The sequence below is a fragment of the Sebastes umbrosus genome, chromosome 11, assembly GCF_015220745.1.
Source record: "Sebastes umbrosus isolate fSebUmb1 chromosome 11, fSebUmb1.pri, whole genome shotgun sequence".
In the NCBI taxonomy this organism is placed as follows: domain Eukaryota; kingdom Metazoa; phylum Chordata; class Actinopteri; order Perciformes; family Sebastidae; genus Sebastes; species Sebastes umbrosus.
The window spans coordinates 17,683,057-17,797,224 of record NC_051279.1 but is presented as its reverse complement, the minus strand read 5'-3'; the positions used below and the strand labels follow the sequence as shown (position 1 = coordinate 17,797,224).

Genomic DNA, 114,168 nt, shown 5'->3' with positions numbered 1-114,168 from the left:
TACAGTCTAATCTCGTGCTGGCCCTATGAGTAATTAATGTTCTTAGCCCGATAACTGTAGTTGGCCTCTGAGTGCAGCCCTTCTTATTTTCCCAGAGGTCCAGAATAGCTCCAGTGTTCAGGGTTGAGGTGAACCGCGGACCGAGTGACCTGTCCTACACTGTAATTACTCCCTCTGCTCTGCTGCTTCCCAAAGTGTGTGTTTGTGTGAGTCTTCATGTGACACAAATATAATGGTATTTTACTAGCACACACACACACACACACAAACACAAGATAATGTAATGAAATTTGTCGCTGATCTGGTTTCTTGGGCAGTAATTAGCCTGAGACCTTAACAGCAATTAATCTGCTGTTTGGTAAACAATTACGTGCTTACTCTTCCTCCCACAAGATCATAAAGCCTTAAGTAAAGTGATGCTCATGAGAGGAGGGCAGTCAGGCTTGATAAACAAAGAAAAGCCATGAGTATTTGCATCAAAAAACAAAAGCAAACAGAAAAATGTCTGATAGAGAAAGTGTTAAACGTAAATCTGGCAGGTCAGTGTTATTATGCGCTGTGGTGTGGAGTTATTTTTTTCCCCACATGGAGTGGTCAGTAATAACTGACCCAGAGTTCCTTGCCCTCTAGCTCAGAGATCAACCAGTAACAGCCCAGGCACAGAAGAACAGAGCTCGACCTCAGTGAGCACAAGAGCTGCAGTCAAGTACTCATAAGCAAACAATCCAGCCTCGAACAGTGTGGGCGGTTTTCTGATGATCAAAACAAGACTGAATGGAAGCAGCAATCACATATCAAATGTCAAGTCTGGAAAAAGGCCACTCTCAAGACGAGGATGATGATTGGAGCGTCCAGTACTCCCAGGCTGCAGCCATTACCGTGATTGGCTTTGCACTGCGCAATATCTGATTGTCTAAGCAAAACGCAGTGTGCATTAGAGCCACAAGTCTATGCTAATGAATTCTGGTGCATGAAATGAGGCTCACTGATACAGTAACATCCTGCTTTCTAGATCGCTGTACTATATAATCAAAATGATTGATTTTTCAATGCAGTGTGTTGTGTTTGGTAAAGTATAGAAGCTCTAATAAAATTTATTATTGGGGCCATGTTGGTGTTTAAACCTTAGAGAGCTGAAGAGACAAGCCAAGTCAAGTCAGTTTTATTTTCTATAGCCCAAAATCACAAATAACAAATTTGCCTCAGGGGGCTTTACAATCTGTAGAGGATATGACACCCTCTGTCCTTTACAGTGCGACCCTCTCATTGGATAAGGAGCCCCCGCCTCCTCCCAAAAAAAGCCTCTTTTAACAGGGAAAAAAGAAAAAATGGAACAAACAGGAAGAGCAACAGAGGAGGTATCCCCCTTCCAGGATGGAGAGATGTGCAATAGATGTATAGCAACATAATTAAAATGCAACAGAGACAATCCATATGACAAGAATTAATACATATAATGTGAACATGTGTGAGAAGATGGATCCAGGAGGATGTCAAGCAGCTTCCCGGCGTCTACAGAGCAACACGACCTCCTCTCCACGCCAAATAGATAGAGCCAGAGCAACACGACCTCCTCTCCACGCCAAATAGATAGAGCTAGAGCAACACGACCTCCTCTCCACAGCAAATAGAGCCAGAGCAACACGACCTCCTCTCCACTATAGGACCTAGAGAGAGGACCAGATTGTTGTTTTTAGGTCACAGTTGCTTGGTAATGTAAACGTATGTTTCCCATGCCAATAAGCCATTTTGGACTGAATTAAATTTATAGAGAGGCTAAATCTCCTGGAGTACGGAGGTCCAAGTCCATCATGAGGAATGAGGCAGGAAGAAGAAAAGTAGGTTTGGGGTTATCAGAGCAGATGCTCCCCAGGTAATGGATTAACATGAATAACTATAGCAATTATTCAGTGGAGAGCATGGTCAGGGGGGATGAATTATTAATAATCTACAGTGGAAAGATTTGTTGCAGAGTGTGATTTGATGTCAAAAAGAAAGAGGGAGGTGGCATAGAGAGTGTTAGAGGTCCTGCTACAGAATGGTTGCACATTACTGCAGGGGTTCGGTGGGTATAGAAGTAGCTGGATCTGAGGTGTGACCAAGCCAAGGAGCTGCTGTGCCGCGGGGCAAAAAAAAGGAGAGCGAGAAACATCCTGGTCTGAGGCGGGATATTTGGTACATTGACTTTTCCCTCTTCTCACTTCACCTCCTCCACACGACACATCTGCTGTTTGTGTTTTCCTTGAGGCACTGAGTGTCCTCACATGAGCCCCCTATGAGCGATCCTTTTGAGGTTATGTTTTGGGTTTGCGGGCTGTGACCTGACACAGCCAGAAAAGGCCACATCTAAAAACAGCTTTTCTTAAGGAAGAAAAACAAGCGGGCCCGGCCAAAAAAACAAACCCACATAATACTCATAATTTGCTCAGAAAATGGCCAAGCTGGCAAAGCCCTTTTTTGTGTAGAGCGTTTAAATGAGTAACAGAAGAATATAAAGTCCAGCTGGCTGGTTGGCAGCAGATGACATCCTTAGTGAAACTTATCTTGGCTTTGGACAGAGTCAGGAACAGTGTTGCAAGCTGTGCTTTCTCTCTCTCTCTCTCGCTCTCTCTCTCTCTCTCTCTCTCTCTCTCTCTCTCTCTGGTCTATCATTGTGATCGTTGCAGAGATTTACAGTGAAATCTCCCTACTGACCCCTGCTGCACCAGTGCTCAATGAGTGGCCTGTAAAGTTAATGGGTCAGATCCAATCTTTCCTTGTAACACACTTCACTCCACACACACACACACACACACACACACACACACACGCACACGCGCACACACACACACACACACACACACACACACACACACACATATGCATAGCCTCCCTTTCCCTCTTCCTCAGATGCACGCACACATCTCTTCCTGTCTCTCTTTCCGTCTCTTACAATTCAGAGCAGCATCAGGACATGGTCTCGGCTTTATAGGGGGCTCTAATCACAGTGTTATAAAACCTGTCTGAAAGCAGGAGTTCTGTGGAAACACTGATATATGCAATATTAGAGGAACCCTGAAGAATTGAGACTCTGGATATTGTGTGTATAGTTGACACTCTCAATTCTGTCCCAAAAATCAAATGAGTAGGTGTTAAAAAGTAGAACCTAGAGCACGTTCACACTCATAATCCACCCACCTAGGTGTTGTCAGATATGATGCTTGATTAGACCTCCTCTCAGGACTGTGTGGGTGTGTAAAGACTAGGCTTGACTGACGTTTCCTTCGCTCTCCTGTTAGTTTTGTTGCAACTGTTAGGGCAGGACAATATACCCCGCACACTATGGTGATAATTCCTGGCATAGAGTTGCGAAACGGATGGAGCTATTTTGGGCGCCCAGAAGTAAAAGACACATTATGTTTGTCATAGAAAATATTATGGGAGTATTTTTACAACTTGGATCGGCCAAAATCGCTCCAGGTATTGTAGTATCTCGACCTATTTGATTGTTACATTATTCAGCAGAGTTTCTTAAAGGTCCAGTGTGTAGGATCTGGCGGTATCGAGCGGTAAGGTGAGGAGATTGCAACCAACTGAAACCTCTCCCGTGTACCAAGTGTGTTGGAGAACTGGTGGCGTAAACATTTAGAGCAAAAATAGTGCCTAGAGTGTGTGTGTTCCTGGGAAGTGAGTGGTGAAGCAAGAGAGAGAGAGTGGCATTGACGAGAACAAGTACTGTTATCGACTCCGGCCCTAGCAGGAAACTTTTGTTTGAGTTTGGTTTGTCCGTTCTGGGCTACATGGCGCCGCAACATGGCGGTCGGCTCCATGAAGAGGATCCGCTCCTGATGTAGATATAAACGGCTCATTCTAAGCTAATAAAAACAAGACTCTTATTATCAGGTGATTATACACTAAAGAAAACATACTTATTAATATTATATTCCATTTCTGCCAATAGATCCCCCGAAATGTTACACAGTGGTCCCAAGTAACATTGAAGACTTGCATAAATGGCCCCTTCCACTTTTCAGCTCTATAGCACCACCCAACTTCAGCTATAGGCCAGAGAAATGTGTGTGGGTGTGAAGGGCCTTTAAACAAAAACTGGAAATAAATTAAAAAAAACTAATTTCACTACCTATATAGTTAACTCAAAATTAATATATGTGACATAATACTTTTGTGTTTGTTTTTATGCGAAGTTTTCAAGAGAGAATTTTTGGCTCTTCTTGCTGAATGTCAGTCTTCTCACATAAACTCATTTATTATATGTACAGTACTGTACTGTATGCACAGAGTATCTGCAGAGTTGATATTTTGAGCTCTCATCACTCTCTTCAAAGATTTGAAAGGCCCTAAAAATGTCAGTTTCTCAGTATGAGCGATGGGATCCGGTTATTTCCCATGATAGATTTCTGTTTGGTTTTTTTTCTCAACTGGTTCGAAGTGGGCGGGGCTCCGTTTGGAAAAGGTTCACCTACTTCTTTGCACCAATCAGGATTTTGCAACATTTATCAACAGAATCTGATGTCAGTTGTTGTTGTTTTTTAAGTCACTGTCAGAGTGTTTAACTTTCAATAAATAATAACTGAAAAGATTTTTTTTCCTACTTTGATTGTTAATATTTAATGTTATGGTGATTTACTGGGATTTTAAGTCATTTTTCAAAGGCGTTAATTCAGTTTAAATAATGTGGCTTTCAAATCCAAAAGCCACACAAAGCCAGCTACAGCATGATGTCAGTAACCCTATGACTGTTATTAGACACCTGTGTAACCTGCTTTGTGTGGGTCAGGCACTAATTGTTGATGAAATGCAGGAGTGCAGCAGCAGCAGCTGTAACTGTGGCAGTACTAGGTGCAAGCTGAGCCATAAAGTCGCAGCACTAGGAGTGTAAGCAGAACTCTTGACAGCTCAAATACACCGACTTATTACAAAGGCTCTGTTGGATAGCGCAGCTAGTAGAGTGTGGCACATGTGAGCGTGGCAGCACACCTTGAATTGTCTTCCTGAATTAGCTTTTGCAGGCTTTGCTCCATTTATGCCATTTAGGATTTACAATTTGTATTACACCATACCTGCTGAAAACAATTACAACACACCCATTTGGATATTGCATGAGGACTGTAATTATTTTTACATATTTCACAAAAAACATCTCTTGCTAAACACACTAAAACAAGAAGTGAAACTGAATTAACTGGAAGCAGCATGCTCTGCTCAGCATATTTGCACAGAGGATGTGCACGAATCATCACGTTTCAGTGAGTCATCTTTATGTGACCACAAATTACCAGAAAAAGAATATGAACTAAAATGATTGCATGCGTACTGAAAACTAAAAGTTAAAGATTGAGATAGAAAAATCCCAATCCTCTGGCTGTAAGTCAGCAGTGCCTGCACATCTTCATGCACCTGGGGAGACTTCAGTGAGCTGTAAAAGTAAAACTCCACTTCCTGCATGTCTAACCTAATCTGACCTCCCTTCTCGTCTTTAATCACTTCATTCACTCCTTTCTGTGTTTTCCCTTTCCATTTTACTCCAGATCCCACTCCCTCTTGGCCTCTACAACATCAAATCCCACTCTGAAACAGAAGTCCTCACGGTAGTGAATATATAATTCATCCCCATGACCACACATTGCTGAATATTTCACTCTGACAGTCATGTATAATTATAGTTGACTCTGTGTCAGGCTGTCAGTCCACTGCCCCGTCTTTGGTAGGTTTTCCACACAGCTCTTGAGGCCTAAAAAAAAAACCAGTTTCCTTGGCAGAGTGGGCTGCCTTTACGTCTTTCGGAGTCAGTGGATTGCTCAATTACTGTCAATCGTTGACTGGCAAACCACTATTCACACCTGGTCCCGCCCCCGATGGAACACATAATGACTCGCAATTATACTGACAAAAATTGTGTTGCAACGAGCGGGATACATCCACAGAATGCATACTGTGGTGTTTAGGAAATGAGATAAAGCAAGCGGTAACGATTCTCACGAGGGTAGTAATGAGACTTAATGGGAGTTAATGGGGTTACCGCGATCAGGAGAGCAGAGAGACCCCAGGTTAATACAGCTACTAACAGGACAGAGACTGAGTGAGAGGGGGTGTAACACACACATGCACACGGAGCCAATATAAAAGCCTATCTCGGTGCAGTAGCCGAAATCATTAGATCGTTACAACCATCCTCAGTTTCAGAATTATACATGAGCCTTCTGGAAGGTTCCTGTCTTTGATTCACTTGTCCTATGCTACCGTTAGGGTTACACAAGCAGTGTGTGTGTGTGTGCGGGTTTGAGACAGTGTGTTCTTTCAAGTCTTCTGCGCTTAGCAGCAGTTAATGAGATCAGGGTGACTGTTACCTGTGAGGAGGCCTTTGATGAAATATGTTCAGAAAGAGAGGGGGTCGTAGAGAATGAGATGGGAGGAGAGAGCCAGGAGGAGCGAGGAGGGAAGAAAGTGTCAGTGCATGTGTGTGGGTGTATGTGTGTGTGTATGTGTGTGTGTGGGGTGATATATAGAGATGGCTTGAAGAAAATAGAGAGGATATAGAGGGGATAACAGTGAAAAAATGGAGGGAGCAGGAGCAGGGAGAGCGACAGAAGTGAGGAAACGTGACGGAGAGCAGAAGGGAGGACATTCATTTTTAATCGAGAGGAAAAAGTCAGCTTCACCGCAAAGAGTAAGGCAGATAGATGAGGCCCATTCACTTCTTTCACTCACACAACACAATACAGACACACCATACATGTTCACACACGCCAAAAGCAAACACACACACATGTTCACGGCTTCAAACGGCAAATAGTGTTTGGTCTGTTTAGGGTATTGTGTGTTTGAAAGAGTGGATTGCACTGAAATTGTGGAAAACCCATGAGGGAGTATTTGGATTATAGTTTTTCCTTCATCATAATCAGACTCAAATCCTCCTTTTTAACTCTAATACTTTAATTCTAATTACTCCACACAGGCTTCAGTGAGCTGAAGACTGGGAGGGTCTTTATCCCTTGGGAGAGAAAGAGGGAGAGACTGTAGGAGACAAAGGCGGACAGACAGAGCCAGAGAGAGAAAGACAGAGTGTAAGAAACAGAGAGTTGAAAGTGAAAAGAGGAAGAGGTACTGTGGAACTAAACGCGTGAGGAGAACAGCATTGCCCTGCTCAACACTATTTCACTGACGGCTAGCTTTAAAATGCTTTGTTTTCTAAATGACAGGGGCAAACAAGCACACAGAGCTCCACCAACAGAGTGGAAAGCACATTTTATTTCACGAGCTACATGGCAGCAAAATCACAAACATGCCTCTTAAAAACCAGCAGGTTGAGTCGAGTTGGAGAGGCCAACAACTAAACAAAAGGTTGCCTGTGCAAACCTCGCAAGGCAACAATGCTCAGTAATGCTAGACACACATAATTACCATATGAATTTGTACCTACTTGTTGACAAAGCACTCAAATTCTATATTTATATGTATTAAAATATGCGGAACAAAATGATCTCTCATTCATTCCCAAAGCGCTGCCTAAAGCCAATTTTCGCTACAGCTTCTTGCGCCTTTTTTTTTGCAGCTTTTAACTGTTCCTTTAAAGCATTTTTCTGCCATATTGATGGCCTTTTTTTGGTATGTCTCAAGGGCAGAGTCGTGTCTGCCAAACAGAAATAATTGAACACAACAGTTAGTCTTGGTCCAGGAAAGCGGGAGAAGAAAAAAAGTGAATTTTTGTCGACTTTTTGTCTTTTTTTTTTTGTGAAATTTTATTTTTAATGAGTGTTTGGTAAAAACTGAACATAATTAAATCAATATTTTCATTGTTCATTTCATGTTAAAAAAAAGTAGCAGAAGGTAGATTTGTATTTATGTGGTGTCGCCACTGGGGCAACATTCTCCCAATACGAAAGCATGTTTTCTTTTCTTTTTTCTTTTTTCTTTTCTTCACTAAGGCACCATGTGAATGACCCAAACCTGTCCCACTGGTGCCAGAGACAGGAAAACACGCACTAAATACCTAACACATTTACAGCCATGTGTCTCGTACCTTTAGCAGCGACAGTATTTAAATGATTACCCCGAGGTATTGCCAACCTGTACAGAACACAGACAGGTGCTCAGTGGGATCTAATAACACTTTACTGACCATTGGCCCAGTGGGATTCCAGTTCAAACCAGACCTGAACATTAAAAAAAAAAACGAAACAGGAAGGATGTTTCATTTTCCCCAGAGGGCTCCCTCTAGCTCTCTTCCGTGCATTCCCTGGTGTTATCTCTATCTTTCTCCACATTCGCCGCTTTCATCCCGCTCGCAGAGCTGAGGAGATACACAACACACAGAAGGAGAAACACACAGACACACAGAAGTTAAAAAACACACACAGAGAGAAAAGGAGGAAGCACATACAAAAGAGAAATGCACACACACACACACACACACACACACACACACACACACACACATATACAGGTATATATATATATACAGACACAGTGGGCCCTATTTCAGGAGGCTGTCAGCAGGGGGACAGAGGCTAGAGGAAACACAGGATGAATTCTCCCCTGCCTCGTTCCATCACACCGCCATGACACCCCTATTTACCTCCCCCATCTATCTCCACACCGACTGTCTACCACCTTGTCTTGCCTGTGTGTGTGTCTCTTACTGTGTGTGTGCATGCGTGAAGGCGCGTGTGGGTGCGCCGGCACATGTGCGAGCCTAAGTGTATCAGCACATTCACAGTGATGGAGTGAGGTGAGGTGGACACTGTATATTGTGTTGGAACGTGAGGTGCAGCCCATCCAGTCCGTTCTCATTCCCAGGGCGTCAAATACTGACGGTTTGTCACGGCCGTCGGCATTAGATATCGACGCTAAAGGTTGCCCTTTTGCGTGGTAAGAGACGCACAGGGCTTTCCATTAAAGCAGCAGTGGGTAGAAATGGAGCAAATGTGATTAAAAAAAGTTATTTTTATAAAACGGTCACTATATCCTGACAGTATAGTGAATGAGACAGGTAATCTGAAAAAAAGCATGTGCCTCTGTGTCCTCCGGTGCTCCTAATGGCATCTGCAAGATTTCACAGACCGGAAGAAAACAACCAATCAGAGCCGAGCTGGAGCCTGCCGTCTCTGAGCAGCTGTCAATCACTCGTGAACTCCGATCAAACGGTCAAACTAGGCAGCGCTGATCAAATATGAATCAATATTCTGTTTCTGTAATGCCTATTTCTCACATAAAATGTTTTCAGAAACATCTTGTAGTGTACTGTTTAGCTGTAAAATGAGAAAGTTTGTGAGGAAATACCAAGCACTGCCCACCAGCGGGAGCACAGCCAATAGGAACGCTCTCTCTGAAATGACCTGTGATTGGCCAAAGTCTCCCGACAAGGGCTAGATTTTTTAAAGCCTGAAAACAGAGCCATGAGGAGGTGCGGAAGTCTAGTTATCTCTCAGAGCACTTGAATTACAATATGCTGAAAGGTTATTATAGGATTTTTGCTCAACGATGCCAAAAACTTTCTGACTTTCTGCTCAACACTATTTCACTGACGGCTAGCTTTAAAATGCTTTGTTTTCTAAATGACAGGGGCAAACAAGCACACAGAGCTCCACCAACAGAGTGGAAAGCACATTTTATTTCACGAGCTACATGGCAGCAAAATCACAAACATGCCTCTTAAAAACCAGCAGGTTGAGTCGAGTTGGAGAGGCCAACAACTAAACAAAAGGTTGCCTGTGCAAACCTCGCAAGGCAACAATGCTCAGTAATGCTAGACACACATAATTACCATATGAATTTGTACCTACTTGTTGACAAAGCACTCAAATTCTATATTTATATGTATTAAAATATGCGGAACAAAATGATCTCTCATTCATTCCCAAAGCGCTGCCTAAAGCCAATTTTCGCTACAGCTTCTTGCGCTTTTTTTTTGCAGCTTTTAACTGTTCCTTTAAAGCATTTTTCTGCCATATTGATGGCCTTTTTTTGGTATGTCTCAAGGGCCGAGTCGTTTCTGCCAAACAGAAATAATTGAACACAACAGTTAGCATATATACAATGTAAACCCTTCCACGTCAATATTAAACGCTTAGGGAAAGCGCGCTGGGAGTGTGGTGACATCGATTTAAGAGCGAAAAGACACGCACATGGGTGGGCAGGAGGAGTGGTGGATGGGTCCAACAAACACAAGGCCTTCATCCAGGAGACCGATGTTTGGGTCCTGTGCGTCATGTTACAATCAGCTGTTTGTAGTGTCATTTTCACTGTACAAATGTAGTTTTAAGCCTGACCATGTTTTTTCCTAAACCTAACTATAGTGGTTTTATTGCCTGAACATAAGCACGATTGGGAATGAGAACGCGTTGGACCATCAGCGTTTGACAGAACCCCCACGTTTTGTTTCGTTGGTTGTAACACTGGCACTTAGTCCCCCATAGGAGAGACTCAGGAAGTTTCTTCATTAAAGTTTACAGTGGTGCCAGACTCGAGGTTTCTCAAGCAATCTCCCCGACTGATTCCCCCTTAAGTCGTTTTTTTCTTTTCCTTGTCATCTCTTCAGGCTCGCGAGCATTCCTCTCCCCCTGTCGTCATCCGATGGCTTTGCTCCGCACCCACATATGTCCTCCTGCGAATATGAGAGAGGCACTTTTCATTGGGGGGAACGAAAGCGTTCTATCCAATTCCCCAACCTCATTTTGGCTGTGAGAGAAATGGTCCCTTTCTTTGTCTCTCACACATGTACACACACACACACACACACACACACACATACAAATGGTCCCTACCGTGTTGTCCTTCTGCTCCCCAAGGCTATGGTCATGCATTTTCGCTTCATATTAAATTTTTTTTTTGTTTGCTCTCCCTGGCCTTCTATGATCCATGTCCACAGAAAGACAGAGAACACACAGTGAGAGCAAATAAAATGAATATTAGCAGTACAGACATGCAGTATTGAGCTGTCCAGTGGCTTTATCACTCAGCTGAAATGCTAGCAAACTCTTTTCAAGGCAAACAAAAAAAGGATACTTTTATTCAATTCCTGCTCTTTGTGCTTGTTCTATAAAGACTTCCATGTTTGCGCAGTAACTTAATTATCCTTATAAATAGGCACATATTATGAGCCGCATGCTTGAATCATGTATGTGTCTTTCATTTAGAACATACAACGTTGCCATTCACAGCATATATACAATACATCTCTATAGGAGATGGCCTTATAAGGTGGAAAGAAATCAACATGCAAGGTGTCATTAACTCCAATCATCAGTTAGAGGCCTCTGTGATAGACACGTCTTTATATTTATTGAGAGGTGACGTGATAGTGACAAAGATCACATCCTCCCAGAGATGATTGCAATTATTGTGTAAATTGCACCAGCGAGCTGTTAATGCAACAACTTTCTACTTAATTCTCTTCAGTGCCGTGAGGAGGCTGTCACTTCACCGCGCTCAGCAGAGTGAAGCATAGATGCAGCTTCACATATACTGATTAACATCATCATTTTCTCCCAGTTAACACGCTGAGATATTTCCTTAAATGTGCACTGATGCGCGTTTGAAAATCAAGTCTGCTCAGGGGTTACTATTTTCATCATTAAATATTCATTAACACGTGATATTTGAATACCTCAAGGACATACTGTATGTATGAATTTTCCAGAAGTGCTTACTTGCTGTAATGTGGTTTAAGCTGTAACTCCTGCTGGGTTTTGCAGCAGTTCATTTGATTAAATTCAATGCGCTAACCCAGTTCATAATATTCACACTCTGTTCATGGTGACAGCTTAAACACTACAGGGTGATAAATTGTTGTTCATGTGACAAGGCTTACATCCGTGTGCATAATGCGCTCTTGAGTATGCATGCATACTGGTGGATGCAACAGACTGACGGTGACCAGTTGCAAAAAAAAATACCTTTCATAACTCCAGCTCTGTATTAGTCAGTAGTTGATGGCTGTATTTTATTCCTGTGTGTGTGTGTGTGTCCATGAAAATGTGTGTGTGTGTGATAGAGAGCGGTTGACAGTCTGCTGATGGGCTAACACCTTTTTTCCAGACAGCCTATCCTCGTGTATCGTCTCGCCAGAGCAATGGAGTCCTCCTCAGCACGGTGAACAATGCACACCTATAGAGAAAAGGCACCCACACATGGACACAAACTCTCACCTATATTCATAAGCACAATCATGCTCTCTCAATTCGTATTCAGCAGAGAGATTTGTAATATGTTGACCCAAAGCAGCAGCTTACAATTCCCCAGGCAAGGACAGAACATATTACTTAACCATACAAACACAACAGCCAAAGAAGCCCCATCCAAAGACACTAAATTAGCTTTCTGCCCAGTCCAAACACAGAAGCCGTCCCAGATGCTGAGGAAAGCTCCATCGGGGACCCATGCATAATGCTTAAGGCTGGTTAGTTATTTTCAGAAGCAATAATTAGCGTCCATATAGTGTCAAGATTTCTCCCTGGCTCTGCAAATAACATTTTGTATGACAACTATTAAACAGCATTAAATCAAAATGAAGAGCTTATTAGTTACACTACTTGGACGCAACTATTTAAATTTGAATATACATAATGCAGAGCGAGAAAGGAAGAAGAGTTGAAGAAACAACTCGGCTTTAATTTCCTTAGCATTTTCCTGGAAGATTCCTGGAATTGTAAATCATAGGGTAAATAGAAAAAGTTGAGTTGCTCAGGAATTTTCTTGAAAGAAATGCTCCGTTTGAATTTAAGTAAACATACATTCATTGTTTATTTACTACAGGAAATGTAATTATACCCATCTATGTTGAATTGATTGATTGCTTGACCCCCTACATTGTCTCCATTTTCACCAGAATTAGTACTAAATTACTTTAATTCCTTTCCCGGGATCTTTCTGTAACTTAACACTTACACATCAGTTCTTTTATTGGAAATTATAGGAAACTAAGAAAGAGAGGAGAGACCATTGTCAGAGCAGTGTCAGAGAGTTAGTTGCTCATTTGACCTCAAATGGATGCAAGGAAACCTGCAGTATGTTATAACAGCCACCAAAACATGTCAATCAATGTCAAGGTCAACCAATATTTGTACTGCTCCCAGCTCTGATATCCTTCATCATCAACATCTTTTACTTTCACTTCTTCTTTTTTCTCCTCCTCTTGTCAGGTCAGGATACAGTTCAACACACTTTGTGTGAACATGCATCAGTGTATGCTTGGCATGAGTGTCTGTGTGCGTGTGTGTGTGTGTGTGTTTAAGTGTGTGTATGTGTGTCTGTATTAGAATGAGGATGTGAGGATAATTTAATTATGGACCAGATAGAGCGGGTTACTGAGGTTAATATCCTGCATGCACTCTGCTCCTCTTCGGACACAGTAATTGCTTTAAGCACATTAGGAACTTTATTGACTGCGATGGCCTTTTAAGACATTACGTTTCTGCTGCTTAGTGTCAGACAGGAGTCGTCCGGCCCTGCTTACTGTCTCTGTCTCCCTCTATCTCTGTCTTTCTTCCTCTCCCACCCTCCCAGCTTGCCCTCTGCTCGCCCTGTCACTCTCTCCTCCCTGCATGTGTCTCCGTGCCTGTATCTGCTTAATTGAAGGCTCCGTAAATATGATGAGATTTGTATAGAGCCTCATCCGTAGAGGCGGCTTGATGAGGTTTGACTGGCAGGTGATTAACTCCTCTTAACCCGCAGAATCATTTGTCCTCGGTGGAACAGTTACACTAATGACACCATAAAAAAGCTTCTTGATGTGTCAAACTCTGGAGCAGAGCTCTGGAGAGAGAGCTTCCAACAACTCCTTCGAAAAAAGTACAGCCCCCTCACTTCTCTCTCTCTCAGTTGAGATCAATCCTCTCAACACCCCCTCGGTAGATCTCTCCATTTTCACTCAACTAGACCTCTTAATGAGGATGGAGGTGAATGGAAGGAGTTATTAAAAAGTCCTCACCTTCCTCCTGGGACCGCTAAAGAGGAATTATATGCAACGAAGTGCACTTACAGCCCCAGTTAGAGTTATTTCACATTTCTGTTGCCATAAATCCATATCCACTTCAGTCATGACAGGAGTGGAAAATTATTTCTGGCCCAGAACGAATTTGGTGTTCCTTTTCTTTTTATAAGGGACCTGCTGGAAGATTTTCATTAGGGGGCTTCAGGTGAGGAAAAAATGAAAATTACAGATTGGAGGGAAGGTAGGGAGGGGATGAGAGACAAAGTGATGGGGAGGAGAGGAGAAGCGATGTCGCAGCTGACAGGGAGGGGAGCCAAGCAATAAGTACAGCACATATAGCCAATGTGCAGAGATAAATGATGTAATATCTGCATGGATCGATGTCTGTACTGTCCCTCTAAAAGGGGCTCTCTCTATATATCACATCACCATCCCTCCTACTGCATGTGCACGCCGCGCGCACTCAAATACACACATTCACGCCGCAGATACACACAAATGCACACACTCCACAGCCATCTCAATTAGTATGAATTAAGATGTATGGTTGTAAAGTCTCAGCGTCGCGAGACCACTATGTAAATGTCTTCTTCCAGCTGTCCGGTCCCATCACTATGCAGATGGTAGGAGGAACCAAGGAGGAAATCAATTTGTTAAGATAGCACTATCCAGCTAATGAGAAATCAAGTGGCTTGACTTTTCACATGAATCCCATCATGTCCACTCATATTATGAAACTAAGATGTCATTAGTTGCACTTAGAGTGACTAATAGTCCAACCACATCCTTGCTCAGTGCCTTTGCTAACAGTCCCACCTTGTGGCATCTTCAGTAATTACAAACGTGGGGGCGGGCAAAGTAACTGAATCACCTCACAATGCCAAACATTAGTCCTACTTAAAAAAACGAATTTTTACTCACAATGTTTTTTTCTTTTATTGCAAAGGAGCGGATTAAAATCAGTGGTTGACCCTTCAGGAAATATTTGTCTCGCACCCCTTTGCCCCTTGGATAATAATTATGAATTAGAAACTTGTATGCATAATGTTGGATTACCCAGAACAGAGGTCTTTTTAATCCAGAGGGACACACACACACACACACACACGCACACACACGCACACACACACACCCACACACACACACACACACACACACACACACACACACACACACACACGCACGCACACACACGCACACACACACACACACACACACACACACACACACACACACACACACACACACACACACACACGCACACACGCACACACACACACACACACACATTCCCATTGTACCTCACGGTATATTTGTAAATTATGATACGTGAAGAAAAGACTTCTCCTTTTAGGCTCACACACTTTAATAGGCTACTCTAACAAAAAGTAAGTACAACTACAAGCCAAGTATACCTTTCTGCAGGCCTATAAGGCAAGAATACTTAATTATACTTTTCTTAAGTATATCTCGATCAAACGATTAAGTATAAATAGGCTTATAAGCCAAGTATACTTAGACTTTTCTGTATACTTGTCAGTATGAGCCAAGTATACTTAGACTTTTTTGTATACTTGTCAGTATGAGCCAAGCATACTTAGACTTTTCTGTATACTTGTAAGTATGAGCCAAGTATATTAGACTTTTTCTGTATAAGCCAAGTATATTAGACTTTTCTGTATACTTGTCAGTATGAGCCAAGTATACTTAGACTTTTCTGTATACTTGTAAGTATGAGCTAAGTATACTTAGACTTTTCTGTATACTTGTCAGTATGAGCCAAGTATACTTAGACTTTTCTGTATACTTGTCAGTATGAGCCAAGTATACTTAGACTTTTCTGTATACTTGTAAGTATGAGCTAAGTATACTTAGACTTTTCTGTATACTTGTCAGTATGAGCTAAGTATATCTATGTATACTTTTGTTAAGTATATATATATGTAGTACATAAAAAGTAAACTGAAAGTACACTCACTTATTTTAAGTTGAAAAGAAGTATACTAATAGCACACTTGAATAAACTTCTTTTAGTAGTAAGGGCTGACATCTGCCATAAAAGAGCAGATGAAGGGAAGGGAGAGCTCCTTTTGAGCTGTTAATTACTGCAGTAATGTATAGACAGAAAATGCTACTAATATATGTACAGTATGTATGAATACTTCATTATAAGGAAAAGCATACGTGGGCTGATTAGCAAGATGCATCAGAATCTCAGGGTACATTTGCTTTACCCGCTAAAAACAAAGAAATCATTACAATTTGATCACAAAACAGTCTTCAGTCAATCTTGGTGTTTACTTGTGACCAGAGTGTTTTTCTGCTACACTGTGGTGTTGTGGTGCAATGATTCATTAGCGGTTCAGACAGTGATTATCTAGCATATTGCATAACGATGACTTGAGAAATCACACATAAAAATTATGATTGTTAGACTTCTTTTAAAGCTGACACACATAGTACTGCAAACTGGCATTCAGCTTATTATGACTCATTTATGAAGCTGTCTTTGGAATTTTAATTTCCTGTATTCACAGCAGGAATTGCTGCATCAATTGCCAAGACAGCAAAATTACAAAATGTGGCAAAAGAATCAACAAGACTAAGATTTAACCGCCAGGGCAGCGGTTCTGTGAGGCTAAACAGTTTATGCTTTGAGCTAAATGCTAATGTTACTATGGCAACATGCTCACAATGACATGCTGATGTTTAGCAGGCATAATGTTTAGCATCTTAGTTTAGTGTGTTCGCATGCAAAGTAGCTTACAGCTGAGGATGATGGGAATGTGACATTGATATGTTATTCTAAACCACAGTATTGAGATTTTGACCAGTTGATGGCGCTAGAGGAAAAGTCAAAATGATCACCAAGGTAAGTAGGATTCATCCTCTGATGATCACAGATGTCTGTACAAAATTTCATGACAATCCATATCATAGTTGTTGTGATATTTCAGCCAAAGTTGTAACCATGCTACAAATCACAGTAGGCCTAACTGTGATGTGTGTGTTTACTGACCTTGATTTATTCAAGCCAAACAAAGTGTTAAACTCATATTCACAACTGGGAGATTAGCAATCAAGGCCCGGCATTCTGCTATTACACATTAAGCAGTTTCATCAGAGCACTTTGGTGCTGACACATTGAAGTCTTATTGATTTTAGAGAGTGTAAGAAGGGCATTTTTTCTCTATAGACTATAAGCTGTAGCCTGTACAAAAAGTGGAGAGACAATTTTCAAAAGCTGAGTTATGAGATGTACAGTAAAATATGAGGTAATCCATTTTGTGTTGCACACCAATCCTGCCTGTGTTAAAGCAGGTGTCCTTTTTCTTCTTTTTTTTAAAATGATAGATATCCCAGTTCGGAAATACCATTAAAGCTCAGAGGGAAGCACACCTCATACAGACAAAATAAATAGTAGAAACCTGTTCTGCAGCGTGATGAATAGTCATTGTGCCCCTTTGTGTCAACTGCTGTAGGCAAATTGTTGAATCATTGCTTTTTCACCCAGGTAAGAGATCACTCATTTAGAATTGGGTGTAACTTATTGATCGGGATGTTACTGGAGAAACTGAAGGATGGAGGTGGAAAGTCTCCTATAATGTTTTTATGACCAAAGCACCTTGAAGATATCAGCATTAGTAAAAGTGAAAAAGTTTTGAAAAAGTGAGCTATGTCAGTTCAGAAATAACAGAGAGCCTCATGTGCAGTATACACCATGTGGCTCACCCTTACGAAAAAGCAGTGTACTTCAGGTTATTTCATGAAGTATACTTAAGTAAAGTTCAAGTTTCCAAGTATACTTTATGTAGTAGGTATACTAATATCAATGTACTTGTAGTATACTTATAAGTGTACTGCTTTAATACTTCCTGGGACTAAATTGGCCCATTTTTTTTAATTATAAAAGTATACTTTTAAGTATCCTTTAAGTGTAAGAATAGTCAACTTTGAGTACACAACTAGTTTACATTTAAGTCTTATTTTGTACTGCAACTATACTATAAGTATACAGATAGTGTACTCGTTTTATAATTGTGAGTGTACTCTTTCAACACTTCTTGGGACTAAATAGGCCCACTTTTTAGTTTATAAAAGTATACTTTAAGTGTAAGTGTTGTATTGATAGTTTACTAGTTTTATACTGATAGCGCACTTTTTAGTTTAAGAAAGTGCACTTTAAATTATACTCTCAGTAAACTAATAGTTTTTATACTGCAAGTATATACTTGTAGTCCACTTTATAGTTTATGAAAGTGCACTTTAAAGTATATTAACTACTAGTTAAATAATTTTTTTTACAACAAGTATACTAACTTATAATTGTCTTAAGTATATCTTGATCAAAAGATTAAGTACAAGTATAAGCCAAGTATACTTAGACTTTTCTGTATACTTGTCAGTGTGAGACGAGTATATTTAAGTATACTTTAGTTGAGTATATCTTTGATAAGTACATAAAAAGTAAACTGAAAGTATACTCTCTTATTTTAAGTTTAAAAGAAGTTTAGTGACAGTCCGTCTGGATTCCAAAAATAAGCCACAAACGAGCTGTAGCCACAGTAACTTCAGTCTGACGCAAATGACAGGAGATGTAATCCAGTTTAAAACGTTTACTGAAAAAAGTTAGATAAGTGTTGCACGGTAGAAAAACGATGTGCTCCCGTGCCTAACACAGCTCTCTGCCTCCTGACTCACTCTCTCACTATATTAAAGGGAGTATAAACATCAAAATTCGATATACATGCATTTGTCTTTTTTTCCTTTTTAAACATTACTTAAGTCAGCTACAATAACTAGAAATCGTGAATTTAGCATGCTTTGCAATTTAACTTATATTCACACAGTGTGGCTCTTACAAGAAGTATACTAATAGCACACTTGAATGAACTTCTCTTTGGTAAGGGTATCTCACAGTTTGCCATTGTCTTCAGTGGCACATCACAATGCTGAATCATGACAGTGTGAATTGTGAGGAAAGCCACTGTCCCGGTTACAGTTGCTAGGGGTAACATTCTCTTGTCATGGCTACAAAGTTACAGAATTCAGCAATCTTGGAGCCATATATGGGCATTTGTCTCACAGAGATGATGTCACCAATGTCTCGGGGGCTCCCCTTTCGTTGGGAATGTAAAGACAGAGTGGGTGTGTGCAACTCTGACCCATAAAGATAGACGTAGGGTATGCAGATAGTAGGGTGTTTGGCTTCAAGAGAGACAGGCAAGGTTTTAGTTCAATGAAGTGAAACCACACTTGAAGAAGAAGCATGTTGCGTAACACCCAGATAAATAGCTAAGAAGGAACTTTGCGCAACTTGCTGTAAGGTGAGACAGGAATTGAAGGAAGGGCCCTGAAAAAAGGCCTTAGCAGCTGTTTACAAGCATCAGTGGTAGCAATTACGGAAGAGAGGGAGAGGGAGCGAGCAGCAGAGAAAGAGGCAGAGAGAAAGAGAGCAGGGGCAGAAAACAAGACAGGGGAGAGGCTGCTTTCGTCCAGTGCTAAACCAGTTACTGATCTTACTGAAGGCTTCCTGTGTCAGCACCATGGGAAAGTCAGGTAAGTGGAAACTGCACCCAGAGGATATTAACTCTGATTGTATCAATCTAGCCTTAGATAGAACTTTGCCCCCATGAAACTGTGTGTGGGCTTGCTTGTTTTCTGTATGTGTGTGTTTGTGAGCTTTGCTATCTTTCAACAGTATTGCAAAAGAAATGTATCTTCCTCTTTAATGGTGTGTGTTCAAAATGGCTTTTACTGATCACATTCATCTCGTAGCATGCTGAGTCGATGCCAGCTGTTAGGCAGCATTCGTGTTTGTATTGTTTGTGTGTGTGTGGCTATTTCAATGTGCCTATTGTGTGGGCACTCGTGAGATTGTGGGACTTATGAAAAGGCCAGTGAGTGACAGGCACCAGGCAGAGGGGGGGTGATGTGGATGACGTTTTCTGCTCCATCATGTGTTCACTGTCTGAGGTCAGCCAGCCTTCAGGTGGTGAACTCCCATCTCAGCTCGAGTTCTGCAGCCATGCATGAATCTTCATGTTGCATCATCACGTCTCCTTTGTCAGATTTCTCTCTCTGGCTGCCTAACCCTTCCTGCCTCTCTCCTCCCTGTCCATCAGCCTCGAAGCAGTTTTCTGAGGAGGTGCTGCGGTGCCATAATGAGTACAGGAGGAAGCACCAGGCCCCTCCGATGAAGCTGAGCAGCAAGTTGAGCAGAGAGGCCACCCGGTGGGTTAATGCACACACAGATCAAATTAGAAAACCTAATTAGCAAGGCCCACGCATACCAGTCATTGTCAGACTGCTCTGGATAACAGTGACAGTTCCAGCCCAGCCTGTCAAATGAAATAATAACAGAATATAGTAAGAGATATTGAGGGTCTTATTGTGTTGAGTAAATGCAAAACTTAATCAGCGCTGTCAGGAAGGATAGAGACAGCTAACTGTCTTGCATAACAGACTTTCAGTCCATTTCCTCGAGCATGCATGATGCAATAGTAACACTAATTCGCTAAAGAACCTCTCATTTTATGTAAATGTACAATATAATGTTGGGAAAATAAATGTTTATTCCTCAATTGATTTTAATATGAAATTGCATCCTTAAGCTATAGTATGTCATAACTTTAATCATAAACATCTCTGGTAGTGTGAGTGTCTTTTAAATACTGTATATGCTGTTAATATATATGATGGTAAATATTTGAGTTTGGAGATAATCTACCATTTAAAGCGCAGCACAGTTCATCTTAACGCGATGAATGATGTGTTTACCTCTCCCTCTTTGTCAACTGACATTTGTAAAGGCCCTTTACAATGATGCGATCATTACTGTTTCCTCCCTGTTCAGGAGGACGGTTAAGGTACCGCTTGCTCATTTACAGCTGCATGTCTTTGGGATGATTTGTAGATTTAATCCAACAAAATAAGTAACAAAACTCACTGGATGTGTAATTGAACAATTGGAGTTTGTCTTTTCACCCCAAAAGCATCATTATCTCTTGTGATGTGGAGCACCTGTGGTGTGAGAGTCTCTGAGGTCAAAAGTCACATGATTGCCAATACAGTCATTTAAATACAGACATTAATACATTACTACCAGGCCAAGGAGTTGAACCTTGTCCCTGTAACACCCCAGATTGTAAATTGGAGTGCCACTGCATCAACACTGTGTTGATAAAACCTAGTTTAGCATATACTCCTTTGACATTGTACAGATTGAACTTGATGGAAATGTTGTAAAAGCCCCAGATGGTATTTTAACCAGTAATAATATCAACCCAATTATCAAAGGCAGTTGTTTAGAGGAATTGGTTTCTGTGCCTGCTTTGCATATTTGCACTAGATTAAACCTCTGAGGTAAGGATTTTTCACTATGTATCTTTGGGGGGTGGAGGACAGCACAGTGCATCAAGCTTTAAGAAAACTGAGAGAAGCCTAAGAAACGACAAGCTTTAAAGTATACGCCACTCACGGTGGCAATCTCTCCACTGCAGGAGTGGATTTATTTGTTGCAGGATTCATAGCGGAGAAGATAATTTCAGCAGAGCTATATTCACAACTTTCTTTGTCCACAGTTATGCTGAAAGTTTGGCCAGCACACGGATCCTGAAACACAGTGTGGAGTCCAGTAGAGGGAGCTGTGGAGAGAACCTGGCGTGGGCCTCCTATGACCAATCAGGTACATACACACCTACACACAATATACTATTTATAAAACTGACTGATTTTGTGTATATGCCCTCTTTGAGATACACATCCCTCTATGCATACTATAGTTTAGTCTATGGGACTTAGAGCAGACTGCCGCCCTGAAAGTGAACAGCTGGGATCTATTTCCCCTCCACTTTGCACTCAGTTTGAGAGCTCAGACACCATGACTCACTGCAGAAATATGTCAGCGCAGGACGGTGTGATTCATAAAACATCTTCTACGGTGCAGCACTAAAGTGCAGGTCTGGGTGACAAGAAGTGCAGCATTGTAAACAACATGTGCCCAAAAGAGATTTGTAGCTCCAGGGTGCAGTCTTCTTATAGTGCTGTCATTCTGATCAATATGTACGACACAAGACCGATTTAATGTTCCTTGAAGTTGAGGTTACACTTTGTCACGTGCACATGCAGGGAAGGATGTTGCAGACCGCTGGTATGATGAAGTGAAACAGTACAACTTCAACCGTCCTGGATTCTCCTCTGGCACTGGTGAGATTTACACTTCCTTTCATATTTCAGTCAGTGTCAAACCTCTTGACCTACACTACAACAACAACAACAACAACAACAAATTAGGCAAAATTACTACATTCAATACTAGGATAATCATAAGTAATCATTAGAGCTTTTCCGATTATTGATATACAATATATAACAATCAAAATTAGAATTAAGAAAAACAAAATTGAGAAGTAACTGAAATTAGTTTTTTCATCGATTAGCTGATCAGCAGAAAATTAATAATCTTTAAGAAAAATGCCAATAATTTTGTGAATATCTTTGGACTGAAACAAGCAAATTAAATATGTCAACTTGGCTGGTTAGTTAGTTAGTTTTTAACTTTTTTCTGACACTTAAAGGGACAGTGTGTAGGATTTGGCGGCATCTAGTGGTGTGGTTGCAGATTGCAACCAACTGAGTACCCCTCCGCTCACTCCTCCCTTTCCAAGACTTCAGTAACGTGAGTCACCGAGTGCAAAACTGTGGTGACGCCGTTCACCTCGCTCAGAGGACATCCATACCATAATAACACTACTTTAGGAGTAATGGAAGTCAGACAGCGGCTGGCGGTACCACGGTTACGCACTCTACGGCTCACGTTACCGCTTTCACAAGCGTGTTGGAAAACTACGGTGGCCTTCAGGTAACGTAAAAACGCGAAGGCTCTCTCTAGAGCCAGTGTTTGGTTTGTCCGTTCTAGGCTACTGTAGAAACATGGCGGAGCAACATTGGCGGACTCTGTGAAGAGAACCAGCTCCCCATGTATAGTAGATATGAAGGACTCATTCTAAGCTAACGAAAACACAACAATTCTTAGTTTAAGGTGATTATACACTAATGAAACATAGTTATGAATATTATATTCAATTTCTGTTAATAGATCCCCCGAAATGTTACACACTGTTCCTTTAATATCACAGATTAATCAAGGAACCAATCAAGGACAAATCTGTAGATTAATCAACACTGAAAGTAATCATTCATAGAAGCCCTGAAATAATAAAAACTTTGCTCATCACATTGAACACTATGTGTGGCGAGTTTGCAAAGATTAATTTATACATCCGTGTTGTGTATCACCACATGTAAATCTAAAATTTTCATATTTGTCCTGACACATTATATCAAACACTTCCCTTCTCATATGTTTTCATGTCGTCTTGTCTTGTCTTGTCTCATCTCATTTCTCCTCATGGTTTTTCCCGATGCATTTATCTCAATGTATCTATTTCTTGCTCTGTTTCTCTTTGTCATTTTCTGTTTTCTCGTTGTCAGTTTCTCTGTGTCGATGTCATGTTTACCCAGGCATGAGCAAGGTTGCTGTTATTCCCCTGCTGATGTCACACCTCAGTCAGCGTGTGACTGTCTGACTCAGTGACTGGCCATGGGGAAAACCACAGTCCTCTGTATCACTCCTCGACCCACATGTCATTTCCAGTCGGGCCTAATTCCTCCAGATGGTTTCCAATAGCCTCAGACTCCAGTGTGCATGAGTCTGTTAATCTTAATCACACATGAAGCAGATCACTCCTAGGTGGTCATCACAGTGATTCACACTGATTCACATAAAGTTGCCTGATAGAGAAAGAAAGGAATAAAGTGTACAGGGACGGATGAGTGAGAGAGGAATTAAGATTCCTTCGCCTGTAAATATTTAGAAGAACTGCACTCAGCTTCCTGTCCTAACAGCCTGTTTTTTCCCCTCTTTCTCTTTCCTTTTCACTCCCCACATAGGCCATTTCACAGCAATGGTGTGGAAGAGCACTAATAAGCTGGGTGTCGGTAAGGCCACTGCATCAGACGGCTCTTCCTTCGTGGTAGCCAGATACTTCCCTGCTGGGAATATCACTAACCAGGGACACTTTGAGAACAACGTCCTCCCAGCGAAAACCACCACCTAATGATATCTCGATCCCCAACACTTGACTCATGCCCAAAGGCATTTATTCCATTTTCCAGCAGAGTCTGACGTTATCTGCCTGAACTGCTATGAAGAATACTCAGGAGAGCACCACTTCTTGCCTAGAGATCCATATCTTGCATGGATTTTAAAAGATGAAATGGCTTAAAGTCCTATGTTTGTCATTTGGAAAGGGACCAGTGTGTGATATAGTTTTTAGAATGAAAGAAACACTACTGTTTGACATTGCTAACAAAACATTTCCAGTGACCATTTGGATTGTTTATTTAGTCATGTACATTGCCTGTGACAGTATTTCATCCATTAATACCAATATGTTTATATTTTCAACGACTGAAATACATCATCTCCTCATATCTGTATTTGAGTACGAATGGGAACTAAGTCAGTCAGAGGGACAGGCTTTACGCATTTACATGTGGAGTCATTGCTTGTAATTTAGAGCTGATGGCTCAACTTGCTTGGTATCCGTTTCTGTTATTGCCACCACTTGTCAAAGCCGAACCCTGCAGTCCCGGGCATGTGTTTTGTATTCTAACCAGTTTTGTACAATAAAGTTGATAGATTGCATGAGAGATGCATCTGGCATCTGTTTGGGCATGCCTGCGTCATCTGTAATATGTGACATTACAAGAGAGTGAGAAACAGAGCAAAATGAGAGTTTAATTTCCTAATGACACATCCACTTTTTTTTTTTTTTAAATATGTGACAGCTGGGTCTGACACAGTGTTGGCAAAGTGTAACTCTGGAGTATGATTAATATAAAAACATTTTAGATAATGTTAGTTGTATACGTGAACACCAATTCATGAGTTTTTTTCCCCCCCCGAGGTTGGCATTAAACGTCTGAATAATTGTGAGATTTGCATAAATCTTCTGGGTCCAAAAAACAATTAAGCAGCGCAAAGTATTTCTTTAATATCTGCAGACTGCCTCTGCAAAACATTAAAACAAATAAATGTAATCTTACAATGCAGCATACTTGCAATATTTCCTTTAAAAAGCCATTAACAGAAATTATTTTTTTTATGTTTCCTATTTCACCCAGTCCTTGACATCTGCCACATAAACAGCATGTAATGATATAGCACGCCTTTCACATTAAAAAGCCTAATGAGAATATATTTGACCATATAAATAACAGATTTCACTTTCAATTGCTTATACTTGTAAATATAGGCCTGTTAACCCTTAACACCAGCATACAATGTTTTTAACTATATTGTTATCTCAGTTTGAGTGATAGCCGGTTCCAATTCTGTGTTGAAAGTTTACATTTGGATCACATATCCCACCTATCAGGTCAAACCATATGAAACAACTAATGGATTTACATATGATATGATATTGTGTAACATTTTTTGAGAGATTGGCAAAACCCAAACCAAACTGGGGTTGGTTTGTAGATGGATGGGCTAATTCTGAAGTTTTAAATATAGGCCTTGTGAATTTGCAGAATGTGAAGGACTGCTGCTCCCGATGTTAAAACAACTTACATCGAAACCATCTGCAATCTTTTCAGTAAAATCAATCTCACAATGCAGTCACAGCCCACGTTGGAACAGACTTTATTTAGCAGATATTGGGGATGCAACATACAGTAGCAGCGATACAGAAGAGTCAGTGGCGTTTAGGCTTTATAGGCTGGAGGAGGGGGTCGGGAGTCAAATCGTCCTCACCGCTCACATGGTCAGCTCCTACATGGAAGAGGGAGAGAAAGACAAAACAGAAAAGAGGTTCAAAGAATCGTATAGTCGGTAAAAAATTAAATCGTTATGAATAACTGAAATTAAGTGAAGAACAAAATGATTCTCCTTCATGAAATTAGAATACAAAAACAGTCTTCTCTACTATTGAAATGAAGCCACTCTAGATGTCACACTGCTTAAATAGGCTAAAAAAATATTCTCTGTGATAGTCAGTATGAGAGGCTCTGTTTTCACTCAGCCAATATTTGCTAGTGATCTAAAGGCGGCTTCATCTTGCTTTGCACGCCATCAAGAATCTCAAAAAAAAAAGAAATCAACTGCGTCACTTAAACAAACTCTCAGTGTGAGTTGTTGCTGCCACCTTGTGGGCATCAAACTGCACTGATGACCTACAGAACTGTAGAGGTTGCTCAGTTACTGGGGAGAAACTCTACTTGTCATTTGTCCTCTGCTCTTTCTCCTTTACCCCCCCCCCCCCTCTCCTCCTCCATACCCTCCCCACTCACTGGCTATGACTCATTATTTTGTTCACCATCTGCCCTCCCTCTACTCTCTCGCTCTTCCTCTCTCTCCACCTTCCTTCCCTCCTCACCATGATAGCATTCACAATGTCATTCTTGTTGTGTTTCAGTGCACGGACGGCCTTGGTTCGTGACACATTGGCCTGAGCCATCACCAGCTCGATATCCCTCTGCTCAAGACCTCCCTCATCCACCTGATGGATAGAAAGAAAGAAAAGGAGAGAGAGAGATTTAAAGTTAGAATAAAATATTTTACAGAATTCTACAACCTACTGATATTAGTGTGATAGGTGTTCAGAAACAGTAGTTTAGACAGTAAGTACCTCTTCTTCCTCCTCTTCACTCTCTTCCTTGATGGTGAGGCTGGGTGGGACAGGTGGGGCCAAGGGAGAAGAGGTCACAGGCACCTTGAATTTCTCTGCAGCTGCTTTGTGAGCCTGCTGAGATAGGTCCTCAATCTGAGAGGAGAGGAGAGGTTGAGAGGCAATACAATACATGTACTGAAGCTTGAATAACTAAGAAAGAAAGAAACACTTACCTTTGCCTCTCCAAATACAATGTAAATGTCCGAAGCGGGGCTTTTGAACACATCTGGTCTACTAATGACAAACAAGATACTCTTGGACTTCCTAATGGTGATTCTGGTCACACCATGGACCGGCTTCAGACCAAGTTTAGACATGGCCTACGTTCACATACAGCAGCAGAGAGAGTGAGAAAGAAAGACAAAATGACACAAATGAAACCCTGGTGTCATAAACACTCCACTTGATTTATTCATTTCTTTTTATACAGCCAGTTGTCTGACCTTGCGGGCCTTCTTCTCACTGCGGCTCTGTTTTGGTCTGTTTAGCCCTTCATCTGCAAAGGAAATGGACTGAAGGAAAAAACAAAAATCAATTACTTCACTGTAATAATCTATGAGATTCTCATACGTCAGTTTAGCTATTTTGTGTTTATAGCAACAGCAGTAACAGCAATGTGCTTTAAGTACACAAAAGTACAAATTTATCATAAATAGCGCTAGCCACTATAGCTAAATAAAGAAAATATTCTTAAACTTCATCAACTGAAAATATAAAGCAAATCAACAAATCATGTTTTATGTTCTCCTCAGCTTTTAAACCTGCGGTAGTCAGTTTATTTTTGGCATCATTGGGTGAAAAATTCCATAATAACCTTTCAGCATATTGTAATTCAAGTGTTCTGAAAGAAAACTAGACTTCTGCTCCTCCTCATGGCTCTGTTTTCAGGCTTTAAAAAATCTAGCCCATGACAGAAGACTTTGACCAATCACAGGTCATTTCAGAGAGAGAGCGTTCCTATTGGCCGTGCTCCGGTCATGTGATCAGTACTTCACGAGATCTCATCATGGCTGTCGCATTAAAAACAGCTAAACCGTGCACTACAAGATGATTCTGAAAACATTTGAGAGGAGAAATAGGCATTAACGTAACAGAATATTGATTCATGTTTGATCAGCGCTTCCTAGTTTGACCGTTTGGTCGGAGTTCGCGAGTGATTGACAACCGGCTCTCATAGACAGCAGATGGACAGCAGATCTCAGTTCAGCACTTAATGCTTGTTTTCCTCCGGTCTGTGAAATCTTGCAGATGCCGTTAGGAGCATCGTAGGACACAGAGGCACATGATTTTTTTCAGGTTACCTGTTTCATGTACTATACTGTCAGGATATAGCGATCGTTTCATAAAAAAAACTTTTTTTAATCATATTTGCTACAATCTCGCCTACTTCAGCTTTAATTCTAGCTTCAAGATCTCCACATAACACGCTTTATAGTTTTCAGGTTGTCAGTGTATACACAAACAGCTTCCTCCTGATTACAAAATCATTCAATCAGGATCTTAAAAAAACAAGTTATATTCCTCAAAATAATCTCAATGTAATCCCAATATCATTTGTTATAAAGTATAATGTGTTACTAGAAAATCAAGGTGTTTGTGAGGAAGCACAAACTCCCTCACTCACTGTTTGATTGGGCCAAGTTGGGTGGATCACAGTTTTCTTTGGTATGTAGTTAATAGGTTAATTGACTGACGGGGACTGAGTGGCTCCAGGTATGTTCAGGTGTGCTCTGATTGACCAGGTTCTCACTTCAGGTGTCTCCAGTCTCAGCTGATGGTAGTCCTCACCTAATAGGCCAGTTTGAACTGGAAGGGCGGGCTGTTAGGTTATATTAGTATGTGTGAAAGCAGAGGTTTTCTCTGAAAGAGCAACACCAGACCTGTGGTGAGCAGTGTATGTGAAGGCAGAGGAATTTTCATTCCTTGTGTTTTTCCTTTGTTTGATGATTTTTTCAGACTGAAAATAAAAGTCTGCCTTATTGTCCAAGCAGACTTCCCTGCCATAGTGATGATGACCTTTCACCCTGCTCTCCTGCACCTCACCTTACAACAGTGTTAAACAAGATACAGGTTGCCCAGTTCAGGAAAAGAAGGTTTCCAATAAAGCAGCATGAACAGACTTACCTGGGGCTCTGATGGCCTCAGTGGCTCTGGCTCCTCTAGCTCCGGCACTGACCCCTCACTCTCAGACTCATTACAGGAAGCCAATATGGAGCCTACACAAGAAAATATTCAACACACATTCAAGTGCATGAAATTGAAGAGCATCATATCCTTATTGCCATAGAAACTAATCACCATAGTAGAAGTAATAAGGGCATTAGTGACTCTGTCTCATTAGTGCTATGCTGATGAAGAGCGTTCATTTCAAAATCCAAAAGCTCATCTAATGAGGCAATTCAATTAGCCCATGGAAAATACATTTCACATAAATATATCTCACACATACATATATCTCAACAACAGGGCACGCTTCATCCATAATTCAAACAGTGAACTATATAATGCAGAGAATTTACGCCTCTTGTGATATCTGTCATAAAAGCAGAGCCACTTTAAACTATTCTGTCCTATATCATCAATTTAATAACCATAGCTGAGGGTTTATTATTGTAGAAACAGAAAGAAAGAGGCAGAAAGAGAAAAGGGTGGAGTGTATTAGGGGATTCCTGATGTTGAATCTTATTTCCCATAGGAGGTCAGGAACAACTCACAATTGTTTTTGAAGGATAGGTCGATCTCTTCTGCAATCTTGTGGTTGTGGTTGATTGGACAGCCTGACTGTCTGTCGGATATTTGGTGGGCAGAGAAAGGCTGCATTTCCCGCTGATTAGATGGACCAGACTCTCTCTGCATGGCTCCATTTCTGTTTCCTGCCACTCCTCTGGCCTGGGATCTGTGGCCACGTCGAGGCAGTCCACCATCATCCTCGCTGTCAGTCTCCTCCTCAGCCAAACTGGGACCTTACAGAGCACACATTAATTGATCATGTTTGTATTAGAAAGCTCACATTTGACAAACTTTCTGCTTCTTTTTTATTGCTTAAAACCAACAGACTATGGGAATATAGTGCCCATTTTTCTTTTTGATAACAATCCCAATTTGCAAAGCAATCTTTCACTGTTGCCAGAACTGGCTGTAACAAAAATGATAAGGGATTCCTCAGTGTGTAGTGCACTGTGCTATCAATCTAACAAGTCATCATTTCTAAACTCACCTCTGCATCTGTCTTGTGTGCTCCACGTGCAACCTTGCTTGATTTGTTTGTGAGGCTGGATGTTGAGATTAGGCTGAGACTGGGGACGGGAAATAGAGTCTGGAAAACATGCTGAATCTAAAGTCTCAGGCGCAGGTGAAGACGACTCCTGGGTAGGCTGGGACAGGCTTAACAGCATGGCAGTGGAGAATGAGGGCGAAGAGACACTTGTTGTAGATGTAGTTGATGTAGTTGCAGAAAGGACAACCTGTTGGAGGTTGTTGTTGGGAAGAAATTGGGAATCAGGGGCTTGTTGTGTAGCGAGGGAGGTAGAGCAAAGCGTAGGGGTGGTGTGGCACATGGACAGTGAAGGCTGTTGCTGGACTGAGAGGACAGGTTGGGATTCCTGCACAGGTGTGGGAAGATCATCCTCTGGCTCTGTTGAGGCACATGGTAGAGGGGAGGAAGAGGAAACAGGAGATGTTGAGGAAGATAGTGGAGTCAGAGAGAATGATACGGTATCATGGGTAGGTGGGCTGTGGCCAGTATCTATGTTGTTGTCATTGATATCCACGGTGATTCCTCTCTGACTATCAGATAGTGGTCTGTTATCAAGCACTTCCTGTTTGTGATGTAACTCTTGGTTCATTGCCAACACAACATTGAGGTTGCCTGGGGTATGCGTGGAAGAATTGCAGTGTCCACGGCTAGGACTTTTGACATCAGGCCTGGGACTGTTATCCCCCTGCATCTGTGAACCAAATTCAGCTTTGTCTGTCCCAGATGTCTTCTGTTGACAGTCCCACGATGAAGATTTGTTGTTTGTCTTTCGACCTGCCTTAGTTTTACAATTGTCTGCGACCCCCTTTGACCATCCGTCTGCTGTGGTATTTAATGGCACAGAAGGTTTCTTTGGATCATCAACAGATTCAGGGCTAGAGTCAACATGACTGCCTGTCTGGGATGTCCTGTATTTGTTCTGCTTCCCTCTCCTCCCTTTCTTAGCAGCAATTGGTTTATCTGTGCAAAGTTCCCCTTTAGAGGCGTGACACGCAAAGTGCTCTGACCCATTCTGTGCAGGAGAGGTTTTTCTTTCCTTTTTGTTCTTCTTATCTTTCTCTTCACCTCTCTTTTTTGCTTTCTCTTCTGCTTTTTCTTCCTCATCTTCTTCCCCTGAGTTACTAACAACACACTGCTGTCCTCGAAAGGCATCTTTAGTCTTTGGTTCATCAGCAAGTCTGTCAGTCGCAGGACTGACGTCACCTTGTCTTTGGCCTTCAGTCTGAGGCTCCACCATCTCTGGTTCTGACTGAGAACCAGTATTTTCCATCTTGTCTTGACAAGCTCTACTTGGTCTGGATTCAATAGATTTACATTTAGGAGTAAAGGACCCAAAGGATCCGTGTAGCAAAGAAAAGGCTGTATTAGTCTCTGGAGTGACTGTCTGACTCTCTGGGCTAGTATGACATCTTGACTTGGCTTTATCTTGTGAACTGAGATGCTGGTTTGTTACAGCTTTGTCCACGTGAGTTTCACAGACACCTTCCTCTGAGGATGGTGCCTGTGTTGTGTCTGATGCCTGGTTTATCGAGCTGTCTTTTTGTTTCCCTTCATTGGGAATTGTGTCAGAAACCTGAGGTGGCATCTCCTCAAGTGGAATATTAGACACAGACTCTCTAACACTGACACTCACACTCTGGGGTCTCACTTCCTCTGATAGAGCATTCAGACTTCCACACATGGCTACTTCCAAGGAGTCAAAAGCAGAGTCATTGTTATTGTTAGAATTTTTCCAAGTGTCATGTATTTGTGTTTGTGTGTTATCTCCATCATTGTCTGGATTTAGATTACTGACATCATCCTCTGGGAATCTGGAGCTTCCATCCTCCCCTCCGCCTGCTTCTGAGATCTCCTCGATGGACTTCCAGCAAGCCAAGTTGGACTCAGAAGCTCCCTCTCCTACCAATTCTTCATCCGCCATCCTGTCCCTCTTTCCACACATACTGTTGTTGTCTTCCTCATCCAGAACAGAACCCAGAACATTGTCATAATTATCGCACACTTCACTGCTCATGTCGGGAACCACGGCCGTCTGTGTGCTTTGGCCCTCTGTGTCACACATGAGCAGACCCTCCGCCTCTAACTCATACCTCTTCCCCAGAGACAGACAGAGAGACTCTCCTGCTCCCCAGACACCAAACTCCGCCCCTGATCCTAATCCTAGACCAAAGCCCAGCCCCATCCTGTCATCACACCATGCCCCAGCTCCTGGACGCATCTCCCTGCTCCCACTCCTGCTGTCTGTTTCTGAGTTTTCCCTTTTGGGGGAGATGGCAAGGGGGGAGTGTGGGGATCCAACAGCTCCCAGCACCCCCTCGTCAGTACTCAGAGTGTTTTCTCTCAGGTTCTCCTGGGCAGAGTCACCCGGGGTCAGGGCCAGATTGTCAGTAAGTTCTGAGATGACCTCTGGGAAAGCAGAAACAGGGATATTACTGGGGTTGGGATTAGGGTCTTTAGGGCAAGAGAGAATAAGTACACCTTTATTCAAGTCATTGGTGGCTGAATCAATGCTTCTACCCTCCACACTCGTAGACTCAGCTGAGGCATTCCCATTCCTCTGGTCAAGCTCAGTGTCAGACTCCCTGTGAATACTGGTCCTACATATGGCCTCTGCCCCTCCAGGCACATCTGATTTATTGGAGAAAGACTTTGATAATACACGTCTGCTTGCTCCTACAGCCCTGTGGCTTTCTGCTTGATAATGACGAGGCTTGATAAGCAATTTGAAAGAGTCTCTTTCTGGTTCTTCTGTGGTTTCCTCCCCTGAATAATCATTGCTCTCTTGCAAATCATCATCCTTCATCTGGGGTTTTTCCTCAGCCAATTCTTCCGGAAGAACTGAACTGTTAAGGTCTGTCGTCTCCTGTGCAGATGCGGCCAAAGGAGGAGAGGCGTGGAACTCAGCAGGTGGAGCACGAATGACAACAGGAGTGGTAGAAGGGTTCAAATGAGGGTTGTTTTTAGGCTGCTCGAGAGGATTGGAAGAACCAGAGATATCCATCATCTCACTCTCACTCCCACTCTCGTCCAGGTTGCTGGAGGATTCTGGTGGACAAGAAATTGCTTCTGGAGGACCGGAGGGTTTCTGGCGATCCACTGGTTTGTCCATGCTCACTTGAAAAGGTTTTATCTGACCTATTCCACTAGTAGATTCCAGTTCAGGGTCTGACTGAGGTTCAAGGGGTGTAGGTTCATCCAAGGGTGTAGGTTCAGAAAGACAGGTGGTTTTGGGGTGATCCACAGGTTTGTCTGTGCTCAGCTGTATGTGCAAAGGTCCAGTTTGACCTGTCCCAGTGGTAGATCCCTGTTCAGGTTCCGTTTGTACTTCAGTTAGATCAAGTACGTCCATTGGTGTGGGTTCTAGTGATTGTGCATGCCTCTCAGTGCTGTAGAGACGTTCGTCTTCCTCCCCATTATAAGAGGCGGAATCTAATGAGTCATCTGTATCGTCTTGGAAACAGAAGGCTTCGTCCAACCCCTCATTGATTGATGTATCCGAAAGTGAATGAAGGAAGGATGCTGAGCTGTCCTCTTCTATAGGATCCACCACTGCTTTGCAATCACACTTCCCATCATCCTCTTCCTGCACCTCTCCCTCAACTTTCTCCTCTTCTACCACTTTCACCTCTACCTTAGCTTCCTCACCTGCCTCATCGTGCTCGTCATTGTCATCGTCTTCATTATTTTCATCAATGTCATTACCGTCAGCAGCGCCATTAGCATTGCCATCACGATCATCGTCATAATCATAATCATCATCATCCTCTTCATCATCGTCGTCGTCGTCGTCGTCATCTTCAACATCTGCCTCCTCCTCTCCTGCTGCATAAGCATTAACATCCTTTCCTTCATTTCCCTCATTACCTTCTCCTATATCATTCTCATCCTCTGTGGGGAAGAGGGTGATTTCCATTGAATCAGCCTTAAAGATAAGGCTGGTGTGGAGGGGAAAGGAGATGAGGGAGGCAGGGATCATCCTTTCCTCCTCTGGTATATCATCAGCACAGGCTGCCTGGGAGAGCATGAAAGAACTGGGGCCAAACCTGCCAAAGACTCCAGGACAGAAGGCATCCAGGGGGCTGACAGGTGAGTCAGGGCTAAGGCTAGATGAGGCCATGGTCATGCTCTCTGTGTCTGGAGTCAAAGCAGTGGAGGGTAGTTCTATGTGGTCATCCATCTGTCCATAATGTTCCTCTGATATACATGCCTCGAGTTGCAGTTTCAGGCCTGTCTGCATGGGCCTAGAGTACTCTGCTCTCCCTGCACGGGCCTCTTCCAGTGGGCAGAGTGAGCTTTCAGACTCTCCGCCATCCTCCTGGGAGTCACTGCTACGGCTGCTACTGCTCCTTAGAGGGGATGTATCGTCAGTCACCCAGCAAGGACGACAACTTTCTCTGGAAATCTTGATCTCTTCCCTTTTTAGAGCCTCTTCCTCCTCGAGGATCACGGTCCCTGTAAGACCCATTCTTGAATTCATGACAAAATCCTCAGGACGGTACAGGCAGAAGTCTCCTGCCCTTTCCTCCTCCCGTTCTGGACCTGCTCGTCCTTTTTCTTCCCCAACTTCATCTCCAATCTCTGATAAGGAGCCCACAAAGCAAGCAGGGGCCTCCTGTGCTTCTTCTGTCAGGAGCAGGTTGGGAGAGGTGGACGGGGAGGTGGAAGATGTGTAAGAGGAGGTCCAACTGCCTCCCTCCGCTGTGATATAGGAGCCAGAGGGAGAGGTGAGAGGGGAACAGAGATCCTCGCTGTCTGAGGGAGAGCCAGGGGAGAGTGGGCAGGCTGGAGAACCAGGATATGAATGGTGTTTAAGGTGCGAAGAGCGGGAGGCCATTTTGATTGGGGTAGAAGGAGCGGTATAGTATAGGTCAGGGTCAAGAGATGAGGGCACACCCACTCGTAGAGGGTCAACAGCATAGGCTGGCTCAGAGAAGGACAAAGCAACTGGGCAGGCCAGCTCAGAAAAAGAAAGGGAAGGCACTTCGTCTTGAGAGAGGGTTTGACCCTCTTCCTGGTTGTCTTTCAAATTATCATCTGTTGTGATTGGCTCTGGGGAGGAGGAGGAGGAAGGGAATAGGGGGTTCTGAAAATCGGAATGGAGTGTCGTTGGGGGCTGCACAGGGTCTTTTTGCTGATCCTGCTGTTTTTGAGGGATTTGGGCTTGGTTTTCCTCTTTGCTGGATTTCAGCTGGGTCTCTTTTGCTTGTGACTGAGGACCTGGAAAGCTTGGAATATATGGCAAAGGGATAGCCTGACCACTTGGCTCAACCAGGGGTTTCCTTTTCCGGATCTCTGTTGTTTTAAGCAGTGTCTCTTGACCCATCACCACCCTTGCGTCAATGGTCTGTGGCTCTTGATAGTCACTCTCCACCTCAGAACCAGTCAGGACCTAGGAATAACACATTATAAGTAGAAAAAAAAGTTCACATCAGTATACCAATAAAATGTGTCTGGTAGCATTTCTGCTGTAAAATTGCAAACATGCTCATACACACAAAATGTGCACCTTGATTCTTTCCATCTTAACAGGGATATGGCGGCCACATGGTCCATGACCACCTAACTTTCCAGACAGTCTGGGTGTGTTGTTGCGATGGTCAGAGCCTTCAGGTTGAGGTCTTGGAGTACCAGAGGAGCTAGGTGTTGCATGAAATAGTCGTGGTCCAAATGGAGAGGTGCATGCTGGGAGTAGCTTCTGAGGAGTACTGGGAGAAGGGCTAGAACCACTGTCACTAGGGGAGGAGCCACTTTCACTTGGGGAGGAGTCAGTTGACGGGTGTCTGGTCATGTCTGAAAAACAGAAAAAGCAATGCAAAACAACACTTTAAATAAAGGGAAGGGGAAGTTGCATAAAATATTTTAAATTAGGAAACTGTCTACTTTGACAGATTTATGGTAAATTTTAACTGTAGTTAGGAACTAACAAAGAAGTAAGATCAATACCATTGACTAAATTATCTCAGTAACACAACACTAGACATGATGTGGAAGGCTACGCCTCTTTTATTGTACATTAATAGACTTTTTATCTCTTCAGTTGAACTTTACTTTTCTTCTCCCACACACTAAGAGAGAGCTCAAAAAATGTCACCAAAATGCCACTCAGATTAACCAAATATCGCTCAGCTCTGTGTGTTATTCTGACACTGCAAATGGCTTTGGAGAGAAAAACAATTACCAAGACTGAAAACAGACTACTAGCACGCTGTCTTGGATGGTTTTGTTTTTTAAACATGTTTGAACTGATTAATCCTCCCTGCAGTTTTCCACCATAAGGTTGGACTCAAAACGTGGAAGTGGAGAACAGCGCTTCTCTACATACACTACAGTATCTTACTTCACCTCCAAGTTTCTCTGTCTCTCTTTCTCTTTCTGTGTCAACATGCACAATTGCACAATTAGCCAGAGGCAAAAGGAACTGTTATTGAATTACGGTGTTCACTGTCCTCTTGTCCTTCTAGACCATGCTATCATCTTCATAACTGTCATCAGGGATAAAGACATCTCTGAGATGAAATGACAGGATTTTTTTCAGTTCCACTGCTTATCTTTAATGAATTTGTTATGTTGGATTGATTACCATAACACAAAACTATACATTCAGTGAAATATCCCTAAAGGATGCAATGTAAGCCTCGTTCTCTATAGCACAAATTGAGGGAACATAGAACCTTCATTTGCTCTCTTAACTGGGCCATTGCCACGGTGACCTCAATCCACATGCTGATTGGCCATTATAACACACAAGTGGCTCAGTTCGGTGCCAGCCACAAACACACACACACACCCTCACATACACACACACACACACTTGCTCTGCCAGGAACCCAGATATCACTTACTAATTCACTCTCTGTTCTGTATCCCCTCCTTTGTCTCACTCCCTCAAAATTCCTCTCCAAACCATTTTCGCATCCTCTCCGCAGTCCTGTTTTATACATGAATATACGTGTATATATAGGCCTATATATAGCTGCCTCTTCTTGTTTCACTTTTGGTTATGACTCTCCCTTCTCTCGCCTCCATGTTCTTTTTTTCTCTGCACATAGTATGTCTCCTCCCTCGCTGCTCTCCTGCCCTGCCTGTGGTAGTGGCAGATGCAATCATCAGCACTTAGCAGCCCTGCCTGATCGCTGGCCCAATAATAAGCTCTAGGTGTGTTTGTGTGCGTGTTGCTGAGTCATGCACCAGAGACTAAAGCCTGCCATTAATCAGAAAGATGCACAAAAGCCAACTGCTGCTCTACACTTTCATGTACAGCCTAGTCTAATAGGGTTAATGGGTATAGAACATGTCACAGTTTCCTCCTGCATGGCCTAATACAAAGGCACCTCAATGACCATGACGAACAAAAAGCAATAATTATTCTATATCTGACTTATAGAATATCAAGCTAAAAAACTACATAGGACACATTTCATTCAGAAATACTGTATCTTTATCCCTCATATGTTTGGCATTGGTATCATATGTAACTGCACACTGTTGGAGCTACTGTTTTGCTAGGCTGCTAAATGAGCCAGTGACATGTATTATTTCTGCTAGCATGACTGTGTCATAGCTGCAGATTCACTGCTGGAATAGTCTGCGTAGTCTGCCTCTTTTCCTCTCCCTGGCCCAGCCTAGCAAGTCTCCTCTGGGAGGACGCAGTGAAATCGAGCACCCGGCTTGCCCTACGAGGAGCAGGCCGCAGCACGATGAGCAGACTGGAGCTGCGTCACAGAGGCTGCAGCACTGGCCTGTCAGCCCCAAGGGGAGCCTCTATTTCATCTACTGCTCCGATTGAGCCTTGAAGAAGAGGCCCACCTCAATAGTCTCATATATGCTTCTTCGTCTCATAATCAATCCTCTAATCTCTACTTTTTCATCAAGTATGTGCCCAGAATACAAGTTGTAACTAGAGCATCCGACAATTCCCTCACCTTCCAAGATTCAGGCCAAGAAAGCTTAAAATAATTCCAAGTCTAAGAACAGATCAGGGCAATGATGAAATTGAAGCAGGAACATTTCCAAAATAGCAAAACCACTATACTTCCAGCAGAGAGGAGGCAGGGAGTTTCCGTAATAGCCACTAAGGTTATCCATCATAACTGTCAGACATTTACAATATACACTCTACTCATGAAAACTATATTGTGAGCATTTCAATAACTGTAAGAGACACAGTAGTCACACGACTTTGTTCCAATGATGAGATTCTCACTCTGATCACCATTAAGGTGATAAATTAATAAAATCTTGACCCTCCCAATCTCTCATCTGCACTGACACATTATCTACTCACATCTCTCTCTCCTTATTCTCATTGATTTCACAACATCCCAGCAGCAACATGAGCAAATAATTGACACGATTTGTGACTGAAGCTCTTGTGTGGTTGTGTTTGTGTGTTTCCTTCCTACAGAGAGTGCTGCCATGCTGCTGTGTCATGTTCCTGCTGAGGCTAGGGGGGAAGGGAGGAGCCACTCTACGCTTCCAGCTCGCAAAATTGCTGGGGGAGATGTGGATGCAGATGGGGTGGCGCCGGGGCTAAAGATGGGGAGGCGGGACGGGGGGATAGGGGGCGAAGAGGCAAGGGTAAGGGTTAGGATGGGGGGGAAGATGAGGATTGGGGGTTGGGTGCTGGAGGGAGGGCAATTACAGCTTTTGGATGAGAGATTGTTATGGATTTAGTGATGAGGAGTGTATGGGAGTTCTTTAGGGAGGCTGCTAATAGCTGGGAGCTGGAGGGGGGAAACAACATGTAGTTTAGTGAAGAGGCTAACATGCAGCTGAATCACAGCTTACTCAGACTTCACATGTCAACAGACATACAGATATAACCCCCACATGGCAGGTTCAAGCAGATTTACCTAACAGTCTCTTACACTTTCACTAGCCCAGTAGTCTCTATATATCTGCCATTCTTTTATATCATACTAACCCTCCCCCTCCTGCCACAATCTATTTAACACTATGCTCATCCTCTCTCCTCAAATGATGCCCTTGTCTCCATCTTCGATCGCATCTTCCTGCTTAATTACCTCATTTCCTTTCTCCATCCCCAAAACCCTAGATGATGTCCTACCTGGTCCAGGAAGCCCTGTCTCCTCAGCTCCCTGCTCTGGATGTTTGTCGGTGGGGACAGATCTGTGAGAGCTCTCCCCCGGCATGCTTCTCGTTGGCTCTCTTTGGCTCTGACGCAACAATAAACCATACAGCCGGAACAGACAAGGTGAACAGGCAGAGAGGGGAGTGAGAGAGTGAGAGTGGAGAGGGAGAAAGAAGAAGAAGAAGAAGAAGAAGAAAGGGAGGGGGGACGTGAATGCTCAGCGACCCAACACTCAGATCTCCCCCTGCAGCACGTGTCTGGTTATCTATGTGTGTGTGTGTGTGTGTGTTTGTGGATGAGACAGAATGAGACAGACAGAGAGAGAAAGAGTGAGAGATGGGAGTGTTTCGCTGGTCTCTCTCTGTGGTGCAGCACCGTGATGCTGCTGTTGTGGGCGTGTGTTTTAGAGCCTCATGATCCAGTTCATCTGAATATACAGTATGTGTGTGTGTGTGTGTGTGTGTAGATTGTGAGAGGGAGCTGCAGTATCCTCTCCTGATGCCCTCCCTTCTTCCCTCCCATCCTTCCTCCCTGTATCTCTCTGCCTCTTCTCTGCCCCTCCTTCTCTCTCAGCCAAGCTGACTGGATCTTGGGAGGATGATGTCAGCAGATTTGCTCTGCTCTCTCTCTCTCAGTGCTGCCATCAACCTTGAAGGAGAGGACCAGTACTGCAAAAACAAGAGGAAAATGGAGAATTCAAGGAAAGGAGGGGGGATTCAAGGAAAACAAAACCAACAGGGAGGGGGTGAAGAGAAAAAGAAAACACAATTAAATAAAAGGGCCGAAACGAAACCTAAAAGTAAACTGCTAATTATGCCATCTGCCTCCTGCTCTGATTACATCCATTCCCCTAAGGAATCAACAAGGAGACATTTCCCCCCAAGGGCAAGCTACAGCATCTGTGTCTGCTCTCCATCTTAGCCACCTCTCCAGCACTCTTCCTTGCTCTGTTTTTCTCTACTTTTATACATAAAAAGAGAGGGAAAACAGATAAATAGAAAGAGGAGAGCGAGGGGGCGACAGCACTGAGCTAAATGATCAGCAACGGTAGTTTCCATGGCAACCTTAAACTTCCCAGGATAGATTGCCAGCTCAGCAGAAGTGCTGCATACTGGATAATGTCTAATAGCCTCTGTGCAACCCGGTTGACCTTGATAAATATAGCTGCTTAAAAAAATAAAAAGGTGTTTGTACATGATCATCATCATGTGTAGGTGTCCTGTGCACAGCAGCTTCATACTCAGGTATCAGTCAGAGACAGAGCAGGAGCAATATTGCCTGTTCAAAATACTGTTTGTTTGATTTATTGAGTAGCAATAAAGCTTCATTGCTTAGAGACTGGCTGCACACTGCTAACCCATCAGACAGGAGATACTATGACCAAGGAGTTCAATACTGGAAGTGCTAGCTGGGCTCTTTGTCATCAGTCCATCAATCGATCCATTAATCCCCAAATATCGGGAAGAATGAGGTGGCGTCACTGCCCAGATCACGTGATGGTTTATCATAGAAACATTTCCGTGTTTGCTGTTCCCTGTTACCTCATGTGCCGCTCTGGCTTTGTATTATTCTTTGAACTCGTTTTGTCTCCTCTGCCCTGGCGGCTTGCATTTGTCAGTCTTCTTCTCTCCGCCATTTAACAGCCTCTGATGTCAGTGCTGCTGCTGCTGATGTTGTGTAAGCAGTTGCAGGGGTCAGCAAAGTGTTTATCTGTGAGTTTTACCCCTTGCTGTTGCTTCACAATAATGCTGTTTTTATAGATTCAGTATGGAATTTAAAAATATCCTTTTAGATTTCACAGAGTACAAATTTGTCCACTACATCAATTTGCTGAATTTAGTCATTTTAATGCATCTTATTTCATGTTGCAAACCACAGTTGAGCTGATAAAAAGGAATAACTAAGCACTGGATGAACACAATAAGTTGTCATTTCTGTAAGCTGTGTGAAGACAACCCGTCATCAACCCTGTTCCAATAAATGTTTGTTAATAACACTGATGCACTCACACACACCAGTATGCCGGAGAGGTGTGCCACTAGATGTTACGTGTGAAATTAAGCATATCCTATCTGAATACCACACCGAATATTGAAAGCAACAGGCCCTTAACTGTACCCCCCCTAAGAAAATGTGCACATCACACACACACACATCAACATCTTGAATCTGAATCAAAACAGGTAAAAATTGGAAATAAAATAATTTATTTCATCACAAGATGTCACACATTCACAGAGTTATAATTAAGTTATTCCAATCTATTCACATGCTGATTTTAAGCCCAACGTTTTGGCCAAACTTCTACAAATGGCCCGGGTGCTTCTGTTTTGACATGTCACTCGCAGATGCAAACAGTTGTTGATCATATCATTTCAACAGAAGGACTCGCTGTTGTGTTTATTTCTGTCTCTCTCTCTGGCTCCAAAACTCTCGCTCGTCATCACCATGGAAACAGGGAAAGCCCCACACGTTGCCAAGGGAACCAGAGTGAAAATATGATTTTTCTTTTTTTTTTATCCTGACAAAGTATGAGAGAGCTTTTCTGCAATGCTGCTCCGGTATGAGTGTGAACGTGGGTGTGCGTGTGTGTATTCCTCCGTGGTCCCATTAGATTGGGAACGCTCTGATTTAGCCGAGTCTGCAAATTCACTCAAGACCGATCGGTTCATTTGGCCATGTCCTCGGCCAGAGCCTTCCCCATTTTATCCTTCAGGTAAGCCAGTTTCTGCCAGTCTGTCTTCAGCTCCAGCCACTCATAATATGGCACCTGAAAGAGGACAAAAAAAGATGTATTTGAAAACGTTACCCTCTTATGACCAGTGAGGGCTTAAGGGAACGCAGTTGTAAAACTAATTTTGTTGTATATTTACAGACACGTTTAAAACAAAGACACAATGCTGGTTTTCAGTCTCAGGTAGACATGGTTGCCCAGCTAACACTTCCTGCAGCATTGCAAACCTGAGAGGCAAGTGATGCTCCTATTGGCTAAGGAGAGTGTCCTAGATGAGAGAAAGCGCTTGGATTTGCCTAGATGAGACAGAGCTGCGGCAGGAGCTCTATTTATACCACAGACTGCAGCGCAACCCACCTGACTCTCAGCTCTACCAAAGTATTGGGTCCATTGTTTGCATGGCCTTAGACTGTCAGATACAACAGCAGCGGTGCTGCTTCTCTGCCTCTGTTCATTGGGATGATACTCACCATCACAGCAAACACCAGAAATTTCATTTTGCAACTAGTCAGTGTGTAAAGAAAAACTGATCCGAAGAACAAATAGCTCAGTACAACCTATCTGCAGGGATAGAGAAAAATAACTAAAAGCTTTCACTTTGAAGTAACTAAACTATGGCCACAAACACTGGGTTATCCCATCCTCCTGCCTCTCCCTACCTCCACTGTGATGAAGCCAGCCAACTGGAGATGTCGCTTCATCATGGCAAACCGTCCCAGAAGGTCTTTACTCTTTGAGCCAAAGTTTGGAAATTCCCAAGCCACGAAAGCAAGTCTAAAAACAGATGGAGATGAGGGGAACACAGAGAAAAAAATAACTTTTAGACACATGGAGCGAAAGAAAAGCAGATGCAACATTTAAAAAGGGAGAAAAGCAAAAATAAATCTTTAACAACCCTAAGCCCACAGGATTCTCCTTTATGACTCACCGCTGTGCCCCGACAGGTAAAACCTGGTCACCTCCTCCACTGGGAAGATGAGGGGCTTTCAGCATCGACATGTCGACTGGTTTGTTGTCACAGTCCACTACCAGCTCACCATCTGATAAGAGAAGGGCATGTCAGCTGTAAAAAAAAAAAGCTCTCTGACTCAATGACACTCCTTCACCTTTACAGAGAGATGTGGTGCTTTCAGTGTAAAAGTCTTGTTAACCTCCACTAATAAAAGGAACTGACAGAATGACCCTTACCAATAGTCCATCCATAAACAGTGTCAACCCCAGTGCGAAGGGCCTCGGTCCTCCCACCCACCAAACTCTGTAAAGCCTCTGTTAGACTGCTCTGCATGGGAGAAGGGGGGGAGCTGCTGGCCGGGACGGACAGGGCACTCGGGGAGGATGGAGTATCTGAAGAACACAAGTGCTCTAAGTGGAGAGTAGCAGCAACATGGAGGAGCTTCAGCCGATAGTTCTCCACTCGAGCTGGACTGCCCTCTGCAGACAGGAAAGACAACAGAAAGAGAAGCCCACTGAAATCAGTGCTTTTACAAAACCACTTCAAGAATGTTTTAGCAATCGATGCTATGCTTCATATCTGTGAGACAATGGCATTAATGTGCCTGTCCTAACCAGAAATCTATTGGTGTAGCACTGCCACCTACTGAGCCAGAATGGTATTTTAGCTCTCAGAAGACAACACAGCATTTCAGGATGTTAAATAATATATAAAACGAGTTGTATCATTTAAAACAGACAAAATATCACCCAACATTTTGCCAAACAACTTGGGAATAATAATGCAGGACAAATGTATCGGCTAATTCAACCAAGAATATCACTGTGGCCTTATGGCTCGGTGAGAAAAGTGGGATGTGCAAATGTCAACTTCAAATGTGGACAACTAATTACTTGTTATTACTACTAATTTAATCATAATCTGTCATTTGTTGTTTATAAATTATTTCAACAGGGTATGTCCAGGATATATATAACATATTCTTGAGCTGAAATTAAAGAATATTTTCATCATGGATTAATTTATGCATTATTTTTTTAATTAATAATTTAATCTATACACACAAAAAAAGAGAAATCACAAGTTCCCAGAGCCCAAGGTGACCTTTATAAAAAATTGCTTGTTTTGAACACTGTATAGACTAAAAGACATTCATCTGAAATGATATCAAATAGAGAAAAGCCGCAAATCCTTCAATTTGAGAAGCTGGAACCAGGAAATGTTTACTATTTTAGCTTGATAAATGAATTGAATTACTGGATTAGTTAACTTTTTCACAAGTATATTATATACTACATTATTTATTGTGCTTGCTGAAATATTTGTTAATGTTGAATTTACAGTTGACACTGTTGCTATAGCCTGATGAGGTGTACTAATGACAAGACAAGTTAAGGAAGACAGTTGGGAGGGGGCATTCTTACCAGGTGGCTGAACCACTTTCACCAGCCTCAACTAGCTGCTCCTCTAAACTAGGTGAGGCTGAACCACTTTCACCAGCCTCACCTAGTTTAGAGGAGCAGCTGTTTTGAACTGCTGACAGTGTGTATGCTGCAATGTGTGTGACCTTAACTGTATTAATACAAAGTGTGTATCTGTATATTTATAAATTCCCTATTTGTCAAAAACAGGAAAGTACAGAAGAAGAATAAACGCCCACAGCTCTGTGTCTTACCTGACAGTTTGGTAACGTGACTCGGTTGTGTGAGGGGGGTGAGGTAGTGGGGCTTGGCCTGCTGCAGCACACACAGAGCCCACACCACATCTGTCTGTAAGAAGGGCTCCAGGCCAGAGAGAGAGCCCTCCAGCACAGAGTGAACCTGTACACAAAATGACACACATCGAGAATACATTTAAAGGTATAGGAAGTAGAAGCAACCATGTGCAGTCAACAGATGGCCTTTAATACAGTATGATTCGTACCATGCTATAGAAGTCTTCTCCTTTGCTGGGCTGGAAGCTCAGTCTGGCAAAAGTCATGAGCAGATTGCAGAGCTGAAGGGTACTGTACTTCTGACTGTTGTCGGTGTAGTGCTGGTGAAAAAATGCACAGAGAGTGTTACACAGTGAGCGAGAAAAAAAAACATTAAAATGATTTGTTAATTAAAGATTAAGCACTTTTCAAAATTAATTAGAATTAGTTTTGGGTGTATGACTGACCTCCGCAAAGGCCTCAAAGAGAGGGATGTGGAGCCACTTGAGGAAGCCCAGTGATTTAGCACAGCGAGTGACATCAGCAGAGCTGAGTTTAGGGACTCTGGGTAACAACTCGGAGGCCATTCGCTGAAATACCTGAGAATGGTGGAAATTCAACTTCCCTACAGAGAGGTAAAGACAAAGATGTTACTGTTGGCATTATACAGTCTGTTACTAAGCAGACAGTTCTGACTGGCACTAGACATTAAGATAAGATAGTGGAATATTCAGGATTAACAAATCATGTTTTAAAACTGACAATTTTGATTACATTTTCAGTGTTGAATTCGGCTAAAGAAAGCACCCAGAGATGGGAGTTTGAAGTCATTTGTCTATGGTCTTGTATGCCGTCAGGCATGAAACTCACCATACTGTAGCTTTCTCTAAACCAGCTTCACGTTCCCTGCCTGCTTTGATCTTTATCTGCTGTCTGAATTAAAAAAGTAACCCTTTAAGTGGTTCCTTAAAACATCTTTCTATCAGGTCAAGAAGACAAAATGAAAGCAAAAAGACCCTAAATGACAGATGAGGCAATTAAGACGTGGATATACGTACACTATGTTTATTTAGTTTATGCCTTGTGTGTTACTGGATATGTAACAATCAGTGGTATATTACCGTATGCAAAAGCCATGTCCATTATCAGTGGAGTGGTGAACTCTGCCGACGGCTTCTGGAGAAGGTGGTATGACAAAGCTCTGAGCAGCGGGACAGACCTGCGGTTCTGAGCTGCCAACGATACACAGACTTTGCGGATCTCTTCTGCTGAAAAACCCTCTGCGAGCTCCAAAGCCTGCGATACAGACAGATAGAAGTATTAGTATACCGGCAAGGTTAACATGTTTAACTGAGCCATTAACACTGTGCTAAATGGTGATGGATGTTTTTAACTCTGATACCTTGTCTTCAAGTCTGTCTATCAACGTAGGTGACATGCGTTGTCCATTGGATATCAGTGCGCTGACAGTTTTAGAATCAGTGATTTCAGTCCAGCGCAGTTCCAGCTGTTTTAATGCAGCGTTCACTATCGCCACATCCTGCTGTCCTTTCCTGCCTGCTCCCCAATCCGCCAGGAAGCCCAGCTGCCTGTAGCTGAGCCTACGGACTCGCCACAGGACCTCAGTCTGGACAGAAGTGAGTACTGGATCACTGGAGGGCACACCCATAATCCAGAAAGCTCGCAAGACGGACACTAAATTGCCATTCCAAACTGAGGACACCTGGAAGAAAACCACACACAGAAATCAGTCATTAATCTTAACAGGCAAGCACAAGGGCTTGGATAAGATCTCAGTTACCATACATAATGATAGTGCCGGTCCACCTCTGTATTTGGCTTTCTCACCTCCCGAGACACAGTTTCCATCATATCCAGTAGCCTCGAATCCGTCATCAGTTTTGCTTTTTGTTCCATAAACTTGCCCTTCGTCTTTAGCACCAGCTTCATCAGGGCATTGGCAGCTTGATTACCATTCTGTCCATGCTCTGCCCAGGCCAGCAGGATGTCCTCTGGCACTTCTGCTTTATCCACCAACTCATCCAGCTGGGTGCGTGAAGGCGTGCTTGGAACGGGGTCTTCTTTGGTAACTGTCCTTCCCTTGCACATTAACCTTTCTGTGACCCATGGCCAGCCCTGAGCCCTCTGCACCTCTGCAGGCCCAGCCACAGGTGGAGGCAGGCGGGCAGCAGCTGATGTCTGGGAGGAGGAGGCCCTGCAGAGCAGACGGGCATATCTGCCCAAGAGGCGGCTGGCCATTGGGGTCTGAGAGACAAGACCACAGGTAGGGAAAGGAGAGAAAAGGTTTCTCACAATTCAGCAACTGGCATCACCGCTCCACACCAAACCTAAGGGGGCAGTGGAGCAACAAGTGGTTAAAAGGTAAAGTTAACAGGTTAAATAAACATCTCAACAACGAGCTGATGCTTTTTTTTTTGCTCAATTTAATTTAACAACAATTACATACTGTCAAATATCCACCTTCTTGTGGGACAAACCATCTTTCACTGGCCAGTGTTTATAGATATAGAGCTCTTAGGTAGTGTAATGTTACCAATGAGAGAAGTAACCCATAACGCAGGCACTCGATAGATAGATAGATAGATAGATAGATAGACAGACAGACAGACAGACAGACAGACAGACAGACAGATAGTAACTTTATTGATCCCGAGGGAAATTCAAGTTTCCAGCATCACAGTTCCATAGTGCAAAACATGTTAGTAAAAAGGCAGTAAAAAAGTTAGTAGTGCAAAGTACAAAGTACAAAAAATATATACCAGATATAAAAATACAAGGAGATGAAGAAAACTGTTAAAACTGAATATAGTGCAGGGTGACAACTGTGGTACATGACTATTAAAAAAGTGAATATAGTGCAGAAGAGACTGTTAAATGTGAATATAGTGCAGAAGAGACTGTTAAAACACTGGCCGGCTCTGTAAGAAAGCCAGCTGTATTTCCAAAGACCCCACCCACCCTGGACATGTACTGTTTGCTCCCCTTCCCTCCGGAAGGAGATACAGGACAATTAAAACACACACAAACAGACTACGAAACAGCTTTTACCCACAGGCTGTCAAGTGTGTAGAACCCCCCCGCCCCCCAAAGGCTGAGGACACTAGCTACTGAACCATAATTTGCACTTTATGATGATCCACTTATTTATTGTTCTACTTGTGACTGAATGTTTTTAATGTTTGTTTTTCACTGCAAAGAGCTGCTAAACTGTTTTTCGTTGTTTTCAATGACAATGACAATAAAGTCTATCTATCTATCTATCTAAAAGTGAATATAGTGCAGAAGAGACTGTTAAAAGTGAGTATAGTGCAGAAGAGACTGTTAAAAGTGAATATAGTGCAGAAGAGACTGTTAAAAGTGAGTATAGTGCAGAAGAGACTGTTAAAAGTGAGTATAGTGCAGAAGAGACTGTTAAAAGTGAATATAGTGCAGAAGAGACTGTTAAAAGTGAGTATAGTGCAGAAGAGACTGTTAAAAGTGATATATAGTGCAGAAGAGACTGTTAAAAGTGAATATAGTGCAGAAGGGACTGTTAAAAGTGATATATAGTGCAGAAGAGACTGTTAAAAGTGAATATAGAGCAGAAGAGACTGTTAAAAGTGATATATAGTGCAGAAGAGACTGTTAAAAGTGAATATAGTGCAGAAGAGACTGTTAAAAGTGAATATAGTGCAGAAGAGACTGTTAAAAGTGAATATAGTGCAGAAGAGACTGTTAAAAGTGAATATAGTGCAGAAGAGACTGTTAAAAATGAATATAGTGCAGAAGAGACTGTTAAAAGTGAATATAGTGCAGAAGAGACTGTTAAAAGTGAGTATAGTGCAGGGTAACTCCAGTAGCTTAGTCTATGAAAGTGCACTGTTTTTGAATATATTGCACATAATGCTTGTTTCCTAGTTTTTATTGGTCTATTTCTAAATAACTTAGCTGAGATACTGTCAAATTATGTAAAGATACTTATGATCTAGCTAATTAATGTGTTTGCATACCTCTCTGCTATGAATTGGGAACGATTAGTTGACATCTAAATAGTAACCCCTATTCATTTCTCACTCTTTTGAGTAAAGGAGTTGTAACACTAGCTTTGTAGAGTGAGGCAGATTAACATGTCTCACTGACACTGCAGACCTATAGGCTCGTATGTGAGCTACACAAAGACAATAGTGTGGCTAGGTTGAGATTGCTGTCTGTAGTTGTAATGTATGGCGTTGTAAAGGTGATGTTAATGAAGCCGGCAGCCAGAGAGTGGATGTTTCTCCTGTCATGTAACGTTAAATCCTGACCTTGTCGCTAAAAGGAGGAGACGCCTCTTTATTCCCTTTCCTCCTCATCAAACTGAGCTTTAACGTGCAGAGGCACAATGCAGACAGAACTCATAGACACCATCAGATATCAGATTGATGCGTTACTTACCGGTGATTAAGGATAACTTTGGTGAAAGCTGGTTCACATGGAGCAGCTATCTGTCAGAGGTAGACGCATGAAAATGACGTTGCTGGGATGGTGTCATGTGACTTGCGGACGCAGCTGTGATTGGCTAGAAAATGTTCGACTCATTCCAAATGCATTGTACTAATAACTACTAATATAAGCAAAGTCACTACTAAAATATGGTTAGTCTCTAATTTATCATGTCAGAGGTGGTGCATCTTCTTTTTTTTAATTATTATTATTATTTCAAAATGCGCGACGACTTCACAATAATTGTAATAAAGTAAAACATATTCAATATAGTTGTTTTTTCTTTTTCTTTTCTTTACACAATATTTAACTTGCTTGGATGGATTGACATTTATTATTAGAACATGTCATATTTGAGTAAAAATAATCCTTAACCATTATTTTGTCATCTATTAGACTATAGTCGTTCAATAGCAGTCTAATTGGTGGCTACTGGCTAGGCTGTAATATTTAGGCTATGGTTAGTCTACTAAACTTTCACTGACAGGTTTTAGCCTAGTCAGGGGATAAACAGCAGTAAGAAGACGTATATTACACAGTTCCCTCTGTAACCCAATTGGTAGCTATAGCATTTATTACCAGACCCATTTAAATTTGAGTAAAAAGGGAATCCTATAGCCATTACTTTGTACTATGTAGTCTTGGGCTACGGTTATAGTCTACTTTCAGCCCAGTTACATTTCCGTAATTACAGATTTTAATCACTCCTCAGTGACTGCCTCCTTGATGGAGGTCTGAGAGCATTATGTTAAGTATCTAGTTATCATAATGGAGTCTGTTCACACTGATATAGGCTAATAAAAAAAATAACCTTAATTTTGTAAGACAGTGAAAATATTATACAATGATAGGCTAATTAAGCCTAAATAAATTATTATACATTTTTATTTGAAAGTCCAGCCCCCACAGTCTGCGTAGAAAAATTCTGGCCCTAGGACAAATGCAGTTGATGACCCCTGCTCTAAAGTATACAGTACAGAACAATATTGACTCTCTTAAACACAACTTATCTTAAAGGGCTTTTATTTACCCAGCATGCAACATTCTGGGCAGGAACAGTTAAGGGACAGGGTGACCTTATCTCCATCTCCATATCTTTTTATTTCTCTTTAATACAGGATAGTACAACATTATAGTATTCAAAATAATGCATTTTTAAATTGGAGCTATGTTCCCATGTTGTGGAGTGATTTGCCTTACTGCTTAGTCTTTAAATTAGTTGGCTTTATGCGTGTGTGTTGGGTGGGATATTTTTTGTAGGCAATATTACTGATTAATTATATTTTATAATAGAGATTCTATCTGCAACTATATCTAAAATAGTGTGCCTTTTTTAACCTCTACAGGGGTAATGGTCCTCTGATAGAGGTTCTTGACATTTAGAGAGCATGGTAGAGAGGCCTGCTGACGCACATCTGATATAATGACCCTCAACAGTTAAGCTCAGGTTAGTGCAGGGCTTGAATGTCACTAAACAATTGTGTTCTTGATATTCTTCATTAACCATTTAGACCATTATTCTTAATAATGAATGAGATTTTGTGTGGATATTTGTTTCATTAACAAAACAATTTTCCCTGGACTAGTAAAGCCAGTGATTCCCTCTTCCACTCCTTGAGGGCTCCTGCGCACCTTGGCCGCCTTTACTGTCTTTCAGAGACGGTAGCAGGCTCAGTTTTAGAGCTAGAGTGAAGGTACTGCTATCAAACCTACGGAATCCATTACAAACCACATCATGCTATCATGTTGGGAAAGAGGCTAAAAAAAAACCTTCTGAAGGTAGGCTACATTTTGGCAAGGGGAAACTGGCATGGTGATTTTCAAAGGTGTCCCTTGATCTTTGACGTCAAGATGACTGAAGGAAATTTAGTTTTATGAGAACCCATGAGTCTCCCCTTTTACAGACCTGCCCACTTTATTATAATCACATGCAGTTTGCGGCATGCAGTATGAATTAATTTTTTCCGTCTATTCTAATAAATGGTTTCTGCATACTAGGGTCGCCTAACAGTCTTAGAATTGCATAAATTCAGTTATGACTGTAAAGCTGAGACCCTTGTGGATCCAATGAGCCCGACTGTATTCATGTGTGATGATGTCAGTCCCCATAGTAGACATTTCATTGTAGTTAGACAATGTTTTGAAACTTCACGTCACAGCATAAAATGACCTGTGGTGACCTCTAGGATAATCACAGCCTCATGAAACTTTACAACCACAAACTAGAGATCTAGGGCATTCATAGGACAGCTTTCCTAGGTATATTGACTATAAGGGGGTTTCTGAGCAGTTTCCAGAACTAAAGTGCTCACCATCCAATTGCCAAAAATGCAATTCTTGCAGAAATCTCCAAATGTCAAAAGTTTTTGATACCAAATCACAGCATGTTTTTTCTATGGTTTTCCTCAAGGTCTTGGTGTCTTAATGTGGTATTTTGGAGGGATTATTTGCTGCAACAATTTATGTGGCATAATAGAGCATGGTAATGGCCATCATATACGTCTATCATAATGTCCTTAGCCCTTATACACTTTGAAAACTTATTTCAATTAATTAATTACGTTTTAATTCTACTTGACACACAGTGCTGAGCTGCTCCAGGTTCTTTCAGATATTCACCAGCTTTCAGATGATGTACACCACTTCTATGTGACATCTACTGCCGACCTGCTATCTCCCCCTACAAATCCCTATATTGGTCTGTTGTAAAGAGGAGTGGAGTGAAAAAGGTTCATGTTAGGCAGACTGGTAGGAATGACATTGGTCTGTTTTAACCTTCACTGTTCCTCAGTTCTTTACTCCAATCAGTTTATCAGGAAAAGAAACGTGCAGAGGGGAGATAAGAGATACCAGCATAGCTTATGATATGACTGTATTTGTATGTGTGTTGTGTGTGACCTGCCTAGGGGTGACATTGTTGCTACCTGAGGTACAATTCTACGCAGGTAGACGTATTAAAGTGCGTGTTTAAACATGTATATGTGTGTGTATGTGTCCAAAGGTGTTTTTGCGCATGTGCGTATAAAAAGGGGAGTTGTTATGTATAAAAGGTTTTTCCAGAAAATCTGTCCTGTTTCTGACCATTGTGTGTGTGTGAGAGAGAGAAACAGGGTGTGTGTGTTTGGGACTGGACCGTAACTGACAGCCAAAATTCCGGGGGCCAAGAAGAAGGATCGAGTGGTCTGGACCTCCATTGATTTAGGAGAGCAGTCCCCTAACACAACTGCAACCATGAGTAAAAAGGTAAGCGACCCTGCAGATGAGCTGATGACCGTTCACCTTGTTTATTATGGTATTAAGTAAAGTTTTTGTTTTGTTGAAGTACTTTCAGTCATTAAAGGTCATTCAATTAATGTCAGTGAATCACCCAATCAGTCAATTGTGTATGCATATAAACACTTTTCCAATCACTATGTGCCTTTAGGACGAGTACGACATGTTTGAGATGGATGGAGATATGGACAAGAAGAAGAAGAAAAAGATGAAGAAGAAGGAGAGAATGGAGGGCATGAAGAAGGAAATGGATATAGTAAGTAAAAACAGAAGCCTCAGGTAGGGATGTCACATTGAGGACATTTTCACACTAGTCAATAAACTAGTGACAACACCGGTGTTACCGATTACACCGGACATTTTACAAGAAAAGATGACACTCAATATCTGTGGAAGGTTTACTTTGATCTTTAATGTTGGATGGTTGTGTGTCTGGTCTCTCCGGTCGAGCTTTCTCTGTGGGGCTGCAGGTTTCCAACTGGCGCCACAACCGGCTGTGACCACTCTGTCCTCCTCACGGCTTCATACCAAAAGTTTACAGATTGCCTCGTTAATGTTATAGTTTCCTGTTAGCTTTGGGTTTAAATCCAAAAATAGTGCCAAGTAGGTGCTTTTGCTTTTTGCTTTAACACCAAATCCTCAACCATCGTCTTGTTGGTCAACTCTCTTTCGTCCCGTGATAAGTGTGTGAGTGTGTGACTCCGACTACTCTGTGCTGAGACTCCGTATGGAGCTAACACTTTCAGTTTATAATTGTAGCGTCCATCGTCCAACTAAGCATTGATAACAACTTAGTATTTTACAAATTAGAGTCTTTTTATTTGATTAATCGTTTTATTACTATTAAAAAAAAGCAAAATGACAGTGCTTGGTGGGTGGTGGGTATAGTGAGAATATGTAGTGATGAACTCGCTATCCACTTATAACCACCAAGTTACAACCAACCAACGATCAATAAATCACCTTGATTCACTCTGATCTGCCCTTTTGAAGTTGGGGTTGCTCTGAATGAATGTTGCGATCTGTCTCCCCCTGTAGGACGACCATGAGATTTCAATCGAAGATCTAGAATTGAGGTACAACACTAATGTTACCAAGGTAAGACATTTCTTTTGTAATGACTTTCTTTCTTTAATATCTGTCTTTTGTTAGTGTCTTGTATTTTTTCCACTTCATTCTCCTTCATTTTATGCACTTAACTTCCTTTTCTCTTCACCCATATCCAACAACCTCCCCTTTTTTTCCCTCTGTGTGGGCCCTTTAGGTTCAAGGACAATGATGCTTCCAAGCTCTTGTTTTTACCAACTATACTCATGTATTGAATCCTTTTCTCTGTTCTCCATCCACAGGGTTTGACCTCCACTTTTGCCGCTCAAGTCTTGGAGAGAGACGGTCCTAATGAACTGAAGCCTCCCAAAGGAACTCCAGAGTACGTGAAGTTTGCCAGGCAGCTGGCTGGAGGGCTGCAGTGTCTGATGTGGGTCGCGGCTTGCATCTGCTTCATCGCCTTTGGAATTGAACTTGCGAGAGGGAACGTCACCTGCTTTGACAATGTGAGTTATATTTCCATTTAGAGTTTTTTTCCTTCAGTGCACTGTGGGGAAAAAACACTGATAAAGAATACATCTATGGAGGAGTCAGAGAGGGACAGAGACATGGAGAAAAAGAAAGGGAGGACAGCAATTTGAAACAGTCATTGCTAGCTACCTGTTTTTATGGTTACATCTTCTTTCTCACTCCAGCTGTACTTGGCCATCACCCTCATTGCTGTCGTCGTTGTAACTGGTTGCTTTGGTTACTACCAAGAATTCAAGAGTACCAACATCATTGCCAGCTTCAAGAATCTGGTGCCACAGGTCAGTCGCACATGACCAATGAAAGAAAAATGCAACTCCATGTTGGAATTTAATATTAACGGCTTGTCTATCATTATATCTCTTTTAATCTCTTTTCTTTTTTTGTCACTCTCTTGCTTCTCTCTCTCACTGTGTCTTTCTTCGTGTGTTCGTCTCCTTTCATCTTTGCTAATTTTACTCCCAATCTCCAAAAATAGCAAGCCATTGTGATCCGTGATGGCCAGAAGAACCAGATCAATGCCTCCCAGTTGGTGGTGGGGGATTTGGTGGAGATCAAAGGAGGAGACGGAGTCCCTGCTGACATTCGCATCATCACTGGTCAGGCCTGCAAGGTAGATCACACACATACAGTATCCTGTAAAACATATAAATGGATTAGTGAAATGTGTCATGATGCAAGATTAAGCTCAGACTTGGACATTTTTTATTGTTCTTGGGTCCACATAAAATCTGAGTATATTCCCCAAATGTCTACATTTTGTCAAAGTTGGCTTACTAGTAACTGTAATTCACCTGTTTAATTATAGCATCCCCAGTAACTCAGCAGTGTAATGTAAGTATTTACATAGTATTTAACCACATATGAGGTCCGTTGGTGTAACATTTTTGAATACCCAGAAGACAGAGGAAGACCAAATCACTCCTTTGAATTGTGCCATATTTGTTGAGCAGGTGTGGCCCAATCCATTATCAGACATCCTCCCTTCCTACCTCATTTTATCAATAGGACATGTTATGATATATATTTGTGGATATACTTTGTGTACCAGGTGGACAACTCGTCCTTGACAGGCGAGTCTGAAGCGCAACCCAGGACTCCAGAATGTACTAATGAGAATCCACTGGAGACCAGAAACATTGCTTTCTTCTCTACAACCTGTCTGGAAGGTACAGCACAGTAAACATAATATACTGTACATGCATAAAGGACACAGCCTGGATTATAATCTATTTAGTCATTTATTTAAGTATTTGTTTGTTGGTGAACATAAGAATAACCTCTTCTCTCCTCTCCAGGTGTAGCTACTGGTGTGATCATTAACACAGGTGATCGTACCATCATTGGTCGGATTGCCACCTTAGCGAGCGGCGTCGGCAACGAGAAGACACCCATTGCCATAGAAATCGAACATTTTGTGGACATCATCGCCGGTCTTGCAATCTTCTTCGGGTTTACCTTCTTTGTGGTTGCCATGTTCATCGGATATGCCTTCTTGGAGGCCATGATCTTCTTCATGGCTATCGTCGTGGCTTATGTGCCGGAGGGGCTTCTCGCTACAGTTACTGTGAGTCACTGCAACAAATGTGAATTACCATAATACAATTTAAATGGTAAACATAATTATTTTGATCAATTTTGGGATCCCGATTATTTATTATTTTTTATGTTGTGCAACATTCCTGCTAATGTACAAATCTTTGCATCAAAATAAGACTTAAAATAATATTCTTCGTCACCTGAATTTAGTGCTTTTTTTCGTTCTGCCCCTCTCTGTTATTACTCTTCTACTCTGGCCGCCGGTTAGTTTTTTAAACCTCAGTATCATAGTAGATCATGTTCATTTAATTGTGGGAAGCCAAAATCACAATTGCGATTAATATTCGATTAATTGTACAGCTCTAATACCACGGTTGTATGGTGTCTAGTTTCCAGTATGTCTTTCCCAGCCAATATTTGTATGTGGGGCCCATGTGGGTAGTAAATGGGCTGAAAAATGGGCCCTATATGGGATTGTCCATGGGTTCCATAATGCCCCCATGCCAATTGCCCTTGTGGGTTTCATGCAGCAGGACACTGGGTGTTTTATGGGCCCAATCTGGGCAACATAAACCAAAACCCATCCCCCAGGTTTAAGTTCTATGTGGGTACTACATGGGGACTACATGGCCTGAAATATGAGTTGTAAGTGGGTTTGTCCACAGTTTCCATGTTGGCCCCATGCACTAATTTCCCAGTAGTGACCCAACTAGGACCCACACGGGTAAGCCACATGGGGAGCCCATGTGGGACCAACTTAGTTGACCCAAGTGGGCGCCATTTGTGTTGCCAATTCTGAGCCCATGCACTAATTTCCCAGTAGTGACCCACCTAGAACCTACCTGGGTAGCCCACATGGGGAGCCCATGTGGGACCTACTTAGTTGATCCAAGTGGGGCCCAGGTAAGATGCCCATTTTGGGCCCATACACACTTGTTACCCAGGTACCCCAAGCATAACCCATGTAGGGTTTGCTGTGTATTAGTGAGTAGTATGCGAAATGAACGTGGCCTGTGTCTTTGTTAACAGGTATGTCTGTCTCTGACTGCTAAACGACTTGCCAGGAAGAACTGCGTTGTGAAGAACCTGGAGGCTGTGGAGACATTAGGTTAGTTTGCCTGAACAACAGACACTTCCTGTTCCTGACTGTTTTGTTGAGTTCAGGGACATAAAGATATAAAGATTTGACTTGGGAAGTTTGGTCTCTGTTACACCAAATTCACACTAGACAGCGGTCAATCATTAAATTTTTCTGTGGCCGGGTGGCGTATTCATTTGTTTCAGGTGGGAAGAAATTCTTTGTAACATAGGTCAACATGTCACAGGAGTCACAGGAGTTTACTGATTGGCTGCGTTTCCTCTCTGGATGCACTTTACCACTCAAATTTAAACTTTTCCTAACTTTTATTTGTCCGTACTTTTGGTGTTAAGCTATTCCCTCATGCATGTATGTGCAGTGTACATGTGTAACCTTTTAAACTGTGTGTGTTTAGGCTCCACTTCAGTGATCTGTTCTGATAAGACGGGTACCCTGACCCAGAACAGGATGACTGTAGCTCATCTTTGGTTCGACAACCACGTCCACGCTGCTGATACCACTGAAGATCAGTCAGGTAAACACATGAATAAAAGCTTGTTATTGTCCAAAGCATTTCCTCAATACTGTTGTTGTGAGCAATGTTATAATGTAGATATAATATAGGCTATAATAAGCTAACTCATGAGTTGTTCTTTCAACTATTACGTGTATTTAAAAGATGGAATGATGTTATTTTACATTTGAGCAATATTTCAGTAATCATGTGATTGTGTGGTTTCCAGGCAAGAGTTTTGACCAGTCATCAGAAACATGGCGTTCACTGGCGAGAATAGCTACCTTGTGCAACAGAGCTACTTTCAGACCTGATCAGGAAGGTGTACCTATTCCTAAGGTACAAGTTTATAGTTTTAAGACATGTGTTGTCAACATCTATGTGAGCTGACAAAACGTCACATCTTGCTGTAGCTTTAATTTTTAATTTTAATATGAAATATATATTGTTAGTTTTGCCTACATTGTTGTCTTTGGTTTAAAGTATTCTAAGAAAAGATCTGTTGCTTTGTCTCTTTGTATCTCACGTTTACCATCTCACACAGAGGCTCGTGGTAGGAGATGCGTCAGAGACTGCTCTGCTGAAGTTCACCGAGCTCACTATAGGGAACGTCATGGACTACCGTGATCGCTTTAAGAAAGCAGTGGAGTTGCCCTTCAACTCCACCAACAAGTTCCAGGTGAGAGCAGGGCTTTTTATCATCCTTGATCAGTTAATACATTGTAAACCAGAGGATTAGTTGGCAAAAATTAATAATTTTTTTCATATTTAATGCTATCATCTGGAATTTCCTACTTTGACGATGTTATACTACTGTACTGTTGTCCTATCTGATTCACGATGGATCTAAGAGCTCTGATTAATTATATTCAGCTTCTTCCAACCACCCCTCTCTCTCCAGCTGTCCATCCATGAACTGGAGGATCCTCTGGACCTACGCTACCTGATGGTGATGAAGGGAGCGCCAGAACGTATCTTAGAGCGCTGCACCACCATTTTGATAAAAGGCCAAGAGCTGCCTCTGGATGAGCAGTGGAGTGAAGCCTTTCAGACAGCGTATATGGACCTGGGAGGACTGGGAGAGAGAGTACTGGGTGAGGGAGTACTTCTTATGACCCTGATGTGACCTAATCACGTGGCTTGCTATGTTGAAAATAGTTTTCCCAAAGCTGTAATTTCCCTTTTGCTCAAAAAAAAAACCTACATTTCTATTAGTTCTGTTTTTACTATCTGTTCTTTTTCTCCCCTCGCAGGTTTCTGTCATCTCTATCTGAATGAGAAGGAGTATCCTCGTGGCTGTCGATTTGACCCTGATGAGATGAATTTCCCCACATCAGGATTGTGCTTTGCTGGTCTCATCTCAATGATTGACCCCCCAAGAGCCACTGTACCTGATGCAGTGATGAAATGTCGTACTGCTGGCATCAGGGTGTGTTCACATTGCCTTACATACATGTAAACAGCTTGTTTGGGGCTGGTTTAAATTTCTAAAAAAGATGTGCAAGAGACTGTGTTTTCTCTTTGTCACTTTGATTTCTTTCCCCTGTCTTTCCCTTATCTTTTTAAAATATATATATATCTTGGAAAATCAGGTTGTCATGGTGACTGGGGACCATCCAATTACTGCAAGGGCAATAGCAGCTAACGTTGGTATCATCACAGAAGGCAGCGAAACAGTGGAAGACATTGCGCAGAGGAAGCGCATACCTATCGAACAAGTCAACAAGAGGTAACTGCTGTCAACACTTTGAACAATGCTCATCTCCGTGACATATCAAGGAACTGACTGTCTATCCATTGCAGAATCCTACATCATTGTTTAATAAAGATTCACAAGAGATTAACTGGACTGTCTGAATGCATGTATATGCCTTTATCTATTAATTGCACGTTACTCTGTCCTTCACTGTGTTGTTTGTGTGCAGGGATGCCCGTGCTTGTGTGATCAGTGGTGGTCAGCTGAAAGACATGTCCAGTGACGAGCTAGATGACGCTCTGCGAAACCATCCTGAGATGGTGTTTGCAAGAACATCCCCTCAGCAGAAACTGATTATTGTGGAGAGCTGTCAACGTCTGGTAAATACACACACCTCTCACTTTACTACCTGTACCCTCTTAATCATGTGATGATTTATTTAATAATTTTAAAATTATATGTATACAAAGCAAGTTTACTATACATATAATTAAAAAAAAAACAAGGATAGACACCATACAGCTAACATCTTATTTCAGTATGGTCCACTGAGAGGATTGTGTATGAAGAAGCAGCAGGGGAAGAGATTGGTTTGCATGTAGTCGTATTCAGCATGTATGATCAGACTACTTTTTAAAGGTCCCATAAAAAAGTGAGATTTTCATGTTTTTTTTATTATGAAGCAGGCTTAAGTCCTATATATATACTGTGAAAGTTTAGAAACACTCAATCCACAGGGAAATACACACAGCCCGTATTCAGAAACTCTGCATTTGAAACAAGCTGTCAGGATTTCTGCCCATTCGTGATGTCACAAATATACAATATTTAGACCCTGGACACAATTTTAAATGTAAATATTCTAAATGTGCCTCAGTTTATTCCTGGTTGCAGGTGTATGTGAATGTCATCAGCTGACAGGAAGTACACATGGACCCAAGCTGTTGCCTAGCAACGCAATTGTGTTGCAATTCCGTCAAAATGCGCTAAAACGGAGCGTTTCAGACAGAGGGTAAATACAGACATATTCAGGCTGAGAGTATGAGGAAAATAAAGTTTTTTTTTAACATTACAGCATGTAAACATGTTCTAGTAGAAACACAAAATACAAGTATGAACCTGAAAATGAGCACGATATGGGACCTTTAAGGCTTGTGTCAGATGTTTTCATCTTTCATCCCCCCAGGGCTCTATCGTCGCCGTGACAGGTGATGGTGTGAACGACTCGCCGGCTCTTAAGAAGGCTGATATTGGTGTCGCCATGGGGATTGCCGGGTCAGACGCTGCCAAGAACGCTGCAGACATGATCCTGTTGGACGACAACTTTGCTTCTATTGTCACTGGAGTGGAGCAGGGTGAGACTTCTGTGTGTTCTGATAAAACAGTCTTAACTCCAGTCTGGGAGATGGCTCACTGGTGATCACTTGACCCCAAAACTGGATCTACGTTCATGTGTTGGTGGTCATCCATGGGGGAGAGGTCATGTCTCCGCTCATGGATGTCTCTGTTATCTTAAATAGTATCAATGAATCTGAAGTAAAACATAGATGAATAGTTGATGTACTTGCCATACAGTACTAGCCCCTAAAACTCAAAAGAGCACTTTACTTGAAAAATGTTTACACATTTGCTATCTTGGTGGTTATGCAGTAAAAGTACACATAAAAATGAAAAGGTATACTGAGCAATTAACAGTTTCTATATTTACATAGATTATATTGAGCTATTTCATTGAGTTGTGTGTTTGTGTGTGTAGGCCGTCTCATCTTTGACAACCTGAAGAAGTCTATTGCCTACACGCTAACCAAGAACATTCCTGAGCTGACTCCATATCTGATCTACATTACCGTCAGCGTGCCTCTTCCTTTGGGCTGCATCACTATTCTCTTCATTGAACTGGCCACTGACATTGTGAGTAATTATATTATGTCGTTAGTATCAGTTCAGCAAAAAAGCTAATTTCTTATTCATGGTCATTACACTGGCTATTTATTTTCATCAAAGATGACTGTGTCTAATATTTGATTGCATTTTACCGCGACCCGGACACTTTGATATTGAATCACTACACTCCCACCTTATCCTTTACAGCGAGTAATTTGCTACATCATAATCCTCCTCACTCCCATATCTGCTGTACAGTGATATATTGTTTTTTTATTCCTGTCTCTCCTGTAGTACCCCTCTGTGTCTCTGGCTTATGAGAAAGCAGAGAGTGACATCATGCACCTGAAGCCCAGGAACCCTCGTCGTCATCGTCTGGTTAATGAAGCCCTGGCGGTGTATTCATACTTCCAGATAGGTGAGACTGTGTGTGTCTGTGCTGGTGAACAAAATATACATACTGTATCTTACTACTGCATTATGCTCAGTTACAACTCAATATTTACTTCACACAGTCAGACACAAAATAGACAAATCTAAAAGTTGCCTAAATATATCTCCAGTAGGGCTATCAATCAATTAAAATATTGAATCGTGATTATTCGCAAATTAATCACACATTTTTTATCTGTTCAAAGTGTACCTTAAAGGGAGATTTGTCAAGTATTTAATACTCTTATCAACATGGGAGTGGACAAATATGTTGATTTATGCAAATGTACATATATTTATTATTGGAAATCAATTAACAACACAAAACAATGACAAATATTGTCCAGAAACCCTCACAAGTACTGCATTTAGCATAAAAAAATAAGCTCAAATCATAACATGGTAAACTGCAGCCCAACAGGCAACAACAGCTGTCAGTGTTGCAGTGTGCTGACTTGACTATGACTTGCCCAAAACTGCATGTGATTATCATAAAGTGGGCATGTCTTTAAAGGGGAGACTCGTGGGTACCCATAGAACCCATTTACATTCACATATCTTGAAGTCAGAGGTCAACGGACCCCTTTAAAAATGGCCAATGCTTGTACGGCATGGTTGGTACCACTGGATTCATTAGGTTTTTTCTAGTTTCATATGATGCCAGTATCTTCACTCTCGCTTTAAAACTGAGCCCGCTACAACCTACAAAATGCAAGTTGCATTAATGTGTTAAAGAAATTAGTGGCGTTAAAATTAATTTGCGTTAACACGTTATTATCGCATTAACTTTGACAGTCATAATCTCCAGTTCTATGAATACACGCATAGCCCGCCAACTTTCCTAGGCACGTCTTCTACTGTTACACCCTTTGTACAATAAAGCAATTAAGACAATACCTGTAACAGAGTGCAGTCAGTATCCCTCTGGAGGAGGCAGAGCCACTACCACATATGCCCTCAGAGTGTTGTCACACGGCCATTGAGCTAGATTTATACACTCTTAAAATAGTATTGACCCGTTTTTCATTTCTTCTTTCTCTTTTTTCAGGAGCCATCCAGTCTTATGCAGGTTTTACAGATTATTTCGCAGCCATGGCGCAGGAGGGCTGGTTTCCGCTCTTGTGTGTCGGCCTGCGTTCGAAGTGGGAGGATGTTCATCTTCAAGACATGCAGGACAGCTATGGACAAGAATGGGTTAGCATAGACTTGAGATCCTACCTTTATGTTAATCCCAAGTGTTAATCCTACAGAAAGTGGTTGGGTCAAGGGAATATTTGAATTTTTATCAGCATAGTAACCAAACAACTCCTCCCTTATGTCCTCTGCTTACAGTCCTTCAGTCAGAGGTTGTACCAGCAGTATACGTGCTACACTGTATTTTTCGTCAGCATAGAGATCTGTCAGATCTCAGATGTGCTGATCAGGAAAACTCGACGTCTCTCTGTGTTCCAGCAAGGCTTCTTCAGGTCAGTAAAGACCCATCCCTAACACGCATCGCTCAGCATAATATATCTTAAAAGCCCAAGTTGTAGCGTTAACATTTACAGAGTTAAATTTGTGTCTGTATCATGTTAACATTAACACCGCGGAAGCTTATGCTGCATTCACACAGTTATAGACAGAATGGGTTTAAAGTACCAGTGAAACGGAAGTTAGAGCGTCTTTAGCTTCTGTACTCTCAGTATTGAAATATATGATATATGAAACGGAATATGTGAGCCGTGTACAGTCACAAGAGGGATCTAAATCAAATCCTTCGCATTTGATTTGACCGCTAAAAAGTGGGTGGGCTTAGAATGTAGTGCGATACGGAGCCTTCACACACACACCTCCCTTGTTGCTAAAAGTTGCAGATTGATTGATAAATGGATGGACGTCATGGTATTATTGGTCGAAATTGGTTGGGACAAGCTTATTTAAGCAAAAGTCATATTATGACTGATTCCAGCTAGGTGTTTGATTATTTTGTTGTGTTTCTTTGTGTGCAGGAACAAAGTACTGGTTTCCGCCATTGTCTTCCAGCTCCTTCTGGGTAATCTGCTTTGTTACTGCCCTGGAATGCCCAATATCTTCAATTTCATGCCTATCAGGTAAAGAAACACTGAGTTGACCATTTGAAAACAAAGCTCAGACTGGATTAGAAGGGAAAAGTGGTCTCTATGTTGTGAATTCTGCAAAAACTAATTTTAATAATTAAATCTGCAAGCAGCGATGAACGGGCCCTCGCACCTTCCTGCACGTCGGGCATACTGGCAGGGCGATACTCTACGGCCGAGTTAGACGTCATTACCTGCGTGCAGTGCATGGCACTGGAACGTGTTGCACATTCTGTACCACTTCTGTGTCCACCATGCTGTGCCACAGAACATGCATAAAACCTGCATTATTGCAACATTGCTGTATATCAAGTGTAGACCACACAACATCAGTTTCATGTAAAACCTGATGCCAGTAGATGGCACAGTTACTACAACTCAATATTGACATGTGGATGTCCTCAGGCCAGGACTCATCGAACATCTAATTTATGCTGTAGGAGGAGTTTGTTAAAGTACAGCCCCTGTAAAAGGCCAAAAATACACAACGGACGACTTCCGGCTGGGCTGCATGCAACATTTGTTTTAAGTCTACATGTGCCTACTAAATTTGGTACCGCGAGGGCTGCTTTGTTGAAATTTTGTCTGCAGGTAGAAAGTCATTTTCCCACTACAATCATTGTTTTTTTCCATGTTTGAGATTAAAAAAAAGAAAAAAGCTGTAGCCTCTGGTCTAATGTTACATGCTGTGTTTTCTCTCCAGAGTCCAGTGGTGGTTTGTTCCTGTTCCATATGGTATTTTAATCTTCGTCTATGATGAGATCAGGAAGTTAGGAGTCAGAAGATATCCAGGAAGTGAGTCAGGATTCTTTATCCTTTCTTCTAACCATTTAACATTAGTCATCATTAACATCTCTGCATCTATTCAGTATTCATTAATTCATGGCTTGTAATCTCTCAGGTTGGTGGGATCAGGAGTTATACTACTAAGACCAGAGAGGCTCTTTCATTCATTCATCCATTCATCTGCATGAAAGCATCACTCATATACAGAATGCTGCAAACCCAGAGGACCACACCCAATCCGCCATACATCTATATTACTTTGTGATCTATGTATTTATAGCTTAAACTGTCTTTTAATATTGCTCTTATATTTAAGGGATTGTTTGGGTGTTTTGAAGTGGGGTTGTCTGAGGTACTTATCCATAGTCAGTGTATTACTTTCAGTAGATAGCAGACAGGAGTTACTGCACAGAAGCAAAGCAATGTACTGCTGTGGACGGTGCTGGCAGCGTATCTTAGCCACCTAAAAGAAAAAATCAATATCAGTTTAAGTGTATACTATATATAGAATATTTTCACCGGTTTACCTTGCCATGAGAAAGCTGTACAGTCCATGTTTCCGACGAGGAACTGAAACTGTTATCTATGTTCTCACCAAAGCAACCAGACTCCATTGAAAAAACCTGTAATTTTACATCGCAGAACACAGGAGTTGCTGATCTACCACTGCCTCAATCAGTTAGTTTGTTTGTGTTATTGTGTGACTTTGGTTAGTTTGCATTCACCAAAGTTCTTCCGTGTTCTGCAAGATCAAATTACAGTTTTTTTTCAATGGAATCTGGTGGGTTTGGTGAGAGCATAGATGGATACAACGGCTTCAGTTCGCCGTCGGAAAGGGCTGTCTGGCAGCAAGGTAAAGTGGTGAAAATATTCTTAATATAGCGTACACTTAAACTGATATTAAAATATGTTTTGCTGCCAGCCCCATCCACAGTAGTACATTACTTTGCATTTCCCGTGCGGTAACTCTCTGCTTCTACAAGTTGGGGGCGTGCCAACCACCATCTACTGTTAGTAATACATTGACTATGGATAAGCGCCTCATGCAACCCCACTTCAAAACACCCAAACTATCCCTTTAATATTCAAGAGTCTGTTTAAATCCTTTTAACATAGTAAAAAGTTATTAATTACTGAAAGTTATCAATGAATACTTCACACAGATTTGTTGTGTTCCAGCTCTTTGACTGTGGCTCCATTGTATTTGTACCAATAAAACATTTTAAGACTGATGACCTCAAATCGGTGACAAAGGTAGCGTCCTTTTTTTGTATTCTGTATTGCTTCATGTGTGTTTTGTTGAAGGTTGTATCCCTTACTCAGATTTGTAGTTTACATTTGATCTTTGCCAATCTATAAATTGAATCATGTCACGATCACTCAGAGGTAGCTGGGTTCATCACTTTCTAAAATAGACAGCATCCATCTGGAGGTGATAAAAAGTGAGCAACCTAGAGCTGCACATGGGCTCACACACAAACAAGCAGTACGTGATAATACCTGAAAATGTAATTTATTATCAATGCTTGGTAAAGAAACAGGAATGACAATCATTGTAGCATTTAAATATCTTACTGCTGTTGAAATCTTGACAAAATCAAGAACATATTTAAGGCACAGACTTGACCTTTTTCACACCTCATGCGTGAAATCCAGAACCAGTGTCACAAACCAAATCTCTGTCACACAGTATATATTTATTTTAAGGGCTCTCTCTTACATAAAAGTCTCCAAATGTCATCTTTGAGGGCTGCTTTTACCATTTTGTGATTTTAACTACCAGCAGAAAAACTCAATTACCATTGAAATGCGGCTACAAAAAGATACTCCTTCAAGTGAAAGAAAAGAACTGTCCTCTATTCATGTTCACTTGCTTCACTCAGCCTCCCACAGGATGATCTTCTTGTCAAGGCCAAATACCCAAACTTGTATTATGTCTTGTGTATGTACTCACTAGTACACATTTGTCCTTCTCTCCACATGCCTCTCTCTTCCTTCACTTGTGCTTTCTCCATCTCTGCTCTCTACTCGACTTTCCAGATGGCGATCTTGCCATCGCGGCGTGCGGAGCCACTCAGGACGTAGCGGTCCTCAGCAGAGCAGAGCGTCTGGATGATGTCTGAATGGGCGTGCAGCTCCTTTGCCACAGTGTGGTGCTCTGCGTCCATCACCAACACCTGACTTCTCAGCTGACCGTCACACTGACCTCCGACACCGCTCCTGCCACGACAGCCCACCCAGATCTGAGGGGAGGAGAGGGCATCAAGGAAAGGTAGCAGGGGTTAAGTGATGATTGAAGAGGGGAATCCACAACACTGATACAGACGAGAAATGCTGTTTGAGTAACACAATTTACCTGAAAATTCATGACCACTTGCCAAGTAGATACTATCCAATATGCATGTTTGTAATTGCCATATTTCAAACAAATGAATAATTGCTAACAGTAATCCATTTTGCTTCCTCAATAAGCAACACCTGCTTTGTGTTCCCATGAACCATAAAAAGTGTCCAACACACATTATGTATAAAAAAACAAGTTAGCACTCATGTTACAGAATCTTGCCACCTGACATGTATCGTAGCTCACCTGGTCCTTGACTCGAATCATACAGGTGACTCCTGAGCTGCCTGGCAGGGAGATCCTCTTGGTTGGACGTCTGTGGTTGTTCGTGTGCCAGAGACACAGCTCGCCTGAGTCTGCACAGCCCGTCCACACCTGACCTCTCTGGAACAAACGCACACAAAAACTGGTAAATCACATGTCTACTTTTAGCCTGTGCAAACATTTTGATAATGTCAAACACTGACAAAAAGCATTTTATCTGTAGCCAGCAAGTTTTTTATGCACACCAACATCTTTGGCAGCCAAAGCAATTATAATATGGTTGAATCTGCATATTCAAGTGTTGGAAAAAGGTTGTGAGTAAATACCTGAATCTCTCAGTTTCAGAGACTTGTTCCAGCTACATTATATCTGTATAGGTGCCAGCGTTATTTTGCATAATTGTTTCATTCCCTAATTGACTGACGTACATTGAACAGCAGACCAAATGACTGACTTGCTAAACTACTAAATAGCTGCTGACTTGCTTAATTGATGAACTTATTAGCTGAGGATTGCAAAATCACCTCTGGGATGACGACAAAGCTGCTGAAGCTACTGGGCATGCTCCGTAAGTCATTAGGAAGTGCCATTCTTCTTTGTGGGCTCCCGCTCTTTTTCAGCTCCACAATGCTGTCCCCACAACCTGCACAAACACATACACGTTTCAACAAGCTATTATCAGGGCCTTTTTTTTGCTGGTAAGGTGCATTTCAATAGTCATGTGTAGACGCTGTTGGTCGAGTTCAGGCATGTTCAGAGAGGGATGTAGCCAGGTCTTAAAGTTGGCATGTAGTTTACACCAGTGGTTCCCAACCCTTTTCCTTATGGGATCCCTTTTCTATCATTGAGTAAACTGACAATCCCTGACTAAGAGATATATTTTATTATATTCAACAATAACAGTACAGAACAACTGATAAACTGTACAATTAACCTAAATGGGGAATGCAATATCTGCAGGAGTTTTGTGTAAAAAGAGCGATTTGGATGAATTTTGAGCAGATTATCTCCTGTGAATATTGCATCAGAAATCAGTTTTCCTGTTATTTTTAGTAACTTTTAATACAACCCTCTGTCTATTTTTTTAATTTTAACAATCATACATACTTAAAAGGCTGCTTTTTTTGGCAATGTCAGTGTTTTCTTCTCCCTGATGCTTGGCCATTGTTCTATTAGCTCTTTGGTTGTTTTAAGTGCGTACTTTTCTAATGCAGGACGAGGCTGTTCTGCACAGAGGGAAAGCTCTGTGAATATAGCCTGTGTTCAATCCAAACTTTAAAAATAACAATTTCATTTTGTTTTCTCCACAGAAATGAATGAAATCCTGAGATATAGGCCAACTGTATATTCTTTTAAAACCGTACACTTTATCCACCTTAAAATCGCAACCAATTGTGAAGCTTTGGCGACCCCTAGTGGGGGTTGGGACCCCTAGGTTGGGAACCAGTGGTTTACACTATAAAATGAGGATAACTGCGAGAGTAAAGAAGAAAACTAAAAGCCACATTTACAGACACAGAATCGGGTACATTCAGCCAGTGAGCAGCAAAGAAGCTTTCAATGGAAAGCAATAAATGCTACTGGAAGTTGTTATATATATATATAAAAGTGTTAGTGTGTGAAAGAAGAAATTAGCAATAACAACTGTTAGCGTGTACTTACAGCACCACAGTGCGCCATCATAGATCTGTATGGAGGAGAGACGGTCACAGCTGAGGTGGAACTGGCGCTTCACTTTGAGACTGGCCGAGTCCCACTGCAGAATCGTCCCATCGCAGCTGCAGGAGTATGTCAGCTGACTGGGAAAGACAGTTTTAGTGAAGCTTTCATTTGATTAAACACTTATACATTGACACATTTAGACTCTTCTTTATAAAACTGCTTTTATTAATGTTTAACCTGATAAAACTGACAGCTGAGCTAGAGATAATCATGTCTCTACCTGTTGTGTTGATCTCTGGAGTCCACCGTGAGTCCAGTCACTTCATGTCTGTGCTCAGTCAGCTGTTTGTTGCAGGACATGCTCTGAGTGTCAATGATGTAGATCACGGAGTCCTGAGAGCCGATCCACACCTGCTCCTGGACCAATCCCAGCATGCAGTTCTACATAGAAGAAGATGGGACATGGGATCTCAGTTGCACTTCCATCAGAAAATGTTAGGCTAACAGACTCAAAAACAGTATAATATTATGTATATATTGTACATCTGTAACTACACAGTACAGACGTACAGTATGTGCACTTGTTTCCACTGACTATGGAGGCTTTAATAATTTCTTAAATAGCTAAATTAACAAACATCTGCACAAAGAGATGCAACTTATTTCGTTAATGTGAAGAATTTCAGAAATACATGCATTTAAAACATAATACTTGCTGTAGTTTCATCAAAACAACATTAAGTTTAAATACAACTGTATTAAAGCTTCTTTGTATAGAATTAAAAATACATTTACATACTAGTTTAAAAGAGTATTACACCGATTTATCACAGATTGATTTTAATTTTCACACTTGTCTTCAGCTCCAACCAACGCGAGGCCGACTTTGCCCAGCTTCTTCTGGAGCCACAAAAGGAGTGATTCCCAAAGGCTGGGTCGGGACCCTCAGGTGAGTCACAGAAGATTTTATTACGGTCGCCAAATGAATTTTCAAAATTTCATCCCTAGTCTTTTATTTAACATTTATATCTGCAGTATATCTTTGAACCACATGAGGGAGCCTGAATGTTTGCATTGTTCTGATACTTGTAGCTTATTTATAACATTTAATCTAATATGAAAGGCTAGCATCTATTCGGTTTGTTTTACTCTTGAGAGGAAAAAAACGAGAGTCTCTCAACTCCGCTTAAATGTATATTGTTGAACTGATGAAAGGAAATGAAAATAATGAGATAGCCTGTTAACTCCGCCTAAATGCATTTGTTTGGTCTCACTTATAAAGCACTTAACATGTATATATGTTTTCAATAACACATGCAGAAAACAAAGTTGTGATTTATCAAACGTATATCTCTTTGAAATGGCTGGTTTACCTATTCAAGGTCATATGAGCTGATGTGGAAATGGCAGTAAAAAATGGTCAGGAACGTTTATTTACGCACAATTTTGCTCTTCTTACGATTTATAGATAAGGCCTATTGTGAATTGGGTTGCGATTGTTTGTCATTTTAAAAAAGTGGTTCCTCAGAAAAAAAGTTTGGGAAACATACATTTTTTCACATATTATGCAATAGTGTTCCCCAAGCCAAGACCTTTACACAGACTTCGATGTGTAAGGTTGAAGGAGTTCCTTTTTAAATAAATGTTAATTTATGTTAATGTCAATATGTGTAAATGTTAATTAAATAAAGCATGTCTGCTCTCACCAGCTGCGACTCTCCGACCTGGATGCAGTCCTGCAGCATGGACCAGCTAGCTGCATCAAACACAACCACTCTGCCCCCACTGAGAGCCACCCACAGCTTCGGGTTCATCTCACCCTCTGAGTCATTAGAAGTCAACTGACCTGAAGTAAGGGAGACAGAGACAAAGGGTGAGAGAGAGAGCAGTGGACCAGTGAATTGTGAGAGCTGACTGTATGCAGTGAAAACCATATTGTGCAGCAGGGTGGTTTAGTGTGTAAGGGACACCACCACCATGACAATGAGAACCCCCACCCTGTTGTATTCAGAAATGTCTTCAGCGGCATTTATTGACCGGGACTTTGATAGACATAAATAACAAATCAGTACGCACTATATCACAGCATATGTCAGCCACATCTATCACTTCTTAAAACCTTGTTTATGTGCTATTTTTAGCTGAACTCTTGCTGTATTTAGTTGAACTTCTATTATGTCAAACCAGGCCAGTAGCCTCCAGGTGCTTTTGTTCTGTCACAGTGTAAACAAATGAGAGACTAACAAGACAGCTGTTATGCTGCCTGCTAATACACAACACAATAATACTAATCAGGTTATGTGGATAAGTTTCACTGGAGCATCTGTTGCCATACAAACATTTACAAAGTACATGATCATCTCTCTGTTTAATATGTGAACATATTATGACTGATCATCATTACACAGAAACTTCTTTGTTGCTCTGAGCTGTAAAGGACAGTTAAATATCAACAGGGGAGACATATGATGGGGAGACATACTGTGTGAAAGTAGGGCACTAAAAAGAAACAGATAATAACACACTCCACATAGTACCTGGTGTGTAAAGCAGCACATGTACAGTCTGAGGTTCAGCCAGGTCCAGTGACGGGTTGATCTTGTGTTTTAGAGTCTCTGAGGTAGTTTTCGGCACCGTCATGGGTACTGGTGGTCAGAGACATAAACAGTGAATGAATGAATATGACAGAGATGATGAATAGAGAAGGATATAACGGCTAAAATGATTAGTTGATTAATCAATTAGTTGTTCCACCGGAAATTATCCGGCAACTACTTTGATAATCAATTATCTAAGTCACTTATAAAGCAAAAAATGCCAAATATTCTTTAGTTCCAGCTCCTCAAGGCTGAGGACTTTCTTTGTATTATGAGATAATAAACTGAATATCTTTGAGTTTTGAACAGTTGTTTGGACAACAGCGACCTTGGGCTTAAAGACATCATTTTCTGCACTTTTTTTATATAGCCATTTTATAGAAATGAATAATCCAATAAATTCTGAATGTCTAAAAGCAAAATTATACTATTTATTTGTGTGTATAGAAAGAAAAAAAAAAAAGATCAAGAAGCAGAAAAAGCAGCACAAGAGTGAGCCCAGACCTTCATGTTTGATCCTATCAAAGTAGGCCAGCTTTGAGGCAGCGATGATGGACCGCTGTGTCTGCAGGCAGCCCATGACGGCATCCATTAACAGGACGTTGGTCAGAGCCTGAGTCATGTACTGAGGGTCCTAAAGAGACATTAAATAAATCATATTTTGAAGAAATGGTAGTATAGTACACTATATTTAACACAAGGGGGATCAAATAACAAACAAATTGACTTATATTGTCAAACAAAGTAACTAAATCACTGCTGTAGTGGTCATATTAGGTTATAGGTCAATTTGTCAACCCCATATATTACTGTCAACAGCAGCAAAGCCTACTGGAAGAGTATTGCTGAGGCCACACTTGCACCAGTCTTTACATTCATTCACTGTAATTGAAGTCACAGTTCAGTTCACCATTTAACCTGTGAATCTGATAGGAACAGTGTTGTCTTGATGGATTGTGGAGTGTCTGACAATAGAGAGAATTATTATTCCAGTGGTGTGCAATCAACCTTTGTTGTACCTTGTGCTGGTCGGCCAGTTTGCGTCCGGCCCACATCTCTTTCACCACAAGGTACCAGAGTTCAGTCTCCGTCTTCAGATTGGCCTCAAACACCTCAAGCCTGCCAGAGGTCTGGATACGAAGGGAAGGAATACGGCCAAGTAGAAAGGGAGCTGAGGCAATCTTCACCTCCTGCACAGAGATGATGGGGGAGTCATTTATTGAAATAAGAGTGCAGCGTTATGAATTCATATTCCAAAAATAACATGATTTCAGAGAAAGGAGGTTAAAGACGCTTGACCTGTATGTCTCTGAACTTTGTGATTTCCAGGAAGCCCTGTCGTCCCACGGTGAGCAAAAACAGACGTTTCTGCGTCATGGCAATTTTACCGACGCCGTGGGAGGTCTTGACACACGATGACAACTTGTAGACACACTCGCTGTTGTCAAGATGGTCTATGACCTCAGAGGGCAAGTTGACGTCTTGGGCCTCGGCCTCGGTCTCCTTCCAGAAGGTGTAGAAGACTCTGAAGAGCTCGGGGTCCACCTGCTTTGACTCGCCTGGGACATTGAGAGAGGTACGCAAGCACACATACAAACAAACATATACAAGACAAAGACACATTGACGGGGGAAAACACATGCAAGTACAAGCTGAAAACACTATTATACTACTAATACTAAAACTATTCGTACAAACAGATTAGTTCCACATTCAACCTCAGATATGTCAGAATAGTGTGTATTATTGTTCTTCATGTGTTACTAAATGATCATCTGAAGTGCTGTGATCAAAACAGACTCTAAGACGATAATTACAAGCCATTCAGTTTGATGTTCAGTACTGTTCCAATTTTGTCTCCGTTAGATGATTTCGACAATGTGGAGGCAACGCGACATTTCACAACGAGGCTTCTCCGAGAGAGACACACAATAACAAACAGACCTGATCAAGCGAAAGGTGAGAAAAAGGTTTCATTTCTCTGTAGGGTCCTTTCCATGATGTTGTCAGACACTTATAATCACAATCTGAGCCTGTCAGTGGCAAAAACAAGCACTTTTAGTGGACGTTAACAGATGGTACCGGGTTGCCCTGAATGATTACATTACAGGTGGTTTAGCTGCTGGCGGCTGCAGCGTTCTCACTCAATACTGGAGCAATTTCAAAAACGTGGTCATTTTGAGGTAGAGTTTTTTTTTTATTAATCTAAAGAACTAATTAATTTCCCCAACAATGACTCCAACATAACCAGTGAGTGACTTTATAGACTTTATCTGGTCAATAGGTAAAAACTAAAATTATAATACACTGTATTTTTCTACACCGTATATTGATTCCCTTCATTTCAGCTGGACACGTGTTTTGCATTAATGTGTGGCGGGATTCACTTTACAATCTGTGTGTGTGTGTGTGTGTGTGTGTGTGTGTGTAAGCAAAAGGGAACGTGCCGTACAGCCTGTACTTCACGCTTACAGAGCATTAAATGAGTGCAACAAATCATCTAACGGCTGCCTGATTCCACCATGTCGGCAACAAGTGATGTAATCTCTTTCATGTAATGCTGGAGGAGAAAATAATTACTGTACAGTCTCTTCTCTGTCCATCATCAAAGGATTCTGAAAAAGTGCCTTCAAAATTTACAAATCTTTCACCATGTGGATTTGAATCTTGAATCAGCACCAGTGATGGTACAAAACTTTTAGCACTTTGCCTTGACTCACACTGCTGGTTGCAAAATACAACATTTGTAAGTCTGAGCTTTGATAATGCGAGGTTCTATACAATTCATAAATATATCAAATATCAAAAGAAATCTCTAAACCACCCACATCCCCCTGCCGGTCCTCACATACCGTCAGTGAGGGCATCAAATAAACGGTGTATGGTTGCTGCGTCCTTTACAATCCCGCACTCCTGAACGCAACGTACAAACTCTTCCTGATGCAGATGCTCTCGGGGGAGCACAAACTTCTTGACGTGGTCGTCAGGCTGCACCAACAGCTTCTCGTTCTCTGTCTTCACCTAGCAGATGAGAAAAAAAGACAAGCTCACATCCATCATCACTACTTTATCACCAACAGAGGCAGACTTATTAAGTTTGATCTCCAACCTCCACGTTTACAAGTTGGTAATAACGGTTGTGCAAACTGACTGACCTTGAGGATTAGTCTCTTGAGTTCAGGTCGCTTTTCGGCTTGCTGTCTCTCGTCTCGGTGCAGCGAGTCCACGAGCCATGTGAACAGCTGTGTGGGGAAGATGGCGGTGTCTGTCTTGTAGAGGTTCTGGAAATCACCCAGAGCGTCCAGCCGCCGCCAACACAATGTGTTAATGAAACCACGCAAGTAGTAGAATCTGCAGAGGGGGAATTATTGTAATCAATCCTCAAATCTTTGCAGTAACAACATTTTTTTAGTTGAATAAAGAAGATCAACAACTGAGAGTGTAAAGTGGTAAAACACTTGATAGTACAAATTAAAATGAAGGAGACAGGAATGACAGGGAAAGGATGGCAACGGGGAAAAGCAGAATACCTGGCCAGCAGAGTAGAGTTCTCATTTTGGACAGAGAAGATGGATTTGCCAAGCTGCTGGATCAGCTCGGTGTAATAACTTTGGACAGACTGGAATGACAGAGAGGCTGGGAAATCTGGGAGCTTAAACACCTTTGCTGGCTTAGGAGGAGTTCTCAGCGCTAAGAGACGAAGAGGTAGGGAGCGTCAGGGAGAGAGGAAATGTGGGGAAACAGAGGAACGGTTAATCTTTTCCAGCTACTTCTGTCTGCCTATATCTTGACTATTTGTGCCTCAGTCTCACCGGGGTCAGACAAGATGATCTTGGTCAGCAGCGAGTTTCTTCGGAAGCTGATAGTTTGGTCGTCTTCGAGGTTAGGGAGGCTCATCCCCAGTCTCTTACTCAGCTGACTCCCTGGAACAGAGCTCTTTCTCCGGGCTTGAATCTCCTGCATGGTGGGTCTGCGTGGGACCTCGACCATAGCCTTCATCCTAGACGACACATGATAGAAACAATACATTTGAAGGGTGTGTTTCCAGCACAAAACAGAGATGAAGCTAGTGTGTCAGCAAAACAAATACAGATTTGCATTTTGCCATACAGCTATAGAGAAGGGGATTGCAGTGGTTATTTGGTGGTCAATTGAAATGTTGTCAGTTGTTTGGCAGAAAGAGTGTTGGTGTGCATTTGTGTTCACGCTACACGTGTCCCTAACTACTGAATGTGACCTCAGTGACTGGATTGCCATGTATTTTCAGTATATACACTGTGTTAACGTGGTTTGAGGCTTTTCAGATGGGTTTAATAACTTACTTCTGCATCTCAGAGCGAGTGCTGAGTTCCATTCGAGCGAAGTTGTCCATTTTCCTGTTGAGGCGGTCCTTGAGGAAGAAATGGAAGATGTGTGTCTCCAACACCTGCAACACAGCCATGTTCATTTGAAGATGAGCACCAGATACAGCATTCTGTGTCTGCTAAGAGACGTCAGCTAATTTGTCGCCCATTCAAGTTAAAATAATAGAAAAAATATTTTACCGAGTTAGTATTTACCTCTTTGTAAAACAGCTGTTCAGTTGGCTCTCTGGTTTTCAGGAACTCGTCGCTGTTAAACACTCGATGTTCATAGTTCAGATGACCGCTAACATCCCTGTTATATACATACATGTATCATTAACAATATATATATATATTTTTTTAGGGGAATCATCCCATCCCGTCAGTACACAAAGAACACACACACAACCTGAATATGTTGACAATCAGTTCCAGTGTGATCCTCTGGATGTCGTGGTTGAGGTTGTGTTGCCACGCTCTTCTCTGTGCCCGCTGCTCGCTGATGTCAGTGCAGCTGGACTGGTGGCACTGAGACAGGTCAAAATGTATCTGCAGGGACTGACACCTGCAAAAACACAATGTATAAACTCATAGAAACGCATTCATTTCTTTTGCCAAGTTTGAGAAAAGGAACAGCAAAGTTGCACATCTACTGTCCAAATCCATATGCCACTTATTTGTTTGTATTTCTGTATAGTACTAGTAGAAATTAGCAGTGAGCACCTCTGTGTGAAGCAGTCTGCTGCGGCCGGAGGAATCTCTGGTAGGTCGAGAGTCTCAGAACAAGAAGTGGAGACACTTCCCTTGTCAATGTTGATTAAGATCAGATCATCAGTTTCCTGGATGGAGGAAGATCAAGAATACATTTGATCTCATCCTCATTTTGTTTGTGCATTAACTGATAAGCTTCTAATGTAAACAAATATATGACAATATTTTAACAAAAAATGTTATGGAACACTTTTTGTGATCACGATCAACAAGAAATAAGAGTCAAATATAATGCAAAGTATTCACTTAGAACTATGACTAAAACTGTATTAAACGTAGATAACGGTCTTAATTTTACATTTATTTAATTGAATAAGTTGCTTTGAGGCCAGAGACAGAAACAATCCAGCCAAGTCTGAAGCAGAAGGCTTGACTCTGTCCTGTCACGCACTCTTTTCGTCAGAATTTTCTGAATCAGAGATGGATATTTTGGATGAAAAAGCTGCTGTACTATACATTTAGCATGTACTATCAGTAGGTTTAATGTACATTCACCACACAGCAGCATTACCATTATTCCATTACGAATTACGAAAACTTTATTGTCCACAGTGAGACAATTTGAGCACGACAAGACATGCCATGAAACATACAAACATTAAAAAAGTCTCAGGAGCATGGTATGTATGTATGTATGCAATGTATAATCATAATGTTAAGTGTGTGTCCTAGCCTCATTCATCACCTTAACAGCACGTGGAACAAAGGATTTTTTTGTAGATATTTCTATTTGCCATCGGTAATCTGTAATGTCTAACGTTTTAACTGATTTGGAGGGTTGTATACTCACATTAGCAACCTCTTCATAATGGCTGAGGTGGCAGCCCATGAGGAAGGCAGTAGGAGCCATGAGGAAGTCCAGCATGCCTCTGGCCAGGACAGGAACATACGGCTGCTGCCACGACAGAGGCTGGAAGAGAGATCAGGGAGGCAGGATGGACTAATTAATAGATCAAAACATGAAATGATGGATGGCTTGATGAAGGATTCAACACCTTTCAATGTTACAGTTGAGCTGGGATTATTTTCAAAGATATTCAGTTTTCTGTCATAGAGTAGTAAAGAAACCAGAAAATATTCACATTTAAGAAGCTGGAATCAGAGAACTTTGACTTTTTTCTTAAACCATTACCCAAACCGATTCATCGATTATCAAAATAGTTGGAGATTAATTTAATAGTTGACAACTAATCAATTAATCATTGCAGCTCTACTTGCAGATATTAGATGTATTAAGTTTTCTATACAACACTGTTCTGCAAAATGCATAAATGTGATTTTGTCATGTTCAAAACTCAATAGTAAGGTATAATTTCAAATTGACTGTAATGGCTTAAAATGACATTAGATCATTATTATAATATTTACTGTATTGTATTGTAACCTTTTCACAATTTGCATTCAGTTTCAGCATCTAAAGATACACATTAATGCAAAATGGGCTTTTATTTTCCTGAATATCAACAGGAAGTCCCTATTCTAAGGTTTCCAACTGCAGCCCTGCCCTACTATTCACTTAAACAGCCACGAGCCACGTAGCAATGTTTGAATCTTATTTAAAAACAGTGGGAAAAATGTATCTAATTATAATATCAAAGTTAGATACATGAGTTAAATTTAATAAAAATCTAGATTTGAACACTGCTGTGCCCTTTGCAGATCACGGAGGTAGATTTTCAACAGACCTGCAGGAACAGCAAGAAGCTCTCTGCCACAAGCGTGAGTCTGGCCCAATCAGCAGAAAATAACACCACCCGCTGCTCCTGCAGGAGACAAGACAGCACCTACAGACAAACCGAGAAAGAGACAGAGTTAATATGAGCTTCCTCCTGTTTCACTGACATCAACACAACAGGTGTGTGTAGTACCTGTAGTAGTTGCTGTGGCCTGAAGCAGATGAAAGGCAGGTGGAGGTCTAAATCTACAGCTGGGTGGTCTTTGTCTTCTCTGGACGGTAATACAATGGTCAGAGGACGCAAGGTAAACATCTGCAAAACATACAGCGTTATTGTTTGTGTTCTTCATCTTCTGTCTGGCTGAATCACAGTCAAAGGATGCACTGAAAATGAATGTATGTACACACTTACACAAGTATGCTACTACTACCACTAACGCTACCTCCTGGCTCATGATATTGTGAATTCAAACATTATCAGGAGCCACTTAACTACACATTGCACACTCATACACACACCAAATGTAGCTGTCCAGGAGGGGGAATAGGCACCAGAGCCAGTTTGGCTGCAAACTCCTTCACTGTCTCCTCCATGTCAGATAAACGACAAGTTCTCAGCTCGATTAACAGACTAAGACAAAGAAGAACAAGAAAGAGATTGTGATTTGTTTTATACGGTGAAGATAAACTGATTTAATTAGCCAGGCAGTTTGGTTTAGTGCCCTGTTCCTCACCATGACAGACAGTCTTTGAGTGCAGTGAAGTAAGGATATTTGGTTATGACACAGAAACTGTAGGCAGAGAAAAGTTGAGATGACTTAAAGGACCCAGATCTGTTCTGGAAGAAAGTCGACCCTTCCTGTAAAAACACAGGAAAGAGAGTGAACGGTGAAACTTGAAGCTGTCATTTAGGTTTTTAGTACCTTTTCAATGTGGGCGTGCTATTTATTGACACTAATTGGTTAAGATTCTGTATTTTAAATATGTTTGTATCTGCATTAGGTTACATATCTGGCTGTAGCAGTAAAACACAGTTGGGATTTATCTTAACTGTTGTGTGTGAAGTATTACATGTAGTATTGTGTACCAGTATCGGTCGGTAACATTGCATTACTACTCCATGGGTCTTGTTGCCAAAGACATCAGTGAAAACCAGGAAGTGGAATTGTTCATCTCTCTGTTCATTGGTTACTTGGAGCCCACCTGGAAACAAGAAAAACATATCAAAACATGTAAACACATAGGCATGATACATATGTCATTGTAAAAACAATCTAATTTGTGCAAGTGTGTGTATGCAAGGGAATATCAAATACCCGGAAAGCAGAGTTGAGGTAAAGCCATGAGGTCGATGTCTTTAGGAACACTGACGTCTTCACTTCCTCCTCTTCCACCTGCTAAAATAATACAAAACTGATTTTCACAAATCACTAATGATAACATGGGTAATGTTACGCCAGGGACAAATCACAACCCTTCAGGAAAACAACATGTTTGTGGCTCCACAGAAGTTTTGTGTTAGAAAACCATCTAAGACCTGTTGTGTGTCTACAGTATGTGTGGATAGAAGTACCAGACCTTGGCCGGGAGTCACTGCAGCCGGAGGAGGCGGTTCCCTTTTCTTCCTGAGAAAAGAGTGCCGCCTCTTCCCATGTGACCTCACTGCTTCACTCTCCGCTTGCGGTCTGCTAAAGAAGGGAGGCGTCAGGATGTGCAGCACCTCCGGCTCCAACAGGAGGTGCTCCGGAGTTCCATTATTGTTAAAGGACTGTGTGGGAGATAGGAAGGGAAGGATACGCATCATAATTAGCTTTGATACATGTTATATTAATCTACATTACACATATTCTATATACTTTCATGTGGCCCATTTAATAGAAGAGAGGAGGAAAACATTTCATTTTTAAAATGCTGATTACCTAATATAGAAACACTTGAAAAGGGTGCTATGGCTTTAGCATCAGAGCATTATTTAGGCATTATTTTTGTTGTCTGGACCAATAGTCACCATGTTTCCTCTTCCTTGTTCATTGCACAATTACTCAATGCCAAAGATGTTTTTTTTCTTGGTGAGTTTAAAATAACAAAGAGACTTTGGTCTGCAGACAATATTTACCTTTTTCTTTTTAATGTTTTTTTTGGGGGTACATTTTGTGACGGTTTAATTTATTTCTTTTTTTTTTATTGTTGGTCATTGGTGTTTTTTATATGTATATTTATATACTATTTATATATACACTTGTTTTTTTCGCTACTTGTGTACATAACAGTCCTGTCTATCCAGCTTTTCTGTCCTTGTCCCTAGCTGTTATTTCTATTTCTGTGTAAATATATTGAGAGAGATGCATAAAACTGGAGTCAAATTCCTTGTTTGTATGTACTTGGCAAAATAAGAAGAAGTTCGACATTCCTGACCGGAATCCAACCGGGAATGTTGCAGTCACATGGCTTGCCTCTTAACCACTATGCCACCAGGATGGTAAGAAATGTTTTCCTTTCTTAATTCAAACATTACTTTGGTTTTGATTTTTGGGCATTTTGATATGCCACTGGCGTGAAATTTAAAGTTTGCATTGATGCTGCTTTCTTTGCTAGGTCTCCCTTGATCTTAGTGGGACTAACCTGGTTAATGAAAAGAAAAAGGTAATATAAACATTGGGTTTACCAGTATTCAACATACTCATTAAAAAAAAAAAAAGAAATCATGAAAATACTAGCAAAACTAAAATGAACCTCCTGATATAAAGAATATCAATACAACAAGCTGGAATGGGGCTGCAAACACAAGTTATTCATGATGACGATACCACTACAGTACCAATTTTCAGTTTACAGCACATCAGTCACACATGTGCCGGGGTGCGTTTGGAGGCACATACCTTGTAGACCTCATTGAGTTTGTCGCTAGATGCTCCGACCACCACACAGGTTTCCAGCAGAACAGGAGGCAGATGGTCCCCCATCATCGACACCAGCCCAGGACCCAGTTGGACCAGCAGAACAGGGCCAAGGTCTCAACTCAGACCTGCTGGATCACAACCATTGAGGTCAGTCAGAGATGAGGGGTAAAAGAAAGGTATACATACAGATAACAGATAATGGCTTGTGTGTTAAAAAGGCACACAGTTCTTCATCATTCTGCATGAGAACAACATCTATCAGCTAAATATAGTCACAGCACATGACACGAGTGCTTGTTCCAGCTCATTATCACCGCCGCTGATCAACAACAACATCTGAAGACCCAGTCAGACAGTTTTCCACCAGATTATTCAAAGATGAAAAGTGTAGAAATACTGTAGCTCTTCTGCAATTATTGCAGCTACAAGAACCAGAGTTTAGATTGTTTGATTGTATTACATCAGAGATTACATTGTGTAGTTGTAATATTTTCCACATTGCTTCTTACAGGAGCTGCACACCACTGTAGTTCAGGATATATTGCATAATTCTGCATAGCGCTGCTTTATACACGTTCTCCAGTGTTCTCTTTGTTTAATACAGAAAAAAAAAATCGGATTAAAAGCTATTAATGTTTCCAAAATATAAAGAAAAGTGTTTTTTTAAGGCTGTATCTAATTATTATTTTCATTGTCGATTAATCTGTTGATTATTTTCTCGATCAATCGATTAGTTGTTCGGTTTATAAAATGTCAGAAAATAGTGAAAAATGTTGATCAGCATTTCCCAAAGCCCAAGATGACGTCCTCAAATGTCTTATTTTTCCACATCTCAAAGATATTCAGCTTACTCTATTACTACAGTCATAGAGGAGGTAATGAAACTAGAAAATATTCACATTTAAGAAGCTGGAATCAGGGAATTTTGACTTTTTTTTCTTAAAAATGACTCAAACCGATTATCAAAATAGTTGGCGATTAATTTAACAGTTGACAACCAATCGATTAATCGTTGCAGCTCTAGTGTTTTTAAAGAAAAAGCTCCATGGATCAATCTATAATCCACAGATACCCGTACTGTATCTGCATTCTCATCCTAAGTTTAATATCTCAAACTTATGAACAAATCAAATAAAACTCATCTACATGGCTTAATAGCACTAAAAATGGCATTACTTTCCCAATAAATGCTGTCCAAAAAACATTATCATTGCTATGATCTGAGGGCAAACAATAACAAAGTTGTAAAGCAAATCCTAAAATGATCGGGTAGCCTGGACAGTGCATTTGAATGTACTCCATGACTTTTACTGTAGTACAATGTCTACATTTGTCCATCTAATACGCGGTGATATTGATTACTGCTGTGTGAATCAGTCTCTGGAACTAAACATTGTTGCCAGCAGATTATCAGCATGTCATTTTTAGTTTGTGGCAGTTTGTTGGAGTTCCTAGTAGGAATCCATACGACGACGACTCAGGAAAACAACTGAATTAGTTCAGCTGGTTCGAGCTATGTGGGGGAAATACATGAAACAGGATGTTGTTCATCATACAATTAACATTTTTTACTCTGCACATCCACATAATGTGATAAAGCACAGACACACATTATCCTACATCCCATCTTTAATGTTTCCTTCTATGGTATACTGCTTTTTACAACTGAGTCACCACAGTGAGGAGCAAATTATTTTAAATCACATTTTCCCTGTTTCTTGGTATAGTCACTTCTTGGAAAATTGGGCTCATGTGTGCAGGGGAAGATGGACACATGCACACAAAAACACAGAAACTGGGCCACAATAAATGGGCTGCATGGATGAAATGTTAACTTAAACATTTGACAGATGCAGAGTTGTAAGGAGGTGCAAGAAATATTGTAATACTTTTTTAAAAATGCACTTTTTTGAGGCCGAGCTGTACAAAATAACTTCAAGCGTTCTCCATAGGAAATACAGAATGCTTATGTTTTTTTATCCTTATTTTACTGACAACGATTCCTAAAAATGGTTTGACCATTGCAATAATGTAGCACTGTTCCCTCGTCTGAAATGAAATGATAACTAATCCAAGAATGTCAAGCATAACTCAACTAATAACCCATTAAAAGCATATGCCACATGACCAGCTGCTGCTGTCCCTCCATTATTGGTCCGAGGATGTGACATGATCATAATCATATATATACAGTACAATCATATGATCCTCGACAAACAGGGCACATTCCATATTGAACCATAACAACACAATAATACATCTTCTGATATATGACATGAAGGCACAACAATCTGATACCTCTATCGAGACCTGAGGGGGGGTCAAACTTGCAATGGGATTGAAATTCTGCATCAAATGCCATTAAATCACAGGAAACTAGTGTGATAAGACAGAGCTGAGGAGAAACGGATACAAGCATTTACACAAATATGAGCAGATGAGAAGGATAACCATGTTGTCCATGTATCTGTTTTTATGTTTTTTATTTTTTCCCACTCACAATGTTGTTTGGTTACGATTGCCCAGAAGTCTTTATAGATATTTAAATCAGTATCCTTCTCACAAACACTAACCATACACTTCCACGCAACACACACACACACACACACACTTGTCTTTTTTTGATATATTTACTGTATTGTTATTGTTGTTATTATATAAATCTTGTCCAAATTGTTTGTTATCACTATTATGTAGTCATATTATTTGTTTATATTAATCTTGTCTCTAGGTGGAGGCTTCAGATAAGCCCAGTGTTTTTTTTTTGCCTCTTCCTGCACTGTATATTATTCATTTATGTTTTTGTTATGTTGTATAGTCTTAAATTGTGCAAAATAAATAAACAAAATAAACAAAATAAACTGACATTTGTGGACCAGGAACATGATTTAAAAAAATATATATCTGACCTTCAGAATCAATTAGATGGAAATAAAAAAAAAAGTAGTGCTACTACTGTTATGTGTCCAACTTTACATGTCACTCCTTTGATCAGCTCCTATTCAAATCCAGAAAAAGTGTATCAAACAGGATACTTTTCCAGTTTTGTAAATTTGTATGTCACATTTCTACTTACAGACCGTGTGGTCTAAGCAGGATAACATTTCAAATCAAAGTTAGGATTACTGTTTTTACTGCAACTACAACACGTGATCCTGAGTCACAAGCTGCACAGGTGAGAGGATGCCTCCCTCCAGTGTGACTTGTCAACAAGTATAAAGTCTTTCAATATATTAAAAATCTCTTTCAGATTCACTAACCTCCTCACCAGCTATACCATGCAGCTCCTCATTCATCCCCTTCACATTCCTGGCAGCAGTCCCGAGCTAGAAAGTCTCTCCACGCGCAGCAAAACTCCTGAATGACACGAGCTCATCCCGGTTCCCATGTTTACAGTCTGTCACATGTTCTTTTAATTATGGTCTGTCACTGCTTCCTGTTTCTCTGTGTGGACGCACAAACATGCGCATTGATGATCTGAGGAAGCACAATGCAGGATCATATGAAGCAGCATATCATTTCTATAATAATAAAAAAAAAACTTGTAGCCTCCAAGATATTGTTGATTTCTTCTATATTTTATCGTAAACAGGCTCTACAGTGTCTTGCATAATTTGTAAAGAAGTCAAGTTTCATTAGGAGCCCCACAAGAGGTCGCTGTTGTACAGAAGAAGTTAAGCTTTTCTCTATGTCAGGTCCATATAGACTGTCAGACTGTGGTCAGGCCAGACACCATGTGTTGAGCTTTGTCTGCTTCATAAAATGTTTGCAATGTTTCCGCCTCATTCCTATTCAAGAAGTGAACTTCATCGGTGAGTCATCTTTATTGTTATGTATTTATTGACTGATATGTAAACCTGTTGTTCACTGCATGCGTTTTGCTTTGCTTGTGTTTGTTGTCCCCATGCTGGTGTTGTTTCAGTAGTGAGTGGATCTTAAATACTGTCCTCTGGTGGTCCTAATGTTGGTAAGAGATGTCACATCTTCATTGATTGTGTGATTTTAGTTTCTTCGGCATTATTCGGCTGGACTTTTCTATCACTGGTATTGATAGTTTATTGGTTGTTGTGCGAGTATGGTTCAATATACCTATGGTAGCCTATGTTTTGATTGCATCATCACTTTTTCTTGTATGGTTATTGTATGGCCCCCACCAGACTTTTTCATATACCAAACTCGCCAACTTGAAACCCATTGAAAACTTAATTATTAATTATTAGAATAATATGCATTTCCAGCTGTATTTTCAAAAGGAAAATGTGGAGGTTGGAGGAGTTTAAATTCCTTAAATAAATAAAGCCAGGGGTAAATGCAAACAATCATGGGCAGAACAAATCTGGCAAAAAACATTTTTCTTTTTTTTTTTTTAAGAAGATTACAAATGTGAAAAATATGTTAAATTTGCCTAAAAGTCAGAGGTCACTTTGTGCACAGTTAAGATGTGGTATATATTACCACTACATATTGAAACAGGAGGATACAGAGGTGTAACTGAAGACGAAAGACTGCCAATATTGTGAACTAAATTCATGTTATTTTGACCTTTATATCATAATTTACGACACATTATTTAAAAAAAGTTCATGTTCCTGGTTTAGATTTGATAGGTATGGAAACTGGAACCTTAATTGAATATCTTTTTGATAATGTTTTTGTATTTTCTGAATATCTTTTTAAATTATGGGACAGGAGGAGAAAAGTAACATATGATAGATAAATTCCTCAGACTCATGCCTTTTTTGTCATGTTTGGATTTGTGTATGTATCTTGTGCTTAGGGGGCTATGACTGTATATTTGTTGTATTTCCATTGTGGGATATATATCCTGGAGCATTACTTGTTGTAGGTTTGTGTTTATGATTATGTCTGGATGATGTTTATATGTGTGGATGATGCTGTTGTAATGTGCTGTTGGATGATGGTGGGCTAACATGCAGGAAGGTTTGATTAGTTGTTAGTTAATGTGTCTGAATAATCCCATGAGGGATGGGTTATGTAAATGACCAGACACAAAAATAAATGATTCATTCATTCATTAATTCAATATACTAATTGACCGTCACTTTACAATGATGCCACCTGATGAAAAAAAACAAACCCAAATACTTCAGTTTTAATTGATCTGATTTGATTTCCAGCTTAATGAGACATCTGTGTGCGTAGATACTAACTTTATATTCAAAATAACTTGTGTAAATAACATGTGAATTAGTGGATTTTCCCTTTACAGTAAATTTGATCCTGTTGTAGTAACTCTTACTGGCCTGGAGATGGCGGCAGTTGACTAATTGAGCATTACAGTCAGCCAGACAGCACATCCATGTGCAAAATGACTTGTATTTGTAAACCTTAATTGAGAGGGTTTGTTTCAAATTTTGTTTTTAAATAAAAAATAAAATAAATTTAGACAGAAATAACAAAAGATAAAATAACAATCCCCAATCATTTTACAAATAGGAATTACTTCATTTTTGACATATTGTAATTTATATTTCATAACATCAAGTGATTCTCAATATGAGTTTGCAGAAAGGGGATATTTTCATGGTATTAAGGAATGGCTTCATTAGATTAACCACACTGTCTGTTTAAACACGTTTGCTGAATAGCAACATGAAATTGTGACAAATTAGTACCTTTTATTTCATGTACTTGGAGCTATTAAGGACTCATTGGTAGTGTTGTACATTGGGGAACTTTCTTTTTTTTTGGATTTTGTATCTTTAGTGGACTGTTTAGCACATTTGGTTGACAATCTCATGAACTGGAAGATGTGAGTACTTTGTTTTCTGTCTCTTCAACACATAGATATAGTCATTGGTCAAAATATCTGCCTGAGCGTGAACCAATGGTACGCATAGTAGCTAAGCAAACCCTTCATTTCTTAATACAAAGTCTGTCAATGGTCAGAGATGTACCATGACAGATGTTTAACTATTACTTATAACTTATCTCCTGCAAATAAAACCGTTCACACTTCCTATTAAAAAATCAATAATAAGTTCCCTGTGGCTCGTTGCTTCAATTGTGAGGTTATTTCATCTCCATTTTTACTTTTATAATAATTACAAACATTTGTGGAAAGTAAAGAGCTAATGAAGACTACATGTAGAAATATTATGTGAGTGATTATCATTAAAAACACCGACACAAGTGAAGGTGCATTCATTCTTTTCTTTTTGTTCATATAATTGGTACAAAAATACCTTGTTCACATTGTACAAAAGTCTGTGCAGCAGCAAAAAAGAACCAAAAATCACTTAAAAAAAAACACACCAGTGATTGACTTTCAAACCCAAACATAGAATAGCATCGTAAAAATCTGAACATTTGTATAAAATCAAAACAATTTCAATAAGCCAGGGGCCTGTTCCAAGAAACTCTTCTCCTCGTTCAGTAGTTTGGCACTATAAATGGAGCGTTTCCCCCCAAGAAAAGCTTCTTAGTGGAAACATCTCTGAAACATTTAGACCAGCTTAAGTTAAATTAGTCGTTGTAATGTAAAAGGAAAAGAAAGTATGAATGTATCTACAGATCCCATGAAGGAATATTCCTTTTCTATTTTGATTTACAATGACTTGTCTTTGTCATAATGCAAATGTGAAAGATGTTCTATATACGTACCTCATATTACTTGGAAAACACAATATTAGTAAAAAATAACAATAGGTGCTTAAGAAAAAAAAACAGGCCCAGACCAATTCTCAAAGAACACAATGGCACACAGAATCTCTGCCTTATTATTATTTACAGGGAAATTAGTGATTCATTATATAATTTTGTGTTCATTCTCTCAACACCTTCCCTTCAATATCTGAAAAAATCCACACAATGAGGATGTTCCCTTTGTAGTGCTTGTAAATCTTGAGGCATTAAGTCCTCAGTGACGGCGATCACACCACAGAAGACACTTTTCTGTCATAACAGGCAAAGCAGTGGCATAGACTAGCTAGCAGGATACAAGGTCCCAACAAATACTGTCGACATTGCCCATAAACAGAGTAAAGAGGTCTCTCAAGGGTCCAGTGATAATAGACATCTTTGACCCCTTTGTGCTGTGAAACAAAAAGATCTGTGCAATGTTTTCACATGTTTCACTATTTTGTTACCTCTGAGTTGAACAATCCTTTTAAGGAGGAAAGTGAAATGAGAACCAAAGGAATTCAAGTTTGCATAGATCAATCGTTGGCCTTGCATAGAAGTGGTCCTCTCTAAAGTTCAATAGGTTTCTGGAACAGTTTCAGACCATTAAACGTCCCCAATCAAAGAAATAATGCTCTTTATTAGTTATTTACACTCACTCCCATATTCAAGAGGTTCTACTGAAGATGTGCCTTCAAAGACCATCAGAGACTGTTCAATTAAGATTTTGCATAAGTCTGTAGCTTATTACACTGTGTACACTGCTCTCTGCCAATATGTTAAAGTGTGGTAGGACTAGGCTAAACATTATCTTGCATGCTGCTCAATGTTCAAAGTAATCCTCCACAGACTCTCTGCTACCTCTCACGTTTGTTATTCTGATGTAAACTGAAGCTATTCATTTTCTTATTTGTCCTTTCTGTACATCAGGACAAAGATTAACGTCCGTCAGCACGGCACACTAAACCGACAGAAATTGCAATCACTGACAGCATTTCTATCCAAATTATATATATTTTTTTTTACTGACTGGATATGACAAATGTGCCATGATGAACATATTTCCCATTTCAACTCTATTTGGAATGTATATTTCAAAACACTTTTTTCCCCCAATAGAAAGCAAAACAAATGCCACCCTGCAATACAAATCACACTGAAGCCCAACACCATGGTAATTTGAATAAAAGCAATGTGGATTACAGATCCATTCATTGTCACAGCTGCTGGCTTAATTTCTTAACTACATTATGATGAAATGTTTCTTGTGTATCGTGGCATGAAAAGAGAATATGGCATTCAGAATTTTGTGTTTCTGTACAGGCAAGAAAAAATCATCATAAAGGCCACTTCTAACTGCACACTAGCTTGCTGTATATAACAGGTTCCATCACCACAAATGTGAATTAAAAAAAAAAAGTGTATGAATTTGTTACATATGCAACAGGCTTGTTTGGAAACTTTCTGGCATTTATAAAATAACAATATAATATCGAGGTATTCCATTAACAGACTGGAACAAATATTAACATCTGTATTCAGTCTACATGTAATGCAGAGGTATACACACTTTTACAGCACTATGATTGTCCATTAAGCAGTAATGGAGCAGCTACTGTGAGGTAAAATATCACACATTACGTCATTCTGCAGCATCAGTGTGACAATACTGTTCAGGAGTGAGACAGAAAGTGCTCTGTGTGCTTCCCATTTGTGTTTTTCACAATAAAAGGCTTACATTTGTTTCAGTAGTCTGCGCTAAGTAAGTTTCGACAGTCAGTGTCATGTGGCTCTTTGTGTTTTAATGGCTTACTTCTATCCATCTAAACTTTTGTTCGTTTTAGGGTTGAGGTAGCAATAAGACAAGCATAGCAGCCCAATACTGAGATTGTTTCTTCTCGTCAGTCCTTTACTCCACAAAGATAATCTATCCAAATCCATCCCACCCAGATTTTCTGTAGATGGGAGTCAACCTTCTGCCATGATTTCCCTCTTTCGTCGTCTTTCTTCCTTCAGAAAGGCACAGACATTTGGTGCAATCCCCACATTCTGTGTGGCTTGTGCTTAGTGAGGAGAAACCTCAGGCAACAGAGTGATCCTCTGTCTTCTTCAAACTATCTCTGTCTGTGAGGCTCATCAGAGCCAACCTCTGGTCAATGGTCCCTCCTCCATTTGGGTCTGAATCTCCAGGAAATCCCACCACTAAGTCCTGGTCCTGCTCTGACCTCATGGGCTCCACGTCAGGATAAATGACAAGGAAACAGGCAGTTAGGAAGCCGAGGAAGGCGCCCCCAGAGGCCAATGCAGGAATGACACGCACACTGCCAACTGCGTCCACCACGGTTCCTAGGGCTGCCGCAACCATAAACTGGCTGATATAGACCTGGAAATTAAACAAGACAGAATGATTCAACACAACACTCTTGTATATAATGTAATGCCTTGGGATCAATGTTTTTCAGTGTTTTTTTTTTTCACTTGCAGGGTAGGGCAAGTGGGTCAGAAATCCACTTGCCCGTTGTTTAATCTTTATTGATGTAAATTAATCTAGAGTCCGCCTCCCAGCCCTCGCTCCAGCCCTCGGTCTGGGTCTCATTCACATGAACGAAGGAAGGAAAATAACTCTGGATTTGGCTATTATTTTGCATTGCATTTTACAACTTTTAGGATCTAATGATTTAAACAAGGGCTATTCAAGTGTTCATACTGGGAAGTTGATACTTCCAAAAAATTTGCTGCTGATTCACGGATGTCTCTTTCCCAATGTAAGTCTATGGGAAAAAGTATTTTTGTGCCCAATGGCATCACGTGACGGACACGGAAGTTGTAGTACCGCCGTTTGGCCACTACGAAAATTTGCTTCACAGCCTGCCGCTCTTCCCTGGGGGCTTGGATGCTGCGCATGTGCAACTTTCAACAGAGATGAGAAGGAAGTGAGATGGCTCATTCCTTAAATACTTCCATCATCGGCTCCGGAAAAATTATGTGTTTAATTATTTTTTACCACCTGCCCAATCGGGCAAGTGAGTTGCTAGATTTACTAGCCCAACCTGGCATTTTACTTGCCAAAGGCAAGTGGGCAATCCTTATTGTTGAGCCCTGAATGACACCCACATTTTCGATAGATTCTTAACACCACCCCTAGAGTAGAAAGCCCCTGAATATGACACAAATATGCAAAAACACATCTTGTTACTTTAGCTCACAGCCTACACCATGGTGTCTCTGGATCAGTTAAAAACAGATCAAGAATCACTCTGTGTCCTGTTTGGGTGTTGCTCATCTCAATAATAAAATCTTACTTGGTCGGATGCTGCTGGATCGGTTTAAGTTTAAAGCTGAGGGAGGAAAAAAGTATGAATGCTCACCTGGCAGGATAAGATGGCGCAGTCGATACCAAAACCTCTTCTAGTGTTTGCTGGACTGTGGTGAATGTACTGAGGAGAGGAACAGTAGAGGAGAGACATGGAGTGTCAGTGTGTAGGTTTTCATGATGTAGTGTTTTAGGCTTTTATGAGAAGTTTAAGAAGAATTATTATGTTGACTGCAAGCAAGGCAAACATACACAACTTGTGTAACAACTGCTACATCAATAAGTGCCTCAAGTAATGAGATACTGAATATGTACTACAATATTACATCAACTTCAATTGCTGTAGTGTACACACACGGACTGCCTGACAGGGCTAAGTTAAATGTTCACACATTTCAAGGTTTTGTTAATTGCAAAGCTTATACTGATGTACACAGGCTAAATGATACACAAAACCTATAAAACATGGATATGTTTTGTTTGTATGTGTGTTAAATATATGCTCCAATCTCATGTTTTATTGTATATCAACAAGTTCAAACAGTGTGCATGGATATGTGTGTGTACATACATACCTCTTTGATTTCATGGTACTGCCCGAGTAATGCATAGGGACAATAAGAGATACTCATGGAGATGATGCCCATGCTACTGATCATCACCATGGCAACATAAACATTCGGGAAGATCGCCATGACAGCCATTCCTAAGTTTAGAGGGATGAAATCTGTTTAAATACATTAGACTTCATTACACTACACTCATTAAATGGTAAATGGACTCGCATTTATATAGCGCTTTTCTAGGCTTCCGACAACTCAAAGCGCTTTACACTACATGTCACCCTGTTTTCACCCACACTGATGGCAGAGGCTGCTAAGGTGCCAACTTTGCCCATCAGGATCTAATTGAAATACTCATTCACACACCGATGGCTATGCCTCCAGGAGCAATTTGGGGTTAAGTGTCTTGCTCGAGGACATATCGACATGTGACCCGGAGCAGCCGGGGTTCGAACCACCAACCTTCCTGCTCTACTCTCTGAGCCACAGCCGCCCTCATTAGGACACACTATTATTGTCAGCTGTTTATTCTATTATGACAACTGACCTATTGAGAATCCCAGCGTTCCAACAATGTAGACAATCTTAATGCTCAGATCAAAGTTATCCAGGTACTTCTGAAGGATTGCTGAGTAGAGAGATGGAAAGAGGGAGATAGAGAATATATTAGTGATTGAATTGAATTAATTGCATCACTGACCACTTATTTTATATGTAAATGCAACAGTTAAGAGATTTAAATTCATGGAATCACAGTGTTTGTGTTTTACCGGAGCAGACAGCAGCAGTAGCAGCATAGACCACCAGTCCCCGGCAGCCCATCTGTACTCCTCTGTGATAGTTTAGTAGCTCTGTGGAATTGGCTGGTGCCTGAAAAATAATTGCAGCAATGTAATCGTACACTTGACTTGACAAATGACTTGACTGGATAACTGACATTGTAGTGTTTATATTTGGCATGCATGACTTTGTGTAGCATGCTGGGTAGGGCTTAACAATTTTTAAAAAAATATCTAATTGCGATTATTTTGACTGATATTGCAACTGCAATATGATTTGCGATATCAGAGGGAATGATCATTTATACATCATTATTCTAATTTTCATCAAAAAACATATCAAAATGATCATGGTGTGATTGTTGCGGAGATCTACCCAACAAAGGTGTTTGTAAATCTGTAGAATATGATCTGTAGGCCAGGACATCTCTGCAGCACGACGGTTTATTCATCTGTGTTCCTCTACTGTGTGGTCTCCATGGAAATCAGCTAGCACAACTGTCTTTAAACAATAAGACACACAAGTGTGTGAGGGTGTGAGTGTGCATGTGTGTGTACCTTGGGGTCTCCGTGGTAGATGACTTGTCCCATGAAATCGGTGTAAAACACAGCTTCAGCTATAATGGAGAACCATGTGAGGAGGTGACACACACACAATCTCCACAGCTGCCTCGGCATCTACCGGGAACAGAAAACATACAAGGAGTCAAGACTAGCAGGTGAACATGAAGGAGGAAATTCCACAATAAAAAGTTTGGTTTATTAGTCTGCCACAGCAGACCTTGAAATGCTGTAAAGTGATGCAGTGCAATAATAAAATAGGAGAAAAACATACAGCAATATTAAAGACATTTGCAATTTACTTCACCTTAAACATGGATAACCAGAGCAGGCGAACAGTTGTACCCTCGTCTGGTCCTCCCTCACTGCTGGAGCCCTCAGATGACAGACTGCTAACTGACAGCTGAAACTCCCGCCGGTCCGCACCCCGCTGGAGTTTACTCAGGTCATTCAGACTGCGGGAGGTGGTAACTGGCCAAAGGCTTGATATTGCTCCCCTTCGCAGTCGATGGCGCTGTGATCCCACTCGTCCGTAGTAGGAGAAAGTGAAGGAGGGCTAAAGAGAAAAAAAAATCAGCCTTTTTCGCATTTGCAAAATGACTATTACAGAAATTAAAAATGGTAAATCTAATTGTACCTGTCTGTAGAAGGTGTGCCGGTGTGGTCGTGGTGAAACGGCGGTGTTGGAGGGGCGGTTCAGCAGCCTGGTGGAGGCGTGGCCTTTCATTGCGTTGGCGTGGTCAGACACTTTGACACCATTGACAGCCTTGACCTGCTGGGACAGCAGTGAGGCACAGACGTACATATTAAAGGCACAAAGGGAAGCTGAAGACATGGGACAACAAATCTGAAACACAGTACAGAAGTTTTCTGTCTCTTAATAGTTCCATATATTGCCTATTGAAAAAAATAGGGGAAATAATCCCATATCAAAAATAACATTTGCCATCGTAACAGCTGATTTCACCTGTGTTTTCAGATGTGAGTCCTTTAAGCCAGACCTGATCTGAAGGAGAGGAGGAGGACCGTTTGTTGGACCCTTAAGTTCAGGCCAAGCTGGATTTGTATTCTCTAAGACCACCATCCCATCAGTAAGACCGGGTGGTCCACCAGAAGGAGACGAAGACCCAATAATGTGGTCTGATGGCTTAAAAACATCTTCTAGCTCTCCCTGCGTTTCTGGTAGAAAGTGATGCACATCTGGCAGGATAAGGTATGCGTCTGGGTCGAGGTCAGAATCCAACCTGATTGTAGCATCTGGCATGGCTAAGACTGAATCGCTTTTACTCCGCGCTCGCTCCACAGCAAGGAAGTCCATTTCCCCCTCCTCTGGATCTAATTTGTTGTCCTCTCGGGACGGGGCTCGGGCAGAAGCGTCCTCCTCTGCAGTCACATCAAGTAAAGGTGGCGTGTGGCTTATGGGCTTGAAAGATACTTGGCTGGTAGACTCCCCACTTCCCGTGACTTTAAGCTGGTTGGAAGGAGCGAAAGGTTGCTCGGGGATACTGAGCATGTGCAGTGTGACAGAGATGATGAAGATGATGCCTGCGAACAGGAAGAGGACCTGTTCCTGTGTTTTAAATGCTCGGCCCAGAGCTGTGCCGGTCCAGTCTAGACCACCCAGCATGTAGCCCACTGCTCCGCCGAGCCCTGGAGAGACGGGTAGAGACACAGATACACAAGTCAATTATTATAAGTTTAAGAAACATGGACAAGCAGCTAAATGCAGGTCTTTGTGGACGGTCTGTGTGTGTGTGGATGTCCATATATGCATGATGTCTTACCAGCAGAGAAGGCATGAATATTCAGGGCCATATCTTGCTCGTCAGTGTCCGCAACATCAAGAAGGTAAGCTCTGATTGGCCCCTCGGAGGCATCAGCGGAGAAGTCCAGCACCACCACACCTACCATAGTGAGGACGATGCCTATTGGCTGGCTGCCGGGACTATCGCCAATGGAAAGGCCTGACACAACACCACAACATATATACAGATGTGGTTAAACGGTCATTATTATAATTTGGAAGTCCTTTGAAATCCTCTACTCACCTATTGATGATCCATTTAAGAACAGCGCAACTCCCAGCAGCACACCTACACACAGGGCCAGGATGAATGGTCTTCTCCGGCCCCATCGCAGAGTGCACCGGTCACTAGCTGAACCAATCACAGGAGTGAAGAGGAGACCCAGGATAGGACTGACGAACCAGGTTAAACTGTAATATTGCTCAGGGAGACCTAGAAAACACACACAAACAAAATGATTCAAGAAAGTATACTATTGTTGGACCTCACATGTGCCTCTCTCTTATTAAATTTCACCACATGGTTAAATAATAAGCTACATCATTACAGCAACATACTGTATTTTGCTAAAGTGTCTTTGCTTTCACAATAGTATAGCCTTGGAGTATCACCAGTCTTTCTTTAAACAATGACAGTTCAATGAAATAAGACATTTGAGGGCACTCAATGAAACAGGAATGTAAATGGGAAACCAGAAGGAAAATATGTCACATGCAGAAAAGGTTTAACACTTCTATTAGTGGTTTTGTTGAGGCAGCGTTGAGCTTAAAACACGCTTTGCTGCATCTAATATAGTTTACCTTTTGTGTTCATTTTGCACCCGAGTCCCTATCTTTCTGATAAGTCCAGAAACATGGTCTTTTACGCTGATCTTTTAAAACATGCTATACTGTATGATGTTGAGATCTGTAAAACATGTTCATTGAGTTCCATTTGATTTATTACTTGTTTTGTATTATAAACTCTGTCATTAACTACTTAACTACTGACTGAAGGACTGAGAAGAGCTTCAATGTGCTTTGTAATGAATTTTATCCTGCCATCTTGGTACAAAACTCAACAATAAGCCAACCTATTCAGATGTTTGTCATGCAGGGACTTGCCATATTAACTAAACAGTGGAAGTCTGGGCAGAAAAAAGGTGAATGTTTTCCTATGTTCCATTGTTTATAAAAGAGTAGCACGTGACAGCTCTTGCATACCAATGCTGAAGAACCAGTAGTGCTCTTAAGCAGCTTCCTTTACCAACAGCTTTTAGGGTGGCAGGAACAGTTCAGATAAAGAGTTGGCCCTGTTACAACAACACAGAAATATGCACCAACCAGCCAGGAAAGTGTTGAAATCACCTCCAGTTGACTGTCATGAGACAGAACAAGGCTTCAGCATGCACTGAAATCAGGAAAGAGTCATCCTTATACTGTAGCTATTTCAGTATCAATGTGGTTTGATCATTTTCAATGTACCGATTTGGCCCAAATCTATGTGAAGTTTCTGTCTCTGCTAGATGACAATATCCTGATTTTCCACCCCTTATAAAGACGTACTTTCAAAGTAAACTTGAAGTCAGTCAGCTGGCTGGCTGGGTGAGCTGGCTGGTTCTCATGGGAACAACATGTTACCCACGCTGCCTTGCTCTGCTTCTGCCTTCCCTCTTCCTTAAGTCAACAAAACAGCAGACTTCTTGCAGTAGGAAAAATGTTGCTTTCTGTCTGTTTTTCCGCTGCTCGCTCTCTCTCCAAACAAGAAGTGTGACAGGTTTGGTTCAACTGCTTCATACTATTACTGGCTCTAGGCTATGAAAAGAAGACACACTGTAAATGATAAATGAAACCACAAATTGAACTGACTGTATGCATTTTTTCACGGAGATTATTACTGGTATAGTAACTAAGCAAAACTGGAAGCCTACAAAATGCTTTCAAAAACATCCTGAATGGGGTTTGCTTTAAATTTTTTTAAACATAATCTTTCTTACAATATTGTGAATAGGGAGGAAAACAGAGAGACTAAAATGTGCTGTGTTAGACATTCTTGTCATACCTAGCCAGGGGAAAATACCTTTGTTCCATTTCTGCTATGGTGGCAAACCTGACATCTAACTGCATAGCCCCCCCGGTTGGCTGGGCAGACATGTTACATGACACAGTGGTGCAGCCGGGGAAATAATGAAACAACAGTCAAATTCCACAGTGTTGGCGCCGTTAACCTGACTCCTGTTAGGCTGATGGGCATCTCTTTTTGGATAGCTGTGGTGGGCTTCAACACAAACCAAACCCAACTATTCTTATATATAGAAAATTAACAAAATACGAGACGCTCACAGCTGAATCTGGGCAAAGAGTCGGTGCGGGTCTGCCAATGTCCTGTCACTAACCGGGGGAACACTGCCACAAATATATCACTAGATACCTGGCAGGGTAAACAGAACATGCTACATATTACCTCTATGCATTTTACTTCAATTCATCCAGACTTTTCTCCAATTTTTTTCATCCTTTGTTCACCGTTGAGGCACGGAACTCTGTGATGAATCTTTTCTATGTTGAACACCCGTGAAACCCATAAAATACTCATTGTTTTTGTAATTCCTGCTTAAAGAACCAATAGTTCAGCAAGTAGCAAACCCATTTCCCATCTCACTCTGCTCTATGAAGCTGGGCCATAATTCTAACTAAAGTCAAAACAAGAAATATCACAGAAACAGCAGTTTCAGTAGGGATTAAACTCTGATGGTATTAAAGCTGCACTAAGCAATATTTGTTTTATAATAACAATCAATTAAATGAATATGCATAGCATGAAAAATGTCGCTCAACCCATCAAAGAATTATCACCCAAAGGTGCAAATTTAATTATTAAAAAACTGTTCGCTATATTACCCTACTACTGTGTACCTTATGTGAGAGGGGTCTAATAACTCTGCCACCTCTGAATAAACTGAAGAATGTATATTTAGTCAGGTATGTTTGCTTGCTTGACGGTGGCACTAACCCATCTGTAATGTACAAGTCGTTCTGCTAATGTCTATGTCCCACACCTATCACAACAAGGTGCACAGAATGTGCTGGTAGCCTGGTAACACTTAGAAAGTGACATCACAAGAACATTTGCTTAAGCGAGAGAAGAGCCAGACACACTCTTGCTCTTTTACCTTGCTTCCCTCCCACCGTGGATGCATGGACATGCAAGGAAACGTCCCAAGTGAGGGAAACGTGGCTGCAATTTAAGAGACTTGGGATGCACCATATGTGACTGTATTGCGTCTCCTTACCTATCTGCAGCAGCAATGGCGCCACCAGGGCTGTTTCCATGGCGTAGCAGAATTCGCGTCCAAACATCACCGACCCGTGCATTACCCAGCGATGCAGAGGGATGTGCATACCTCTGACCTCTTCCTCCACCTCCTTCTCGCTCTCACTCTCTTCTGCTTCTTCCTTGAGTTTCCTCTTCTCCGGAAGACCAGAAGCCTCCCTCTCCTCTGCTTCTCCTTCCATTACAGTCTGGTGATGGGTTTACTTTGCTTGGTATATATCAGTGTATAGCACTTATTGCTACTATTTTGAATATATGTAAGTGGAAATGTACTGTTATTATATGCTAATAGAACATGTAATGTCCATGGTTTTTTAATCCAAAGATATCCAGAAAAAAATAATAAGAGAGCATCGCTGCTGGTCACCACCTTCTGGGTTCATAGCCAAAGAATTGCAAATGATTGAGGAGGAAGCAGGAATCATCATTATAATGACATTAATATGTCAAAACAAATTGATGTGGTAAAAATATATTCCATGCGTTTTGTCCTGTGGCCATCATGCTGACATGTCCCCAGTGGCACGGCTCAGGAGCTCAGTAGGAGAGCAATGGCGTTCCTCTCTTGAAGATTCAAAATTCAGAAAGAGCAGAGAAGTTCTGCGTACAGTAGCTCCAGAGGTTTGTCGAAGGGAGGAGCATGCGAGAGAGGTCGGGGAAGGGGGGTGGTTATATGTGTGTTGCGGTTTCCAGTAGCTGTGTTTGTGGTAAGCTGTGGGAAGGGTTCGAATAGGTCTGTCACCTTGTTTACTATGGCTGGTCAGTGTGTGTGTCCTTGCAGTATTTGGATTGTGTAAGATAAGAGTGACTCTGCAGAAGTCTTTGTCTGTGTTTCTGTGTGTGTGTGTGTGCAGGAAAGTGCACTTCCTGGGCAGGTCGGGCTCAAAGCATGTGGCAACTTCTTGGCAAAGACCCACTGAGTGACACAGCAACCTGCAGAAAAACACATACCAGTTAGATAGTAAGCTAAAGCTATAAAATACTACAAGGGGGGTGGCATTACCTTGATGTTGTTAACAATCCCTGTCTTAACTTATTTTCTGAATGCGTGTTCATACTGTACAGATAAGACTAACAAAGTCATTTTTTTAATACTACTTTTTTGTGTGTATGGGGGTCAAGGGTCAAATACTAGAAGGTACTCATGTGTAAAACTAAATGAGGTTGGGTCCCATGATGGGAAATACAAATTCTCTTGGCTTAAGAAAAATGCTGGCCTGCCCCAATTAAAGCTGCAGTAGGCAGAATGCTTTTGGTATCATTGGGCAAAAAATTCATAATAACCTTTCAGCATATTGTAATTCAAGTGTTCTGAATGATAACTAGACTTCTGCACCTCCTCATGGCTCTGTTTTCAGGCTTTAAAAGATATAGCACATGACGGGAGACTTTGGCAAATCACAGGTCATTTCAGAGAGAGTGCGTTACTTTTGGCTGTTCATTCAACAGAGGCAGCTGTCAATCACTCACAAACACAGCGCTGCCTAGTTTGACCGTTTGATCGGAGTTTGTGAGTGATTGACAGGTGCTCATAGATGGCAGGCTCCAGCTCGGCTCTGATTGGTTGTTTTCCTCCGGGATGTGAAATCTTGCAGATGCCATTAGGAGCATCGGAGAACACCGGAGGACACAGAGGCACATGATTTTTCTTCAGATTACCTGTCTCATGCACCACTGTCAGGATATAGTAACCGTTTTATAAAAATAACATTTTATTTTTTTTAATCACATTTGCTCCAATTCTACCCACTGCAGCTTTAAGTACACAAGTTAGACTCAATATATCACTTGTGCTATTACACAATACAATCAGCAATAAGTTTAACTATGTAATCGACATCATATAACAGAAGAAAGGATCAAAGGGTGAAGCAATTTAACTACACCTCAACTATCTGAGATCACAATAAAGGTATTCATTAATGTGGAGTCTGTACAACCTGTAACCATAACCTTTAAAACACACAACAGGCTATAAAGACATCAGGGGCATGAACAAAAGCCACATCAAGAAATCTATTACAACCTGGGTCTAAAATTAAGTTTTTTCCTCACGTGCCACTGTGGCAGATCCCTGAACATTTCTACTAGCCACACAATTTTTTTGTCTGCCACTTCTGAAATCTATGTAGAACGCTTTATAATAGTAAACACTAGGACTTTGTATAACAATAATCTGGTGATACGATAGCCAACATATCATGATACAGGGGTTACAATTCAATATATTGCAGTACTGTAAGCAAGGCAATATATGCAACCTTTTAGAAAACTAATTTTAGGAAAACCGTCATAGTATAAACAACACACCGCCATCTGTATGAAATCTGAGTAATTTTTTTCTTGTTTTAACTTTTTTATGCAATCAGAATAGTCGGATTTGCTTTTATCACAGAGGATATCAGAGAGATATCTTTGCAAATAAAATAAAGTGTTGACTAAAGTATTGTTTAAAACTGTTTGTTTTAAACTATTAATTAGAAATCAATACACGTTTTTTGAGAATCAATCCAGTATCACAAACAAATATATTGCAATACTCTCTATTTTGATATTGTCAGGCAGTGGTATAAGACAGTAGACATTTTTAATTTAGGAATTGCTTTTTAAAAATAATATTTCTTAACATAAGGACAACCTATCTGCCATGGTGGCAGGTGAAATGTTGACCTGCCACAGCCAACATTTGCCCTATATTTGGCCGGTGGCAGTTGCTAATTTCATTCCCTGATTACAACACAATAGCTGTTGCATAATTGTTAACCGTTAAAGGATCAGATAGATTTCATTAGACTTTGGGGGATATATTTAAGCTCCATTTCTCTCTCTCTTGTCTGTGCTAAATCACGTTCAGTCTGTCTTCCAGATGCAGGTCAGGACACATATAAGTTAATGTTTAAACTAAATAAACTGAGGGAGACAGCCCTGTGAAAGAGTGACAGAGTAACCTGTTCCTGTGTGTATTACTAGTGACTAATGTTAGTCTACACAAGTCTGTAACTTCCCCTAGTTGGAGATGTGTGTGTTTAAACAGGCTTGTGTGTGTCTGGGCTTGTTGAACCAGTGAGGACATACAGTACCTTGCTTTGTTAACGGTGTATAAGACTTTACCTGAGGCACCTACAGTCATTAATAACGACGCATTAACAGTCATTGTTTAGCGTGTGATAGTAAATAAACACCTGACTCTAGACACATTGATGTTGACTGAGGTTTGACTTGTTGGCTAACGTTACCTCAGCGTTACCTTAGCTAATGCTAATAAGTTAACACACAGATAATCAGTTATATTAAAGACAGGAAGATGTAACATACCTGAGGTAAAGTAAAAAGCAGCTCCACGTTATGTCAGTTTTCAATATCATCCATTTTTTCGATGGCGTTACAGTAAAACTCTTGGTTTGTGGTTAGCAGTCTGGCTAACCGGGTGACCATCTGGTTCACTGCTCTCATCACTCACTCACTGGTTACCACAGTAACAAAGCGAGGCGTGGTTGTCAGGGGACGCAGATGACGTCATCGAGCTTGGGGCGTCACTATTGGTACATTTATTACTCATCAATGAATAATGCCAATAGTGATGAAATAAACTAATTATTATAATAATCAGAAAATATAATGTGTTAATTTCAAATGAGGCATTATATTTCAAATTGTCAAAAACAGTGCACTTTCATAGATTAAGCTACTGGAGTTACCCTGCACTATATTCATTTTTAACTGTCTCTTCTGCATTATATTCATTTTTAACTGTCTCTTATGCACTATATTCACTTTTTTAATAGTCCTGTGTCTCAGTTGTTACCCTGCACTATACTCATTCTTAACAGTCTCTTCTGCACTATATTCACTTTATATATACAGTATATATATATATATATATATATATATATATATATATTATATACTGGTATTTGGATTCCTGTTGATGTTTTAACCAATTTGTTGCAGGGTTAAAAAGCTTTATATTTGAATTGTAATTCATGTTAATTTTGAAGATTTCTTACAAAGTTTCTGGTGTATGATTCATTATTTTAATAATAATTAAAATAATAAAAAATGTATATCTATGTATTTATTTGTTACATTTTGTTTTACAAAGTTAGGAAAGCAATGTTTAAGTCAAGCCTGATTTTGCCTTACACATAATAGGATGCTCCCAGTCACTTCCACACAGTGAGGCATACAACCTATTAATTAAACACTGGTATCGGATTGGTACTCTGTATCGGCAGATATCCAAAGCCCAGGTATCGGTATCGGGACTGAAAAAGTCGTATCGCTGCATCCCTATTATATACATGTTTGACTCATTCACTTGGACTTGATCCCATCAACGTGAGACAAGGAAAATAACTGTTCACAACCCAGGAAAGCACCAGATCGATACATAAAGCAAAGCAAAACATTTGACTCCCTTGAACAACCCTTTTATTTCCCCCATAATTTCTCCATCATATATTTAATGTGAATTTTTTTCCTGCAAAGAGAGATTCTGCTGATTGTTGATGAAACAAAAATGTTGAAGTGTTTACTCCACAGCACATAATATCACACTTTGTTATAATAAAACAATATTATTACAGCCCAAACATTCATATTGTAGCTGCTTTCAGTCATCCGAGCAGTCTCCATTTGAATAACATTTTCTTTGGTCTCTTTACTGTAATGGTCTTTGAAAGGAAGTGCAATGTCGCCCTCTGCTGCACAAAAGTGGTTATCATTCACAAATATTTTCATGCAGTGGATCCTCTGAAGTGTAATCCAGGCAAAACATACCGCCATCCTTCCATGTGGTAAACACATACAGGTCTGTTTTACATTGTGTTCCAATTGTGTTGAATTCCCTCCTGTTCACACTCAACCAGGCTTTACAGTAAGAAGTTGATCCAAGTCTGTTTGACAGTGTAATGAAAAGGATGCAATGGTTCCAGGCTGGTATCAAGGTGGTCATCAGTATCTCCTTTTGTTAATACCAACACATCTGTCCGGACCAGTTCTAAGATATTCTGCATAACAGAAGTCACGGTGGCAATCGTGCTCAGGGGATTACATACAGTATGAAAGAAACCTTTAGATAGTGCTGCAACAAGTAAGACTATCCTAGTTTTTAAAAATGAATTGATTTAGGGAAGTGTATTTGGGCACTTTAAAGGTAAAATATCTAATATTAGAATGTGGAAGATGGAAGATCTCTTTTAAATGAGACTTGGGCTTTGTCCGAAATTGCATATTATGCACTACATACTCAATATGTGTACTATCGTTCAACATACTTTTGTGTGAATAAACAGTAGTATGTATCTCGCTGCTGTAGTGTCCAGCGTTGCATACTGTAATATTTCACCGGACATAGTATGCATTTCGCGTACTGTTGGTTTCATATGGTTTCGTACATACAAAAAAATCTCACATGCTGTTTTAGCGTACTAAATAGCATGTTAGTATAGAATTTTGGAAGCTACCGTGGTATTGTGTCACTTATATGATTCAAGTAATAATACAAGTCAGCTTTGTATTCTGTTGTATTGTTTGAATTTGGCAGCGAACTCGTCTAGCAGTGAGTGAGATTGTCTCACAGTTGAAAAGTCAAAGATCCAAAGTTGTGGGAAGGTTTCTTGACAGGATGATAATGTTTATTGCAGACTAAATTTGTCTCTTGTCAATGTTGTAATTAATTCAAGTAGTATATAAAAGGTTTTAGGTCCGAGCTGAATTGGTTGGTCTATTATTATCATATTTATTAACGACAGCGTCGGTTGTTGATCCTGAGCTGTTAGCACTGTGCCATTACATCACTGGTTGGCACGTTACGGAGTCCTTTCCCCAGGCGACTGTGACATCTCAGTGAATCTCGGTTCTCTTCACCCCATCTGAAAGAGGATTTACAGTGTGTTGTTCTTCTCCAGATCATCTCTCTCCAGTGAAGTGGGGATGTTGGTCATCATGATCATATTATTAGCGCTGGCGGTTGCTTTCCCTCCTGAGGCCTTATTGGAGCTGTGCTGCATGCTGATGATGTCGCCACTAGTCGGCTCAGGCTCTGCACGCCGGAAAATATTTCTCATGGTGGCCTGAGGGAGAAAAAGGGCCAGTAAATTATTCAGTGAATCGATGAGTAAATAAGAGATTAAGTGAGTGATGGATGAACAAATTATGGCTGGAGGGAAGGATGGATGGATAGATGGACAGGTGGCAGAGAGGAAGGATGTTGGAGTAAAGTATGGTGAGGAAGGAAAGTACTCCAGTCACCTTGAAATTATTTGTAACGAAGCAGTAGACGACAGGATCCATGCAGCTGTTCAAACTGCTGAGAGTGACGGTCAAGTGGTAGGCGATCACATGATGAGGCATTTCAGGGTGGAAGTACACAACCACCTGCAACACAGCCATGAGATCACACACAATGTTGTTACATTTAACCATAAATGTATAAAAGCAGATGCAGATTATTGTATTACCATCTACTTATCTTGATTATACAGTACTTCCCAACCTTTTGGCTTGTGACCCCTTAAAACAAAGCAATATCTACTTGTCACAGATAATGGAGTATGGACATGAGTTATGAGCAGCTCAACCAAAGAATGCTTTTTCTGTGTCAGATTGTTTAATTTGAAGGATTTTTGTAGAAAACAATCCTCATCTTTTGACACCAATTATCTTGGAACTGCTTGTGGGTTTAACTCTCTGATACCTGAGGGATCGCCGGCGACCCTGCCCGACATTACTGTCTTTAAAAGGCTGTGGCACGCTCAGTCTTAAAGCTAGAGTGAAGATAGTGGTATCATATGAAACTAGAATACCTATGTCATGCTAGCTTGTTGGGAAGGAGGTTAAATAACGCTCCAATGTTGGGCTAAATTTTGGCGAGGGAAAATTAGCATGGAGATTTTCACAGGGTTTCCTTGACCTCTGACCTCAAGATGTGTGAATGAAAATGGGTTGTATCCACGAATACCCACAGACATGCCCATTTTATGATAATCACATGCAGTTTGGGGCAAAACCATGCAATTTTTTGCATGCAGTACAAATTTGTTATTTTTGCCTATTGTAAAATTATGTATTTTAATATTTCTGCATACTGGGATCCCTAAACAGTCCTGAATTGCATAAATAGTGTATCATTGTAAAGCTGTGACTCTTGTGGATCCAATGAGCCCAATTGCATTAATGTGTGATGATGTTAGTCCCCATAGTAGCCATTTCATTTTAGTGAGACCATTTTTTGAAATTTGACCTCACTGTATAAAATGACCTGTGGTGACCTCTAGGATAATCACAGCCTCATGAAACTTTACAGACACAAACTACAGACCTAAAGCATTCAGAGGATGGACGGCTTTCCTAGATGGTTTGACAATAAGGTGGTTTCTGAGCAGTTTCCAGAACCAAAGTGCTCAGCATCTAATCGTTGAAAAATGCCATTCTTGCAGAAATCTCCAAAAAAGAAATGTCAAAAGTTTTTGATACCAAATCACAGCATGTTTTTTCATTAAGGTCTTGGTGTCTTAATGTGGTATTTTCGAGGCATTTTTGAGAATTTTTATCAATTCTCGAGTGGTAAAAATTGTTAAATTTAGCACTTTTCTAAGCCCTTAAATTAATTAATTCATAGTTATTTATTTATAACTAGAACAACTTGACACACAGTGCTGAGCTGCATCTGAAATTAATCTTCAGGTCCCCAGCTTTCAGACGACATAGCCTACATTACTTCTTTGTGACATATACTGTTGACCTGCTATCTCCCCCTAAAGATGTCACACCTGTTTCTCACTCACCTGTCTGATGTGGAAGGGTGTGAAGCAGACAGTGAAGATGATCAGCACTGTGGTCAGCAGCTGGACTGCCCTCCTTCTCCTATCCCTGAGGAAATGCAGTTACAAGTTAAAACCACCACTGTGACATCCCATCATCAGCTGTATGCCTACAGTGCTTTCAATGCTAGTGTGAGTCATTTAACCTCAGTCCCTTTATTCTTGTATGGTATGTTCAGAAATGTCATGATATTTTGTACTTCCTTACTTGTGTCTATGTATGGTAACATATCATTGGTTATACCTGCTCTGCTGCATGAGGCGGGGGTCGGCTAGTGCCCACATAATCCGCAACGTGAAGACCATAATGATGATGAGGGGTAGGAAGAACTCGGTGATGGTAAGAAAGAGGAGTTTTGAGAGGCAGCAGCCCGGGTGCTGGAAAGCAGTGGACAGGAAGGAGTAGGTGACCACGATGGCAAACAGCCAGACAGTGACACACACACATTTGGCCACACTGGAGTTCCTCCACCGACGGGACGCTTCAACCTGCAAGGACAAAAGAAAATATGCAGTTTTAAACTCCATGTGGTTTTGAAATCAGGATGAGCATGTAGTAAAGGGCCAAAACCCACCTGCACGATGGCGAGGTAACGGTCGACACATATGCAGGTCAGAAACAAGATGCTGCAGTACATGTTGACAAAGTAGCTGAAGATGTGCAGGTAGGAGCAGGTGAGACAAGTTCCTCCGCTGTAGTACAGCATGATGCGAGTCGGCAGAGAGAGATTCACCAAGAGGTCCGTCACCGCCAAGTTGATGGTGTAGATCACCGAGGTGGTCTGGTGCTTGGTGCGGAAACAGAAAACATAAAGTGCGACTACATTGAGCACCATGCCCACCTGTGGGAGAGGAGAGGAGAGTTAGGGAGTTTGTACGGACTGGCAGCGTCAACATGAACTCATACAAGGATGTTAGAATATTTACTTAGACCAGAAAGGCTTCCGAAAAATTGCCTACCAGGAATATAAGAGAGTTTGTGACCATCAGTGTAATCCAAAGGCCATAAAAGTCCTTGAAGAGCCCCTCGTCTAAATGAGCCAGTCTTTGAAGATATGCTTCCATGCCACTTCTGTTACTGGCTATTACAGGCAGGATGGGAAATGAGGTGTTGATAAAAAGCCAGGACTCAGTGCTGTTGAAGTCCATTATAATGGTGGTGATGCTGATGATGATGATGATGGTGGTGTTGATGATGATGAGGATGATGATAATCCAGAGTTGGTGCAGAAACTATCAGACAAAATCACACAATGTTGTGATACAGTAAACATTTACTTGTAATTTTAGTCTGGGTGCAAACTATGATTTTATGGAAAGTTGCTACAATGACCATCTGAACATTTCTATACCCATTTATAGCTGTTCACGGGCTGCAGGCTAACCCATTTAGTTAATTTTGGCGTATCGGACGACGGACGCTCCAATCTGAAGTCTGCTTAGTAGCAGAAGTCAGATTTCACAGACACAGGCTCAGATATGAAAAATAATTAATAATTAGGGATCATGCATTTAAAAAGCGTTCTACCTCACAAAAATAAAATAGTATAAACAGCATTTTTATATATTTTTATTATTTATATTTATATATTTTTATAAAATAATTTTTTTAAATCATTTGTTTTGCGAGAAACATCTGTCTGGCCAAATTGAACCTTATGGCGGGCCAACTTTGGCCGATGGGGGCCCAATTTGGGCAGCCCTGACCTAGAAGCTATTTCACTGTGACATCTGCCAAAAATGTAAACTGCCATTTTTTAATCATCTGTCTTTCTTACTTTATCTGGTTAATGAAGCTGATTCCTAAATAACTAATAATAAATATTCACACACACACACACAGGCACACATCCCTCTCCACTCTCCTGTCCTGACGTCTCCCGTCTCTGTCCACAGTGTTGTTGTTGCTGTTGGCATGGCCACACTGACAAAGCCACTTTAAACCAATATCAGACTTATTTAGATCATTTAATTATAATGTAAATTATATAAAGTGTATTTATTTATGGCTAAAGCCGGGTATATTTATTTAATGCTGTTTTTATTGCAGTAGCAATTAGAAAATGTAGATGTTAACTCTTACTGGCACAGATCTCACTCTTTTCGTACGAGACAGAAATAACACGTCTACCCCTTTAAGGCCAAGATGTGACCTTTTCATGGCAGTCAATAACAAGAAGAAATCCTGTGTGGTTTCACCTCATTTAAATAGATCAGATCAGGTCTGAACCACAAATAGTCATTTTGTGCCTATGTGAATCAATCCTGATCTGTATGGCCTGTTTATTTACCCCAAAGAAAGATGACGCATTCTTCTCATAATTGGGATAAACAGAGTGGATTTGAGTTAACTGTGTAACCAAATAGATAACAAGATAACAGTTCTTTCACAGATATTTGCAATTTCAAGTTTTTTAGTAATATAAGTCTATAAGTGTACATTTATTCATTGGGTGCAGCCATAGATTATATATAAAGATGGACGACATGATAGCTCCCCAAAAGTGAAGCCAAAACATCTGTATCGCCCCCCTGGTGGCTGGCTGCAGTGTAGGTCATAAATCCTTTCCCCTCCATGTTAGTGGATGGGGCATGGGCCAAACTAAAAAGTCAAAGTACACCTCAAATACATTTTTCCCAAAGATGTTTTTTTTAATTTTAGGTATAGTTCTTATCACGCTGATGTATGTTCAAGTGTTCATTAATTAGTCAATTAGTTATGTGATGCTTTAAAAAGGGGGTGAGACGTCATGATTGGCAGTTGTGAGTCTCTCTTGCTAACAAGCTGCAGCTGTACTTGGCTCTCAATTGGTTCGGGCGGGTGACCCACGATCACTACTGCGCAGACTCTGGCTCCAAATGACGTCAAAATCTAAAGATGGCAGCTCCTGCATCCGGGATATTTTGGCTTCACTTCTGTACAGTGGGAGGAAGTGGAGACACGTCGTCCATTTTTGTATATAGTCTATGGGTGCAGCACTGAGACCTTTACAATCCCAGTAACACATTTACTGGAGAAAAGGCACTAGATGAAACATCCACTGATGATCCTAAAATAACTTCAAAGTGGATAGAGGTGACATAAAAGCTACAATATGTACAATCACTAATGACAAGAGCAGAGAACAGTTCAAATGTACTTCAAAGGTGAACAAGAAACTGTAACGGACGTCACTGTGACAAAATGCAATTTTTTTTCACATTTCACATGTTCACAGAGTGGTTATAATTTTTTACGGTGCACAAGCAAAATCCTGCTGTTATGAGTCTTTATAAAATTAGACACTTGAGTTAACTACGTGACCCTTTCCATATGGTGTTTTCAGCTGAGAGGAGGACAATATGCAAATATGAACTAGAATCTACCAGGCGTGAATATTATAGACAGCAGAGGGCAGTCAGTGACTATGCTACATATCATATATCTCAATGGGATATTATGTGAGATAGATAGATAGATAGATAGATAGATAGATAGTAGACGTTGTGAACTGCCGTTTTGAAACCTCAAGTTCGGCATTTTGGCCGTCGCCACCTTGTTTTTTTGCAACCAGAAGTGACACGAGAGGATGGAGCTAAGTACAACCCAACATTGAATAAGACATTTTTAGGTGACGAACAAGGTTATAACTAACTCTTTCATGAACTATAAACACCACTTTATGGTCTATTTGACTCTAAATGGGACCATAACTTACTAAATGAACATCATGCTGTATTGAAGAAGACTTGAAACTAGCGATTGAGACCATAAACTCATGTTTACAATGTTTCCTGAGGTAATAAATCAAGTGAGAAGTAGGGTCATTTTCTCATAGACTTCTATACAATCAGACTTCTTTTTGCAACCAGAGGAGTCGCCCCCTGCTGGCTATTAGAAAGAATGCAAGTGTAAGACACTTACGCATTGGCTTCACTTTTCAGACCCAGAGTTGCCCACTGAGATAGATAGAAAAGGGGGGAACAGCAGGTGATTTTTGGACGTCCTCATGCAAACTGAGAACTTGAGAACTACAGATACAAAGATGCTACAGATGCAAAATGTTTATTGAGTCGAGTCAAATTCATGAGAAATCCACAGGCATTTAGAACATTAAAAAAACTGCAGTCAAATGAGGTTAAACACCATGTTTTCAATGGAGCGTCCCAATGGGTGCCAACCCAACATTGGCTGGAGGCTGGAATGTTTCCCTATTCTTCCATGACAAATGTAGTTTAATTACTCATGTGAGTCCCAGACTGGATAGGTTTGTGTTGTGTATGCTCGTGGCTCACAACTAATCTCTCACAGCAAAATAATCATCAGGCTGATGAAAAATGTAGTCTATTCCAGCTAATGAGAATAACATGCTCAGCTGAGGGTGAGGCATGAATAATGTGATTCATCTGCATTAACAAGATCAGTTCAGCCACAGAACATTAACACCAATGGAGGAAATAAATGAGTGTTTTCACAGTAACATCCCCTGATATTGTTCAACTTACTGGGAGCTAGTTCATCATCATTAACGGCGATAACGAGTGTTATGAGCATTGCTCTGGGGAAATTGTGTGTTAAACCACTTACTTCATCCGTTCAGAGACAAATGACAATGACAATACATTCCAGTGGTTTTCAATGATGTGTTGTCAAAGCTGGTCTTTGGAAAGATGAATGCTGAGCCCCAACACATCCTGACCCAGCTATCCAAAGCTAAAGCACCCAGTGTGGTTGGGTGTAGTCAGAAGAGGGCTCTGTTGCACCTGTAGCCACACCCAAAAGTGATGTCATGGTTTCCTGGAGTTCACCTGCAGCAAGGTGAGAAGTTAAACCACAGGAGGGGGTATTAAGTTACTCTTAAGGGGAACATTTGCCACCTTTTTATATTGATGTCCAATCAGTGTTGGTGGTAAATGTCATCAATTTAAGCGATAAATTCCTCAGTCCATGCTATAATGACCCAGAAAGCTGAGTTCATGTACCAGGATGCATTGTGAGCAAGCTTTGATGCCCAGAGGGTCCCCGCCGGCCATATCCTCTTGCACGGCAGCCTTGGCCTCTCTCCGCTGTATTTCCTCTGCCGTATACTCTGACTCGATTAAATCAAGTCAGTGTAAAACACTGTAAAATGTATCCTCATTCATAACATCCTCTGCACTCCAGGGGCGATTCTAGGATCAGACCTTTAGGGGGGCTCAGTCCCTAATGAGAATGTGACGTGTACAGTCAAGGGCGTGGGGGGGGGGGGGGGGGGGGACATATTAAGCGGCGGTCCTCCCCAAGGACATTTTGAGCGTCAAACCCTTTTAATCAATTTCCTGCATTCTGGTGAATTTGTATGCATCAATTTCTCCCTTTTCTGCATCAAGCTATGATGTAGAAATGTCTTTATGTCTTGAGGTGAAAGGTCAAGGGACTCCTTTGAAAATGGCCATGCCAGTTTTTCCTTGTCAAAATTTTGCGTAACTTTGGAGCGTTATTTAGCCTCCTCTCCGACAGCCTAACATGGTTGGTACAAATGGATTCCTTAGGTTCTCTAGTTACATATGATACATTATCACTCACAGCTTCAAGACTAAGCCCGCTACAGCCTCTTACAGACCGGAATGTTGGCTGGGATTGCTGGCGATCCCGTGGGTTTTAGAGGGTTTGATTAATTTTTGTTGGGGGTGTTGAGATGAGATTTCGGTGTGCTTGATCACCCCTAAAAAGAGTCTAAAATCACCAATGCTGCACTCGTATTTTCAGATGCCATTTTCGCTGATGGAAATGTGGCTAGTTTGCAGTACAAACAAAGAAAGCAGGGAAGTTCTGTTTTTGAGTGGCATGTATAGAGCATGCGCGCCCCCTGGATACTCAGAGGCGGAGACTAGAAATCCAAGCTGAAAAAGTTCTTCCTCGCATTCAACTACGTCACTGTCACTTCAAATGACGGCACTGGATGCAGGCAGAACAACAGATTTTGCAATATAACATCCACTGTTTCCATCCTGTGATGGACTGGCGACCTGTCCAGGGTGTACCCCGCCTTCGCCCGATGTCGGCTGGGATCGGCTCCAGCCCCCCCCGCGACCCCTAACGGGATAAGCGGTTGCAGATGGATGGATGGATGGATGTTTCCATCGACTACATTTACCATCAACACTGAATGGACAGCCACATAACAGGTGGCAAATTTAAATTCTAGTGGCATAATCAGGTCAAATTTGTTATATGTCCAGAGACCTGCAAAACTGATGACATTCCCATCAGCCTCAGCTAAAGTTTGAGTTTATTGCTAATAAGCAAACGTAAGCATGCTAACAAGCTAAACTAAAATGTGTTAGCATTTAGCTCAAAGCACCACTGTGCCTAAACTACTAGCATTGCTGTTGAGTCTTGTTTATTTAAGGCTTTATTCCTGCAGTAGCACAAAGACGGATAAAAGCCACATTTGATTTACCATTTGTATGTAACAGACTCTAAATTTCGTGCCCTACATTGTAAACTGTAAAGTTGTTAATTTGGCCTAATCAATAGCCAGCAAAATCAGTTTTGGGTAACGTGATAAAACCAAAATGTAGATACCAAATAAAATGTGAATATACCATCTTGGGATGGGTTGGCTAAACTGTCGTCAGAGGCACTAATTGAAAATAGATGAAATACTGGAATACGAGATTGCGTATAGGCCTTTGATTTGAATCAGCGGGCAACTTCCGGGTCTGAAAAGTGAAGCCAATGCGGAAGTGTCTTAAACTTTCCTTCTTTCTAGTAGCCAGCAGGGGGCGACTCCTCTGGTTGCAAAAGAATTCTGATTGTATAGAAGTCTATGAGAAAATGACCCTACTTCTCACTTGATTTATTACCTCAGTAAACATTGTAAACATGAGTTTATGGTCTCAATCGCTAGTTTCAAGTCTTCTTTAATACAGCATGATGTTCATTTAGTAAATTATTGTCCCATTTAGAGTCAAATAGACCATAAAGCAGTGTTTTTAGTTCATGAAAGAGTTAGTTATAACCTTGTTCGTCACCTAAAAATGTCTTATTCAATGTTGGGTTGTACTAAACTCCATCCTCTCGTGTCACTTCTAGTTGCATATAACCAAGATGGAGACGGCCAAAGCGCTGATCTCGAGCCTTCAAAATGGCAGACCACAAACCAATGGGTGACGTCATGGAGACTACATCCACTTCTTATTTACAATCTCTGATCTGAGTATACACAGATAATACGATATCAATCTAATGCATCGCTGCTGCCATCCCATTGTTGCTCATCCTCTTCTGAAATCAAAGACTGTGGTGATGCAATGACTGTAAAGCGATACTGAGAGGAGAGCAGAGGGCCCAGAGGCGGATCACAAATAACGCTGTCCAAATAAATTCCAGCAGCGTGGGAGTCCCGTTTGTGTGTGTGTGCAAGATTGTGTGAAAGAGAGGAATATATAAAAAGAGAGACGGACAGGATGTGATAGTGGAATACAGATCTCACGCTGTCCTGCATCAAATTATAGCTTCACAGAAAGCCCCTCCAGGCAAACAGAACATTTTTGTTACTGCTGTAACTCTAATTTTAGTGATAGTTGTACTTGTACTTGCAATAAAAGTTCACGGGGGGTCTTTTTGTTTACTCAGATTGTGTAACATGTTACAAACATGCTCCGCAATTCAGGATGATCGTAACTTCTTTAAACACTTCCAATAACTCTATCAATTTCTGGAAAAACTCATTAATGGATGATTTTGCTTGCTTATTCAGTCTATTTAATGTAACAATTATGCATTTAATATTTTGTACACCGACTTGTGACAGGGACTAATCATACCCCTGTTTTAATTGCATTTGCATGTTTTGATTAGTCTATTTTCCTGGATGAAACATAGCCGTTAGACCTGATTTTGCTTTCCTCTTTTTTGAAAATAATATACTGTTTGTAGACCCAGTTTATCCACCGCTGAAGACAACTTACCTCTAGAGAAGGAGAGACTAACCAGTCAAACCAGTAGACTGACTCCGGGACAAGTCAAATCTGTGTCTGGTGAAGCCGATGTGTTTCACCTCTCAGTGACCTTTGCCCCCTCGTATCATCTCCGAAATGTCCACTTACGTCAGTCGTGTTTCTGTCCGCCGGGGCAGGTTCAGCATTTCAGTGAGAATTTCACTTCTCTTGTCAGTGTTGTGTATCTCCTTTCAGATTCTCGAATCATACCAGTTGGCTGAAGTAATCATCAACACACTCCCTCAGATCTGTGCATCCCTGTCATTCATCCTCTGTCACTTTGTCAGCCTGTCTGCTGTTACTCAGTGTATTGATTTCTCATCTCAACATCCTCAGATCGGTCTTCAACTGTTGTACGTCTCACTCCTTTCACGTCTTTCTTCTTCTCCTCTCCTTCTTTTTCTCTCCCTGTTAGCATCATTTTCAGTCTCTCTCTCTCTCTTTGAATGACTCTGTCTTTCTACTTCCCTCCCTCTCACTCTAAATCTTCCCTCAGTTTGGTCTTCAGACAGGAAGTCTTAGTATGTGTTTACATTCTGCCGGGACACGCACAGTACATGTACAGTTATGCACACACACCAATGTTATAGCACACATGCACAAATCTACACACACATCAGATATCCTCGAGCACAAAACATCCCGTTAAATATTAAGATATACTGTGCAGGTCCATAAAGACATTTTCCAATACCCTAAAATATAGTTATGTATAAAGCTTAGACTGAAAGGACAACTGTAAAACATAAATGATGGAGGTTCTGCATGTTCCCTCACAGAAAATGAAGAATGGAACTGGATTTATAGCATATAACCTTTGTGACATATAGTACATCTAAATGTGCAGTACATTACTTTTCAAGAGACATGAGGGGTGAAATGATCTCAAACATTGTGAAGCAGGTGGACAGAAATAGGCTTTTTGTCAAGACAATCAAAAAAGTCAAGAAAACCTTGTTAACCTTATTCTAATGTTAAACTGTGCAATGATATATTCAGAAAATTGAATAATACCCATTTTGAAAAACCCATCACCACCAGTATATAACCCCAAAACCTTGTATCCTCAAAAAGTCGACACTTGATTGTTTTTGTAATACA

General features: G+C 41.1%; 7 protein-coding genes across 12 annotated transcripts; 2 read left to right on the top strand and 5 right to left on the bottom strand.

Moving 5' to 3' along the window:
- The first annotated feature begins 16,635 nt into the window (after positions 1-16,635).
- glipr2l (GLI pathogenesis-related 2, like) lies at positions 16,636-24,669 on the top strand. Of its 2 annotated transcripts, none has more exons than XM_037784146.1 (5): positions 16,636-16,802; positions 20,056-20,164; positions 21,514-21,617; positions 22,061-22,138; positions 23,885-24,669. In XM_037784146.1, exons 2-5 carry the CDS (start codon positions 20,127-20,129, stop codon positions 24,049-24,051), a joined length of 387 nt encoding a protein of 128 aa, XP_037640074.1. In that variant the 5' UTR covers positions 16,636-16,802; positions 20,056-20,126; the 3' UTR covers positions 24,052-24,669. The 2 variants fall into 2 exon arrangements, with proteins under 2 accessions (XP_037640074.1, XP_037640073.1); XM_037784145.1 differs by lacking the exon at positions 16,636-16,802 and adding an exon at positions 19,104-19,489.
- A 954-nt stretch (positions 24,670-25,623) lies between these two features.
- On the bottom strand, positions 25,624-39,547 carry nacad (NAC alpha domain containing). Its single transcript, XM_037784144.1, has 10 exons — positions 38,991-39,547; positions 35,430-35,713; positions 29,885-35,312; positions 29,382-29,630; positions 28,792-28,883; positions 27,111-27,179; positions 26,841-26,987; positions 26,626-26,760; positions 26,374-26,496; positions 25,624-25,769 (listed from the first exon to the last, which is right to left on the bottom strand). The coding sequence occupies exons 1-10, from the start codon at positions 39,073-39,075 to the stop codon at positions 25,755-25,757; spliced, it is 6,627 nt and encodes a 2,208-aa protein (XP_037640072.1). The 5' UTR covers positions 39,076-39,547; the 3' UTR covers positions 25,624-25,754.
- Positions 39,548-41,200: 1,653 nt separating this feature from the next.
- On the bottom strand, positions 41,201-48,953 carry tbrg4 (transforming growth factor beta regulator 4). Its single transcript, XM_037784143.1, has 11 exons — positions 48,828-48,953; positions 46,242-46,741; positions 45,796-46,116; positions 45,515-45,689; positions 44,861-45,018; positions 44,624-44,734; positions 44,376-44,520; positions 42,937-43,179; positions 42,677-42,788; positions 42,408-42,522; positions 41,201-41,784 (listed from the first exon to the last, which is right to left on the bottom strand). Exons 2-11 carry the CDS (start codon positions 46,650-46,652, stop codon positions 41,683-41,685), a joined length of 1,893 nt encoding a protein of 630 aa, XP_037640071.1. The 5' UTR covers positions 46,653-46,741; positions 48,828-48,953; the 3' UTR covers positions 41,201-41,682.
- A 2,998-nt stretch (positions 48,954-51,951) lies between these two features.
- LOC119497339 (potassium-transporting ATPase alpha chain 1) lies at positions 51,952-64,195 on the top strand. Its single transcript, XM_037785398.1, has 24 exons — positions 51,952-52,118; positions 52,300-52,404; positions 53,187-53,246; positions 53,498-53,701; positions 53,891-54,004; positions 54,202-54,336; positions 54,775-54,892; positions 55,022-55,290; positions 56,292-56,370; positions 56,756-56,875; positions 57,084-57,193; positions 57,399-57,533; positions 57,756-57,948; positions 58,108-58,283; positions 58,447-58,583; positions 58,780-58,930; positions 59,737-59,905; positions 60,307-60,461; positions 60,729-60,852; positions 61,915-62,060; positions 62,199-62,332; positions 62,855-62,956; positions 63,666-63,757; positions 63,864-64,195. The coding sequence occupies exons 1-24, from the start codon at positions 52,107-52,109 to the stop codon at positions 63,890-63,892; spliced, it is 3,069 nt and encodes a 1,022-aa protein (XP_037641326.1). The 5' UTR covers positions 51,952-52,106; the 3' UTR covers positions 63,893-64,195.
- A 1,049-nt stretch (positions 64,196-65,244) lies between these two features.
- Positions 65,245-83,726, bottom strand: LOC119497337 (DENN domain-containing protein 3-like). 4 transcript variants are annotated; one of them, XM_037785394.1, is made up of 28 exons: positions 83,565-83,726; positions 80,284-80,432; positions 78,983-79,172; positions 78,721-78,801; positions 78,492-78,607; positions 78,139-78,263; positions 77,924-78,035; positions 77,598-77,717; positions 77,415-77,513; positions 76,520-76,639; positions 75,682-75,797; positions 75,368-75,523; positions 75,175-75,271; positions 74,938-75,041; positions 74,428-74,615; positions 74,146-74,305; positions 73,771-73,966; positions 73,468-73,636; positions 71,915-72,174; positions 71,635-71,805; positions 71,120-71,249; positions 70,556-70,663; positions 69,725-69,864; positions 68,299-68,459; positions 68,019-68,155; positions 66,881-66,999; positions 66,339-66,476; positions 65,245-65,991 (listed from the first exon to the last, which is right to left on the bottom strand). In XM_037785394.1, exons 2-28 carry the CDS (start codon positions 80,368-80,370, stop codon positions 65,773-65,775), a joined length of 3,819 nt encoding a protein of 1,272 aa, XP_037641322.1. In that variant the 5' UTR covers positions 80,371-80,432; positions 83,565-83,726; the 3' UTR covers positions 65,245-65,772. The 4 variants fall into 4 exon arrangements, with proteins under 4 accessions (XP_037641322.1, XP_037641324.1, XP_037641323.1 ...); XM_037785396.1 differs by having other exon boundaries at positions 78,721-78,798; XM_037785395.1 differs by having other exon boundaries at positions 80,284-80,429; positions 83,565-83,718.
- Positions 83,727-86,458: 2,732 nt separating this feature from the next.
- On the bottom strand, positions 86,459-100,752 carry LOC119496844 (solute carrier family 45 member 4-like). 2 transcript variants are annotated; one of them, XM_037784447.1, is made up of 13 exons: positions 100,595-100,752; positions 97,239-98,212; positions 94,211-94,399; positions 93,947-94,126; positions 93,130-93,812; positions 92,800-92,937; positions 92,470-92,718; positions 92,160-92,279; positions 91,593-91,692; positions 91,370-91,450; positions 90,835-90,965; positions 90,315-90,383; positions 86,459-89,329 (listed from the first exon to the last, which is right to left on the bottom strand). In XM_037784447.1, exons 2-13 carry the CDS (start codon positions 97,459-97,461, stop codon positions 89,027-89,029), a joined length of 2,466 nt encoding a protein of 821 aa, XP_037640375.1. In that variant the 5' UTR covers positions 97,462-98,212; positions 100,595-100,752; the 3' UTR covers positions 86,459-89,026. The 2 variants fall into 2 exon arrangements, with proteins under 2 accessions (XP_037640375.1, XP_037640376.1); XM_037784448.1 differs by having other exon boundaries at positions 92,800-92,934.
- Positions 100,753-102,384: 1,632 nt separating this feature from the next.
- LOC119496846 (G-protein coupled receptor 20-like) lies at positions 102,385-113,129 on the bottom strand. The gene is made up of 7 exons (XM_037784451.1): positions 113,038-113,129; positions 106,063-106,335; positions 105,678-105,944; positions 105,347-105,591; positions 105,067-105,151; positions 103,532-103,657; positions 102,385-103,353 (listed from the first exon to the last, which is right to left on the bottom strand). Exons 2-7 carry the CDS (start codon positions 106,249-106,251, stop codon positions 103,165-103,167), a joined length of 1,101 nt encoding a protein of 366 aa, XP_037640379.1. The 5' UTR covers positions 106,252-106,335; positions 113,038-113,129; the 3' UTR covers positions 102,385-103,164.
- Positions 113,130-114,168: the final 1,039 nt, after the last annotated feature.

What these genes read in the sequence shown, in the direction of transcription:
- glipr2l (XM_037784145.1), top strand. An exon ending in TTGAGCAGAGAGGCCACCCG is followed by an intron (nt 20,165 to 21,513) that starts GTGGGTTAATGC and finishes CTTTGTCCACAG; the next exon opens with TTATGCTGAAAGTTTGGCCA. An exon ending in TGGATTCTCCTCTGGCACTG is followed by an intron (nt 22,139 to 23,884) that starts GTGAGATTTACA and finishes CTCCCCACATAG; the next exon opens with GCCATTTCACAGCAATGGTG.
- nacad (XM_037784144.1), bottom strand. Translation starts at nt 39,075, where the DNA reads ATGCCGGGGGAGAGCTCTCACAGATCTGTCCCCACCGACAAACATCCA. An exon ending in CACACAAGACAGATGCAGAG is followed by an intron (nt 29,631 to 29,884) that starts GTGAGTTTAGAA and finishes GTGCTCTGTAAG; the next exon opens with GTCCCAGTTTGGCTGAGGAG. An exon ending in GTGAAGAGGAGGAAGAAGAG is followed by an intron (nt 26,497 to 26,625) that starts GTACTTACTGTC and finishes TCTATCCATCAG; the next exon opens with GTGGATGAGGGAGGTCTTGA.
- tbrg4 (XM_037784143.1), bottom strand. Translation starts at nt 46,652, where the DNA reads ATGGCCAGCCGCCTCTTGGGCAGATATGCCCGTCTGCTCTGCAGGGCC. An exon ending in TGGAAACTGTGTCTCGGGAG is followed by an intron (nt 46,117 to 46,241) that starts GTGAGAAAGCCA and finishes GTTTTCTTCCAG; the next exon opens with GTGTCCTCAGTTTGGAATGG. An exon ending in GAGAAGACTTCTATAGCATG is followed by an intron (nt 44,521 to 44,623) that starts GTACGAATCATA and finishes TTTTGTGTACAG; the next exon opens with GTTCACTCTGTGCTGGAGGG.
- LOC119497339 (XM_037785398.1), top strand. An exon ending in AAGGTGTACCTATTCCTAAG is followed by an intron (nt 57,194 to 57,398) that starts GTACAAGTTTAT and finishes CATCTCACACAG; the next exon opens with AGGCTCGTGGTAGGAGATGC. An exon ending in TGGAGAGCTGTCAACGTCTG is followed by an intron (nt 58,931 to 59,736) that starts GTAAATACACAC and finishes TCATCCCCCCAG; the next exon opens with GGCTCTATCGTCGCCGTGAC.
- LOC119497337 (XM_037785394.1), bottom strand. Translation starts at nt 80,370, where the DNA reads ATGATGGGGGACCATCTGCCTCCTGTTCTGCTGGAAACCTGTGTGGTG. An exon ending in GCTTCTTGCTGTTCCTGCAG is followed by an intron (nt 76,640 to 77,414) that starts GTCTGTTGAAAA and finishes TCTCTCTTCCAG; the next exon opens with CCTCTGTCGTGGCAGCAGCC. An exon ending in TGATGGCGCACTGTGGTGCT is followed by an intron (nt 67,000 to 68,018) that starts GTAAGTACACGC and finishes GTGTTTGTGCAG; the next exon opens with GTTGTGGGGACAGCATTGTG.
- LOC119496844 (XM_037784447.1), bottom strand. Translation starts at nt 97,461, where the DNA reads ATGGAAGGAGAAGCAGAGGAGAGGGAGGCTTCTGGTCTTCCGGAGAAG. An exon ending in GCCATTGCTGCTGCAGATAG is followed by an intron (nt 94,400 to 97,238) that starts GTAAGGAGACGC and finishes TGTGTTTTCTAG; the next exon opens with GTCTCCCTGAGCAATATTAC. An exon ending in AGTACCATGAAATCAAAGAG is followed by an intron (nt 90,384 to 90,834) that starts GTATGTATGTAC and finishes TCCTCTCCTCAG; the next exon opens with TACATTCACCACAGTCCAGC.
- LOC119496846 (XM_037784451.1), bottom strand. Translation starts at nt 106,251, where the DNA reads ATGGACTTCAACAGCACTGAGTCCTGGCTTTTTATCAACACCTCATTT. An exon ending in CAAACTCTCTTATATTCCTG is followed by an intron (nt 105,945 to 106,062) that starts GTAGGCAATTTT and finishes CCTCTCCCACAG; the next exon opens with GTGGGCATGGTGCTCAATGT. An exon ending in CACCCTTCCACATCAGACAG is followed by an intron (nt 103,658 to 105,066) that starts GTGAGTGAGAAA and finishes GCTGTGTTGCAG; the next exon opens with GTGGTTGTGTACTTCCACCC.